This window comes from Girardinichthys multiradiatus, chromosome 2 (genome assembly GCF_021462225.1).
Source record: "Girardinichthys multiradiatus isolate DD_20200921_A chromosome 2, DD_fGirMul_XY1, whole genome shotgun sequence".
Classification (NCBI taxonomy): Eukaryota; Metazoa; Chordata; class Actinopteri; order Cyprinodontiformes; family Goodeidae; genus Girardinichthys; species Girardinichthys multiradiatus.
Window position 1 is genome coordinate 51,788,594 of NC_061795.1, and position 107,037 is coordinate 51,895,630.

The 107,037-nt window shown below is 42.7% G+C and overlaps 1 protein-coding gene across 7 annotated transcripts; it reads right to left on the reverse strand.

The window, feature by feature from the left end:
* Positions 1 to 17,231: 17,231 nt before the first annotated feature.
* On the reverse strand, positions 17,232 to 104,334 carry vps9d1 (VPS9 domain containing 1). Of its 7 annotated transcripts, none has more exons than XM_047386938.1 (18): positions 104,232 to 104,324; positions 100,718 to 100,778; positions 100,177 to 100,362; positions 99,835 to 100,000; positions 97,960 to 98,071; positions 94,413 to 94,481; positions 87,720 to 87,782; positions 87,096 to 87,148; positions 86,650 to 86,737; positions 84,609 to 84,691; positions 66,815 to 66,963; positions 65,730 to 66,086; positions 65,514 to 65,643; positions 64,575 to 64,780; positions 60,517 to 60,601; positions 55,374 to 55,478; positions 50,617 to 50,715; positions 17,232 to 17,524 (listed from the first exon to the last, which is right to left on the reverse strand). In XM_047386938.1, the coding sequence occupies exons 1-17, from the start codon at positions 104,322 to 104,324 to the stop codon at positions 50,622 to 50,624; spliced, it is 2,100 nt and encodes a 699-aa protein (XP_047242894.1). In that variant the 3' UTR covers positions 17,232 to 17,524; positions 50,617 to 50,621. The 7 variants fall into 7 exon arrangements, with proteins under 7 accessions (XP_047242894.1, XP_047242901.1, XP_047242930.1 ...); XM_047386945.1 differs by lacking the exon at positions 17,232 to 17,524 and adding an exon at positions 41,011 to 41,049; XM_047386930.1 differs by lacking the exon at positions 17,232 to 17,524 and adding an exon at positions 44,275 to 45,949 and having other exon boundaries at positions 104,232 to 104,334.
* Positions 104,335 to 107,037: the final 2,703 nt, after the last annotated feature.

Sequence of the window (107,037 nt, forward strand, 5' to 3'; positions counted from 1 at the left end):
TAGAGCACCCACCTGGATTCTAGTTTCAACCCTCTAGCTGCTGATCTGAGGTGAATCTGAAGTATTTGGAGGTAGTCCTCCTTCTATAGTCTATCCACTTTCACCAGTAACACTGACAGCTGAACAGCCCCATAGGATGATACTACCACCACCATGTTTAACAGTTGGTACTCTGTTCTTATGGTATGGAAGCCTCACATTTACTCCACCAAAGACTTGTGTCCAAACAGCTTATCTAGTCTGACCATGGGACTTTTTTCCATAAGACTTTTGACTTGTCCATGTGGACGGCTGAAGATTTCAGTCCAGTTTGAAGGTGTCTGTTTTAGAGCTTGAGCTTTTTCTGGGTCAGCACCCACTCCACTCATGATGACTGGCTTCAGTGTGGTCAGTGGTACTGTGTAGATAAGCTGGCTGACAACTGGATACAGTTGGGTTGTCCAACTGGACAATGATCCTAAAAACACATCTAAACTGGTTCTAAAATAGATGAACCCATCTAACATTAAGGTTCCTCAATGGCCCAGACCTCTACAATACTTAAAATGTGTGAGAGTCACTGGATGTAGTGAGTTATCAGGAGAACGCTGCATAAGTATGCAATATGGCATTTGAACCCTGTACATTGCTATTGTATACGATCCAAATGTGGATGACTTTAGCTTTTATCAAAGTCTCTTTTTTACCTTTTCAACTCAGACTGGCCAGCCCAATATGGCCAGTCATCAATAGATGAAAGAGTGAATCAAGCTCTGGCATTACTGATCAGCAAAACTCTGCACACTTTTTGAATAAATTCACAACAACTTCTCTTTAAAATGTAAGAGTTTATTAACATTTATTAACAAAAACCATTCAACTCCAAGTTAAACATTTTCAGTTAATCTCTTTACTAGGCTGAAACAATTCAACTATAACTACTAAGCAAAATGAAGGAATAAACAAAACTAATCAATATGTACAAATAAAGTAACGAGGAAACCAATAAAATTGATGCAATGGTTCATGGTTCAAATTGGAATTATCTTTAAGAACAAAGGTTTATCTCAAGGAACTTGGAAATGAGGTTAAAGTAATTTTAGAACTAATTAAGAACAATAATTGGTATCTTTTCAAACAACCAATCACAATGCAAATGGCGGAGGAACGTCTGTGGACTCTCAGAAGATGGCGACAAGTTATATGTAAATATATGGCCAGCCTATCACTAGCATCAGCCATGGCAGTTTTATCTTACAAACGAAAGCATATAGCCTGCTCATCACTTCTTTAAAGTCAAACATGTACATTTAACCATCATTAATATACATATTAATGTGCGTATGAGTGCTGGCGGCGCGTTATGGCTGATCTGTGTTTAAAACCACCCATTAAAAAAAGTTTGTTGTAACTTTACAACAAATAACTAGCCTCAAGGCTGAGAGGCCTGTTCACAATAGCTAAAAGCCTGATCATCCGATTCCTGTCATCGCCGGCAGGGAGGGAGGAAGGTGCTTCATTCAATGTGATAAGAGACAACATCTCTTCAGGGACATCTCTGGCTCTGGTTCCTCTTCTGCTGAAGCTCAAGAAGAAAATACTGTTTTAATTCCCCTCTTTCATAATCACTTGGTACTCTAACAGCAGATCATACTTAACTTTTGGTTGTTCTCGATCGACGGATACGCTAACATCGGATCGCAGTCAACTCTGGACTGAATATAAGATCTCTCTCTTCAAAGACTTTGCTAGTTAGTGACCTGATTTGTGACAATCAGATTGATTTATTTTGCCTCACAGAAACCTGGCTGCAGCAAGAGGATTATGTTACTATAAATGAGTCAACTCCTACTAATTATTTAAATGTTCACATTCCTCGAAATACTGGGCGAGGAGGAGGAGTAGCAACCATCTTTCAGTTGGATTTATTGATTAGTCCCAGACCAATCAATAGCTACAACTCTTTTGAATATTTAATCCTTAGTTTTCCTCATCCAAATTGCAAAGCACTAAAACCTCTTCTGTTTGTTGTTTTGTACCGTCCACCAGGCCCTTACTCTCAATTTTTAGATCAGTTGTCAGACCTTTTATCTGATTTAGTGTTAAATACAGATAAAGTTATTATAGTGGGGGATTTTAACATTCATGTTGACGCTGAAATTGATAGCCTAAATATAGTCTTTAATGCTATCTTAGACTCAATTGGCTTTGCTCAAAACATTGACAAACCTACCCACCTTTGTCTTCATTCTCTGGACCTTGTGCTGACATATGGCATTGAGTGTAAAGACATAACAATATTTTCTCATAACCCTGTCCTGTCTGACCATTTCTTAATAACCTTTGAGTTTAATTTAACCGAATACTCCACACCTGACATAAAATTTCATTATACTAGATCATTATCAGACGATGCTGTAACAACCTTTAAAGAATCTGTTCCACTTTTAATTTCCTCAATATCACAGAAAAGCACAATGGATGGCAATAATTTTGTTTCTTCCCCTTCACAAATTGATTCTCTTGTTCATAGTGTTACTTCATCATTGCATGATGCATTAGACAATGCAGACCCCTTGAAAAAGAAGGTAATCATTCATAGGAGGCTAGCTCCTTGGTTTAATTCAGAGCTCCGTACTTTAAAGCACAATGTTAGAAAATTGGAGAGAAAATGGCGCTCTACACACCTAGAGGATTCCTACTTAATCTGGAAAAATAGCCTACTGTTGTATAAAAAGACACTTCACCAAGCTAGAACAGCTTATTTCTCATCATTAATAGAAGAGAACAAGAATAATCCTAGGTTTCTCTTTAGTACAGTTGCTAAACTTACACAGAGTCATAGCTCTGTTGAGCCATCCATTCCCTTAGCTCTTAGCAGTCATGACTTTATGGGATTCTTCTTAAATAAAATTGATTCTATTAAAAAGAAAATCTTTGACATACTCCCGAAGATGATTACTTCATCCTCAGCAAGTGAGACATTGGAAATAACTGTAGAACCTGATCTGGGTTTGGACTGTTTTGATCCTGTGGAGCTTCCTGAGTTATCAGAAATATTAGCTTCATCTAAACCTTCAACTTGTATGTTAGACCCAATCCCAACCAAATTATTTAAGGAAGTGTTCCCTCTGATTACCAGCCCCATTTCAGATATGATTAATCTATCTTTAGTAAATGGATCAGAACCAGGTTTTGGCTAAACCTGACTCCCCCTTACTCCAACCAACAGGGAGGGAAGAAGACGGAGGTAAAAAATAAGGAAGATAGCTCAGGATAAACTAAGCCACTCTAACTATAAGCTTTATCAAAAAGGAAAGTTTTAAGCCTAGGCTTAAAAGTAGACAGGGTGTCTGCCTCACGGACTAAAACTGGGAGCTGGTTCCACAAGAGAGGAGCCTGATAACTAAAGGATCTGCCTCCCATTCTACTTCTGGAGACTCTAGGAACCACCAGTAAACCTGCAGTCTGAGAACAAAGTGCTCTGTTAGGAACATATGGACCAATCAGATCTCTGATGTATGATGGAGCTAGATCATTAAGGGCTTTATATGTGAGGAGGAGAATTTTAAATTCTATTCTGGATTTAACAGGGAGCCAATGAAGGGAAGCTAAAATAGGAGAAATATGATCTCTCTTTTTAATTTTCATCAGAACTCTTGCTGCAGCATTTTGAATCAGCTGAAGGCTTTTAACTACATTTTGTGGACATCCTGATAGTAAAGAATTACAATAGTCCAGCCTTGAAGTAACAAATGCATGGACTAGTTTTTCAGCGTCACTCCTGGACAGGATATTTCTAATTTTGGCAATGTTCTGGAGATGAAAGAAGGAAATCCTAGAAACCTGTTTAATATGGGATTTAAATGACGTGTCCTGGTCAAAAATAACACCAAGGTTTTTTACTTTATTACCGGAGGTCAATTTAATACCATCCAGGTTAAGTGATTGACTAAGCAGTTTCTTTTTTAAAGACTCCAGTCCAAAGACGACAACTTCTGTCTTGTCTGAATTTAGAAGCAGAAAATTTAAAGTCATCCAAGTTTTTATATCTTCAAGACATGCTTGTAGTCTATCTAACTGGTTGGGTTCATCAGGATTTATGGATAAGTAAAGCTGAGTATCATCAGCGTAACAGTGAAAATGTATCCTATGCTGCCTGATCATTTGACCTATTGGAAGCATATATATAGTAAAGAGAATTGGCCCAAGTACTGAACCCTGTGGTACTCCACAATTAACCCTGTAGTTTAAAGATGATTTATCATTTACATGAACAAACTGGAATCTGTTAGACAGATAAGATTTAAACCAGCCTAGCGCTGTTCCCCTGATCCCTACAGCATATTCCAGCCTTTCTAAGAGAATATTATGGTCAACTGGATCAAATGCAGCACTGAGATCTAACAGAACCAGAACAGACACAAGTCCATTATCTGAGGCCATAAGAATATCATTAGTGACTTTCAGCAGAGTTGTTTCAGTGCTATGATGAGCTCTGAAGCCTGACTGAAACTCTTCAAACAGGTCATTGCTGTATAAATGTTCACACATTTGATTAGCAACTATTTTCTCAAGAATTTTAGATAAGAATGGAAGATTGGATATAGGTCTGTAATTTATTAAATCATCTCGATCAAGCGAAGGTTTCTTAAGTAAAGGTTTAATTACAGCTACCTTAAAAGCCTGTGGTTCTGATCCATTTACTAAAGATAGATTAATCATATCTAAAATGGGGCTGGTAATCAGAGGGAACACTTCCTTAAATAATTTGGTTGGGATTGGGTCTAACATACAAGTTGAAGGTTTGATTAAACTAATATTTCTGGTAACTCAGGAAGCTCCACAGGATCAAAACAGTCCAAACACAGATCAGGTTCTGCAGTAATTTCCAATGTTGTCTCACTTGCTGAGGAAGTAATCATCTTCAGGAGTATGTAAAAGATTTTCTTTTTAATAGAATCAATTTTATTTAAGAAGAATCCCATAAAGTCATGACTGCTGAGAGCTAAGGGAATGGATGGTTCAACAGAGCTATGACTCTGTGTAAGTTTAGCAACTGTACTAAAGAGAAACCTAGGATTATTCTTGTTCTCTTCTATTAATGATGAGAAATAAGCTGTTCTAGCTTGGTGAAGTGTCTTTTTATACAACAATAGGCTATTTTTCCAGATTAAGTAGGAATCCTCTAGGTGTGTAGAGCGCCATTTTCTCTCCAATTTTCTAACATTGTGCTTTAAAGTATGCAGCTCTGAATTAAACCAAGGAGCTAGCCTCCTATGAATAATTACCTTCTTTTTCAAGGGGGCTGCATTGTCTAATGCATCACGCAATGATGAAGAAACACTATGAACAAAATAATCAATTTGTGAAGGGGAAGAAACAGAATTATTGCCCTCCACTGTGCTTTTCAGTGATAATGAGGAAATTAAAAGAGGAACAGATTCTTTAAAGGTTGTTACAGCATTGTCTGATAAAGATCTACTATAATGAAATTTTCTTTCAGGTGTGGAGTATTCGGTTAAATTAAACTCAAAGGTTATTAAGAAATGGTCAGACAGGACAGGGTTATGAGAAAATATTGTTATGTCTTTACACTCAATGCCATATGTCAGCACAAGGTCCAGTGAATGAAGACAAAGGAGGGTAGGTTTGTTAATGTTTTGAGCAAAGCCAATTGAGTCTAAGACAGCATTAAGCGCTATATTTAGGCTATCACTTTCAGCGTCTACATCAATGTTAAAATCCCCCACTATAATAACTTTATCTGTATTTAACACTAAATCAGATAAAAGGTCTGAAAACTGATCTAAAAATTGAGAGTAAGGGCCTGGTGGACGGTACAAAACAACAAACAGAAGTGGTTTTAGTGCTTTGCAATTTGGATGAGGAAAACTAAGGATTAAATATTCAAAAGAGTTGTAGCTATTGATTGGTCTGGGACTAATCAATAAATCAGACTGAAAGATGGTTGCTACTCCTCCTCCTCGCCCAGTAATTCGAGGAATGTGAAAATTTAAATAATTAGTAGGAGTTGACTCATTTATAGTAACATAATCTTCTTGCTGCAGCCAGGTTTCTATGAGGCAAAGTAAATCAATCTGATTGTCACAAATCAGGTCACTAACTAACAATGTCTTTGAAGAGAGAGATCTTATGTTCAGTAAGCCACATTTAATTGTTTTATTTTTCTTTTAAGTCTGAGTTGTGTTTATTTTTATGAGATTTTCCTGATTTCCTCCTTTTAGATTATTTTTTAATCTATTCAATTTTGGCCGTGGGCGAGACACTGTCTTAATAGGGTAATGGGTGGGTAGCAGTACAGAAGCTGCAGAGAGGAGTGTTAAACTACGACCCTGCTTCCTGGTCTGAACCCTGGGTTGTCAGAGTTTTGGAGAACTCATAAATTCGGTCAGATTCCTAGAAAGAAGAGCACCTCCATCCAAAGTGGGATGGATTCCATTAAGAATGCCTCTAAATATTTTATTTCTTTACTGTTCTATGTTGAAACCTTAAAAACCTTTTATTTTGCAGGATGTCTGGGTTGTTCCATATGGTGTTTGTCAGCATGGAATAATTGAATACCTTTTTATTTTGAGATTTTCCCACCAGGCTGTCAAGGATGTATTGGAGTTTAGACCAAAATACAACTTTGAAGACTCAACTCTACTTCCGGCTCTGTCTAACTACTCCACGACTTTCTCCATTTCAACCAATCAGCTTCTGGTCCGCATTCCTCTTCAGCCAATCATCCCTCCAGGCTTCACTTTAAAAGACCTTCATATGCAGAATCTCCTGCTCTTCAGCTGAGCATCGACCCTCCTCCACCCCATCTCCACCATCAGGCTTCAAGCTCCTTCTGACTCCCTTATCTCCTCAGTCCTCCACTCCACCACCAGTATCAGGATCCGGGGGGAAGACTTTTCTAATTCTAACCCTAAAATGTTCATTCAAGCTCCTGTCATTATCAGCGTCCATGTCTTCCACCGGGGTCCGAGCGCCAAAAGAAAACATCAGGTAATAATCTTCTCTAATTGCCATCTCTGTGTTTCTCTCATTTTTGAGTCTTTTCAGGTTGAACTGATATCGATGCTTTTAATACTACTGTGCTGCTAAATTAAAGGGCTGATAAATAAGACATCTAAGATACTTAGATGCTTACATGTTTGTTCAACTTCTATCCATAGATAGTGTGATGGATTTTTCCAAATCAATTTTAAGATGTATTGTAATATACAGGGGTTGGACAATGAAACTGAAACACCTGGTTTTAGACCACAATAATTTATTAGTATGGTGTAGGGCCTCCTTTTGCGGCCAATACAGCGTCAATTCGTCTTGGGAATGACATATACAAGTCCTGCACAGTGGTCAGAGGGATTTTAAGCCATTCTTCTTGCAGGATAGTGGTCAGGTCACTACGTGATACTGGTGGAGGAAAACGTTTCCTGACTCGCTCCTCCAAAACACCCCAAAGTGGCTCAATAATATTTAGATCTGGTGACTGTGCAGGCCATGGGAGATGTTCAACTTCACTTTCATGTTCATCAAACCAATCTTTCACCAGTCTTGCTGTGTGTATTGGTGCATTGTCATCCTGATACACGGCACCGCCTTCAGGATACAATGTTTGAACCATTGGATGCACATGGTCCTCAAGAATGGTTCGGTAGTCCTTGGCAGTGACGCGCCCATCTAGCACAAGTATTGGGCCAAGGGAATGCCATGATATGGCAGCTCAAACCATCACTGATCCACCCCCATGCTTCACTCTGGGCATGCAACAGTCTGGGTGGTACGCTTCTTTGGGTCTTCTCCACACCGTAACTCTCCTGGATGTGGGGAAAACAGTAAAGGTGGACTCATCAGAGAACAATACATGTTTCACATTGTCCACAGCCCAAGATTTGCGCTCCTTGCACCATTGAAACCGATGTTTGGCATTGGCATGAGTGACCAAAGGTTTGGTTATAGCAGCCCGGCCGTGTATATTGACCCTGTGGAGCTCCTGGTGGACAGTTCTGGTGGAAACAGGAGAGTTGAGGTGCACATTTAATTCTGCCGTGATTTGGGCAGCCATGGGTTTATGTTTTTTGGATACAATCTGGGTTAGCACCCAAACATCCCTTTCAGACAGCTTCCTCTTGCGTCCACAGTTAATCCTGTTGGATGTGGTTCATCCTTCTTGGTGGTATGCTGACATTACCCTGGATACCGTGGCTCTTGATACATCACAAAGACTTGCTGTCTTGGTCACAGATGCGCCAGCAAGACGTGCACCAACAATTTGTCCTCTTTTGAACTCTGGTATGTCACCCATAATGTTGTGTGCATTTCAATATTTTGAGCAAAACTGTGCTCTTACCCTGCTAATTGAACCTTCACACTCTGCTCTTACTGGTGCAATGTGCAATCAATGAAGACTGGTTACCAGGCTGGTCCAATTTAGCCATGAAACCTCCCACACTAAAATGACAAGTGTTTCAGTTTCATTCTCCAACCCATGTATGTGCCAGGTAATATTTATGAAAATCTGGGAGTTCCAATCCTCCTAAACATTTAGCCTTTTGTAATGTTTTTAAACTTATGTGTTTAGATGTCCATGAAATGTTGATACAATAGAATCTAAGCCGTTTAACTTAGTCTGGTGGGGTTTAACTGGAATCACAGAGAATATGTAGTTAATTTTAGGGAGGACCATCATTTTAATTGCAGACTCTTCCCATGAGTGTCTGTCACTCTCTCTGCTACATTCTCATACTACTCTCCAGTTTTGCGTTATTTGCTGTTATTTCAGCTTTTAATTTTATGTTCTCTCTCTTTTCTCTTCCTAGAAGCAACACCTGGCCTGAGTTTATCTACCTGTGACACCTTCCTGGAAGGGGGCTACGTCCAAGCTGCTGCAACTTAATGCGCACCTTCTACCGATGATATACTTGACCCTGTCAGTATTTAAACCTATTTTTCCCTAGACATAGCTACTGACTGAGCTTCGACTGTAACTAACTCTATGTTCTCTCTTTCAGACTCTAACCTTGAAAACTGGATCAGAGTTTATCTGTTCTTTCTTTCTAGATGAAACGACTAAAGGAGCTACATCCATTAACATTTACTTTTCCTTCCCATAGAAAGTACTCTTGGATCAGTGCTTCTTTTTTCTCTTTGTGTCTCTGCTCTGTTCTCTCAAACCTCCAGTCGGTCGTGGCAGATGGCCGCTCACACTGAGCCTGGTTCTGGTTCTGGTTCTGCTGGAGGTTTCTTCCTGTTAAAAGGGAGTTTTTCCTCTCCACTGTCGCTACATGCATGCTCAGTATGAGGGATTGCTGCAAAGTCAACGCCAGTGACTGTCCACTGTCTCTACATGCTCATCCAGGAGGAGTAAATGCTGCAAGTCACTGACTGGATGCAATCTGCTGGGTTTCCTTAGATAGAAAAACTTTTTATCCAATTTGAATAAATAACTGAATCTGACTGAACTGTTCAATGATTACAATTAATTGGAATGTATGAACCTGACTTGAAATCTGGATGATTCGATTGAATTGACTTTGTAAAGAGCCTTGAGACGACATGTGTTGTGAATTGGCGCTATATAATAAAACTGATGTTGGGACACCAGCCGTGGTTTACAAATGAAAGGCCAGTAAGAACTTTTCTGGAACTTTCAAAATAAATCGCATTAACCAACTTCCAATACAGCCAGAAACAAAAAGGGAGTAACAGCGGACTTCCCGTGACGTCACTGTTTGAACAAAAACCCTGCGTTTCAACAAACTGACCTCTTCCACGCAGGTCCCCAGAGGAACTGGAGGGAAGGACACAGCGCGCTAATGTCTCTTTGCTGGCAAACAGACATAACTCTTCAAACTCGATCCAAGAGTGTCATACGATCACGCGATCATATGCACCGAGTTAAGTAGGAATTAATTGCTGTTTGTGTATCCGGTATCATTCATGAACGGGGTAATTAAGGTACAAGCGTTGCTTTACTTTTCTCTCTGAGGTCTACAGAAGCAAACTGTGTTCCAGAGAGTTCCAAGTGGAGCAGTTTTCCCGGTCTGAAGGAAGAACAGAGATACCACAATACAACGCTGCTCTGCGTGTAATTCTGCCCGGGCCGGCGGAACCAGCCTCCCCCCCCCACATCATCAGCATTTAAAGCCTACCCCTAACCCTAACACATCATCAGCATTTAAACACATGTTATGGATTCTATTAACTGTTTGGATTCCATAAATATTTTAAGTGTAGGATCTTATTCTGGCTTGAGGATAAGATTTATGTTAGCACCATTCATGTTTGGAGAGAGTATGGAAGTTTCCTGAGTTTCTGTGATCACCTGTTGAAAGGTGGGGGCCAGCAGTGGCCAGAACTCTTTGTAGAGTTCTGCAGGGAAGCCATGAGATCCTGCTGCTTTGCCATTAGACATACTTTACACTGCTTCTTGGAGTTTACTCACTGCCAAAGGTAACTCCACAACCTTTTTCTGTTCCTCACTTAATTCAGGAAGATTTATCTCATTTAAAAATGCATCTATGTCTGAGATGAAGGGATCAACATTTGAGTATAGATGTTTTTAAATGTTGCATTAATTTCTTTAGGATCATTAGTTGACATACCATTATTGCCAGTTATTGTTGAAATTGTTACTCTTTATTCGTTTCAGTTTGCTACATTCATTACTGTGATCAAAGTTCTCCAACCACAATATCTGTATTTAGAATTGTATTATCTCTATTAAATTATTAAGTTCTAATTTTAGTTTTCTTATGTAATTTAACAGGTTTTATTTTTGGGATGAAGCATTAGTCATTTCTAAGAATCAGAATCAGAATCAGAAAAGCTTTATTGCCAAGTACGTTTTTGGACATACAAGGAATTTGTTTTGGCGTAGTCGGTGCAATACAGTACAAATGAAACAGTATAAACATATCTACAATATAATATAAATATATGTGCACAGTCTTTTATATTCTGTCCTAATACCGCTTGAGCTGCTTTTCTTTTTTTTCAACATGATGAACAAGAACTTTTCTTCCACATAACTTTTGTTGCCTTCCACAGAAGAGATATTAGATTTATAAAAAAAAAAAACAAAACCTGGATAAAATATGGACTCTGAAGTGGGCACAACCAAAGATGCTGGTAGGAAAGTCTGCACCTTTAACTTACACCTATGCCCCTTTTCCACTGGTTGGTTTTAGGCAGCGTTGCTTCGCTCTACTCGGTATGGTACCAGTTGTGTTTCCATTGACCCACTGACGGCTGGAGTTATGGCAGCTGAAGCTTCACTTTCAGCTGTCAGTGTAGTGTGCTGCGCGGCTGTTAACATTACTCTGTGACATTTTCACATTAAAATAATATGTGTAAAATTACACTGCTGAAAAAAAAATAAAGGGAACATTTAAACAACACAATTTAACTCCAAGTAAATCCAACTTCTGTGAAATCAAACTGTCCACTTAGGAAGAAACACTGATTGACAATCAATTTCACATCTTGTTGTTCAAATGAAAAAGACAACAGGAGGAAATCTTTGGTGATTATCAAGACACTCAATAAAGGAGTGGTTCTGCAGGTGGGGACCACAGACCACTTCTCAGTACCGATGCTTTCTGGCTGATGTTTTGGTCACTTTTGAATGTTGGTGGTGCTTTCACACTCGTGGTAGCATGAGACAGACTCTACAACCCACACAAGTGGCTCAGGTAGTGCAGCTCATCCAGGATGGCACATCAATGCGAGCTGTGGCAAGAAGGTTTGCTGTGTCTGTCAGCGTAGTGTCCAGAACCTGGAGGCGTTACCAGGAGACAGGGCAGTACACCAGGAGACGTGGAGGAGGCCGTAGGAGGACAACAACCCAGCAGCAGGACCACTACCTCCACCTTTGAGCAAGGAGGAACAGGAGGAACACTGCCAGAGCCCTGCACAATGACCTCCAGCAGGCCACAAATGTGCATGTGTCTGCACAAACGGTTAGAAACCGACTCCATGAGGATGGTATGAGGGCCTGACGTTCACAAAGGGGGGTTGTGGTCACACCCCAACACCGTGCAGGACGCTTGGCATTTGCCAGAGAACACCAGGATTGGTAAATTCACCACTGGCGCCCTGTGGTCTTCACAGATGAAAGCAGGTTCACACTGAGCACATGTGACAGACGTGACAGAGTCTGGAGACACCGTGGAGAGAGATCTGCTGTCTCCAACATCCTTCAGCATGACCAGTTTGGCAGTGGGTCAGTAATGGTGTGGGGTGGCATTTCTTTCCATGTGCTCACCAGAGGTAACCTGACTGCCATTAGGTACTGAGATGAGATCCTCAGACCCCTTGTGAGACCATATGCTGGTGCGGTTGGCCCTGGGTTCCTCCTAATGCAGGACAATGCTAGACCTCATGTGGCTGGAGTGTGTCAGCAGTTCCTGCAAGATGAAGACATTGAAGCTATGGACTGGCCCGCCCGTTCCCCAGACCTGAATCCGATGGAGAACATCTGGGACATCATGTCTTGCTCCATCCACCAACATCACGTTGCACCACAGACTGTCCAGGAGTTGGTGGATGCTTTAGTCCAGGTCTTGGAGGAGATCCCTCAGGAGACCATCCGTCTCATCAGGAGCATGCCCAGGTGTTGTAGGGAGGTCATACAGACACGTGGAGGTCACACATAATACTGATCCTCATTTTGACTTGTTTTAAGGACATTACATCAAAGTTGGATCAGCCTCTAGTGTGTTTTTACACTTTAATTTTGTGTGTGACTCCAAATCCAGGCCTCCATTGGTTCATAAATTTGATTTCTATTCATGATTATTGTGTGATTTTGTTGTCAGAACATTTAACTTTGTACAGAACAAAGTATCTAATGAGAATATTTCATTCATTCAGATCTAGGATGTTATTTGAGTGTTCACTTTATTTGTTTGAGCAGTATATAAAAATTAATAAATAAAAAAACCAAAAAAAAAAACATAAATGAACAAAATACAAATAATGGTTGTATTATTGTATAAGCCAGAATGTCTTATGTTTTTTCATGTATAAAATTATTCACTGGGACAGTTATCTGGACCACAGCCCAGCCAGAACTTATAAAATAAGGCTCAGGTGTTCTGATGTGAGAGGGGTTGGGAAGAGCAGCAAAGAGAAGAGACACTGCTGTCTGGATAGTGAAGCTATAGTGAAGTTTGTCTGAAGAAGTTACAATTTTGGGCTTTATGCTCTCTGCCTGCTCCCTCCTCCTGCAGACGCTGGTTCTCTTAAGGACCGTCAATACATTTCTGAACCAAACACGTTTTTATGTTGATTTTCTTTTGTGTGTTTTGGGGAAAATGTTTGTGTCTGAACAGCCAAATCAAGCCAGTGGAAAAGGGGCATTAGTCCAGCCAAGGAAGGTGCAGTCAGCTCTGACAAAAAGAGAAAGGGAGAAACAAATTAAGCACCTGATTAAAAGACAGACATTTTTAGAGGGTAAACATATGGACCGCAGCAAAACCAATACCCTTAACCAAATAGGAGAAACAAAACAAGAACTAAATATCTATGGGAAACAGATGGAGAACAATGCTAAATTTACAAAACAGAGTTATTATGAAAACATCCCAAAATATAAGAACTTCTTGGAGAACCTGAAAACAACAGATGGATAGACTAATTACTAAAGTAAAGGATCCTGACAGTGATAAGTTGTGTCACGAATTAGAGGACATACAAAACTCATTCGAAAAATGAGCTAAATGACCTTTATTCAACCTTTATTTGGGAAAAGAAAAGGCCAAGGATAAAACTGGTATGAACTTTTATGGAACTTTCAAAATAAATCGCATTAACCTATTTCCAGCTCAGGAAGAGGAGTCAGAACTGAACAAAAACGCCATGTTCCAATATGGCAGCCTCTACCACACGGGTCTCCAGTAGAACCAGATGGAGAAAAACAACGCGCTTGAGTTGTCTCTTTCCTGGCATCAAGGCACTCTTCAACTTGGATCCAAAAGTGACCACAATAAAACCCGTATATGAGCTACACCAACATTTAATTTCCCTTGGGATTAATAAAGAATTTTTGAGTTACTTGAATTGAATCACACCGATCATGTGCAACAAAGTAATGATCTGCTGTAGAGAGTACCCAGCACTCATTCATAAAAGGGGAGCAAAAAGATAAGCGTGGCCTGACAGCCTGCGTTGACCAACTTGCCCCATCTTCACTGAGATCTTCAACAAGTCACTGGAGCTGTGTGAGGTTCCCTGCTGCTTCAAATGCTCCACCATCATCCCAGTACACAAGAAACCCACCATCGTAGGATTAAATGGCTGGTGTTGAAGCACCTGAAAGACATCACAGGCCCCCTGCTGGACCCGCTGCAGTTTGCTTACCGAGCAAACAGGTCAGCAGATGATGCTGTTAACTTAGGTCTACACTTCATTCTGCAACACCTCGACCATCCAGGGACGTACGCCAGGATCCTGTTTGTAGACTTCAGCTCCACCTTCAACATCATCATACCAGACATCCTCCACCAGAAGCTCACCCAGCTCAACGTCCCAGCCTCCACCTGTCAGAGGATCAACAGCTTCCTGACGGACCGACAGCAGCAGGTGAGACTGAGGAACATCTTCTCCCGATCCAGATCAATAAGTACTGGTGCACCCCAGGGGTGTGTTCTATCCCCTCTCCTCTTCTCTCTACACAAATGACTGCACCTCATCGGACTCGTCCGTGAAACTCCTGAAGTTTGCAGATGACACCACTGTCATTGGACTGATCCAGGACGGTGATGAGTCTGCATACAGACAGCAGGTGGATCAGCTGGTAAACTGGTGCAGTCAGAACTACCTTGAACTCAACCCACTCAAGACTGTGGAAATGGTGGTGGACTTTCGGAGAACACTACCCCCATACACCCCCCTCACCATCCTCAACAACACTGTATCGGCCGTGGACCACTTCAGGTTCTTAGGAACTACCATCTCTGAGGACCTGAGATGGTCTTCACACATAGACACTGTTCTGAAGAAGGTCCAGCAGAGACTGTACTTCCTGAGGCAACTCAAGAAGTTCAACCTTCCACAGGAGCTGCTGGTCATCTTCTACACTGCCATCATTCAGTCTGTCCTGTCTTCATCCATCTCAGTGTGGTTTGGATCATCCACCAAACAGGACAGGTCCAGACTGCAACGAATAATCAGGACTGCAGAGAAAATAATCAGAGCTAACCTTCCCTCCATCCAGGACTTATACAGGTCAAGGGTCAGTAAAAGAGCTGCTAAAATCTCTGCAGACCCCACACACCCTGCACATAAACTGTTCAAAGCTTTACCTTCAGGTGGCGCTACAGAGCACTGTTCACTAAAACCAGCCGCTACAGAGACAGTTTCTTCCTCCAGGCTGTTTCTCTGATGAAAACTTGACAGTCAGAACTCCAGAACAACACCAGGCATACTTGGACTGATCTCACATTATATTCTATTGTAAGGTCAGTTGTGTTTATATGTACATTTAAAAAGATATTCTTTATTGAGAGCAAAGTGTACCGGAGTTAAATTCTCTGTTTGTCTGAACAAACTTGGCAATAAAGCTGATTCTGATTCCTTATGTCTCACTGGGCTGCAGGAATTAAGATCATCACATTCTGGTTAACCCCTCCTTGAACCACCACCTTAACGTGGTGGAGGGGTTTGAGTGCTCGAATGATCCAAGAGGCTATGTTGTCTGGGGCTTAAATGCCCCTGGTAGGGTCTCCCATGGCAAACACGCTTTAGGTGACGGGTCAGACAAAGAGCAGTTCAAGACACCCCCATAAGGACCACACAATCGAGGCACGTGACGGCGCCCGGCACGCTGGAGCCGGGGTCCCATCCTAGAGCCAGGCCTGGGGTCGGGACCCGTCGGAGAGCGCCTGGTGGCTGGGTTGCTCATTGCGGGACCTGGCCGGGCCAAGCCCGAAGGAGAGACACGAGGCCATCCCCCTGTGGGCCCACCACCTACAGGGGGAACCGTGAGGGACCGGTACAAAGAGGATTGGGCAGCGGACGAAGGTGGAGACTTCGGTGGCCCAATCCCCGGATGCTTAGGCTGGCTCTAGGGACATGGAATGTGACCTCACTGGGGGGGAAGGAGCCTGAGCTGGTGCAGGAGGTCGAGAGATATCGACTAGACATAGTTGGGCTCACCCAGCCAAGACCTACAGCATGCGCTGGGGAAGTTCGCAGCCGAGTGTGAAGCGGCTGGGATGAAGATCAGCTCCTCCAAGTCCGAGGCCATGGTTCTCGACCGGAAAAGGGTGGCTTGTCCTCTTCAGGTTGGAGGGGAGTTCCTGCTTCAAGTGGAGGAGTTCAAGTATCTTGGGGTCTTGCTCACGAGTGAGGGAAGAATGGAGCGGGAGATCAACAGACGGATCGGTGCAGCTGCCACAGTAATGGGGGCGCTGTGCCGGTCCGTTGTGGTGAAGAGAGAGCTGAGCCGAAAAGCGAAGCTTTTGATTTACCGATCGGTCTACGTTCCTACCCTCACCTATGGCCATGAACTTTGGGTCATGACCGAAAGACCGAGATCCCGGATACAAGCGGCAGAAATGAGCTTCCTCCGTAAGGTGGCCGGGCACTCCGTTAGAGATAGGGTGAGGAGCTCGGCCATCCGGGAGGGGCTCGGAGTAGAGCTGCTGCTCCTCCACATCGAGAGGAGCCAGTTGAGGTGACTCGGGCATCTATACCGGATGCCTCCTGGATGCCTTCCTTGGGAGGTGTTCCAGGCACGTCCCACCAGGAGGAGCCCCAGGGGACGGTGTAAGAACTATGTCTCTCGGCTGGCCAGGGAACGCCTTGGGCTCCCCCCGGAGAAGCTGGAGGAGGTGTCCGGGGAGAGGGACGTCTGGGTGTCTGCTGAGTCTGCTTCCCCCGGGACCCGGTTCCGGATAAACTGGAAGACGACAAGTACAAGTACGACTACGTTCTGGTTAAAGACGCAGCAGAGTGAAAGACCCATTCACCTGAGAACAATTCTGTTCCATCTATAATAACCAAATCCTATTAAAGCATCATTTATACCTGGAAACAAATAGATTTAGTGTGATTTCTTCCCTGCTGCCAGTTGTTAAAGCCCTTTATTTCCACCTTCTTTCCTTTTAAGAACATATGTTGAGGAGAAGTATGGTCAGTGTTGTCATATATGGAGGTTGCTTCTGCATCTTCAGAATTTACGAAGCGGTTTGGATTGAAGACTGGAGATGGCTGAGAAGACTAACTCAGTTACATAGTGGTCAGATTTTATTACAGTTATTTAAAATAATCTTGTGCTGGTGCTGGTTCTGAAGCTGGCCCAGTCTTTTTGTTTGTCTAGTTGTTTTTTTTACTTTACTGGGTCAGTTGTCTGTATATTTCCTTTGTTGGTTTAAAAAGAACATTGCTTTGATACACAGCCAGATACGAGCCACAAAAACTCAATAAATATATATTGATCAGAAAAACAGAATCCTTCAGAGCACGCAGTTGCAGATCAGGTGTGGTCTCAGGTTCACCCGATGAAGGACTTGATCACCTCGATCACCTGGACAGTTGACAATAGTTAGAAATTAGAGTAGTTAGAAACGTCAGCAGAGATCACTGCCATGCACAAACAAGGAAAATGACATTTGTTCTGGACAGATTTTAAAATGCAGCTGCTGCACAAAAACTCAAGAATATTAATGAACTGGTGGCCTTTAGCCATGAGAAGTGTGCTGTGGTCAGAACAGTAAAAGGTGTTCTGCTGGGTACTGAAGACGTTTGTCATGGAGAGCTTGAATCTGAGACTGCTGTCGTCAAAGTTGCATTTGCTGTTTAAATTGTCTGATTTGTTTGTTGGACCTTTTCCTGATAAACTTGATTTGCAGCAGGGTTTAATCTTTTCAGATGCAACTTTATCATCTTTAAACAATTTACTGTCACCAAATAGTGCTGGACTAGCAGGGCATGGAGGTCTAGGTAAAGATCTTTCAGAGGTGGTCCTGATCCGAGACTGCTCAGATACAAGTTTCATTCATACAGTTGATCCTAAAATGAACAGAATTCATTTGGTTTTGGTTGACCTACATGATCTTGGCAGTGTGCTCCTCTCCCTTTCGTGAGAACTCCTTGAAACAGAGCTGAACTTCTCAGTTTGTGAAAACTCAACATCACCACTGCTTGAGTCATCATGGAGCACCACAAGAAGGTCATTTATCTCGCGATCCTGTAGTCTCTCAGACATGAAACATTAGAAGAGCTGTTAACAGGCTTCTGTCTTAACAGACAGGCTGGCTCATCCATCTGTCCAACCCTGAAACTGGACACGAAGGAAGCGCTTCAGTCCCACTAATTTAACTGGTTTCAACTGGGACTTCAGAAACTGCTTCAGTGTTGCAACTGGATGAAACAACTCATCCATACTGGGGATACATTTGGTAAAGTTGGCATTTGCTTTGTGTCTGTCTGATTGGGTCTGTTTAAGCAGAAATTTGGTTTCCATTATTTTCCACTCAAATTACCAACATTAAGACTGAGACTTCAGGGTTACTCCAATGATATTCTATTGGAAACAAAGATGAGACCTTCACCTGCTCTATCCTTTTGAACAAATAATCAGTGATGATCCTTGGGGTCATCAGGAACCCTCACCCAGACGGCCCAGGCTCGGTCCATCAGACTCCACCTTGAGTCCAGTTACCGGTACCTAATGGTTTGATCCAGAGTGTTAAAGTAGAGTGGGGACACTCCCATAGACTCCTTTGGAAAGAATGGAAAGCGGAGGTCACGTGGGTCACGCAGCTGCAGATAGTTCCAAACACCAGCCGTTCCAGCATTGAACGCAGTTCATTCTCGGTGTTTCTGAATTATTTTATCCAGTAAGTTGATGAAATCACAACATTTTGGCAGTGTAAGACGTCAGCTGACTGCTCCACAGCAAAATAAGTCAACAGTGATATCAGCTTGAGTTAATTAATCGTGTTAACCAGCTAGTTGTTGTTTAACTGCACCTAGCTAACTGTGAGCATGACGGGTCTTGAAGGGTTTAAACGGGTCTATTTCAATCTGTCTAATTCAGCTTTTTAAAAATATTCAGCACAGTTTGAAATAACAAAGTTTTATAAATGTCTAAATTGGTGATTTCTGAGCCTAAAATGTATCCACTGAGACAGTGTTTGTGAGTAGAGTGGAGGCAGAGGACAAAAAGGTTCTTCTAACTTGTTGCTGTGTCCAATCTTTACCTGGTTTTAATTCCAGTTATTAAACTATATCAATTAGAAAACAAAGGTTAAAGGTGTTTAACTTTTGTTCAGTGAGGTTGACACAGTTCATTTACTTTTAGCTACAGATCCTTTGACAGACAATGCGTCAGAGATGGCAGCCTAAATGTGGATATTATCAGTAAAGAATAATGTGATTGTGAAGATGAGTAATTATTTGATATTTTTTAGTTAAATTACATGAGACTGACATCAATGAACTGCTGATGCATGTTACACACACACAGGGTCACCAAGGTAAAAATATGTCATTTTCTGTCCTGCTGAATGATAAGATCCGAATCAAGAAGTTTGAACAAAAAAAATTACCTCCATAACCTTCACAATATTGGTATTTACAGCAGGACTGTTAGTTTGCATTTGTTTTATATCCTTAATTTAGCATTTGTAATTATGCGGTGAAGTTGAGATTAGAATCTCTATTTCAAGACAGAACAAGAAAATAAGATTTATCAACAATAATATATCGACATCAATAAAGAACTGTAGAACAGTAACTAAAGAAACATTATTAAAGTATTACAGGATGAACTCTCAGCACATTTCCACATTGTCCACAGTTACAGTTTATTGGTGCAGATGTAATGACTAAGCAGTTTAAATGGTAGTAAAAGTACTTCTTTATTGAAGTTTGTTCTACATTTTACATTATTGTATAGTAAAATATTTGGCTATTTGTTTTGCACAGTTGACACAGACTTATTTTGTCATCTAATACGGTTTTAACCAGAAACAGATTTATTTAAATGAACATGTTAATCAATGAATTTCTATTTTACAATAGCTGTCAGGATGGATGAACAATCAACTGGGTTATTGATACATGTACTCAGTTCACATGAAAAACAAAAAATGAAGTATAGCATATTTGTCTTCTACAGAAAATTAAAATTCATGCCGGGTCAAAGCATCAACAGTCTCACATTTTCCTCCACGTCATTTTAAATCATTTTGATCAGCTCTGCCATTCAGCTCATTTCCGTCTGATACCAGGCAGAGAGAACAGACTGAATGACATCTGCTACACATGGGGTGGTTTGGGATTATAGGAGTAAATCCTGGAAATAGGAATATCCCCGGCTTTGTTGAAGGATGTAGATTTGAAGGTAAGCTGGAGCTGAACTCTTAACTATGGGCATCTTTAGGAAGACAAGGCAAGGCATTCCCATGCTAGCATGCAGAGAACATCAGAAAGAGCTTTAAAATGGGTAATATCGCTCCTGTATGGTTGTCTGCATAACATTCTTATAAACCATTGTAAATATGCTTATATTGGTCATTGTATTGCCTAAACACTTATTTTTATCAAAAATGATCCGTAGCCCAAATGTATTTTATGATGTGGGCATAGGGCGGCCATACGTCCGGCTTTAAGACAGACTAGTTTTCACATTACAACCACAAACTTGTATTTTGGGGATTTAATGTCATTTCAATCTGAAAAGACTCACAAAGAAAGGGATGGCAATTAGAAAAGTTTTAATGATGAGAAATTACATGGTTATTTATTTGGCGCTCGGACCTGGGAGGAAGACATGAATGCCGAAATTGACATGAGCTAAGATGATCATTTGTAAGGCTTAGATTTAAATATGTCTTCCCCCCAAAAATAAGGGCCGAGGCCTAATAGAGTACTAGAGGGGCATCTATCAAGAAAGTGGAATGAAATAAGAAAGAAAAAGAGAAGCGAAAGCCGCAGGGAAGATTAAAAGTAGAGAAAAGAAGTCTATGAAGAAGGCTATGAATCAAGGAAAATAATAAAGAAGCAAAGCAGATGGAAGATATGCCGAGAGGGGCAATGCTTGATTAGAGGTACAGGGGTTGGACAATGAAACTGAAACACCTGTCATTTTAGTGTGGGAGGTTTCATGGCTAAATTGGACCAGCTTGGTAGCCAGTCTTCATTGATTGCACATTGCACCAGTAAGAGCAGAGTGTGAAGGTTCAATTAGCAGGGTAAGAGCACAGTTTTGCTCAAAATATTGAAATGCACACAACATTATGGGTGACATACCAGAGTTCAAAAGAGGACAAATTGTTGGTGCACGTCTTGCTGGTGCATCTGTGACCAAGACAGCAAGTCTTTGTGATGTATCAAGAGCCACGGTATCCAGGGTAATGTCAGCATACCACCAAGAAGGACGAACCACATCCAACAGGATTAACTGTGGACACAAGAGGAAGCTGTCTGAAAGGGATGTTTGGGTGCTAACCCGGATTGTATCCAAAAAACATAAAACCACGGCTGCCCAAATCACGGCAGAATTAAATGTGCACCTCAACTCTCCTGTTTCCACCAGAACTGTCCATCAGGAGCTCCACAGGGTCAATATACACGGCCGACCTGCTATAGCCAAACCTTTGGTCACTCATGCCGATGCCAAACGTTGGTTTCAATGGGGCAAGGAGTGCAAATCTTGGGCTGTGGACAATGTGAAACATGTATTGTTCTCTGATAAGTCCACCTTTACTGTTTTCCCCACATCCAGGAGAGTTACGGTGTGGAGAAGCCCCAAAGAAGCGTACCACCTAGACTGTTGCATGCCCAGAGTGAAGCATGGGGGTGGATCAGTGATGGTTTGGGCTGCCATATCATGACATTCCCTTGGCCCAATACTTGTGCTAGATGGGCGCGTCACTGCCAAGGACTACCGAACCATTCTTGAGGACCATGTGCATCCAATGGTTCAAACATTGTATCCTGAAGGCAGTGCCGTGTATCAGGATGACAATGCACCAATACACACAGCAAGACTGGTGAAAGATTGGTTTGATGAACATGAAAGTGAAGTTGAACATCTCCCATGGCCTGCACAGTCACCAGATCTAAATATTATTGAGCCACTTTGGGGTGTTTTGGAGGAGCGAGTCAGGAAACGTTTTCCTCCACCAGTATCACGTAGTGACCTGGCCACTATCCTGCAAGAAGAATGGCTTAAAATCCCTCTGACCACTGTGCAGGACTTGTATATGTCATTCCCAAGATGAATTGATGCTGTATTGGCCGCAAAAGGAGGCCCTACACCATACTAATAAATTATTGTGGTCTAAAACCAGGTGTTTCACTTTCATTGTCCAACCCCTGTATATTCGCTGAGGATTTGAATAAAGATATGAAGTTATGAACGGATCAGCTTGTAAAGAACAGATAGAACGGGTAATGAAGGAATAAAAAGATGAAGGATGAAGAAAATGAGATGAAGAAATAATGGAAACTATGGAGTGCTGAAAATGCCATTAAAGAAATGCAGATGAAGATAAGAAATAAGGTTAAAATAAAGATCTATGAGTCGGGGTTGAGTAATTAGAGAACGACAAAGTAAATGCAGGAAGATGAGTAAAGTAATGCACAAAGTATGAGAAGACAAGGAATAATCAGCCTCCAATTAAGGAAGGGCGAAACAAATAGAAGTACTTTTCGAAGAACATAGGTGAGCTAGAATGAGGGAGAAAATTAGACAAGACTGGCAGGTGCTGAGGGGAAGAGACTTGTAACATGTAAACTTGTAAAACAGTAACATGACAATTGAACAAAGCCAATGATGGATAAGGCCAACCACCATCAGGAATTGTTGGGAGCTCTTACCTGAGAGCTGATGAAACATTGAGCAGATAGAACGGAGTGGAAACCCGGGCGAACATAGGAAGAGAAGGATGAAGAAGACCAACGACCTGATTGCTGGAGAGCGGTTGAGGGAGAGACATTGGGTCACTGCAGTAATGGCTGCTCCTATTCTGAAGGAACGGCATGAAAACTGTTTGTGGCGTAATGCATTGAACTGGGACGTGCCTATAATATTTGAGGAACCAGGATGCGGACATGGGGCTCCTTCTAGCGTGAGAAATGGGGGCATATGAAGGAAAAGTATTTGAAAGTAGAAAAGGTTAAACCTGATAAATAATAGAATGCAAGTTGATATTAGCAAGGATGAAGAGATGGAATCAATCAACCTAGACTTTAAAGGAGAAATAGAAGTAGACTGATGAGGAGAAACAACAGAAGACCTAGAAACTAAATAGAATAACCTGGAACATGATGGGCAGGAATGATGAAGTCATGAGTTATGACTTGTCAGGATGCACCAGAGGTAAGGCATAATGCCTTAGAGGACAAGCGGCTTTGACTAACGGGATCGACCACTGCTGCATTATCAGAAAAGCGGCGATGCGCTTCTTCCAGAAATGCCCCAAATGCAGCAGGCTATAGTGATGGGATGATCTCATAGAAAGCTGGGGATTCAGATCGGGGAAGAAAGAAGGCCTTACATAGGAAACGAATTGCCCTGAGAAACCCCCCACAACCTACAGACAGAGCTACGTCCGTGTAAATAACCTTACTAAAAATTGACTGTTTATAAATTGTTTCATACGAGTTTGTTAATCTGCTGCGGCAGCAGCACGATTAGTGCTTATGTTGAAATGCATAGTCCGGGGAGATGCTGTGAACCACTGAACAGAGCAGCACCAACCCTGAATGCAGAGAGAAAGTGTGCTTTACAATCATCACAGGAAAGTTATGATGAATATCGTAACAGGAAATAGTTTTAGTGCCTGGTTGATAAAGGAACAAGGTTGAAATATTACAATAATAATCCCTGACTGGCTGCTTGGGGTTCCACCATCAGGAGATAAGGGTCGGTAGCCAATGAGAGGGACATTGCTTAGCTCCACCCCTGGCAGATCATATCCACCTGTTCGCAGGGTACGGTGGAGCATGGTGCCAGTTGCCACAGACAGGAAGAAAGAAGAAATGTTCAATGATTTCTTAGCCATGCACTAAGGAAACATCTCAACGTGTTACTCAGATGATAAACACCTAAATGAATTATAGCTGAACTCTGCTATTAAAATAACTCAAATCCTTTTGGGAATAAAGACCATTAAGACGAGCCTTTCTCGTCAATGAAAAATATCGCTGCTTCCGGCAAAAAAAAAAAAAAAGTGCTTACATATTAAAAGCTGCGTCGAGGACAAAGATTTGTTGCTCAAGTACAATTTCCCTTTTGTTGAGTCACTGAGAAGCACACACAGGTTCTTCCTTTACAACTCTGTTTAAATGGAAGACAAACAGAAGAGAAGGAGTGCAGCAAGGTCATGTGCTGAGCTTATTTGACATGCGAATACCAAGTTACATTATTTATTTAATTTTTTTTTAGTAGAGGGTGCCAATGTTCTTAGTACGTTATGCACGCTTAATCGCAATACGAAAGTGTATTAGGTTCGATATCATAAACTAAGTAAAGTCACAGACAGTTGAAATATATATTTTATATTATTTCATGGCACTGGGAAATATAGGGAGGTGAGATGTTTAATAAATATATGGTGAAACGGGGTAAAAGAACTTAAAGGAAAGACTGTCGAGGGCGAAACGGTTGTAATAATTAAAGATAAATAAGTATTTTATGGTAAGGTAATGAGGCAAAAAGGTTAAAAGCAGCATAAAGATTGTTATTAAAAGGCATTATATTCTGCATATCCTTAGATCTTACAATGTGATCACATGCAAGGCTCTTTCAATCAAAGGATTGTGAAACATCCGCTGAGAGACCTTCTTTTAGACCGGGACGCTACAGGCCGTAAAACTTAAAACAAGTCAGCTGAACGAACGACGACGATGGAAGAGAAGGAGATACCGTTCCAGTTAGAAAGGAGATTGGAGCGTAAAGCCCAACAATTTGTGACCGTGCAGACGTTCTGGAAAAAGGAAGAGAAAAGCAAAGCACTCTGATGGCCGACCAAGCCGCTGAAATCAGAAGGAGGCTGCGATATAAATGTCAGTGGAAAGAACAGACCAGTCTAAGCAGGCTCTTGATTGAGCGAGGGTGGATGCAGCTAAGGCTGAGAAGGACTAGAGATACTGATGAAAAACGAGCAGCCATATTAAAAATAGGACAACGATGAGGGACAGAAAGTATTGAATTATCTATGCTCGGGTGAAACTATGCAGCTTGTGACTCTGAATGCCTAGAGACGGCTGAGCGCCAAAAGAGGATCCTAAGAAATGTTAGGGAGAACCTTTAATAATATTAAGCATAGCTGATTTCTTCCATACATCCCATAAAGATAAGAATACACATCGACTGTTGGGTTTATGATTATTGATTGAATAATCTTGATCAATAATTATAATTACAAATCATAATCTGACAAAATCAATTTCTTAACCATAAATCCTCATTTACGAATCGAGACCAGAGAGGTTTCTGGTGTTGTAATTGTGGCTCAACGCCTCTGACAATTACAACCGTTAAATACTCCGTAATAATTAATAACTATTGCCGGAGATGTCACTGTTTAATCGACCGTTTCTACCGAAACGTGTGGAACTTGAACCTTATTTTGACTGACACATCACTTTTGCACACAATGAAACACCAAACGCTCTCTCTTTATCTATGTGAATATTTATTAATTTTCACCTACTCAACATGCAAAATTCTACAAACACAGGGGTAAACAACATCTAAATAAGCAAAATCAACAAACGGTAGTGGGTATGTATGGAGTCAACCAGCAGTTTATGGCACTACAGACGAAGGGAGAGGGGGGTATGAGTGGTGGCGAGTTGTGGGGGTTGGAGCGCAGCTCCGACTGTCCTTATGGTCTTCTGATCATAAAACTTCCCCCTTTACTCCTGAACACAAAGGATTGATAACTTTTGGCAGCAAGCTAGTACAGTGAGATTGAAGACAAAGGTAAAATGGAGAATTTTACCATGAGGTCGTTTTAACAGTCCAGTCTTGCAACGCACCCGCGTTCAGATAGTAAACACAAACAGCTCGAGGACACGGCGGGTCCCGATATTACATAACACATCAAAGTTTCAACAAGCAAGGTTACATGCACATATTATTCAGAACACATGAGATCCTAACCAGCGATTCTGATCGCTTCTACAACCTCTGACCCTGCCCAGGCCTTCTAATAAAGAAATTTTAAAAAATGGGTTTTACTTGTGTCGTCTTCTTCCGAATGAGGGAATTCAAGCGAGGCAAAGTGGGATTAAGTTAATGTGCGTCCACAATTAACTTCAGGGGAACGGTCAGTCTTTGTCCTTTGGTCTTCTTGACAAAAAGGAAAAATATGATCTGACCATCAAAGTCGACTTGAAAATGAAACACGGTAGCGGTTCGTCTCTCCGAAACTCCGTGTCTCCAGTTACGTGTTAACTCACGTCTTCGATCGGCAAAAGTGAAATCTCTGGCCTTCTTAGTCCAAAGACTTCAGTTATGAATAGTTCGTTGTCCAACGAGAGAGAATGAATGAAACTCTGCACAGAGTTCTTCTCTTAAAGTGACGCGCTTCAATCACCAGATCGATTTCTAGCAGAAGGCGAGTTTTCAAACATGAGCGGCTCCTATACAGCACCCTGTGACGTCAGACTGGGGACGCCCAGTCATATCAGTCGCAATGCTCAAGGGGATATGTAGGAGCGGGCTGTCCTGGGTACAAAATGGCCGATGCCATTGGAGGGGCACAGTGACGTCCAACAACGTGCAGATAATCCAATACTCAGCAAACAAGTGGTCCAACATCGACACACATACGGGGATAAATGGCCTAAGGTTTTGACCTGAATGACCTGTGGCTGGAGCACTGGTTTTTTTAAAGGGAGTAGCCGATAACTGTTTAATTAAAATGCAGCAGCACACTTAGATAAAAAATGGACACCAGCTACTACTTGACCTGTCAGACAGACACCACAATGGTGACACATAATCTACTGATAAACACTAGGGGAGTGCACAGCTAATGCTTTGGAGTGCCAGATATAAAACTACATGTGACCTTCTTTCGGGGCTCTTTGTCAACCTTTCACAGACGGCGATGATCCGAGATAGGAGCCTCAGCGCTGATCTCTGTAATCATTCCTCTGCTTAATTTAGAATAAAAGAGCTGAAAGTTACAAGCTGATTGAGAGTCGTTCCTTTAAGAGTCAGTGTTAGATAGAGAGTGTGATCACTTCTACGGACCAAGGACCGGAGAAACTCTGAGAGGTCTGACCGGCAGTAGGGTGCGGTATTTCGGACAGAAAGCCGGGTATGAGATGATTTAAACAAAGCAGAAAAGCGATCAGAGGAAGCGATACATGTAGACAGCCTCGGGAGATGGCAAAATGAGAGAAACCAGATTAATGAACTGCCTCCGTAGGATTTAGAGCAGAGCCTGAACGAGATGGTAAAATACATGAGAGTAAATGATCAACCTGAATGAAAAGAGGGGTGGGAAACGCCGCACACTTGAAGAGCACATGAATAAAAAATATAGAGAAGAGAGAGTGGAGTGATACATCTTACCTAGAGACAAGCTAGGCCGGGTGTTAGCAAGGGCGAACAGCGGTGGGAGGAGCCGAGGAGCAGGCAGCTACGATGGAGCGGGAAAGAGGAAATGCTGATGTAGCAGAGATGGCGGCGAAGTCACAGAGCAGGTGAGTGAGGGATGACGTTGGAGACGCTGGAGAGAATCCATGAATGAGATGAATGAAGCATGGAAATTTGTAGGATGATTGGTTTGAGGGATGAAGATGGAAGGAAAAACTGCTAGAGAAACCAGGCCGGGTGACGCAGCGGCGGGAGCCGTTGAGGAGGCAGGGCTACCTCGGCAACGCTTAGCAGGAGAAGTGTAGGAGTTCTTGATGCGCTTTCCACTTGCCCAGAGCTGAGACAAGGAAGAAATGAGCCATGAAGAGAGGCCAGCACTCCTATGAGCGGTAAGGGAGGAAGGAGAGTCTGTTACGAACGGTGCGAGGAGGCGTCGGAGTCGTAGATGAGCTCAGCTGACAAATGAAGAAGCTCCTTTAAAAGCAAGGCGTCTGAAGGTGATTGGATAGAGAATCAGATGGACAGGATGCTGATTGGAAGGCCGGGAGATGCACAGAAGAGTCACTGGAAGGTGGAGGCGGTGAAGGTGAGTCTTTCATTCTGAACTTTCGTCCACAAAGTGGCACATAAATGTAAAGTGTTTTAAATCATTTATTTTTCCTAAAATAAAACCTTTGCTGTATATTTGTATTCAGCCCCTAGTCTAATACCACTATATAAAACGTAGTGTAACCGATTCAGAAGTCAACTAATTATTAAACAGAGTCCACCTATGTGTAATTTAATCTCAGTATGAATGCAGAAGTCCGGTTTTTAAAAGGTCTGTCCGCCGTAGCTTTGAGACAGACGCCCATTTGTCCTCCTTTTGACATAATCTATTTTCCCCCATTTTAAATAGTCTCAAATGAAAAGTATATGCACCTAAATAAAAATGCATCCCATCCTGATGCCTTTGTGACAGATTATTAAATAAAATTGATGTCAAAAAAATATAACATTTTATTGGTTAACGGTACTAAATGGGTTTAAATTAGCAACGTAGTTGATGTCAGGTCAGGTCAGCTAGGTAGACCAAGTGAACCGACCCAGTTTACCTGCACACCAGTAAAAAAAAAAAAAAAAACATGCCTAAATGAAAGACTACATTTAATACCGAATTGACAAATGAATATGGATTTATCTCCAAAAGTAGGAAGGATGACTGTCATGCATATTGTACGCTGTGTTGATGTAAGCAGCAAAGGTAAAGGCGCCATTGATCAACAGGCTAGCACAGACAAGCACAGGAACAAAAATCGAAGCGGGGGTACCTCTTCACTTTTTTCCTTTTACCATAAAGCCACATGTCCCCAGGATGATAAAATATCTGCTGCAGAACTTTGTAAAGTTCAAGCATCCCCAGTCATACTGTAGTGTAGACTGTGGAATTAAAGTTGACCGAGAGATCTACAAGGACTCCAAAAGCTGTGGAAAAACTAAAGCTAAAATTTCTCTCAAACGAAAAACTATTGGTAGCACCCAGGAAAGGCCAAAACTGTACGACGCAGATCTTCAAATATTTGGTAAGTACAACAGAGTCATACTATGTTAAGGGTTTGATTAGATTTCAATTTTTATCCTAGCTGTGTTGAGTCTTGAAAAGTGTTCTCCTTTCTGGTGTTATGGAAATGGCCACCCTATGTGTGCAATCTCATTTCCCTCTAAAATTTAGAGCAGTGATAAATGTGCTGTTCGTAATAAAATGCTTTGATAAAATGCAGTCAGTGAATTAATCTGTTCACATTACTGGTCAATATTACAGAAAATCGGAGGGGAAATTAGAAAATTGTAGTTTTTTGCGTTCTGTCCCGCTAGAATCCGCTCAAACTGAGATGTTTGGAACTATTGAGGACTACATGAACCACGTAACCCCATGTTGGCTAGTTCAAAGAGTATCGTAACTCTCTCCCTATACAGCCATCTCAACTGCCTTCTGCTGTCCCAGAGATGCAGGTTGGACCTTCCTGGTTAAACTCCATGGTGTAGTCCCACTTTGTCTGGACCCCCTAACCGCTCTGTTGGCCCTTTCTTCCTCCACTGAACCATGCGCCTTGTCTTCGATCAGCAGCTTTTTGGCCTGTGTCTAATTGAGGAAACACATCCAAAAGTAATATCCAAACAATAACTACAATACAGAAAAGGGCAATTAGATTAATTGATCAAGTAGGACCACACAAACCAAAGTTTTATAAAACCCAAGCTCTGAAATTTCCAGACTTGGTTCAGTTTAAAACAGCAAAAATTATATTTAAAGTGAGAAATAATTCACTTCCTAAAAAAAATGAAATCGTTCGCAGAGAGGGACAGAGGATATAATTTAACAGCATGTGCATCTCAATATCATTATGGAACAGAAGAATTAAAACCAAGTAAAACCATAAGACATTTCAAAAGAACAAAATACAAATTCTTTTTTTTTTACCGTTTCAGAGTAGTGCTCAGGATTGTTGTCTGACTGCCAAGAAAAAGCCCAACAGATTTCCTTTCACAAGTGGAGCATTACGGCTAACGCTATAATGCTCCTCTTGATATTTAAAAAAATAAACTTTATTAGAAACTGCTTCAGGATTATTTCAGTTGTTACGGACACGGAGACAGAAATGAACATGAAGAAAAAGAAGCAAGAAAGAGAGAGGTGGGGCAAAAACGAAAAGGGGAGAGAAAGAGAAAAGAATGGAGGAGAGAAAGAAGGATGAAGAGAATACAAGATAACACCCTGCTTGCTTCTACACCTGCAGAAACATCTACACTCACCGGTCACTTTATTAGGTACACCTGTCCAACTGCTCTTCAATGCAAATTTCTAATCATCCAATCACATGGCAACAACCCATTGCATTTAGACATGTAGACATGGTCAAGACGATCTGCTGCAGTTCAAACCGAGCATCAGAATGAGGAAGAAAGGTGATTTAAGTGACTTTGAACGTAGCATGGTTGTTGGTGCCAGACGGGTGGGTCTAAGTATTTCAGAAACTGCTGATCTACTGGAATTTTCATGCACTACCATCTCTAGGGTTTACAGAGAATGGTCTGAAAAAGAGAAAATATCCAGTGAGCGGCAGTTCTGTGGGCGCAAATGCCTTGTTGATGCCAGAGGTCAGAGGAGAATGGCCAGACTGGTTTGAGCTGATAGAACGGCAACAGTAACTCAAATAACCGCTCATTATAACCAAGGCATGCAGAAGAGCCTCTCTGAATGTACAACACGTCGAACCTTGAGGCGGACGGGCTACAGCAGCAGAAGACCACACCGGGTGCCACTCCTGTCAGCTAAGAACAGGAAACTGAGGCTACAATTCGCACAGGCTCACCAAAATAGAAGATTGGAAAAACGTTGCCTGGTCTGATGAGTCTCGATTTCTGCTGCGACATTCGGATGTTAGGGTCAGAATTTGGCGTCAACATCATGAAATTCAATTCAATTCAATTCAAAAATACTTTATTAATCCCAAAGGGAAATTAAATGCTGTTGTAGCTCGAATTATGAAGGTTTCTTCAAAGAGACGTTGTAGATGCTGATGGCTGTGGGCAGGAAGGATCTCCTGTAGCGCTCCGTCTTACAGCAGATCTGAAGAAGCCTCTGACTGAAGACACTCTGTTGTTGTAGGACAGTCTCATGAAGAGGATGCTCAGGGTTCTCCATAATGTTCTTCATTTTATGAAGAATCCTTCTTTCCACAATGATCTCCAGAGGTTCCAGAGGAGTCTCCAGAACAGAACCAGCCTTCTTTATCAGCTTGTTGAGCTTTTTTAAGTCCCTGGTTCTGATGCTGCTTCCCCAGCAGCTGATGGTAGAAGAGATCCCACTCTCCACAACAGACTTATAGAAGATATGCATCTTGCATTCATTAGTATCGTACACTTTCAGTAACATTGCTGTTATACACTGCATCCATGATGTGAATCTCCCATTCCACCACATCCCAAAGGTGCTCTATTTGATTGATCCATGAAAGCATGGATCCATCCTGTCTTGTATCAACGGTTCAGGCTGGTGGTGAAGGTGTAATGGTGTGGGGGATATTTTCTTGGCACACTTTGGGCCCCTTGGTACCAATTGAGCATCGTGTCAACGTCACAGCCTACCTGAGTATTGTTGCTGACCATGTCCATCCCTTTATGACCACAGTGGACCCATCTTCTGATGGTTACTTCCAGCAGGATAACGCGCCATGTCATAAAGCATGAATCATCTCAGACTGGTTTCTTGAACATGACAATGAGTTCACTGGACTCAAATGGCCTCCAGTCACCAGATCTCAATCCAATAGAGCTCCTTTAGGATGTGGTGGAACAGGAGATTCACATCATGGATGCAGTGTATAACAGCAATGTTACTGAAAGTGTACGATACTAATGAATGCAAGATGTATTTTTGAAGCTCAATAGGAACATCTGTGTATCTGTTAACACCTGCATCTAAACACCTGTGGGTGTAAGTGTGGCTCCATAAATATATGCAATAGCGAGGAGCGACAGACCTGCTCCCGTGACCCAAGACAGACACAGAAGAGATCTGAGCCACAGACATCCAAAGGCCCCTCAGATCTTGGCAACCCCAGAAGGAACACCACCGGAACTACCCTAACCGCAATCAGGGAAGAGCAGAGGAGAGCCGTAGGGGAACCACCCAGCACCCACAGTGCAGAAGCATCAAGGAGGTGCAGTGACGAGCCCACAGGCGCAGCTGGCAGCCATCTGGGCCAGAGCAGATCTAGCCATGGATCCAAAAACCCAAGACCCCGGGGCACATCACCCCTTCAGCAGAAGCCCGACAGAGCCAGCGGGTCCAGTCCCCCTCAAGCAGCCACCGGGAATGAGCCAGCACACACTAAAGCACCTAGCCCCGGACACCGAGAACCAACAATACACCAGCGGGCAATGACACCAGCTACTGGCAGGGAGTGTGGCAGGGAGGAAATAGAATCCATATTTGATAGGGAGCCTAAGCTGATCCAGGAGAAGGAGCAGCCCAAGACCCAACCTGACACAAATAGTCAGGTTACAGTCACACCCACCTACCCAACATGAAGACACATCATTGGATGCCATACACTTACTCACACTCCCCATACATACTCTATACTCCTACTACCTGGTCCAAACACTAACTCGCCAACTGTCTCAAGACAAAATAGTCACAAAGGATTCCAAACTCAACCCCATGAGTCCCCCACCTCCCATGAACCCCAACATGAATTTCTCCACAGGGCCACTCCCTACCAGGATACAGATATCGAACACATGCCCCCTGTACCCAAACACCAAAAAATCCCCTCCCCACAAGCACAACAGAGCGGAGACCACCAAGCACCGTACTCAGACCCCCCAACCCCACACAAAGATGGGACAAACTCACACGGCAAGAGGTTCCCAGTCAGCAGCACGCACCCAGGGTCAGTGGCCCCCACCATGCCCCTACCATGCCGTCACAACCACATAAACACACCACATCACCGTCACTGGGACAACAGCCCAGGGAGAAACACCAACTAGATTACCTCCACCATCACCGCTCAGCTGATCCAAATGCTGTCAGCCAAACATCCAAAACATGGATGTTTGGCTGATGTTTGGCCCCCCTGCAAAGTCTGCCCACCCATCTGGCCAACGCAGCAGCCTTAGCTCGCCCGTCCATGAGGGAGAAATGTGCCAGCCGGGCCGACCAACCACCCCAATATAAAATTGAAATTCTAAATACATAGGATGGAGAGGAGCAGTTTAAAATAGGACGCTAGAGGAAATGTTTAAAAACATAAATTAGTCCTTTGTTTTGCTTTCTCTATTGAAAATAAATCTTTTTTTTTGTTAAACATTGATTTTTTGATTGATAGAAATTGTGTTTTGGTATTTTATGCCAAGGGTTGAAAAAGTGTCAGGTTTTTGTTTTTTATTACTGTTTTCCTTTAAATGAAGAATAATGTGTAAACTGAAGTTACAGATGAAAGGAAGGGGGTAGGGTCCTATAATTTTATACTTCTGCCTACCTCCTTTTCAAACAAATGGTCAAGTATATATGTATCATGGTGTATGAATGTAAATATGTTTGAAATAAATAAGAATTATGGCAAACTGTTTACCATCTTACTACATCATCCCTAAAAGGACAAAGCTGGCTTCAGAAAAGGCGCCCCATGTTCTTCGTGGCAACCACTAGGTCTTGGACCTTCATGTTTTACTTTACTAAGAAACAGAAAAGGTTGGTTTAACAACCATGACTGATGGCTGAGATGTGAAATAAATCAGTTGTGCATTTAGAGGTGAGTTTCATTTAGTGTTTTTTCTCAAGTTAGCAGCAACCTACTGCTTGATTTCAGCATTATGATGATTTTTAAAGAAAGGGTCATTTTTTACCGTGATTATTATCTCAGTGACTGTAAGTGAACTGGAACATGGATGAACACCTGCAGTGAAAGCTTAAAGTTACAGGTTGAAGGAGGCTTTGGGTCCTGACTAATTCAGAGTGGCATGTTGCTTTATTTCCACTCATGTGGCCACCTCAGCCTCTTTTGACACATCCACAGAGACAAGCTACCACCCAACAGCAGAACACCAAGAGGTAAAAGCAGGAAAACATGTCACATCAGTTTACACCAAGTAAGTTTTCTCTCATGGCTTGATGTGTCCTCTCAGCTGAGACTGATTCAAGAGATGGTGACTCAAGTCACACTTAATTTGCATAAACAAGACTTAAGACTCCACTTAGACTGGTGCCTTAAAGACTTGACTTGGAAAAAATATGCATCTGGTTTGTGGCAGTGTAAAAATATGAATGGTGCTTTTCAGATGCTGTTATCTCAAACTTTTTATTGCCTCGGTTTGATTTCTTAAAGATGGAGCCAAATTGGAGAAGCAGCAGCTTGTTTAAAGGAGGAACACCTCCGGATTCAACAGCTGTAGATCCACCTTCAGCAGAATTCATTGGAAGGGTTTTCTGCTTTAGTCTCACTGTTGTGAAGGAATCTTGGTTCAGTCCAACTTAGTGTTGCTTTTTGTGTTTGATGACCCAGTTTGGGTCAAACTCCAACGGATAGCTTCACCTCCATACTTGATAGTGGGTATGGGTGGTTTTTGTCCATATGCTATATTTGGTTTTCTCCAAACATGCTATGGTGCAACATGACCAAACTCCACATTGGCCTCATCTGCCCAAAGAACAGTATTGCTGCCATATTGTTGTTCTCTTCCAACCCTCTGAGCTTCATGTTCTGACCTTGGGCTGAGTCTGCTGGGAGGATTGGCAGCTGAGATATTTAACCTCCAGGGAATAATCTTTCTGTAGTGGTTCATTAACTTCAAATTGTTTGCAGTTGACCTTATAACCCTTCACAGCTTGATTGGCAGCAACAGTTACTGCTGAGGTCGTTGCTGATGGCTTTCTTCCTTGGCATTGCATTCAGGGCAGCAAACTGCTGAACATGGTCACACTGACGAGGATGCATTTGATCAGCTGCACTTGGCTGGTAGTTAATCTCTCAAATTCCGTTGAAGCAGAAGGAAAGAATTAAGGAAACTTTTAGGGCTGGGTAAAAAAATCAATGTAATCGATCGATTCCATTTAAATTAAGCAATATCAATTCATAAGGCATGAAATCGATTTTTCAACAGTCTCGTGCTTGAGGTCAGGTTCATGTTCAAACACATGCGTGTGTATTCACAAAATGGCCACCGCGAGTAAGGCTGCGCTCAGCAAGCTATCCCAACTAAAATCTGATGTCTGGAACCATTTCAGATTTAAAACGACACAAAATGACAAAGAGCTGGACAGAACCAAAGTGGTTTGCAAGATCTGCCAAGCAGAGGTCAGTTATTGTAGAAATACTACAAACTTAAGAAACCACTTGACGAGGCATCACGCTATGCTAACGTTAGCATCTGACAACAAGCCTTCTGTGGTAAAACAAAAGAAACTCGCTAGCATTACCAGCCGATTCTCTGCGGGCCATTAAGATAACAGAGGCCATCGCAGCTTTCGTTTGTAAAGATTTACGGCCGTACTCGGTAGTAGAAAACGAAGACTCCAAACGACTCCTTCATGTGCTCGAACCACACTATGTTATGGTGCAACGTAAACATCAGACTGAAACGGTCATCCCCATGATGTACACACGTGTAAAAGACAACATCTTAACAAAAACGGAACCAGCAGAAAGAGTCGGCATAACGTGTGACACATGGACATCATTGTCAACGCAGTCGTACATGGCAATGAGTGGTGCCTCATTTCTCATGTGCTAGAGACCACCGAGGTTCACACAAGCCACACAGCTAGTAATATAGCGGATATGTTGATGGGATCCATTCAGAAATGGGGGTTGACCAGCAAAGATTCAGCAGTCGTTACGGACAACGCTGCACATATGGTTCGTACGGTGGAGATAATGCAACTAATGCACGTTGGCTGCTTTGCGCACACACTGAATTTGGCCTCACAAGCAGGTCTAAAGATCCCAAGTGTGTCACGTCTGCTTGCCCGTGTGAGGCGCATAGCAACATTTTTCTACCAAAGTACAACGGCAAACAAAATACTAAAAGAAAAACAGAAGCTACTTCAACAAACAGCACACAAGCTAACAGTTGATGTTGTGACTGGGTGGAACAGTGCGCTGGACATGCTGGAGCGCTTTTTAGAGCAACAGCCAGCCATCTCTGCCACTCGCCTTTCACAAGTATGGAGGACCGATCCTGACAAAATTTAAAATAAAAGCAGAAATATATATATTTTCTTTTTCCTTTTCCTTACACATGCCTTTGTTCTTTTGACATTTCCTCGTCTCTCTTTTTCCTTTACCGTATGCATTTCTGCTTCATTATGCAAATGAGGAGGGCTGCCTTCTTCTCTCCAGCTCCTCTCCTATTTGTCAATATACAGGAAGAAGGAGGATCCATGTGCAGGCTGAGGGTGTGTCCCAAATCAGGGGCTGGATCCTTCCAAGTCCGTACTTGTGGGCTGATTACATCACAGCGCGGCGCGTAAGGTCTGTCAGATGCTGCCGACAAATGTGTCCTTCTTTTGCCCGATTTGAAGGATGACTTGTGAGTATCCTTCGCGGTCCATCTTTTCCCATGATTCATTGCGGGTCTAAGCGGTTTGGTCAAACAGGGGCAGCCATGGCGGACCACAGTGGCAAAAGCTGTGAGTAAACTGTGAAAAATGACACTTTCTGTGACACAAATGAACTTTTACAATGTTTTTAGTAACTGTGTAGACGTGAAAAATCTGCTTGATTTATCAAAACATCGCTTAATTTCAAACGTGCTCCGACGTGTTCGCTGGAGAGTGTGATTGAGAATAAATAAGCTTTTAAATATTCATTTTTGATGAAGAAATGGCTTTCTCCTCCTCCAGTGGATCCAACTCACCACCAGGTGATGATCAGTGGACAGCTCAGCCCCTCTCTTCACCCGAGTGTCCAAAACATGCAGCCGAAGGTCTGATGATACGACAACAAAGTCGATCATTGACCTCCTGCCTAGGGTGTCCTGGTGCCAAGTGCACTGATGGACACCCTTATGTTTGAACATGGTGTTCATTATGGACAATCCGTGACTAGCACAGAAATCCAATAACAAAACATCGCTCGGATTCGGATCAGGGAGGCCATTCCTCCCAGTCACGCCTCTCCAGGTGTCACTGTCATTTCCCACCTGGGCGTTGAAGTCCCCCAGCAGAATAATGGAGTCCCCGGGAGGGGCACTATCCAGCACCCCCGACAGGGACACCAAGAAGGCCGGGTACTCCGCACTACCACTCGGCCCGTAGGCCGAGACGACAGTCAGAGACCTCTCCCCAACCCGAAGGCGCAGGGATGCGACCTTCTCATCCACTGGGGTAAACCCCAACACGAGACGGCTGAGCTGGGGGGCAACAAGCAAACCCACACCAGCCCGCCGCCTCTGCCTGCGGGCCACTCCAGAGTAGAAGAGAGTCTAGTCCCTCTCAAGGAGATGGGTTCCAGAGCCCACGCTGTGCGTGGAGGCGAGCCCGACTATTTCTAGTCGATATCTCTCGACCTCCCGCACAAGCTCAGGCTCCTTCCCCCCCAGCGAGGTGACATTCCACGTCCCTAGAGCCAGCCTAAGCATCCGGGGATTGGGCCACCGAGGTCTCCACCTTCGTCTGCCACCCAATCCTCTTTGCACCGGTCCCTCACGGTTCCCCCTGCAGGTGGTGGGCCCACTGGGGGATGGCCTTGCATCTCTCATTCGGGCAAAGTCACATGCCTCGATATTTTTGTCCTCATGAGGGATTCTTGAACCACTCTTTGTCTGACCCGTCACCTAGAGCCCGTTTGCCATGGGAGACCCTACCAGGGGCATTTAAGCCCCAGACAACATAGCCTCTTGGATCATTTGAGCACTCAAACCCCTCCACCACGTTAAGGTGGCGGTTCAAGGAGGGGTGTTTTAGGCATTTGCATAGAAATATTTTAATATGTTCTGCAAATTAAGACAAATGTAAAATTAAAAAATACTTTTTTTACACTGATATTAAGCAAGATGGTTTTTTTTGTTGTTGTTGTTTTTATTGTTTAGGTACAAAGCAGCAGACGGGCCAGTTTATTAAACTCAGGGCTGAGAACCACCACCTTTTTACTGGAGCTAAAAACTCAGCCACCGTGGCTTGGAGGTACAATAACTACATTCTTTGCAGTCAGTTTCTGTCCAGTTTCAATAACTCCTATCTTTCTAACTTTCATAAATATCCATCCAATGAATGTTAAATTTTCATCATGACATTATGGAAAATAATGAACTTTATCACAATATGCTAATATTTTGAGAAGGACCAGTATATATGTATATATATATATATATATACATATATATATACATATATATATATACTGGTCCTTCTCAAAATATTAGCATATTGTGATAAAGTTCATTATTTTCCATAATGTAATGATGAAAATTTAACATTCATATATTTTAGATTCATTGCACACTAACTGAAATACAGGTCCTTCTCAAAATATTAGCATATTGTGATAAAGTTCATTATTTTCCATAATGTCATGATGAAAATTTAACATTCATATATTTTAGATTCATTGCACACTAACTGAAATATTTCAGGTCTTTTATTGTCTTAATACGGATGATTTTGGCATACAGCTCATGAAAACCCAAAATCCCTATCTCACAAAATTAGCATATTTCATCCGACCAATAAAAGAAAAGTGTTTTAAATACAAAAAATGTCAACCTTTAAATAATCATGTACAGTTATGCACTCAATACTTGGTGTGGAATCCTTAGGCAGAAATGACTGCTTCAATGCGGCGTGGCATGGAGGCAATCAGCCTGTGGCACTGCTGAGGTCTTATGGAGGCCCAGGATGCTTCGATAGCGGCCTTTAGCTCATCCAGAGTGTTGGGTCTTGAGTCTCTCAACGTTTTCTTCACAATATCCCACAGATTCTCTATGGGGTTCAGGTCAGGACAGTTGGCAGGCCAATTGAGCACAGTGATACCATGGTCAGTAAACCATTTACCAGTGGTTTTGGCACTGTGAGCAGGTGCCAGGTCGTGCTGAAAAACGAAATCTTCATCTCCATAAAGCTTTTCAGCAGATGGAAGCATGAAGTGCTCCAAAATCTCCTGATAGCTAGCTGCATTGACCCTGCCCTTGATAAAACACAGTGGACCAACACCAGCAGCTGACACAGCACCCCAGACCATCACTGACTGTGGGTACTTGACACTGGACTTCTGGCATTTTGGCATTTGCTTCTCCCCAGTCTTCCTCCAGACTCTGGCACCTTGATTTCCGAATGACATGCAGAATTTGCTTTCATCCGAAAAAAGTACTTTGGACCACTGAGCAACAGTCAGTGCTGCTTCGCTGTAGCCCAGGTCCGGCGCTTCTGCCGCTGTTTCTGGTTCAAAAGTGGCTTAACCTGGGGAATGCGGCACCTGTAGCCCATTTCCTGCACACGCCTGTGCACGGTGGCTCTGGATGTTTCTACTCCAGACTCAGTCCACTGCTTCTGCAGGTCCCCCAAGGTCTGGAATCGGCCCTTCTCCACAATCTTCCTCAGGGTCCGGTCACCTCTTCTCGTTTTGCAGCGTTTTCTGCCACACTTTTTCCTTCCCACAGACTTCCCACTGAGGTGCCTTGATACAGCACTCTGGGAACAGCCTATTCGTTCAGAAATGTCTTTCTCTGTCTTACCCTCTTGCTTGAGGATGTCAATAGTAGCCTTCTGGACAGCAGTCAGGTCAGCAGTCTTACCCATGATTGGGGTTTTGAGTGATGAACCAGGCTGGGAGTTTTAAAGGCCTCAGGAATCTTTTGCAGGTGTTTAGAGTTAACTCGTTGATTCAAATGATTAGGTTCATAGCTCGTTTAGAGACCCTTTTAATGATATGCTAATTTTGTGAGATAGGAATTTTGGGTTTTCATGAGCTGTATGCCAAAATCATCCGTATTAAGACAATAAAAAACCTGAAATATTTCAGTTAGTGTGCAATGAATCTAAAATATATGAATGTTAAATTTTCATCATGACATTATGGAAAATAATGAACTTTATCACAATATGCTAATATTTTGAGAAGGACCTGTATTTCAGGTCTTTTATTGTCTTAATACGGATGATTTTGGCATACAGCTCATGAAAACCCAAAATTCCTATCTCACAAAATTAGCATATCATTAAAAGGGTCTCTAAACGAGCTATGAACCTAATCATCTGAATCAACGAGTTAACTCTAAACACCTGCAAAAGATTCCTGAGGCCTTTAAAACTCCCAGCCTGGTTCATCACTCAAAACCCCAATCATGGGTAAGACTGCCGACCTGACTGCTGTCCAGAAGGCCACTACTGTCTTCCTTCATCTGGTTGTCCACCGCTCCGCTTGGCCCTGGAGTGTCCTCAGGGATGGAGGTAATTAGGACAGGAGGTGTTGTGGAAGACCTCTGTCCCAACATCTCATCCATAAAGACAAACCAGGGCCAAGTAGCAGCAGTGGGCTTTTCACTGACTCCCTCTCCTGACCCTGGATACTTACAATCCTAAAGTTAGATGGAATAAAAGAAGAGTTGACTAAACAGAGAAACCAATAAGACTTTTATATAAATATTTTTTTATTTGTGTGTGACATGAGAACTTCTGAACAAACTTTATATTTCTTTTTCATATTGTCCCACTTTTGTTTGGCCTGCAAGGGGCTGACCTTCCCCTGTTGGACCATCTTCTCCTGAATTGTCCTAAACAAGCAAAAGGAAAGAGGGAAAACCAAAAGAAGTATGTTAATCACTGGATGAATATTTATGAAAGTTAGAAAGATAGAAGTTATTGAAACTGGACAGAAACTGACTGCAAAGAATGTAGTTATTGTACCTCCAAGCCACGGTGGCTGAGTTTTTAGCTCCAGTAAAAAGGTGGTGGTTCTCAGCCCTGAGTTTAATAAACTGGCCCGTCTGCTGCTTTGTACCTAAACAATAAAAACCATCTTGCTTAATATCAGTGTAAAATAAGTCTTTTTATTTTACATTTGTCTTAATTTGCAGAACATATTAAAATATTTCTACTCAAATGCCTAAAACAAGCTCTTTCAAACTTTTCACTTCTTTACTGAGATTTGCTTGCATTTGAAAGTATATTTCTCTTCAGTTGTACCTGGAATCATGAATTATAATGCTAGCTGAATTATAAATATACTTTTTAAAACACATATAGCACATTTCTTCATCAAAAATGAATATTTAAAAGGTTATTTATTCTCAATCACACTCTCCAGCGAACACGTCGGAGCACGTTTGAAATTAAGCGATGTCTAGATAAATCAAGCAGATTTTTCACGTCTACATAGTTATATTCCCGCACTAAAAACATTGTAAAAGTTCATTTGTGTCACAGAAAGTGTAATTTTTCACAGTTTACTCACAGCTTTTGCCACTGTGGTCCGCCATGGCTGCCCTGTTTGACTAAACCGCTTCGACCCACAATGAATCATGGGAAAAGATGGACCGCGAAGGATACTCACAACGCATCCTTAAAATTGGGCAAAAGGACACATTTGTCGGCAGCATCTGACAGACCTTACGCTGTGATGTAATCAGCCCACAAGTACGGACTTGGAAGGATCCAGCCCCTGATTTGGGACACACCCTCGGCCTGCACATGGATCCTCCTCCTTCCTGTTTATTGACCAATAGGAGAGGAGCTGGAGAGAAGAAGGCAGCCCGCCTCATTTGCATAATGAAGCAGAAATGCATACGGTAAAGGAAAAAGAGAGACGAGGAAATGTCAAAAGAACAAAGGCATGTGTAAGGAAAAGGAAAATATATATATTTCTGCTTTTATTTTAAATTTTGTCAGGATCGGTCCTCCATACACAAGACGTACGCAGGAATGAAAAAGATCTGTGCACCTTAACAGAGGAGGATGTAACAATTGCCGAAGATTCGGTGCAGGTTTTGCAACCAATGAAAAAAGCTACACTGGTAATGTCTGAGGACAAGCAACCAACTCTATCTGCCATTGCTCCACTTCTCAGCATGCTCCAGAATGCCTTTCCCCTAGCCCACAAGACTCCACCCTGGTGAAGGACTTCAAGGCTGCAGTAAAGAATAACTTGCAGACAAGGTATGCTACACTTCCTCTCTCTCTCTGTGTGTGTTTGCTGTTTCAGTGGTAATCAGGTTCTATCATGAATTCCAAAGAAACTATTTTTTTGTTTTGTGTATTACTGATTTGTTGTAGCAGTTAATGATTTATAATTCATGCAATTTTTTGTTTGTATGTATGCTGTTCCATCTGCACAAACAAGGTTTATCCTCACTCATACTGTTATAACTAAAATGATTTGTGAAATGTGTTGAAGATATGATGCGCAGAAAGGCACATTGTATGCAGCATCAGCACTGGATCCTCGTTTTAAGGCCCTTCCATTCCTGTCTGCTGAAGAGCAAGATGACACCTTCTCCAGACTGCAGACTGAGGCTGTCACAGCTGCGTGTGATGGAAGTATTTAGACAAAAAAATTTATTAAATAATATTTATGTTTTCATTGACAATTAAAAGATTTTATATTGGACTGTAAGAAATATATAATTTTAGAGTTTATAAATTATTTTCAATCTATTTATTTCTGGGGGTTTTCCTGTCTTTTTCAACAGCAAAATACTGAGGGTATTAAAATCGATGAAAGAGCTCAGGAGATGGGTGAAGCAACTTTGCCCAAGAAGCCTAAGAAATCCAGCACCTTGGAGTCTCTCCTTGAGACAATCTACTCACCAATAATAAAAAACCATAGACAAAAAAGTCCAGCAATGAGGGATGAAGATGAAATAAGAAGATGCAGGGCAGAAAACCCTGCTGGGCTGAATGAGAATCCTCTGAACTGGTGGAGGTCAAATGAAAGACAGTTTCCACTGTTGGCTCGAATTGCTAAGCAATACCTTTGTGTCAGAGGGACCAGTATTTTGTCAGGAAGGGTGTTTTCCACAGCCGGTGATATTGTCACTGCAAAAAGGAGCTGCCTAACCACGGATCATGTCAATGAGCTCCTTTTAAGAATCTCACATTTAGTGAGAAGTGAGAACAAAGTCACATTGACAGGTCTTGACAGTTTAAGTTTATTTGTAGATTTGTTACCATTATTATTTAATTTTGAACTTACAGAAACACTACCCTAATGCAGTTAGCAGTTATGGAAACTTGTAGTTCCAAGTACAGATTTACTTGCACTTCTTTTCTCATTTCAAGTTCGCCCTTTTGAGACTTGACAGTTTTGTTTCCAGTTTAATTTTAAGCCCAATTTACAAGTCTGGACTTTCTGTTTTCTGTTTATTTTTTATCTTCACCGTAAACAAAAGTAAATTTGTATTTTGTAAGTCAGTCAGTCATTTTCTACCGCTTCTTCCATAGTGGGTCGCTGGTGCCTATCTCCAGCAGTCTATGGGCGAGAGGCGGGGTACACCCTGGACAGGTATTTTGTTACTCAGTTGAGCCATTTTAATTATTTATGACCATAATGAATTTAATTGAATCGAATTGCAAATAATCGATTCAGAACCTTATGAATCAAAATCGAATTGATTTAGAAAATTAGTCACAATACCCAGCCCTAGAAACTTTCTCCCATGATTGTCGTTAAGTGAATACAAAAGTCTCCCAAACCGTAAAAATTGCAAACCTTGGAGGGAGAAAACATCTTCGTGAAGAGTTGAATGGACTTCTCTGACACCTCTCCACATGTAAAACGTTAAGAGCTAAACTTTTTGATGTAAGGCTGACCTGAAAACCATCAACCAATCACAAAGTGAGAAATACACTGCCTGACCAATAAAAAGTGGCCACCAGACAAAAAAGGTCACACTCTAATATTTGGTTGGACCGCCTTTATCTTTAATTATGGCTCCATTCGCTGTGGCTTTGTTACGATAAGCTTCTGCAACGTCACAAGATTTATTTCCACCCAGTGTTGCATTAATTTGTCACCAAGATCTTGCACTGATGACGGTAGAGTTAAAGTCTTCTCCAGCACATCTCAAAGATTCTCCATGGGGTTAAGGTCTAGACTCTGTTGGTGGCCAATGTGTGAGAATGATGTCTCATGCTTCCTGAACTTCTCTTTCACATTTAGAGCCCAATAAATCCTGGCATTGTCATCTTGGAATAGGCCCGTCCCATCATGGAAGAAAAGATCCATTGATGGAATAATCTGATCATTCAGTTTATTCAGGTAGTCAGCTGACCTCATTCTTTGAACACAAAATTTAAACATTTTATCTTCTTTATTAACTCTTCTCACAAACATACATTTATAATTTTTAAACAATCATTGTACAATTTAACATTAAAGTGTTGGTTTCCAAAAGCAAAGTAAAAACATCGTGGCTGAAACCACATCGGTTTTTACCAGTTCTTCTCCATAACAAATAACATCTGAATATGTTGATGTCACAACATGTAAGACATGCATTACTCAAAATATTTTTTAATCTTTTTACATCCTTGGATCCATATAAACCATGAAAACTACACATGCCAACTGAAATAAAATGTCAACGGAGCAGTTTGAGTGTAAGCTGGAGAGTTAATATTAAAATACTGGAACCACCAGATCCTCCCAGTTCCACCACTTTGCTAATGTTGGTGCTGGTGAAAAACTAACTATACGTTTAAGTCTGTTCTGCACCTCTGACCCAAAACTAAAGCAGGTTTCTGCTCTTTGGACTGGAAATGATTTTTAGACTTAAAATAAAATGCTCAATAAACAAATGAGAATAAAACCTTTGAGATGTATAATCCAGTGTATGTGTGCATTTAAAACTACTTGTCAGAGAGGAGCATAAAAAAACAGCAAGATGGCCGCCCTTTTTAAGACATCGCCCCCGTCGATTACATGAAAAACGCTTCAAGTTCTGATGAGCTCAACTGCATATAAACTGTAGAAAAAAATATTCAACATAAAAAATAAAAACTGTATGTGCACAAATAAGCAATAACCAAATTCATAAACTGTTGCAAGTATCAAAAATGCAAGTGACCTGCAGCTGCAGTCACTCTGTGTGGAGCTCAGTGGGTGCAGCAGCTCCACCCAACCTGCTGTTTGATACAAACACAGGAACCATGAAGATCATCCCAGAGTTCCTCCAGAGCCTCACATCACATCCACCTCCAACCATCAACCCCACCATGGTCCAACTAGAATGAATCAGAGAGAGTTTGGTGTCCATGCAGCGTCCTCTCCGTATTATCAGATTTCCTTTAGTTTGACCTTCTTTTCGCACATAAGAGAAAAACTGCAGCAGTATTTCAATGACGCTCCTATCTCTATATTCCCTTAAAGTTTGTCTTTATTTCTCCTGAACTCTGACAGCTCAACATGACATTAAAGTGACAGACAGCTGGAATTAATGTTAAATATGTTAGGAAGCAGCGAAATCCTTTCAATGAGGCTCAAGCATTCATTAGAGATGTCTTAATGTTCAGCTGTTTATAATGTGTTTCATTTGGTTGATTGAAACTGAAGCTTCCTGTCAGTGCAGAGGGCTTAAACATGCACAGAACTGGTCATGTTTACAGACAGAGGAACAATTCAAATGTGTTGCACTTAAAAGCAGTGAGCAAGTAAAAGAACAGCAAGAGAGACCAGTTAAAGTCCTGCTGGAGCTCCAACCAGGCTGGTTTTAGTGTCTGATGCATCTGACTTTGTTAGGAAATGACTTGGAGGCACTGCTTCAAACTGCTCAGAAACAGAGCAAAGGGAAGTCCTCTAGTTAGGTGCAAGGTGGACAACGTGCAGAAAGCTGCAGCACCAGCCGCCGTTTCTCTGTTAAACAGCATGAAGATTGCCATGAAGCATGTGGAGGATGAGCAGCAGCCTAAAACACACAAAGAAGAAAGATTTGACTGGTGATGAGTTAACATCATAAAACAAGCTAGTTGGGTGAAAACGGTGAACTCTCGTTCTGCTGATCCATTTAGGGCTCAGCACCACAGATATTTTTCACCAGCCCCCTGCAGACACCAAATCACTGCATGCATGGACCTCTTCTTCTGCCCCCCTGGCAGCAACATCTGTGCAACACAGTGGCTTTATAAAGTATTCACACCCACTGATCTTCACATTTTGTCCCATTCTGCTTTTCTGGGATTTTCTGCACTCGACCAACAAAGTAACATGACGGAAGTGGAGGAAACATTATTCTCGCTTCAACATTTTTTACCAAATAAAAATCTGAAAAGTGAGGCGTGCTTTTTTATTCAACACCTTTTACTCTGATACCTGTAAATAAACTCCAGCGCAAACCATTAATCACAGAAGCAGCCCATAGGCCCATGGTAGCTCTGGAGGAGCAGCAGAGATCCACAGCTCAGGTGGGAGTATCTGTCAACAGGAGAGCTGTTCTTTATGGAAGAGTTAGAAGAGAAAAGTCATTGATGAAAGAAAGCCAGAAGAACCATGAAGGAGACACAGCAAACATGTGGAAGAAGATTGAAGAACATGAAGATTAAACAAACAGAAAACCAGAAAGATACAACTGTTCTGTCACTGTCCAAACAGCAGCAGTGTGATGTCTCCTAAAAGAGAAATCCAAGCTTAACAGACGTGCATCAACGACAATCTGCAGACTGAACCTTTCAAGTCCAACCTGGGGCTCAGTGAGAGCAAGTCTGAATGCTTCAAGGTCTCAGCTGAGTCAGCGCTGTGCTCTGACCAGGTCAAGATTTGGCTGTGGTGGAATCATTGTCTCAGTGGACGTTCTGGGTTGTGTACCCAGAGGATGCCTCACTTCATAACAGTCCATCTCCTCACTCCATCCATCTGTCCATCCAACCATTCATCCTTCCGATTCAATTCAGTTTAATTTAGCGTCAATTCACAACACATGTCGTCTCAAGGCTCTTAACAAAGTCAATTTAATCTAATCATCCAGATTCAAGAACATACAACTTTTGTCCACTTCACAATTTTATACGACTTTGTTTTGGTCTTTAACACAAACTTCCAATAAAATATATCCACAGAGGTTGGAGAATGAAACTGAAACACCTGTCATTTTAATGTGGGAGGTTTCATGGCTAAATTGGACCAGCCTGGTAGCCAGTCTTCATTGATTGCACATTGCACCAGTAAGAGCAGAGTGTGAAGGTTCAATTACCAGGGTAAGAGCACAGTTTTACTCAAAATATTGAAATGCACACAACATTATGGGTGACATACCAGAGTTCAAAAGAGGACAAATTGTTGGTGCACGTCTTGCTGGTGCATCTGTGACCAAGACAGCAAGTCTTTGTGATGTATCAAGAGCCACGGTATCCAGGGTAATGTCAGCATACCACCAAGAAGGACGAACCACATCCAACAGGATTAACTGTGGACGCAAGAGGAAGCTGTCTGAAAGGGATGTTCGGGTGCTAACCTGGATTGTATCCAAAAAACATAAAACCACGGCTGCCCAAATCACGGCAGAATTAAATGTGCACCTCAACTCTCCTGTTTCCACCAGAACTGTCTGTCAGGAGCTCCACAGGGTCAATATACACGGCCGACCTGCTATAGCCAAACCTTTGGTCACTCATGCCAATGCCAAACGTTGGTTTCAATGGGGCAAGGAGTGCAAATCTTGGGCTGTGGACAATGTGAAACATGTATTGTTCTCTGATGAGTCCACCTTTACTGTTTTCCCCACATCCTGGAGAGTTACGGTGTGGAGAAGCCCCAAAGAAGCGTACCACCCAGACTGTTGCATGCCCAGAGTGAAGCATGGGGGTGGATCAGTGATGGTTTGGGCTGCCATATCATGGCATTCCCTTGGCCCAATACTTGTGCTAGATGGGCGCGTCACTGCCAAGGACTACCGAACCATTCTTGAAGACCATGTGCATCCAATGGTTCAAACATTGTATCCTGAAGGCGGTGCCGTGTATCAGGATGACAATGCACCAATACACACAGCAAGACTGGTGAAAGATTGGTTTGATGAACATGAAAGTGAAGTTGAACATCTCCCATGGCCAGCACAGTCACCAGATCTAAATATTATTGAGCCACTTTGGGGTGTTTTGGAGGAGCGAGTCAGGAAACGTTTTCCTCCACCAGTATCACGTAGTGACCTGGCCACTATCCTGCAAGAAGAATGGCTTAAAATCCCTCTGACCACTGTGCAGGACTTGTAGATGTCATTCCCAAGACGAATTGATGCTGTATTGGCCGCAAAAGGAGGCCCTACACCATACTAATCAATTATTGTGGTCTAAAACCAGGTGTTTCACTTTCATTGTCCAACCCCTGTATGTTTGTGGTTGTTATGTGAGAATATGTGGAAAGGTTCAAGGGGTGTTAATACTTTTACAAGCCACTGCACATTCCAACTGATCCTAGTTAAACAATTCACTTTATTATTCAAACTGGTCCAAAGTTTTTCTATCTAAGGAAACCCAGCAGGTTGCATAGAGACTTTCAGCATTCACTCCTCCTGGAGGAGCATCTAGAGACAGTCTGTCCATCCGTCTGTCTCGACCCTCCTTTACTTTCATAAAAACAACTCAAGCAGCAACGGAGAGCTAAAAGCTGTATAAATCATCTGTTCTTCAGACAATAACTTTTCAATACAATAAATATGTCAAAGCTGGGAATGTTCTTCTGCTGTGACATGTTTTAATATTCGAACTGCAAGTTAGTAAAAGTTTTTATTGTGGTTTAAAAGGGGAGCAGAAATCGATCTACCGCTTCTATTTTTTTAAACCAATTTAAGGAAAGACAAGATTTTTAGCTCATATTTCATTAAATGTGGCAACCTGTAATTAATAGATCATTTGACTTACAGTGAAACATATGAAGTGATGAACCTGACCTGGGGTGACTTGTAAATCAAATCCCAGAACTTTATCCATTTGGCTCCTTGTCCCTTCCAAACCTGGAGAATCCTTGTCCAGTCGTGTCCCAGGATATGAGCCAGTAATCACCAACCATTGCACTTTCTCTCCATCAAAATATGGCATATTTTTGGAAACCACCAAAGGTTTCCTAAAAAGCCTCGTCTTCCATCAAACTCCATCAACATAATACTATTAACAGGGTTCATACACTTTTCCAAAAGTAAAATTCAAGCACTTTCAAGGTAAATGTTCAAACTTTTCCAGCATCAAACTTTGGAGCAGTCTGTATCTCTGTCCACCTTTTCTTCATTGAGCTTTATGACCACAGCACACAGCATTCCCTGTGTGAAGGTAGACCATAAATAATCTAAAACCCTGTTTAACTCATTAAAATTCTGCAACTGATGATATTAATATGAAACGAAATGTTATGTTGGCAGAGGCACGAGTGAACACGCCACAGCTACATAAATCATTAGCTAACCACCTTTTACTAGCATTTTCAATAAAGATGTTTTGCCGTTGCACATTTTAAAGTAAAGTTGACGACATAAAACCCCAGCTTGATCCATCCTTCAAACAATCAATTTGCAATTTACCTGCAAAGTTGTAAGCTAGCTTACATTTAAGATTCCCTTCCGCTACTATGGCTTACCGCTGGACAGCACTGACTCTACCATCGCCAAAAGCTGCAGGTCCTTTTTGCATATGTTGCTGGAAGCTACTGGAGGAGTTGGTCCTCGTTTCAACCATGTTTTATATCTAGCGTTTTCAAATAAACTGCAACCGCCGGGCGAGCTGTTGTCTCCCGCTCGCTGGAGACGTGCGCGACTGGCGAGAAACAGTTAGGTGTTAGAAGTAGGTCTGCTTCATAGCTATGGCAGAGGACAGAGGTTTGTTCATCAGGCGATGTCGGCTGCTCTCACGCCGGTTTTATGAAAAGGAACAGACCCCAGCGAGGCTTTCTGAGACGTCATTAAAGGCAAAATGATTGCTCCATTTGGTGCCTTTCACCTAAAAGTATCAAATTGAGGTTAAGAATGCTCTTTATTACAAGACAGTGCAGGAAGAATATTTAGCACTTTAAAGGACCTTATACAAAAATCATGCAGTTACCAACCTTGAAAAAACTGTTAAAATTCAAGCATTTAGAAGGATTTCAAGCACCCCTACGAACCCTGTATTGATACCCAAGTGAAGCATATTTCAGTAAAAAAGCCACAAGTTTTTCTCTTTTTCTGTGCTGAGAGTGAAGTGGGATGACTTTAACTTGAGGGCTACTACAATAAAAGCGTCTAATATTTAGCCCAACAAACTGATCCGATTTCAGACCGAACTTAATGTGTTCATGGATTGAAGTCCCTCCACAAACTGCCTTCACACAAGCCAATCAGATTTACCCAAACACCAAAGTTTGCATCAGTCAGTGAGTAAGACCTGCCACCATTGGCTGTCAGCAAAGTCACAGCATGAGTAGAGTTTACAGTAAATACTCAGCTTGTCAAGTTAAACTATAATTTAATTCTCTCCTGATGTTGATCAGCCAGATAACCACCTGTTTCCCCAAAGCAAAGGTCATGACCTTATCTTTCATAGCCCCATTACCAGTGATCTTTTAATTTAGTATACATTACATCAGTTAAGCTCTACAGTTTCTCAGCATTACCTTTTTCACTGAAGGTTAACTGCTGCTTGCAGAGACTCAACATAGGCCAGTGCACTCTGCAGGGAGGTGAGACAGTAGCCTTCCTCTCCAATCAAATAGCTGAAAAAGACAATGGAGAACATTGGTGAATATTAGGGACAACATGATGGTGAGAAGCAACCTTTCCTTCTGTCAGAGAAAACATAAAAAATGTAAAAGGAAAACAGCAACAGCAAAGCATCACAAAGAAGAGCTCAATCTGCAACAACCAAAAGCCAGAAGACATGTTCTCTTTGAGAGCTTTGTACACATTACAAGGGTGGGAAGGCTAATGAGGACAGATCCATGAAGACAGCATACGGGTCAAATTTAACCAGAGAGGAGGTGGAGGAACCAAGTCACCTCTGGCCGACTCCAGACTAATGAGAGCAAGACACGAGCTGCAGAGACACTCCACTGAGACACAAACACCGAGAGGAAAAGCAGTCAACAAGCAAAATTCATAGAAAACATCTGTGAACACCAGTTTTAGTTCTAGACTTTAACTAGGCCATTCTGACCCATGAATATGCTTTGATCTAAACCATCCATTGTATCTCTGGCTGTATGTTCAGGGTGGTTGTTCTGCTGGAAGACGAACCTCCACCCCAGTCTCAGGTCTTCTGCGGCCAACGAGCTTTCTTCCAGGATTGCTGTGGATTTAGCTCCATCCATCTTAACATCAACTCTGACCAGCTGAAGATAAGCGTCCCCACAACATAATGCTGCCACCACCATGACTCACAGTATGGAGAATGTGTTCAGGATGCTCTGCAGTGTTCCTCCCTAGATGGTGTTCTTCATGTAGGATAAACAGTTCAGTTCTGGTCTCCTCTGGTCAGAGCACCTTCTTCCACATATTTTGCCATCTCCATACGTAGCAAACAGGACTTCTTCTGGCTTTCTTTTAACAATGAGTGTCTTTTTGCCACTCTTCCATAAAGACAAGATTTGTAAAGTGCATGATTAATAGTTTTCCTGAGGACAACCTGGTCCAACCTGAGCTGTGGATCTGACCCAGAGTTACAAGGGACTTCTTGGTCTCCATGATGCTGGTTGTTCATTAATGTTCCCTAATAAAGCTCAGAATGGCATTTTATGATTTAGCTCTGTTGATCTGGTTGTGAAAATGTATTTCCCCTCTTAAACATTTTTTTGCTTCTGCATTTTTTGTCACACTTGAGATGATCTTATGTTTGAGATTGTTCTGGATGTCTGATTCTGTGGCCTTTTCTAATCATCTCTTTGCTGCCTTAATTAAATATTTCTGCCCTTGTTTCTTATCTGCAGCACCGCTCACTGCTACAGCTGACCCAACATAACTGTTAATTTCACATAAGATGCAACACATAGTCAAAGATAAACTGATACAAGAGGATGACCTTTAGGAGGGTTAAGAACAGGCTTAGATAAAAGCAGGACTCACGCTCCATTCTTTGCTCCTCTCAGTTCATCCCTAAGATGGGCTGATGGGGGCCCGGTACCGAAGGTGAATGTCACTCTGTATCTGTTCAGTTGTATACTCTGTTCACTGATCATTTTGGCATTAAATCTTGATTTTATACTTAACCATTTCTCAGTATTTCACAAGGTAAATACTTTGCTTGTTTTACTGGTTGGGTCTCGGAACTGGAAAGAAACGGACCTGGTGGTGCACCGGTGGGAAAAGAGGGCCAAAAACTGAGATCACCAAACAAATGTTAACATCAGGCAAAGGTAACCTGAGTAGTTGTATAACCTTAAACAGGCCATTCATGCTGGAAAACCCTCAGTGGGTCTGAATTAAACCAATCCTGCAAAGCAGAGTGGGTCCAAATTCCTGCCCAGGGATGTTAAAGACTCAGTATCAGGTATGAGCGGTTGCTGCCAAGGGAGAAACACACAGGAATCAGGTTTAGGGTGTAATTACTTTTTCACACAAAGCCAGGTTGGTTTGGATAAAGTTGTTCTTTTAATGAATGAAATTCTCATTTAAAAAATGCTTTTTGATTTTACTCAGATTATCTCTGATATAAAATTTTGTTTGATGATCTGAAACGTTTAAATGTGGAAAACCTGAAGAAATCTGTTGTGGGCAGATAGATTCACAGCAGTGTAAATAATATTATTCATAACAGACCTGGAGGACACTACCTCTGATCTTTAAATATCCAGCTTTATGTCATCAGTGGATCTGTACACTCATGTACACACATAGAAAAGGGAGACATTGAGCTTCTTAATGATGTAGAACAATCTGGACCAGTATCTCAAACCCCACACGTGCCAACAGCTGATTACTCAACCTTCTTGCAGCTTGTGGTTCCCTCTTTTCCCTCACTTGAACACACCCATACCACCAAACTTTATAAAAATTAATTAAAACTTTATTAGATTTTTTTATAGGAAGGAAAAACCAAATGTGAAATATCCTGACATTCTTTGGCAACAACTAATCTGACCAGCTGCATTTTACGGCCCAGAGTTTGTGACAGACATGACTGGACCTTCTAGGTGCGGTCAGAGCTCGCACGCAATGATATTAGGAAACATATAAAGCAACTAAAAACCGAGAGCGGGAATGTTTTCACCCAAATAAATACTGGAGATGAACACATGTCTCCGTCTATCACAAGTGAAAGTCAAGACCTGTCATGGAAATATGTAAAGTTCACAAGCATCATCTGGGAGCTACACTGAAGCAAGAACATCTCCTTGTTCTTGCTTCATGCTAATTTAAAGCTGACAACATGGACTGAGGTTTTTAGATGAGAGTGGACATGCTAGACCCACATGCATTAAGGCAGAGAAGCAAAGGGAAACTGATTTAAACTTCCAGTTAGCGAACATCGACTTTTATTATTAAAAATCTAAAGCCATTTAGTCTGGATTGAAAATTCACTTTAACTCTGTGTCCTTAAACTCCAGAAACCATGGCCTGACAACAACTAACTGACCGGTTGGAGGTGGTGGACAGCAGGTTACAGCCGCAAGTAGCTGCTGCAAGATAAAAGCAGAAAAACTAAACTAAAGGCTGCATTTTGTTGCCACACTGTAATTACAATTCAAAATAGCTGGTCCTTCTCAGAAGGCTTTTCTAAATTACACTGGTCACCTTATTATGACTCCATATTGATTTAACCCATTCCTAATAAGTATAAAGCATTCATTCATCAACTGAACTGAAACCTGTAGCTGCTGGTACACATCTGCCTCAGAAACAGCTACAGAAATTAGATCCGCAAAGATCTGACATGCCCTGAACAATCAGGGCGTAAAGTGGTGGCATCGGGTGTTTTCAGGCAGCTGCAGGAGAGTCTGTAAGCATAAATACAGGCAGTGAACAGTGCAACCAATGGTACCAATGGTACCGTGCTCCTTATGCTTCCATGAAGGCTCGGTCACCAAAGACCTTCTATACCAAGGTATCACTGTATGGTCCAGCAAACATCACAGCAGGTTATCCTGAGCTTTCTCTGTAGTTACGCTGCTGTAGACATTAGCTGCTGGAGGCCATAATAATCACTTTGCTACTTTCACCTACTACTTTTTGTTCTCCCTGATTTTTCTCTTCATAAAAGCTACACCTGGCCTGCGTAGCTGCGACACCGTCCTGGAGGGAGGCAGTGACTTGGCTACTGCTGCTAAGACCTTCATGTTCACCTTTCGTAGATGAAATACCTGTCTGTCTTTCTGTGTTTAACCCTGCATCTCTCCTAGACCAAGCCACTGAAGGAGCTATTGCAGCAACTAACTGCATGTTTATTTTTATATTAGATTTTACCACTGCCTCAAAGCTGATCTGTTCAACGATGTTCCTCTCATAGATGAAGCTACTGAAGGAGCTCGTGCTAAAATCAACTCTTATTTGAGCATAAAAAATACTCCTGGACCAGTGCTTGTGTGTTATTTGTGCATCTGCTATGTCGGTCACATCAGATGGCCTATTATGATGGCATGAATTCGATTATATATTTCTGGATCTGAATTGGATCAGTTTGTCTTGTGAAGGACCTTGAAAATAAATTTGTTGTCAACAGACCAAAAATAGACCATCCTAACTGCAGTTTTGAAAGATGAATAAGAACATCGTCATCAGACAGCGTCATCCAGAACCAGCTCTCACCAACTGGCCAAACTATGGCCTACAGGTCATAATTAAGACACTTGACTCTGGGCTTTATGAGTTGCCAAACCTCAACTAACATGGGATCATCTGTATGCTAACACTGCCAGCATCACTGTATTCATTCCAATAACTTTCAACAAATGACCTTTCATGTATTTTCACCACTTTTGTTGAGATTAGTAAGTGTATATTATCTTTAATGACCTCTGATCCCAGGTATTGCCACCCTCAACAGTGCTGAATGATTGGACCAGAGTAACTGACTGTACTCAACTCTGCATCAGTCTCTCTTCTTTTTATGGCTTTATTTCAGCTGCACCTCAACATCGAGTTGCGATGTACCCTGCCAGCTGTCTGCTGAAAGAAATGTCTAGTCGCCACTTTCATGTTAGGGGTCGGACTATTTCTCGGGGCAGTATAGAACAATCTGGGTGTTAAACTTGCACTAGAAAATAACACAAAAAGTGTTTATCATAAAAATGTTGCACTAATCTTGACATTTTTCATTTCAACATTCAGAAAACAGGTTGGAATGGTTTTTTCCTGCAACTGGCCTCCAGTTGGGAGCTTCTGATTGCTTTCGTTTTTGAAAATAATATAGGAATGGATTCTTTTCATGAAGATGACTCACTTCTCATGAATGAACTCCTCCAAAGCAGCACACTCTGACACCAGCTGGGGACACTGACAGCGCAGAGCCACAAAGGACAAGATGGGCAACAAGTCATCTGCACCGCTGTCAGAGGAAGAGAGGAAAGAGGTGATGAAATTTAAGAACACAGGGCAAAGGATCAAACTCAGTAACTTTTACAGAGCATTTTGGCACGAGGTCCCTTGGGGGACTAGATGAAAACAAATCAAATGCAGCTCTTAATGAGATGTATGATCAGGCCTGGAAATTATGGAGCCATTTTCCCTCTGCTCTAGGTCTTTAGGGAGGAAAACTGCACTCTGGGAGATAGTGGTCTGATAACATTTTCTGTGTGCAGACAGTGAACTCTTGTTTATCAGGACTCTCACGCAGGGCTAACTACTGGTTTGCATGATTGCGTGAGAAGGCTGACCTGGCTGCATGCAACTGGATCTTTCTTTTCTGCAAGTCTTAGAAGGTGTGGACAAGATCGTGTAACCACTCAAAGCTGGAGCGCAAACACTCACACAATCCAACCCTGAATTATACAGTTCACTCCAGTAAACATCCACCTCTTACACGACAATCTGTACTTCTGCATTCCACAGACACAAAGCACAGCAGCTCCATGGAGAAATACTGAGTTCAGAGTTCAGATCAGGCTTGGGTCGCCTCCATATGAGCATGGTGTGTATATATATATATATATATATATATATATATATATACACAATGGCGCTGCAAGATGCTGTGGTAGCTAATATTACACAATATTCTAATTTTTTGAGATTTACCTGTAGTGCAGGATTTCTCAATTAGTGTCTGAATTAGTGAGAACCACGGCTGTAGTGGGTTTTGTTACCTTGCAGCTGGATTTAATTACTGCCAAATGAAGCAAACTGAACAGACCAAGATAACATTAAAAAGACGCTGAAATAACGAGGACAGAGAACAGCGAGGGGTCGAAGGAACAAGGTAGACAGAGACAATCAAAACATTATTATTAGAACAATAATTTCTCACCGTATCTCCTACGTTTACAGTGGTATTAACTGGACTCAATAGAACCTAAGGCTTTTATACTTACAGCAGGTTCTTGAATGGTGATTGGCGGTCCAGGTTTCATTCGGAGTGGGCCTCATTCAAAGGCCAAAACACGGATGCTTTGTAAATAGTTTTTTATTCAAGTAGGGAGTAAGACTGCATGACATCAGGAGATCATGGGATTGAGTTATTTTAGAATATTGTGATGATATTAACTGAAGTAAAGCCAAATTTTGGGCTTTCCTTGCTTTCTCCTGTCTCCAACCTTTCACATCATAGGTTCTGGTTTGGGACTCCATCCAGCAGGTTGATATTATTACTGCTACACTATGGAGGTAAATTTGTCTCAATATTATTCAATCAAACAAAAAACTAAAGCAAGGGTCAGACAAAGAGCGGTTCAAGAATCCCTCGAGGACGAAAATATCGAGGCATGTGACGTCGCCCGGTACGGCGGAGCCAGGGTCCCACCCTGGAGCCAGGCCTGGGGTCGGGACTCGCTGGAGAGCGCCTGGTGGCCGGGTTGCTCCTCGCGGGACCCGGCCGGGCCAAGCCCGAACGAGAGACCATCCCACAGTGGGCCCACCACCTGCAGGGGGAACCGTGAGGGACCAGTTAGCTGCTGAGGATTGGGCTGAGGATTGGGCGGCGGACGAAGGTGGAGACCTCAGCGGCCCGGCCTTCTTGGCGTCCCTGTCGGGGGTGCTGGATAGTGCCCCTCCCGGGGACTCCATTATTCTGCTGGGGGACTTCAACGCCCACGTGGGAAACGACAGTGACACCTGGAGAGGCGTGATCAGGAGGAATGGCCTCCCTGATCTGAATCCGAGTGGTGTTTTGTTATTGGACTTCTGTGCTAGTCACGGATTGTCCATAACGAACAGCATGTTCAAACATAAGGGTGTCCATCAGTGCACTTGGCACCAGGACACCCTAGGCAGGAGGTCAATGGTCGACTTTGTTGTCGTATCATCAGACCTTTGGCTGCATGTTTTGGACACTCGGGTGAAGAGAGGGGTTGAGCTGTCCACTGATCATCACCTGGTGGTGAGTTGGATCCACTGGAGGAGGAGAAAGCCAGACAGACTTGGCAGGCCCAAGCGCATAGTGAGGGTCTGCTGGGAACACCTGGCGGAGCCCTCGACCAAGGATGTATTCAACTCCCACCTCCGGGAGAGCTTCGACCAGATCCCGGGGGATGTTGGAGACATAGAGTCCGAGTGGACCATGTTCTCCGCATCTATTGTCGATGCTGCTGCCCTTAGCTGCGGCCGTAAGATCTGCGGTGCCTGTCGCGGCGGCAATCCCAGAACTCGGTGGTGGACACCAGCAGTAAAGGATGCTGTTAAGCTGAAGAAGGAGTTCTATCAGCTGTGGTTGGCTTGTGTAACTCCCGAGGCGGCTGACGGGTACCGTGAGGCCAAGCGTGGCACGGCCCGTGCTGTGGCAGAGGCAAAAACACGGGCCTGGGAGGAGTTTGGTGAGGCCATGGAGAAGGACTACCGGTTGGCCCCAAAGCGATTCTGGCAAACCGTCCGGCGCCTCAGGAGGGGGAAGCAGTGCTTCGCCAACACTGTTTATAGTGGGGGTGGGAGGCTGCTGACCTCGACTGAGGACATTATCGGGCGGTAGAAGGAGTACTTCGAGGATCTCCTTAATCCTGCATTCACGCATTCCCTGGTGGAAAGTTGGACTCTTTCATCACCCAGGCTGAAGTCACCGAGGTGGTTAAAAAGCTCCATAGTGGCAAGGCTTCGGGGGTGGATGAGATCCGCCCTGAGTACCTCAAGTCTCTGAATGTTGTTGGGCTGTCATGGTTGACATGCCTCTTCAACATTGCGTGGCGGTCGGGGACAGTGCCTCTGGACTGGCAGACTGTTCCAACTACAGGGGGATCACACTCCTCAGCCTCCCTGGTAAGGCCTACGCCAGGGTATTGGAAAGGAGAGTCCGACTAACAGTCGAACCTCGGCTTCAGGAGGAGCAGTGTGGTTTTCGTCCCGGCCGTGGAACACTGGACCAGCTCTATACCCTCTACAGGGTGCTCGAGGGTTCATGGGAGTTTGCCCAACCGGTCCACATGTGTTTTGTGGACCTGGAGAAAGCATTCAACTGTGTCCCTCATGATGCCCTGTGGGGGGTGCTCCAGGAGTATGGAATCGGGGACCCTTTATTAGGGGCCATCTGGTCTCTGTACAAGCGGAGCAGGAGTTTGGTTCGCATTGCCGGCACTAAGTCGGACCTGTTCCTGGTGCATGTTGGACTCCGGCAGGGCTGCCCTTTGTCACCGGTCCTGTTCATAACTTTTATGGACAGGATTTCTAGGTGCAGCCAAGGGCTGGAGGGGGTCTGGTTTGGGGACCAGAGGATTTCATCTTTTTGCAGATGACCTATGCGTGAAGCTAATCTTTAAGAGAGAGCTGGTGTCGGCTGACGTCACCACGTATTTCTGACTGTCGGCTCAGTTTTCTTCTGTACAGTTGATGTCTCCTCACTGAAGCGACGCTGCAAACCCTGCAGTTGGAGCAGAAGTTCAGAGGTGGAGGGATCAGAGTCTGCAGCTTTAGTCAGCGCTAACCAATAGGGAAACGTCTTACAGCGTTCATCTTTAGGCCCCGCCCAGGATGTTCATGTTTCCAGAACTCAAAATTCGTTGAGTTCAACCAAAAACAGAGAGCGTCAAAACCAAGAGAGTCGTAACCAAAGATTTTTGACATAAAATGAAAATAAAAGTTTATGTTTTGCAAATAACTTTTTTCTCTCCGTGAGAAAAAATGAGTCATTTTAATCAAAAGAAGTTTTATCAAACTATTTTATTTCTCCCCAAAATAAAATATTCCATAAAAAAAACAAAATCATTACAACTCTGAAAGTTTGGATCACAACTTAATATTTTTTTGATTGAATAATATTTACCTCCATATTACACAAAGCATAAAGTTCTAACTAACTGAACACAACAGCCAACAAATATGGCATCACCGTCTTTTTGATCTTAATACTGCATACACTGATACTGACATCATTCATTTTGAGTAAGATGAGCAGGTGGAAGAAAAGTGTCATCTGCTGTTTTCAAAGAACCAAGAGCCAAACTATTTGCTTTAGGTTACTGCGAACACACACAGCATCCTTTCAGTGATACATTTCTCTGCACAGACAAGCTTGAGTGCTGACCCAGAAGGTCTAGCCAACCTAGATTGCCATCTCCGATCTCTTCACACAGAAGCCAATAAAAGCAGAGAGAAAGGGAAGGGCAGACAGAGCTGCAACTATTATCACAATTTTGGGGCTGATTGAAAATCTTCACAAATAGAATCTCCAGTGAGAGGGGAAATGATGAAGGCTGGGACCAAACTCTTTTTAAGCCTAATAAAAGTCAGAAATGCGGCCTGGTTTCAGGATAACTCTGGAAATGTTTCTGTCCTCATGTTCAGCCACCATTTATTACATATTCAGTTTTTTATTCTCTTCTTGAATAAAATGTCCACGCTCCTGGATGAAGCTTAGAGTTTCTTAGAAATCCGAGTAAAAATATAATATGCCGCATCTACAGGGATAAATTAACCCCTTTTAAATGATTCAACCAAACTGGTCTGTTAACCAGTTCTCATTTCCGCTGAATCTCGGACAGACCGTCAGGTCATCATCATGTATTCAGCACAGCCTCGTTTATGTTGCGGTTCTCATCAAACCACCTTGTTGGCCTCCGGCTTTGCTCCAAACTCAGACAGGACGACCTACTTTAGGGCCAAGCCAGTCAGAAGCGCCCTGCAGGGGGCTACAGACCCAGGACAACTCCAGCTGTGCCAAGCCTGAGTGAGCACTGATGAGACCTGACAGCACAGCTACCAGGGCAGAGAGTCTTTAAATGATGCTCTGCACTTCAAGAGGACTTCTGAGACTGTCTTTCAGTCCCAATTATATGCATGAGGTAGCTGAGGAAATGAATTAGTCTGAAGCCTAAAGAGGTTGACAGCAAATGAATTTAAAAGATAAAAAATGTTTGATAAAATGTTTAACTTGGCTGGCAGAAATTGATCAGAATCGAAGAAAGGTCCACCGACCCGTCACTTTTTCTAACTGATCAGTTACTCACATGGCTTCTGTTTTGGGTGTAGGATCGTCTCCTTGAAGACACTTGTATTCTTCAGCACAAGCACAGATCAGGCGTAACGTCCGAACTGTGACACAAAGCAGAAAACATGATTAGTTAACATATTCCGGTTTCATTTTCTGAAACCGACGAACCTGATGTTAAATATGGCAGCCAGAAAGACGTTCACTGAACTGATGCAGAAAGGAACCCTCGTCACAGGAAGACTCTACATGTAGGGCAGCTAATTAGGCTGCAGGTTAGTGGAAGAAAAAACAACAACCTCTTCTGCTCTAAAAGGAACATGGGCTTCAGCTCTACATCCAGTTCTGTACTGGTCCTACAAAAAGAACCAGTTTGATTGTTTTACAGTTTGGGGGCCTTTTCCACCAAACTGGTTCCTCTTCGTAACTGGTGCTATTCCTCATTAGTACTTATGGAGTATAGGGTGAGTTTTTGATTGGTCAAATTTCATATAAAGTACAATCAAAGCACTTCAACAAGAATAAAATGTCTGACTAACATCGGAATTAAACGTCCCTGCAGTTTATTTTAAAATCAACGGCACAGTTTAAGTAGCTCAATGCACAACTTAGAGCTGATCATTTTCCACTGAATCCATGAACATTATTTCTGACTGAGGTCTTTACCACCGAGTCTTAATATCTCCAGGTGTTGTTAATAAATCTGGCTCTGAAAGCTGCTGGAAGAGAGATCATCTGATCAGAACTGTGAAGAGTTCACAATCACCACTTGTTAAGAAATTAAGGTGATGATGTTAGAGCACTGTGATGGACTGGTGACCTCGCCGAATAACTGCTGGAGATAGGCACCAGGCCCCCCAGCCCTCCAAGGAGAAGCAGGTAATGGATGGATTTAAAAGCATCTATTTGCAGGGATTAGGCTAAAACAATTAATCGGATTAATCAATTACTAAAATAATTGTTTTACTAATCTAATAATCGTTAAGTAGAGTATACAGAGTCAAAAACATGCCATTTACTGAAAGAACAACCCACTTAAGACAAAACTGTACAAAAAGTGCATACATTTTGGTTTAGGATGAAAAACCGTCTTTGTCTGTAAATGAGCTCAATCCAGAACTCCTTGGGGGACAGAGCTTTAGCTTCACCTGGTTCAAATTTAATGGAAAATGTATTACGCACCTTTTCTTATTCAATTATTGATCGGTTAATGGGAAAAATAGTCCCGAAATTTAATCGATTAGCAAAATAATGGTTAGTTGCAGCCCTAACAGCAATACTAGGATAAATAATCATCAGGTCCAACTGTCTCCCGGCACCACAATCCTTCACAAAAACAGCTGGAGGGTCAAACAATGAATGAATGAGACATTTATTATGACTTGGCTCTCTGGTGGTGGAAAAGCAAACCGGCTCTTTTACTGAACCATTTATGAACTGGCGCCAGCATCAGCCCTGGTTTAGATCTGGAACCTCTTTTGTGGAAAAGCCTCATTAAAGAGTCAGCTCAGAGGTGGGAGACATGGTTAAAAACCTGTCTTACTATTTTATAGAGGATTAAAACAGTTTCACTGCTTTCACCACAATATGACTGTGTGGATGCATCTTTTAGTTGGCTATAGTTTATCAGATACAATAAACTCTGTATGTCGGTAATATATGAGGTAAACTGGATTGAGCTCCACTATCCTTGAATCCAACACCTGATATAGATCTAGCTACACCTGGCCTGACTCTGTGTCTACCTGTGACACCTTTCTGGAGAGGGGAATTGTCCGAGCTTCTGCTGGCAACAACTTAATGTTCACCTTCTACAGATGATCCACATGGTCCTGTCTTTCAGTGTTTAACCCTTTCTCTCTCCTAGACATGGCTACTGACTGAGCTTCCACTGTGACTAACTCTATGTTCTCTCTTTTAGACTCTAACCTTGAAAACTGGATCAGAGTTTATCTGTTCTTTCTTTCTAGATGAAACGACTAAAGGAGCTACATCCATTAACATTTACTTTTCCTTCCCATAGAAAGTACTCCTGGATCAGTGCTTCTTTGTTCTCTTTGTGTCTCTGCTCTGTTCTCTCAAACCCCCAGTGGGTCGTGGCAGATGGCCGCTCACACTGAGCCTGGTTCTGGTTCTGCTGGAGGTTTCTTCCTGTTAAAAGGGAGTTTTTCCTCTCCACTGTCTCTACATGCATGCTCAGTATGAGGGATTGCTGCAAAGTCAACACCAGTGACTGTCCACTGTCTCTACATGCTCATCCAGGAGGAGTGAATGCTGCAAGTCACTGACTGGATGCAATCTGCTGGGTTTCCTTAGATAGAAAAACTTTTTATCCAATTTGAATAAATAACTGAATCTGACTGAACTGTTCAATGATTAGGATTAATTGGAATGTATGAACCTGACTGTTGTGAAGAGCCTTGAGACGACATGTGCTGTGAATTGGTGCTATAGAAATTAAACTGAATTGAATTGAATTGAATGTAGGTGACCAAGATGCTACAGCTCAAAGATTGGCGGGGTCATCCAACAGGAGTTAGAGTTCAGGGTTTATGAATACAATTCAACTCACAACACATGTTGTGTCAAGACACAAAGTCAAATCAATCAATCATACAGATTCCCAGTTAGGTTCATACATTCCAATTAATCCTAACCATAAAACAATGCAGATGGATACAGTTTATTATTCAAACTGGTTAAAAGGTTTTTCTATCTAAGGCAACCCAGCAGATTGCATCAAAGTAATGAGACCCGCTGACTCACTCTGACCTACTTGACCCTGACAGTTCATATTAAAATTAACAAACAGGAAGAAAACAGGCGAGAGCTCATGTTGGTCCACTGCTAATCTTTTATCTTCAATTAGGAAAATCAAGAGTTCAAGCAATAAAAGAGTTTTAAATGACCGGTTCCAGTTTAATAGCTATTCCCTCTGCTCTGATACTGGTGAACTGGTGCCATCCCAGCTCCAACTCAGTTCTGGGCCAGAGGAAAGAACCTGGAGAGAGGCTCATGGAGACCAACAGCTAAAAAAACAGCAAGATATCAGGAAAATATTGAATTGCAAATAACTAGCTGGAAATTGGGATGACAATATCAGTCCTACTTAATACACGTTTTTCCTTATTTCCCATTAGACAGTGTTCCCACCACCTTCTGGCAGCTTTAGCATGTCAGACAGAAATCAGGATCAGGCAATAAGAGCAGTTAAAGTCCCTCCAAGAGGCCAAATATGTAAATCCATGAGCAGAACACAAATGTCCGACTGTTCAAAAATAATACCGAACCAAATATGTCACGCTGATATTTTCATGACAATAATCATATTGTGCAGCTTTACCAACAAACAACCAAACCACTCAGAGAGAAAAGAATCAAACTTGTTTGATCTGCTTAGTTTTGGACAAAAAAACAGTAAACACTTTGAGATTCAACATGAACAAGTCGGATCAGAACAAAAAGAGCTCTCCGTCTCTGATCTCTGTGGTTAGACTGTCTCTGCACGCTGATCCTCCACAGAAATACTCAATAAATCAAGCATTTACTGGAGGTGGGGCTCTGTGGAAACCCAAACCAGTCTCATTAAAGATCCAGTCAGGAACTAGTTCTACCAACAGTTCTGATTAGGCACTAAAACCACTTTGGAGGAAAGACCCAAAAGGAGCCCACCTCCTGCTCCTGGTGAAAGAGGTTCTTTCCTCTGCCAAACAAGTTGATCATAAGATGGAGCCAGTTCACCAGGAGAGAGGCAGAACTTTCCAGAACAGAACCAGTGCCAAGAAAGCTCAAACAGTCCAAAGTCACTGCTGTGGTTAGATGGTCCTCACTGCTAAAACTAAATTTTACTTACAGATAGAAGAAAAGAAACCCTCTTGGACACGAACCCGTCCAGATTTTATTTTAGTCTCTACTCAGAAGTTAGGAACTAATTTTAATCACTCCATGAGCTTCAGTTTTGTAGAAACTTGCAAACTCAGAGTCGACTAATTCTCAAAGCCAATTTAAACATCTTAAAGAAAAGCTTTTTTATTCTGAACTGAAATACATTTGAGTGGACAGTACTGTTGACCTTACCGATACACTCCAGCTTCCTCTGCGGACTACGGTTATGAACGAGAAGCTTAAGTTCATGAACAGCAGATTCATACGGATAGGAATCTTTAAGAACACCAGAGTCCTGGGGAAACAGTTTCAGGGGAATACCGACATCTGCTGGAGAGACGCTGCAGAACCGCCTCATGTTCTTCTCAAAAAGCTGCTCTCTCTCTCTGTGGACTCTCCTGAGAAACAGAACAAAGTCCACAAGGATCAAAAAACTGACCCATAGACTAAAACTAAAGGAACAAAGATTGTTCAGGTAAACTTGTATTCATTTCCATCATGGCGTGTTGTTTTCTTAGTGATAAGTTTAAATATGTTCCTGGTTTCCACATCAGAACCCACTGTTTATCCATCAGGAATGTTCACTGGTGTCAAATCAGCTGAAACCTTTATTCTGCACCGGATTAAAAAAATCTCCTCCTTTACGGTGATGGTTACTGCTTCCTTTGTTAAAATAAACTCTTAATGTTTTAATTTGATCATTTGTATCAGGGTGCCAGATTTGAATCTGAATTGATGGTAGTCTTTTATTCAGCCGTTTTCAGCAACACGTCTTAACTCTCAAGGTGGATTCTGGGAATAGTCAAATATTTCTGTGAATAAGGACTCATTTGGAGCTCCACACAAAAAAGAAACGATAACACATGCAACCCTAATTACAGTTTATTCATTAAACAGGGAGCAGTGGTGTGCAGTGTGTGTTACTTCCTTAAAAGAAATAAACTTTTTGAATGGTCTTCATCAAATGTGATGAAGGTTGGAGTGAAGAAGGACCATTGAGTTAGAAAGAAACAAAACGCACTGCAAGCTAAAAACAGCCTGATTAGATGATGCTGAGGTCCGGCATAAAGCAGGTCAGAGAACCACAACCAGAACCAATCCTGTTTCACATAGAAAACTAAGGTGCAATACCTAAAAAGAGCCACCAGGGCGCTCCACAGAGGCGTAAAAAAGGTGTCCTCTATACTGCAAAGACACAAGTCCTTAAAAGTTGCCGTGTTTAAACAGTCAAACGACAGCAAACACAGTGAGAGGAGTTGATCTGAAATATAACAAAAATAAAAGGTGTGAGAATTATGATCAATATGCAGAAACACTAAAACAATCAGACCCAATCAATTTGCTTACCAACTGCTATATGAATGTCTTTGACAATGGCTTTCAAATGTTCTTTAAGTGTTCTCAGCTCCAGCTCCTCCATGTGGCTCCCATCCAGCTCCATCGAGGGATCACAGGTCACCTCCGTATCCAGGCTGCTGTCATTCATGCTGCTGACAGGAGGGGTCCAGTCCAACTGGGACATAAACTGTTCCAGATCTTCAAATGAGTTATCCTGGTCCACTGTCACCGCTGCATCCACATCGTCCTCATCATCATACTTGGTGTGGAGGTCATGAGACCGTGAGGGGGAGAACGAGGCATCGGTGCTGAAGCTGTGGCCACCGAAACCATCACTGGCGGTTCTGATTGGCTTCCCGTGACACTCTGATCCATAGCGTTTACACAGAGGATTAATTCATGCTTAAATTTCCATAACAGACAGAAGCTTTATGATACAGCTAGATATGCTGTTTAAACATGCCTTACATAGACACCTTATTACCAGAATATGGATCCTTCAGACTCATTTTTATCCACACTAACTTTGCTGTGTCATTTTAAACCAACTGTTGCTCTGTACATGCTGTAAAATATGATCATTTTCTTTTTGCAACCAGGCAACGGTCATCGGGTGTTGAGCACTGCCAAATTTTCAAACTGTCGCTGCTTTCTCACACACACTTTTCATTTTACACAAATTGTTGACTTTACCTCGTTTGACGTCAACCATTTTACCATGTTGGCTTTTTTTATTAGCTATTTAGTGCTTTTATCATTTTTAGTATATATAGCTTTTTTTTATTTAAGAGCTTTAACTTTCAAAACATGTGACAAGAGATGCCATTTGGCAGCTGAAAAAGGACATGAAATGAACTTTTTGAAGTGATTCTAAATGTGTTTCTTAAAGCATCCTTTATGTGAAAATCACTACAATTCACTGATGGAACATTTAAATCTGTGAAGCACATTAAAACAACATTTGCTACTTTCACCTGAACAGAAACCTATATTCAGGGATCAGTCATTATAAAATGGAATATTTGGCCTGAATTAACTCGGCTTCAACTGTTTGGACCCGCTCACAAACACCTGACTGAATCATCAGTTCTTACCTGGGTGAAGCAGATTGTGAACGCTGCGTGAAGGTCTCAGCAACAAGGCGGGACTCTGAGGAAGGCTTTTACTCACGATGGGGTAAAGCTTGTTGTAAATTCTGTACTGATGTTTCTTCAGCAGCTTCACCACTGGGTGGTCAGATCGGCTGAGGATGGAGAATAAACGTTACGTCTCACCGTTCTCTGAAAGACTAAGCTGCTTTTAAAATTGACAATAAAACTCTAAATGATAGATGAATATATGGCTTCTATCATCTATTTATAACAGTACCCTTAGAGGATATTCATTCATTCTGGAAAAAGTCTCATATTGAATAAATAATTGTTTTTAATAAAATCACTGGTGCCAGAGTTATTGTCACCTATAAACATTGCTATAAAATAAATGTAAACAGAAGTTTTTAAAATTTACATTTTTTACTTTTCTATGGTGACGACCACATGTCTTCTATTACCAAATGTAAAATAATAGAAAATACATCTCTAAACAATACTTTTCTCCCCAACTGAATAACTGCTACAAATAAATGGTATTTTCTGTGTTTTCACTGTGAGGTGATCCTTCTGCATGATGCCACTGGCTGTATAAAACCCCCACTTCTCCCGCTAGTCTTTCTCTTCTACGCGGGTCACACAGGGACCTGGACAGAGAGAGACCCAGCACGCTAATGTCTCTTTGCTGGCAAACAGACAAACTCTTCAAACTGGATCCTAGAGTGTCATACGATCATCGATTATATGCACTGAGTTAAGTACGGATGAAAAACTGTTTGTGTACCCGGTATTCACTGCCTCAAGTGGAGGAGTTTAAGTATCTCAGGGTCTTGTTCACGAGTGAGGGAGGAATGGAGCAGATTGACACACGGATCGGTGCGGCTGCTGCAGTAATGGGTCGCTGTGCCGATCTGTTGTGGTGAAGAGAGAACTGAGCTGAAAAGCAAAGCTCTCGATTTACCAGTTGGTCTACGTTCCTACCCTCACCTATGGCCATGAACTGTGGGTCATGACCGAAAGAACGAGATCCCGGATACAAGCGGCTGAAATGAGCTTCCTCCGTAGGGTGGCCGGGCGCTCCCTTAGAGATAGGGTGAGGAGCTCGGCCATCCTGGAGGAGCTCGGAGTAGAGCCGCTGCTCCTCCACATCGAGAGGAGCCAGTTGAGGTGGCTCGGGCATCTATACCGGATGCCTCCTGGACGCCTACCTCGGGAGGTGTTCCAGGCACGTCCCACCGGGAGGAGGCCCAGGACACGCTGGAGGGACTATGTCTCTCGGCTGGCCTGGGAACACCTTGGGCTCCCCCCGGAGGAGCTGGAGGAGGTGTCTGGGGAGAGGGACGTCTGGGCGTCTCTGCTGAGTCTGCTGCCCCCACGACCCGGTCCCGGATAAGCGGAAGACGACGAGTACGAGTATCCGGTATTCATTCATATAAAAGGGAAATTAAGGTATAAGCAATGCTTGACTTTCTCTCTGAGGCCTGCAGAAGCAAACTGTGTTCCAGAGAATTCCCTGCAGACGCTGCCGACTGGAGCGGTTTTCCAGGTGTGAAAGGAGGACAACAGGAGCCCCATCACCGCGGTTACGTGCAGCTTGGTCGGCCTGACAGCGAGCCCCCCCCCCCCCCCAACAGCTTCGGAGGTTAGCTGAAGGTGCGAGAGGTCCTGGGTCCGGGATTCCTCGTTAAAGAGGTTCCCTGTGTCCAAAGTTACAGGAATTTTCTGTCTGTATCCAGCAACCATGTCAGTTTCATTCAGTCTGGAGCGCTTTTTTGCTGATCCCTCTCTTGTGCTTATTGATATTTGCCGCAAGTGCGAATTGCTGCAAATTGTGTGGCACTTTAAGCTCCAGGTCCCAAAACAGGTCCTTAAAGGTGACCTAAAGGCTCTGATAGTGGATAAGTTGGTGGAGGTTGGTGTGTTTAGAGAGCCTGATCTGCTTGAGGCTGCTTCAGTGCCGACCCAAAAGGTATTGTCTGTGGAGGACCTCAAAGATGGTCCTAGAGGGGAGGCAGTAGTGAGTGACCAGGGGAATACACCTCACACTCCCCCCTCGCTATGATCTACTGTCTTCTGTGTGTTCAGAAGGACGAGATGGAGCTCATTTGAAGGTGCAGTTGGCACGTCTCCAAATGGAGGCTGAGGAAAAGGCCCAGGACAGAAAAGCTCACCAGGAGCATGAGATCAGGAGGCTGGAAAAAGAGGCTAATAAAGCTGTAAAGCTGCGCAGACTCCAGCTGGAGGCCCAGACTCGAGCCCCTCTGCCTCTGTCACACCAGGTTCCACCTCTATGTCCGCTATGCCATTTGACATCAGTAAGTGTATTTCCTTAGTACCTGCTTTCAGAGATTCTGAGGTTGATTCCTATTTTTCAGCATTTGAATGCCTTGCTGGTACTTTGCAATGGCCTAGGGAAACCTGGCCTCTTTTGTCACAATGTAAGTTTTCTGGTAAAGCTCACGAGGTATTGGCAGCGCTTCCTTTAAAATTGCTTAGATTACGATCTGGTTAAAATTGCTGTCTTACAATCTTATGAGTTGGTCCCAGAAGCTTATAGACAGAGGTTTCGAAAACAAAAGAAAACTGCTGGGCAAACACATGTTGAGTTTGCCAGGGAGAAAGGCATTCTCTTTGATAAATGGTGTGCTGCATCCAAGGTCAACAACTATGACACTTTGCGTGAGTTGATACTGTTGGAAGACTTTAAGAAGTTCCGGAACGGGTGGTGTTGTATTTGAATGAGCAGAAGGTGACCACTCTAGCATCGGCTGCTGTTCTTGCTGGTGAGTATGTGCTTACCCATAAGTCATCTTTCATTGTTAATGAAAAGAAACCTGTTAACTCTGCTGCCGTCCCAGATGGTTAAAACATAGAGATGGGTTATGCTCCAAGACCAGTCCACAGAGTTTACGTAAAATCAAAACTTATCACAGGATATTTTCCTGTTGCTGTTTGCCCAGATTTGCCTATAGATGGTGTGGCTATGTTAATGAGGAACGACACTGCTGGAGGTCTAGTACTCCCAAGTTTGGAGGTTTTATACAACCCCTTAAATCAGACAACCCCAGACTCTTCAGACCCCGGGCTGTACCCAGCCTGTGTGGTCACCCGTGCACAGGCACGTAAGGACCCAGAGATTTCCATTTCTGATTCTGTTTTTATGTCTCCATTTTCTAGTGAGGGTGATGCACAACCCAAAAGTAACAACATGACGTTACTTCCAGATTCGGTGGTGTTGGAGGAGCCTAGTCCACTCTGGGAAAAAGCGTCCATCCCCCTGACCAGACATCATTTGTCGTCAGCATTACAAAGATGTTTCAAGAATGTGGTAAGTGTTGAACAAGCCAATAAAGAGAAACAAGCTTACATTGTGGAACAGAGTGTCTTAATGCATCAGTGGTCTTCATCAGGTGCGGGAAGTTCAGACTGGAGTAAAATTAAGCAGATAGTTATACCAACCACGTATAGACAGAAAGTTCTATCTCTGGCTCATGAAAGCCAGTGGTCTGGTCCCTTAGGTGTTACCAAAACATACCAACTTCTGTTAAAGTATTTTTTCTGGCCTGGTTTGAAACATGACCTTTCAAAGTTCTGTCGTAGTTGTCAAGTGTGCCAAATTACGGGTAAACCAAATCAGGTAATACCACCTGCTCCTTTGTGCCCGATTCCGGTGATAGACCACCCATTTGACCACGTCATAGTAGACTGTGTTGGACTTTTACCCCGAACAAAGTATGGAAATCAATATTTGCTCACAATTATGTGTGCCGCCACTCGATTCCCAGAAGCCATCCCTTTGAACAAGATTACAGCCAAATCTGTGGTTAAGGCCCTGACAAAGTTCTTTTCTGTGTTTAGCTTACCTATAACTCTACAGACCAAGGAACAAATTTTCAGTCCACGTTGTTCAGACAGGTAGCTAAAACCTTAAACATTAAGCATGTTGTTTCATCTGCTTACCACCCAGAGTCCCAAGGGGTTTTGGAACATTGGCATTTGACCTTAAAGTCAATGCTACGCAAATACTGTCTGGAAACTGAAAGAAGTTGAGATGAGGTGGTTCCATTTGCATTGTTTGCTGCTAGAGAGGCTGTTCAGGAATCCCTTGGTTTCAGTCCAGCAAAACTAGTATTTGGACACACACCACAGGGCCCTTTAAGAGCTTTAAAAGAAACCTTCTTAGTTCCTGCAGAAGGTTCTACGAAGAGTGTGATTAAGTATGTGCAAGCTTTTCGGGAGCACCTGGGTCAAGCTAATGCTCTAGCTAAGAAGCATTTAATTGACTCTCAAGGAAGAATGAAGCGTCACTATGATAAAACCTCTGTCAAAAGAGTTTTTCAAGTAGGAGATCAGGTTGCTGCAGTCCTACCTGTTCCTGGCTCTGCCTTGTCTTCAGAATTTGATGGCCCTTATGAAATTCCAGAGAGAGTAGAGGAGATGATTATGTCATTGGTACCCCTAATCGGCGGCGCAAAACTCGTGTTTGCCATGTGAACATGCTTAAATTGTACCACTCTCAACCTGCTCCAGAACCTAGTGGGGTGTATGCTCCAGTTGCGGTCACAGCTCAACTAGAAGCAGATGAGCTAAACAATGCTAATGGCCTAAGAATGAATTATCCCATCTGTTCTAGCCCCCGCCTTATAAACTCAGACATGATGAAATCTCTGCAGAGCCAGCTTGACCATTTATCCCTTGAACAACAAAAGGATATAATGGTCCTAATTAAGGCGTACACATGCTTATTTAGTGATGTACCAACACGTACAACAGTTCTAGAACATGACATAGATGTTAAAAATGCAAAGCCAATCAAACAGCATCCTTATCGTGCTAACCCCACAAAACGTTCTCTAATTAAACAAGAAACTGAATACCTGCAGGAACATGGTTTAGCGAAATCCAGTCAAAGTCCCTGGAGCTCACCTTGTATGCTAGAAACTAAGTCGGATGGTTTGCCACGCTTTATCGCTGACTTTCGTAAGGTAAATTCTATCACCGTGCCTGATGCCTATCCTCTCCCCAGGATTAAAGACTGAGTGGATAATATCGGAGCTGCCAAACATGTTACAAAGTTGGACCTTCTCAAGGGTTATTGGCAAGTCCCCTTGACTGAAAGAGCTTCTAACATTTCAGCTTTTGTGACCCCAGATGACTTTTTGCAATATGCTGTCATGGCATTTGGTATGTATAACGCTACAGCTACTTTTCAAAGGCTGATAAATACAGTATTGCGGGGCATCCCTAACTGCAGTGCTTATTTAGACGATCTAGTGGTGTATACTGAAACCTGGCAGGAACATTTGCAAACATTATATCAAATATTTCACAGTTTGGCCCAAGCCTCCTTGACCCTTAATCTTGCGAAGTGTGAATTCGGCAAAGCCACTGTGACATATTTGGGATTTACTTTGCACTTAATATTCCTCAGGCTGTTTAGCCCTCTGTGTTTTTTTTTTTTTGTGTTACTTGGGTAAAATTGTATTGTGTTTTGGCTTTGTGAAACCCTCTTTTGTAATAAATCCTTTTCCATTCTACTTGTTTCCTCTGGGCACATCATTATGTTACCGCCCCTGAACCCCTAGACCTGTGGGGGCCGTAACATACATTTGTTTTCTACACAGGTCACACAGGGACCTGGACAGAGAGACCCGGCGAGCTAATGTCTCTTTGCTGGCAAACAGACATAACTCCTCAACTGGATCCGAGAGTGTCATATGATCACATGATCATATGCATAAAGTTAAGTACGGATGAATCACTGTTTGTGTATCCGGTATTCATTCATATTAAAGGGAAATTAATGTATAAGCATTGCTTGACTTTCTCTCTGAGGCCTGCAGAAGCAAACTGTGTTCCAGAGAATCCTTGCAGAGACGCGGTCTCTACGAAGCTGAGTGGAGCGGTTTTCCCGGTCTGAAAGGAGGACAACTGGAGCCCCATCACCGTGGTAACGTGCAGCTTGGACGGCCCAAAAGCGAGGCCCCCCCAACGAAGCCTCATTAAAGAGTCAGCAGAAGCTAACCTTCGTTCAAAGTGGATGTTTCGTCAAACTTCGCCGTCGCCCGGACAACTGCTCAGCACGGATCATACGAGGTTAGGGTTTGGGCAGAGTAATAGATTTATGATCTGAACGTTTTTCATTTTAAGAAGTTTAGTTTTGTTTGCGTTGAACTCAGCTATCTTGGTGCTAGCAGAATATCTGCAGCACACGTGTTCAGTTTTGTGTTCTTTGTTTCGTTCGTTCGTCGTCTTCTGCTTATCCAGGACCGGGTCGCGGGGGCAGCAGACTCAGCAGAGACGCCCAGACGTCCCTCTCTCCAGACACCTCCTCCAGTTCCTCCAGGGGGAGCCCAAGGCGTTCCCAGGCCAGCCGAGAGACAAGTCCCTCCAGCGTGTCCTGGGCCGTCCCCTGGGCCTCCTCCCGGTGGGACGTGCCTGGAACACCTCCCGAGGAAGGCGTCCAGGAGGCATCCGGTACAGATGCCCGAGCCACCTCAACTGGCTCCTCTCGATGTGGAGGAGCAGCGGCTCTACTCCGAGCCCCTCCCGGATGGCCGAGCTCCTCACCCTATCTCTAAGGGAGTGCCCGGCCACCCTACGGAGGAAGCTCATTTCAGCCGCTTGTATCCGTGATCTCGTTCTTTCGGTCATGACCCAAAGTTCATGGCCATAGGTGAAGGGTAGGAACGTAGACCGACCAGTAAATTGAGAGCTTTGCTTTTCGGCTCAGCTCTCTCTTCACCACAATGGACCGGCACAGCGCCCCCATTACTGTGGCAGCCGCACCGATCCGTCTGTCGATCTCCCGCTCCATTCTTCCCTCACTTGTGAACAAGACCCCGAGATACTTAAACTCCTCCACTTGAGGCAGGGACTCCCCTCCAACCTGAAGAGGACAAGCCACCCTTTTCCGGTCGAGTACCATGGCCTCGGACTTGGAGGAGCTGATCCTCATCCCAGCCGCTTCACACTTGGCTGCGAACCGCCACAGCGCATGCTGTAGGTCTTGGCTATAGGGGGCCAGCAGTACCACGTCATCCGCAAAAAGAAGAGACGAAATCCACTGGTCCCCAAACCAGACCCCCTCCGGCCCTTGGCTGCATCTAGAAATCCTGTCCATAAAAGTTATGAACAGGACCAGCGACAAAGGGCAGCCCTGCCGGAGTCCAACATGCACTGGGAACAGGTCCGACTTAGTGCCAGCAATGCGGACCAAACTCCGCTCCGCTCAGGGCTGATCTCATCCACCCCCGAAGCCCTGCCACCGCGGAGCTTTTTAACCACCTCGGTGACTTCAGCCTGGGTGATGAAAGAGTCCAACCCAGAGTCCCCAGCCTCTGTTTCCACCACGGAATGCGTGATGGCAGGATTGAGGAGATCCTCGAAGTACTCCTTCCACCGCCCGATAATGTCCTCAGTCGAGGTCAGCAGTCTCCCGCCCCCACTGTAAACAGTGTTGGCAAAGCACTGCTTCCCCCTCCTGAGGCGCCGGACGGTTTGCCAGAATCGCTTCGAGGCCAACCGGTACTCCTTCTCCATGGCCTCACCGAACTCTTCCCAGGCCCGAGTTTTTGCCTCTGCCACAGCCCGGGCCGCAGCACGCTTGGCCTCACGGTACCCGTCAGCCGCCTCAGGAGTCCCACAAGCCAACCACAGCCGATAGGACTCCTTCTTCAGCTTAACAACATCCCTTACTGCCAGTGTCCACCACCGGGTTCTGGGATTGCCGCCAGGACAGGCACTGCAGACCTTACGGCCGCAGCTATGGGCGGCAGCATCGACAATAGATGCGGAAAACATGGTCCACTCGGACTCTATGTCGCCAACATCCCCCGGGATCTGGTCGAAGCTCTCCCGGAGGTGGGAGTTGAATACATCCCTGGCCGAGGGCTCCGCCAGGCGTTCCCAGCAGACCCTCACTATGCGCTTGGGCCTGCCAAGTCTGTCTGGCTTTCTCCTCCTCCAGCGGATCCAACTCACCACCAGGTGATGATCAGTGGACAGCTCAGCCCCTCTCTTCACCCGAGTGTCCAAAACATGCGGCCGAAGGTCTGATGATACGACAACAAAGTCATCGACCTCCTGCCTAGGGTGTCCTGGTGCCAAGTGCACTGATGGACACCCTTATGTTTGAACATTGTGTTCGTTATGGACAATCCGTGACTAGCACAGAAGTCCAATAACAAAACACCACTCGGATTCAGATCGGGGAGGCCATTCCTCCGCCTCTCCAGGTGTCACTGTCATTTCCCACGTGGGCGTTGAAGTCCCCCAGCAGAATAATGGAGTCCCCGGGAGGGGCACTATCCAGCACCCCCGACAGGGACGCCAAGAAGGACGGGTACTCTGCACTACCACGCGGCCCGTAGGCTGAAATGATAGTCAGAGACCTCTCCCCTACCCGAAGGCGCAGGGATACGACCCTCTCATCCACTGGGGTAAACCCCAACACGAGACGGCTGAGCTGGGGGGCAACAAGCAAACCCACCCCAGCCCGCCGCCTCTCCCCGTGGGCCACTCCAGAGTAGAAGAGAGTCCAACCCCTCTCAAGGAGATGGGTTCCAGAGCCCACGCTGTGCGTGGAGGCGAGCCCGACTATTTCTAGTCGATATCTCTCGACCTCCCGCACAAGCTCAGGCTCCTTCCCCCCCAGCGAGGTGACATTCCACGTCCCTAGAGCCAGCCTAAGCATCCGGGGATCGGGCCGCCGAGGTCTGCACCTTCGTCCGCCACCCAATCCTCTTTGCACCGGTCCCTCACGGTTCCCCCTGCAGGTGGTGGGCCCACTGGGGGATTCTTTGTTCTTTGTTTGTATGTTTTAAAGTTAAGACAAACTTTATTTAAAGGGTGATATTAAACACAGAAGATTGATCATAACGCGCCGCTCGCGCTTATGCATTTTAACCCTTTTATTGACGGTATTTTAAAGGTGTGTGTTTGATTCTGGTGCTAAGCTATTAGCTACTTTGTTAGCTTTAACTGCTAACATCTAAGAACACGTGCTGCTGCTAAATAATATTTACCCAGAAAGGTTAGTTTTCAAACCAGTAAATAATAGTCCCTGAACATCATTTTACTAAATTTAATAACTAAGTAAACACCATTAAGCCCCATTTCTCCAGAAAGATTTGTCTCTTTTCCAAAATAAAAGATCAGAGAGGCAGTCAGCACATCCACATCAACTCCAGGACCAATGTTGTCTCCAACTAGAACCGATTTTGACAAAATTTCCCAATTTCACCAAATAAACTGCAAAATCTTAGAAGAAATCGTACAGCAACTAAGCTCTTCTTCCTGTTGTCTCGATGTTTTACCCACAGCTTTCCTTCAGAAAGTTTTGCCTGTAATAACATCTGATTTAACACAAATAATAAACATGTCCCTTTTGTCAGGTGTTTACCCCCAGCCCCTGAAAACAGCAATTATCAAACCTCTATTGAAAAAGAGCAACTTGGACAAGCTGCTACTACAGAACTACAGGCCTATATCAAACCTCTCCTTCATCAGTAAGATTATTGAAAAAGCTGCGTTTCAACAGTTAAACAACTTCCTAACAACGACCAACCGCTTCGATGTCTTCCAGTCAGATTTCCTGCTCACCACAGTACAGAGACTGCTCTTGTCAAGGTGTTCAATGACATCCGTATAAATGCAGACTGTGGAAGAACCACAGTGCTGGTATTATTGGACCTTAGTGCAGCATTCGACACTGTTGATCACTCCATTTTATTAGAGCGCCTGGAAAACTGGGTCGGCCTTTCTGGTCCAGCACTCAGCTGGTTTAAATCGTACTTGAAGAACAGGGACTTTTTTGTGTCAGTAGGTAACTTTACATCAGAGACACAAAAATAACATGTGGCGTTCCCCAAGGGTCCATCTTAGGGCCCCTCCTATTCAATATCTACATGCTCCCCCTAACTCAGATTTTAATAAACAACGTAAGTTATCATAACTATGCAGACGACACACAGCTATACGTTACGATGTCACCAGGTGACCATGAACCCATTCAAGCGCTGGGTAAATGCTTAGAAGAAATCAATGCATGGATGGGCCTAAATTATCTTCAGCTGAATCAAAACAAAACTGAAGTAATAATCTTTGGACCAAAGGAAGAACGTTTAAAAGTTATCACACAGCTTCAGTTAATACAGCTAGAAACCACCAGTCAGGCTGGAAACCTGGATGTAGTGATGGACTCAGACCTGAACCTTCAGAGGAACATAAAGACAGTAACAAGGTCGGCCTTCTATCACCTAAAGAACATCTCCAGGATTAAAGGACTAATGTCTCAGCAGGACCTTGAAAAACTAATTCATGCGTTCATCTTTAGTAGAATTGATTACTGCAACGGTGTCTTCACAGGTCTGCCTAAAAAGTGGATCAGACAGCTGCAGTTGATCCAGAACGCTGCTGCCCGCGTCCTCACTAGAACTAAGAAAGTGGAGAACATCGGCCTGGTTCTAAAGTCCTTACACTGGCTCCCTGTAGCTCAGAGAATAGACTTTAAAATACTTCTGTTAGTCTATAAATCACTGAATGGCTTAGCACCAAAATACATTACAGACTTGTCAGTGGATCAACCAGCCAGACTTCTCAGGTCTTCTGGCTCAAATCTACTCTGCAGAAACAGAACCAGAACCAAACATGGAGAAGCAGTTTTAGTTCTTATGCTCCACTAATCTGGAATAAACTCCCAGAAAATTGTAAAAGCACCGAAACCCTAAGTTGCTTTAAATCAAGATTAAAAACTTATTTGTTTAGAGTGGCCTTTGACTGGGCCACTGTTATTAGTTAAGTTTTCAGTCCAACTTTCCTTTCATTTTCTTGTCCATCATTCTATTCTATTCTCTTTATTTTATTTTACTTTACTTTTTTTAAATTACCTCTGTTTGATTTTATCATATGATTTGTTTTTCTGTGTATTTATTTGCTTTGTAATTGTATGTACAGCACTTTTAGTGTCTTGTTGCTGGAAAAACGCTATATAAACTTACCTTACCTTAATAATATTTCTTTAAATATTTTAATAAATAAAGGCAGCTAATTAGACACCGTTGAGAATTAGTCATCCAGAAGGTTGGTTTTATTCAGCAGATCCTTCTTTAAAACATTATTTTATTAAAATAATATTTAATCTGATCTTTCATTGTGAATGGTTGTCTAAACGTTTGCTGATTATTTTCTAAGTTAGTTCCAAGACTAACTTTACTTAACTTCCAGATTCTTCAAGATACAGGTCCTTCTCAAAATATTAGCATATTGTGATAAAGTTCATTATTTTCCATAATGTAATGATGAAAATTTAACATTCATATATTTTAGATTCATTGCACACTAACTGAAATATTTCAGGTCTTTTATTGTCTTAATACAGATGATTTTGGCATACAGCTCATGAAAACCCAAAATTCCTATCTCACAAAATTAGCATATTTCATCCGACCAATAAAATAAAAGTGTTTTTAATACAAAAAACATCAACCTTCAAATAATCATGTACAGTTATGCACTCAATACTTGGTCGGGAATCCTTTTGCAGAAATGACTGCTTCAATGCGGCGTGGCATGGAGGCAATCAGCCTGTGGCACTGCTGAGGTCTTATGGAGGCCCAGGATGCTTCGATAGCGGCCTTTAGCTCATCCAGAGTGTTGGGTCTTGAGTCTCTCAACGTTCTCTTCACAATATCCCACAGATTCTCTATGGGGTTCAAGTCAGGAGAGTTGGCAGGCCAATTGAGCACAGTGATACCATGGTCAGTAAACCATTTACCAGTGGTTTTGGCACTGTGAGCAGGTGCCAGGTCGTGCTGAAAAATGAAATCTTCATCTCCATAAAGCTTTTCAGCAGATGGAAGCATGAAGTTCTCCAAAATCTCCTGATAGCTAGCTGCATTGACCCTGCCCTTGATAAAACACAGTGGACCAACACCAGCAGCTGACACGGCACCCCAGACCATCACTGACTGTGGGTACTTGACACTGGACTTCTGGCATTTTGGCATTTCCTTCTCCCCAGTCTTCCTCCAGACTCTGGCACCTTGATTTCCGAATGACATGCAGAATTTGCTTTCATCCGAAAAAAGTACTTTGGACCACTGAGCAACAGTCCAGTGCTGCTTCTCTGTAGCCCAGGTCAGGCGCTTCTGCCGCTGTTTCTGGTTCAAAAGTGGCTTGACCTGGGGAATGCGGCACCTGTAGCCCATTTCCTGCACACGCCTGTGCACGGTGACTCTGGATGTTTCTACTCCAGACTCAGTCCACTGCTTCTGCAGGTCCCCCAAGGTCTGGAATCGGCCCTTCTCCACAATCTTCCTCAGGGTCCGGTCACCTCTTCTCGTTGTGCAGCGTTTTCTGCCACACTTTTTCCTTCCCACAGACTTCCCACTGAGGTGCCTTGATACAGCACTCTGGGAACAGCCTATTCGTTCAGAAATGTCTTTCTGTGTCTTACCCTCTTGCTTGAGGGTGTCAATAGTGGCCTTCTGGACAGCAGTCAGGTCGGCAGTCTTACCCATGATTGGGGTTTTGAGTGATGAACCAGGCTGGGAGTTTTAAAGGCCTCAGGAATCTTTTGCAGGTGTTTAGAGTTAACTCGTTGATTCAGATGATTAGGTTCATAGCTCGTTTAGAGACCCTTTTAATGATATGCTAATTTTGTGAGATAGGAATTTTGGGTTTTCATGAGCTGTTTGCCAAAATCATCTGTATTAAGACAATAAAACACCTGAAATATTTCAGTTAGTGTGCAATGAATCTAAAATATATGAATGTTACATTTTCATCATGACATTATGGAAAATAATGAACTTTATCACAATATGCTAATATTTTGAGAAGGACCTGTAATCCTTGGTTCTCAAACATAAACATTGCATGGTAATGTTGCATCACTCTTTTGGTCATAATTTCTAATCATCTTTAATCAATTTGTTTATATTGTACATAGTCCATTAGTCTTCATTATTCTTTAATTCTGATTGGTAGTTTAGTTGGATTGTTTTAGCAAAGTAAAGAGTTTGTTGATTGAAATATGTTTGACTTTAAGTTGACTTATTTTTGTTAATAAATTCTTGTATTTTAAGAAATTGTGTGAATTTATTCCATATATGTGCAGAGTTTATGCTGTTCAATAATGTCAGAGCTCGTCTCACACCTTTCTATTTTGTCCTAATACCATCACTTTACTGGGCTGGTATTCACAGGACAACCCTTAACAGACCCAAATATTATTTGATAAAATATTAAAATATTAATAAAAAATATTAAATAATATTCTCAGATTCATAATCACAACAGCAGTTTAGTGAGTGTTCTAGTTAGGTAAAAAGTTTGTTGTGCCGGAATAGTTTGGTTGCAAGAAGGAATTATTTTTGTTCAATAAAGAGAATGTGTTTGTGTTTATTTTGTATAAAAGTGGTGTTCTGTCAAATAAGGTTAGTGCTTGTATCAGCCAGTCTGTTGTCCGAAGTATTTATACTCCTCTACCCTGTCATCCTTTTCATCCCTGACCACACATCTTTTATAAATTTCAGCTGGATCTTGTTCTCCATTCTACCGAGATTCAAGATTCTTTATTGTCATTATGTAACCATAATGAAATTTGGCTGAGACCCGGCTCAAAAGACACACATGTAGGTTATAGACACAATTTACAAAATCTAGAAACACTTGTAGAAAAAGAGATCATGTGTACATGCAATGTGGCATGAAGTATGTAGTATTTACATAAAGTTCAGCTTGTGCTGAAACAGATGGGCTGGTTGTCTGATTGTTAGCAGGGATGTTGAGTGTCTGCCTGCAGTAGGACTGCGGCCTTCACTGCTTTGGTAGCGAACGCGTTCCTGAATCGTCTTCCTGAAGGAAGTGGGACAAACAGCGTCCAGGTGGGTGTGGTCTATAGTAAGGTGTCTGGTCCTTTTCTGGACTCGTGCAGCATAAATCAAGTCCAGACCTGGTAGACGACATCCCACAATCCCCTGTGCTGTCTTCACCACCCGTGCTAAGTCCTTTCTCTCCTGTGGCGCAGCTCCCATACCACACTGTCACACTGAGGCACAGGATGTTTTCAATTGTGGCCCGGTAAAGGTTTGTGAACAGCTGAGTAGAGAGACCAGTCCGTTTCAGCTTTCTGAGAAAGAAGAGCCGTTGTTGGGCCTTCTTTACCAGGTGGGAGGTGTTCACAGTCCAGGAGAGGTCAGAGGAGATGTGAATGCCCAGGAACTCTATGCTGTCCACATGCTCCACCACCTCCACCTGTATGCAGAGAGGAGCGTTGTTTGATTTGACACCCACCACAGTGGTGTCCGCAAACTTCACAGACGACACCACTGTGGTGGGTCTCATATCTAACAATGATGAGACCTATTACAGAGATCCAGCTGCACAAAGCATTGTTTCAGCCTGAAAAGGAAGAATTACGGTGTTTATAAAATAATAATCAGAATGAAGGCAACAGTAATGCAGCTACTCCAACATACTGCCACCCTGAGCCGCTCAGTTCCAGAAAATCCACTTTTGTGGAGATATTTAATAAAGAATTCACTATCAGTGTGTGTTCGGGTTGCAGCGTCCCGAGTTAAACACAAAGCAAAGGATGGCGCTGCCTTGCTGTGGTGACATGCAGCAGCGGTTGTGTTCGCGTTCTGTGCTTCGTTAATGAGTTGTGTTTTTACTAATGTGGACTTTATAACTGACCCATTAAGGATTTGGCAGTATTTCTAAGTGTCTTTTTAATGAATATTTGAACTCTTATGTTAACCAACTTGAGTGACTTCAGTATAGCCATGATTTCCTCATTGGATGCAGGAGCTCAGCTGCTGGGTAACCACTAGCCAGATTCCTCCCTGGAACTCATCAGGGATATGTAGAGTTTCTAAAGATATTTTTTCGGGCACTAGAGGCCTTTATTTTTCATTTTTCGAGAGTAGGCAGACAGGAAAGAGGGGCAGAGAGAGGGGGAGACATTTGGCAAAGGTTGCCAGGACGGCCGCATTGAGGACTATGTAACCCCTACACCACCAGCGCCACGCCCATATGTAGAGTTTCTGAACCACCTGGATGGCATACAAAGGCCTGAATGACTCCAGAAGAGCCGTGATTTTCTTATTAAATACAGGAACTCTGCTGCTGGAGATCTACCAGTCGGCATGTCCCCTGAAATTCATCGGAGATGTTTGGAGTGTCGGAACTGCCTGGATAGCGTGCAAAAGAGTGGAGGCGGTGGAGGGAATCGGCTCGGACCTGGCAGTAGCAGAGTGGCGCTGAGACAAATGAGGAAGCGGGGTCGGAAAGGAGGAGTATGTTGCAGACCTGGCTTGAACCAGAATTCAAAAACATTTGTGTGATTGCCCTTACAGAAACTTTGCTGACAGCTGATGATTGGAGTCAGGACTATGAGCTTGGTGGATTCGGCCAACCAGTTTGCCTTGATCGTGATGGACAGCTTACCGGCAAATCACATGGAGGGGGCGTGGGCCTATCTGTAAATTCATGCTACTGCACCAATGTCAGGATAAGGAAGTCCTTCTGCTCTCCTGATGTTGAACTTTTATGTTTCTCTTCGCCCTTTTTATCTCCCAAGAGAAATCTCCCAGATATTTATAACTGTGGTGTATATTTATCTGAAGGTAAACATGGTAAATGCTACATCTACTACTGCAGATCATTTTTATGATCTGCAAAGTATCTCTCCTGATGCTCCACATTTTTTATGGGAGTTTTCAATTCTTGTTGCCTCAAGATGTCTTTGCCTCATTTTTTCCAGTATGTTAAATCCCCAACAAGCCATAATGGGGTATTGTATAAATGTTCACTTTCTGTGAAAATAGCATCATCCACCAGAAAATGATTACATTATACCTTAATAACAAGCCCTCGGTCAGTAAATCTTTAAAAGTTGCCTTAAATGGGAAAAAATTGACTTTTAAAGAGGGGAATATGAATCTATATAAAAATGCTCAGAAGTTACTGAAAAGGAAAATAAAGATGGCCAAGATTAAATACAGAGATAAAGTTCAGGAGGAACATGAGAGCGGTAATAATCCATGACTTGTCTACAGGACAAGCAATTAGGGCTGTCTTACTCCAAACACTCTGACCTCGCTCTTGCCAAAGAGCTAAACCAATTTTATCTCACATTTGATTCTGGTGACTTTACAAAACACTAGCTAGAATACAAGACTGTGTCAGAAGGTAGTAAGATCTGTATTGAAGATCTAGGATTTGGAGGACGTTTGAAGAGATAAATACTAGGAAAAGCCATGGCTCAGATTGTATTATTGGCCACTTACTTAAACATTGTGCCCCCTTCATGTGTGGCATTTTTACATCGATCTTTCAGAGCTCTTTCACACAAAAAAAAGTTCCTGCAATATGGAAGCATTTCATTATTATACCAGTAGCTAAAGTTAAATCCCCAAAAGCGCTAAATGATTATCGACCAGTGGCCCTCACATCTCTTGTGATGAAATTATTTGAACAGATAGTTAAGAGAAAACTAGTGCAGACAGTGCAGAGCAAAATCGACCCACTCCAATTTGCTTATCAGGCAAGAAAAGGGGTGGATGATGCTACTGCTACGCTCTTGAAGTATGTTGTTGGCATTTAGAGGGCACAAAATCATATGCACATCTATGTTTTATTGACTTTTCTTCAGCCTTCAATTGCATGCAGCCCCACATATTAGCCAGGAGATTGGCTGATCCTTCGCCCTCTGTAAGAAGGCCAACCAGGGGCTGTTCTTCTAAGGAAATTTAATGTTTTATTTTCCCTTTATTGAATCTGTTTCAACTTTTGGAATGATGTGCTGGTTTGGTAACCTCAGCTTGCCAAACAAAAAAAGTTATTAGGTGTAGTTACTGTCTGTACTAAGATTCTTGGTGCTGATCTGAGAAACCTTAATCTGGTCTTCAGAACAACAGTGATTAAGAGGACAACATCAGTTCTCTATGATCCTTTGCACACCCAGTTCAGGCTCCAACCATCAAGAAGGAGGTTTACACATGCCCAGAAAGGAAGATCTAACAGATACTTACGATACGGTCTTTTATTCCCTTAGCTTTTAGGTTTTTAAAATAATTTCTGATAGTTGTGTTGCCTAGAGTTCTGATATTATCCTGATATTATCCTGTAAGGTTGTTTGAATGTTCTTTTTTATTTTGTGTGTGCGTTGACTTGTGGACTCTGATGTAAATTAATCGCCCCTTGGGGACAATAAAGTATTGTAAAGTCTAAAGAAAGCGGGAACCTTCCCTTTCAGTGTTTTGCAGATGCAGTAATGCTCTTATCAAACCTGTAAAGTCAAAACTGGTCATGGATCTTACAACTGGCCAGGATTGTTGTTCATTCGTTAGGAGTTTGAAGGGAAGCAGACACCCTGTGGGTCTATGTGTGGTTAGTCTTCCAGTTCATTAAAAATCACATTTTCACACTGTTTGGAGCGGCAGTCCAAGGCTTTTCAAATATAACCGCCATGAAACAATCTAAGATTGATATTGTGGTGTTCTGATTTCACAGTTGTTGGTGCTGCATGTTATAATGCTGTTGTGATGATCTGTGTTCTCAGAGTGCAACGACAGTCCAGCTGGAGGAAGAACCTCTCAGGGTAAAGAACCGCCCAAGCTTCAGACCCCACAATGTAAACACACACAAAAACAGCTTCAGTAGATGCAAGGTTCCTGGAAGAACATCTTCAAACTGAACAAGTCGTGCTTTAGTTTGCGCCTGAGTGTAAAATAACACAGCCACAGTAAAGCTTCAGTGTTATTCTGAATACAGTGTTGCAAATGATTACCTGAGCAGGTAGGAGACCAGGTCTAACACCAACGAGGAATCAGGATTCTTCTTTATGCTGGCTCTCCACTGTTTGGGCCAATCCTAAAAGCACAAAAAAATAACCACTCAGTATTTTGTTGTTAGAGGACCTTTGCGATTCACTGATGACAGAAACTCTCCACAGGATACACAACCCTGGAGTCAGAGTGGGCTCCATCTCTTCACAGGATTGTGTACTTAAGTCCATCCTGCAGCCTGTGCACATACACTGCCTGGATTTAACTAAGCAAATAGGTACGAGCCTCCCATTGGATAATTACTGCATGGGCAGTATATTGATGAGTTTTTGAGGTTTAATAAGGAAGGGCCTACTTCGCATTTATTGATATGAGAGAAAGATCTCCCTTTGGGTATCTGAACAGCAAAATGGTTTTATCAAAGGGAGCCAACTCTTTTTTAATACACGCAGTCTTTTCAATGTCATTTATTCTAAGCATTCTTCTGATTTACCTGAAATAAAAATAGTAATTTCCCTCGATGCTGAAAAAGCAATTGACAGGGTGAAGTGGGAGTACTTGTTTATGGTTTTGAAGAGGTTCGGATTCGGGAATTTCCAAAATGGGACTGAACATAAATTGCCTTTATTTGCAGAAGATCTGTTATATGTAGCCTTTTCAGGCTATAAATTGAATTCAGAGAAAAGTGTATGCTTTCCCATAAATACTGCTGTTTGTGGTCTTCAACAGTCTGATTTAACTTTCAAACTTAATCTCACAGGATTTAAGTATCTAGGTATAAATGTGACATGCTCTTTATACGACATCACTTCAGCTACTTTCTCCCCTTTTATTACTTAGCTTCTGATATCCAGAGGTGGCGTAATCGGATTCTTTGAACAAGTTAATTTGTGGTTTTATTTGGATAGGGAAACCACCAAGAGTTTGTAAAACTACAAAGATGCAAAATTAGCGGTGGACTTGCATTGCCCAATTTTTAATTATACTACTGGGGTGCCCACGTCCTCCAAAATATGTTATTGATTAAAACCGTCCAGCGCTCATTGGTGCAGACTGGGACCATCATCCTGTACTGGGTACTTACTATCAGGTCAGATTTTTTCTTCTTTGCCAATAAAACCCTCGTTATACACTAATAGTCAAGTACAGATGTTTCAGAACAGATGGCGTTTTAAATTTCTTGCTGCCTTTTCTTTGTGCCTTTAATTAATAATCATTTGTTTCCTCCATCTCTTTCAGATGCATTATTTTCAGTTTGGTATGACACAGGTAGAAAACAAATACAAAACATATACATCTCAGGCAGTGGTGATTGTTCTAAGACTGCAAGGGAAGCTCAGCTTCCCCTAAAATGTCAAAAAATAAGTGATCAAATATATACTGTTGTGTGTACATGTCATTGACTAAATATACGCTACAACGCGCTCAACTTTTGTTCAGAATCAACTTCTTATCTCAGGTAACGACGCAGCTTTCCTCTCACTCATTCCTGCAGCTTCACAGCTTTAAACAGTGAGTTCAGTAGTGAAGTAAAAATGCTGGGCTTTGTCCCGCCCATCGGACGCTCAGCTTCTGCATGATGATTGGATGATCTGTCTGAGGCTGAATCCCTTTTTGATTGACAGCGAAATCAGCGAATGAGCGATCTTGAAATTGAGCTTCCCCTCCATGAAAGACCAGCATCCGCCATTGATCTCAGGGGTATTTGATAGTTTTGCTAATTTATTTTCTAAACATAATTTACTTGAGCTGCATTTGTTTCGTTATTTACAAATTCAGAATTTTGTTTCTAAATGTTTCCCGAATTTTCCCTCAGTGCCTCCCATACAGCATTGGGAAATAATGCAACAAATAATAATACAACAGTTCACATCAGATATCAAAGATGCACAGGTGCAAATCCTGACTATAAAAGCATTTATAATGTATCCAGCAACACATTTTTCTGGCACTTATGGTGACCTATAGACATTTGGCAAATTAGTTTGGCCACCTGGTCATAATGATGTCAGATATATGTCTAACGCTTGCTGTCACACTTACATGGTCCTGCTCATATTCAAGTACATTGGCATAGAGAAGGCGCTGCTCTTGCTCATCTGCAGTCAATGCCCCAAATGCAACCAACCTCCTGTTGAGACAAACACACACTGCATGTTACAGATCTGCAATTTATGTCCTTGGGTGATGTTATTGACAGTTTAGTTAAATATGGATGTCAACCAAAAATGCGTGTGTGGTCAATGATACGACCTCTAGACTTTCCAGACAGAGAATAAACAATGATGAGGCACGTTATGTCAAAACATAGCAAATGACGATGCTTAGATAGATGCCACTGAACAGACCTGCAACCAATCTGAGGTAGAAAACCTGTGGCAAAAAGGTGTTTCAGAGGTACCTCCTCACCTAGAGGTGAGCAAGACCTCAAGTCTGCACTTAGAGTTAAGTCTTCACAGAAATGATGTTGATGAAGAAAATGTGTTTACCTGTTAGCTTCTTCCTGAAGCCGTAGTCTCCTTTCCTCCACCTTCCTCTGGAGCTGGTGTTATTGTTGAGAAAAGCCACAAAATGCAAAACGTCTAATGTGCCAACCATAGGTCATAACAGAAAAACATCAGGAAAGTGAACAGACCTCAGGATACACTGCTTTTGTCCACATATCAACAGGACAGAGATGCTTTGGTGGCAAACGTGGACCTACTCCATGTACAGCTGGAGGGCTCAAGGTTTTCTGAATGGTGATACGTTTTCTGGCCAACTACAAGACTGCCAAAGTTTCTTCTAGGTGTATTTCTCAGCCCAACTTGTTTACAAGCATACTTCCATCCATCTGAAGAATGTCCACACATATTAAAGACACCTTCAATTTAATCTTTACTATGAAATGACTGAATTTCAATGTTCTAAATTCCCAAAAAAAAAAAAACCTGCAGATTTTACCTTAGTTTCCATAAATGTTTACCAGTTTTAACACTTTATTTGCATTTGTGTGGATGTAGAAATATATCATAAAATAAAACCTTACAGAAAACCTTCACAGAAGTTAATCTGGCTGTCCCTCAGTTGAACAACAAATTCATGAACATCCAAAAGAAGTTCCCAAAGGATACAGCATCCTGTCTGGCTTTGGCTATGATGAGGTTCTCCATCATATGTCGCTGCAGAGAAAGTGTCTGCAGCAGGAAAATTAAAAGAGAACAAGATTGATTTGCTTTGAAGATTTCAAATAGTTGCAAACAAACTTTAATTGTTTGAATTTCCCAAAGACGATTCTGTGTTAAGAGACAACAATCTGTCTATCCACAGAAGCTCTGCACCTCCTTCCACTGAGGATTCAATTGTTTCTTTAAAAAATTAAAAAATAAAACAGACAGGAGACAAGACTGGCATATTTCTATCAACTTTTATTAAGTTTAAATCTTTGACAAAAAACACAGCTGGCAAAACAAGTTATTTAAAATGCAGGACATACCACACTGCCAAACGCACATCTCAAGAAATGGTCTTCAAACAAAAATGGAATAAAAACTAGTATGAAATCCAGAACAGAAAATCAGCCTCCGTCAGTTTGTCAGTCTAGTAAAAATCCAGAGATCCGGATTGCTTCCATGTTGCCAATCAACCAAACATGGAATAAACCATTGGGAACAACTATATTAACCAGTATTTTAAAAAGGTAGGGACTTTAGCCACAGGCAGATGTAACGATTGCAACTAACGATTATTTTGCTAATTGATTAATCTGTCAACAATTTTTTCGATTAATAATCGGCTGGCAAAAGGTGCTTAATAGGACATTTTTTAATGGAATTCGAATCAGGTGAAATTAAGCTAGGATACTTGAGTTCTGGATAGAGCATACAGCAGGAGAACAAGTATTTGACACGCTGCTGATTCTGCAGGTTTTCTCACCTCCAAAACTCGTAGAAGTCTTTTAATTTTTATCAGAGCTTCTCTTCAACTGTGAGACACAGAATCTAAAACAAACATCCAGAAAATCACATTGTGTGATTTCTAAGTAATTAATCAGCATTTTATTTCATGACATCAGTATTTGATCCCCTACCAACCAGTAAGAATCCCGGTTCTCTTAGACCTGTTGGTTCTTCTTTAAGAAGCCCTCCTGTTCTCCACTCATTACCTGCATTAACTCCACCTGTTTGAACTCATTATCTGGATAAAAGACAGCTGTCCACACAATCAGTCAAACCATCTCCAACCTCTCCACCATGACCAAGACCAGAGAGCTGTGTGAGGACATCAGGGATAAAATAGTGGACCAGCACCAGGCTGGGATGGACTACAGGAAAACAACTGAGCAGCTTGGTGAGAAGACAACAACTGTTGGAGCAATGATAAGAAATGGAAGAAGTTCAAGACGACGTTGAATCTCCCTCAGTCTGGAGCTCCATGCAAGATCTCACCTCGTGGGGCATCAATGATCGCTCTACAGACTCCATCCAACATCGCAGGCAGCTTTGGAAAGCTTTGAACAGCCGCCCACGTTCTGCGAATCACTCGATAAGTCAGGTAACCACCAACTCTAAAAAGCAGGAATCCTGTTATCAAAAGTCCAAATATGTAGACATCTTCTACGTCCTCGACTGACATCGTAGTCAGGAACACAATCTTCAACTGCGGCCAAGAATCCGTTGTGTTTCCAGAGAAGAACGTCCCGTCTGGACAAGAGGGTCTCCTTTACCCTGTCTTCCCATTGAAAAGATTTGATCCATTACGTTGAGAGACCAGCTGATCAAATCCATAATTTACAAGTTTGGAGGATATTCAAAGCGAGGCTCTGAGAAAAATACAGACAAAAAGCAGAAGCAGGGATCAGCAGGGAGGAAGGGAGAGAAAACGCGTCTGTCTTCCACCGAGAGAAAGAGAAAAGGACCAGAGGAGGAATGGGAGAAGGTCATGTGGTCTGATGAAACCAAAATCAAACTTTTTGGTCTAAACTCCACTCGCCGTGTTTGGAGGAAGAAGGATGAGGACAACCCCAAGAACATCATCCCTACCGTGAAGCATGGAGGTGGAAACATCATTCTTTGGAGACAAAGGGGACAGGAGGACTGCACCGTCCTGAGGGGAGGATGGATGGGTCCATGTATCAGGAGATCTTAGCCAAGAACATCCTTCCCTCAGTAAGGCCATTGAAGATGGGCCATGGCTGGGTCTTCCAGCATGACAACGACCTGAAGGACACAGCCAGGGCAGCTAAGGAGTGGCTCCATAAGAAGCATCTCAAGGTCCTGGAGTGGCCTAGCCGGTCTCAAGACCTGAACCCAAACGAAAACCTTTGGAGGAGCTGAAAGTCCGTATTGCTCAGCGACAGCCCTGAAACCTGAAGGATCTGGAGAAGATCTGTATGGAGGACTGGTCCAAAATGCCTGCTGCAGTGAGTGCAAACCTGGTCAAGAACTACAGGAAACATCTGATTTCTGGAATTGGAAACCAAGGTTTCTGTATCAAATATTAAGTTTTGTTTTTCTGATGTATCAAATATTGACGTCATGAAATAAAATGCTGATTAATTACTTAGAAATCACACAATGTGATTTTCTGGATGTTTGTTTTAGATTCTGTGTCTCACAGTTGAAGAGAAGCTCTGATAAAAATTAAAGACTTCTATGAGTTTTGGAGGTGAGAAAACCTGCAGAATCAGCAGCGTGTCAAATACTTGTTCTCCTGCTGTATTTACAGACAAACAAGGTATTTCATCTTAAATGTAAAAAAGGAAATATAGTTTATCCATTTTTGGCTTGATGCTCTGATTATTGATTATTACTGCGATGATTCGATTCTTAAATTAGTCGACGATTAGTTCAATAATTGATTAATCACAATTAATCAAATTAATTGTTTCAGCCCTACGGTCATGTGTCCCAAATTGTAGACCTTCAGAACAACTGAGAATAAAACATTGGACACAGCAACAGTATGAGAAGAGACATCATTACTAGTGAGATGATCTGGTGGTCAAAACGTTCTTCAGTTTTTAACTTTAACAAAGACTAGATGGCACCTTGGTCCGCACACTAAAGGTTTGACACCACACCACCAATGACTCTCAGAAAAAATGCTTCACATTGTTTCATCTTTTTATTTAAACCACTCAAATTCACTATTAGGAGATTTTTTTAATATTTTAAAGAAGAAAAAACAAAGACAATACCAATTCAAGGACCACAGTGAAGTACAGCAGAGCAAACAATGACAATTAGTGAGAGAACAACAAGAAGCACCCAAATACTGAACAATTAAACTAAACGGCATCAACCATAAGGACTCCAAACCCACTCAAAACCTGCATTAGGTTAGTTTAGGTCAGAGGTCTGCTGTGTGCAGATAGCAGACCTTTCTTCAGCACCTCAGCAGTGATGTGGCTGAGATCATAATAAATATTATATGTAGCCTGATGCAATATGTGCAATCTGTAAGAGTAATATTTATATAACAGGAGATCAATGAATTGGCTGGCAGCTGGTCTACTCTAAGTTTGGTCAAACAGCGTGAACAGTTACCCAGAAGATGGAAGGTTTCTTCTCTTTTAAAAACAGGTTTCCACACCTGTTATTAGTTGCTTCATTTCTAAAGCATCAGGTCTGTCTTCAAAAACCAGCAGAACAACAAAATAATACTGTGACCTTTTGACAACTTCTTTACCCTAACCCTTACAAATCAAATTTGAGCCCTTAAATTACTTCAAAGCACTTTAATATTCTTTATATGGCTTTATTTAGGAGAGAGACTCTCTGAGGTTGGGGTTCAAATAATACCGAATGACAGCTAAAATGCACAGTGTATTTTTTATTTCTTTTCATTAAAACTGAACCCTTTTCCCTCAAACACCATATTGGCAATAAAACGTTCAACGATGCAGCAAACTTTTGTCCCCCAGTTCTGAGGTCTGAAGCCTAAGCATCCGGGGAACCAAATGTTTTTAAAGGACTGTAACAGTTAGAAACTCATGTGTTCAAACTTTGTTTCAATCCAATAATAAAGCGCAACAACCTTGGAAATGAAGACTGAACGTCAAAGGTCAAAGTGTTGAATCAAACAGAAAATGAACACATAACAAAATGATCCTGATTTAAATCCCTACCAGTCATAGGAATGAAAATGTATTCTTTTTGGAAAAAATGGAATATAGTTAAATAAACATTGAAATTGAACTAGAAACCTGCAAGCAGCTTTGAAGGCCCTCGCACCCCTCAACGCAACTCGGGCTGTTGAGCGACCGCAGGAGCCTGGCATAGCCTCCTACACGTCACATACGATGACACCACGTCATTTCAACACTTTGAGCAACATGTCATATGATCTTCGGTCAGGCAGAGTTTCGGTCTGGCAAAAAGCATTCAAAATTTGGATTAAATCGGACCTTCCAGATGGAAGCTGCACTCGCTTGTTTGTTTGTGGGTGGGGCTAAAACGACATCATCAATTGACTGTGTCATCATGTCCATCATTAAGTCATGATCATGTATACTACATTTCAAGTGGATCCGATGATGTATGAGGGAGATATAGCCCTTGAAGTGTCCTAGGGGGCGCTGTTGATCCAAATTTAAATGTAATCCAATAGAGCTGTTTAGTGGGTGAGAAAGATCAAGCATATTCAGTTTGGAGTGAATCGGACCTTCCATATGGAAGCTACAGTCATGTGTTTATTAGTGGGCGGGGCTAGAGTGATGTAATGTATTGACTGTGTCAACATGTCCAGCATTGATACATGATGATGTACAGTAAGTTTGAAGTGGATCCGATCGGGCATGAGGGAGCTAGAGCACTTGAAGTGTCATAGGGGGCGCCGTTGAGCCAAATTCATATGTAATGTTATAGAGCTGTTTAGGGGCTGACAAGGATCAATATTGAGTTTGGAGTAAATCGGACCCTGCATGTGTAATTTAGAGGCAAACGTATCGCCATGGCGTCACATCAGATTTCGCCACGCCGCCACGGCCACACCCTCCAGCCAAACCTGTCAGTACTGGAGATGAAGTTAGACCATCGTGTTATCTGTCATTGGAGACAGTTTCATGTTGATTAGTTGAAGGAGATCAAATATGGCCCACACTAAGTGAAACATGACACTTCCTGTTCTGAGGGGGCGGGGCTTCGATGATGTAAGCATCTGATCAGTGAATATTGTTCAGGGCCAGAGGCCGATCAATCCCAGAAGGTTTCATGTCTCTGTGACTTTCTTTGTAGAAACTATAAGAGTTTTGTGTTTCATGGCGAGAAGTCAGATTTTGAGGCATAGCCACGCCCACATACTTTCATGTAGCAAAAAGCTTTTGATAACTTTTGATCCCCAGTGCCTTAAGACTATACTGATTGATTTCGATTTCTGTAAGTCAAAAGCTGTAGGAGGAGTTCGCTCAGATTCGACGTGTGTAAATGAGACAAAATGGCGGCTTTGATCCAAAATGGCCGACTTCCTGTGGGGTTTGGACAATGGGTCCAAGAGACTTTTTTGTAGGTCCTGAGAAGTTACATAAGTGTACTGAATTTCATACACCTGGGACACAGCATGGCTTGGGGCTGGTTGTTTTAGTGTTCCTAGAGGGCGCTGTTGAGCAATTAGGCCATGGCCACCAATTATTTCACTGGAAATCTTTAGGGGGCTGGACCAGTATCAATCCTATTGAGTTTGGTGGCGATCGGCTTAGAAATGTGGAAATGACAGGCAAACGTAAGGCCATGGCGTGACGTCTGTCATCGCCATGCCGCCATGGCCACACCCTCCCGCCTAAAGTCTCTGTGTTCCAAACCAACTTAGACCATCTTGTTATCTGTCGCTAGGGACAGTTTCGTGTTGATTTTGATAACTTTAGATCCCCCATCCCTTCTGTGCAAACTGACCAAATTTCAACGTGATCAATCAAAATCTCTAGGAGGAGTTCGATCAAATACGGAGGCTATAAACAGCAAAAATGGGTTGAAAATCCAAACTTCAATCCAAGATGGCCGACTTCCTGTTTCTTGTAGGACGTGGGTGCAAGAGAGTTTTAGGTAGTTCTTGGGGAGTTCTACAAGTGTTCCAAATTTCATAACTGTACGATAAACTAAGGTCAATGCGGAGGCTTTTTTGAAAATTTCAGGGGGGCGCTGTTGAGCCATTTCTATTGCGACTTTCGTGAAACCCTTAAAATACGTAAATTTTCACCACGACTGATAGCCCCGCCAAATTTGCAGACTTTATGAATATGTTAAAGCCGCGAAAAAGGCGATTCATTTCTTGCCTGAATAATAATAATAATAATAATAATAATAATAAACTTTCGAATTACAATAGGCCTTCGCAGCTGCTTTGCTGCTCGGGCCTAATTATGTTGTATCTGATCAGCTGAGCAAAGTCCACCAAGAGAAACCTGGATGATTTATTAGCGCTTAAACTACATCCTTTATTTATTTCAGGGGGTTTACATTAATTAGATATGAAAACGACTGAAACAGGCTGAAAACGTTTGTCTTTCACTTTAATAGAATGTGAATTTGTTTCCTTCACTGTTAATGAGTTTTTTTCCTCATAATGAATCAAATTAGCACAAAACCTTTATAGCCGTTGTTTAACGTCAAATGTGACTGAAAACTATTTATCTGACAAAAGAAACGGATCCCTGATTTATGGGATCCTGTGGGATGAAAAAGCTCCAGATCTCCGACAGATCTGGTGGGAACCACAAACAAAGTCGCCTAGTTAAAGTATCGAGCAGAAAGAAGTCAACCGTTGCTGGTTTTTAGTGATCCAGTCCGTTTGGACTTAAGCAGCTAACAAGTCAGCTAACATCTCTTTACCTTCACAAACGCCTTCAGTTTCTTCCAGTACGGCCGGAGCTCCTCTTCGGGCCGAAACATTTTCCTTATCTAAATGGAAAACATTACTTCACTTCAGAGTCTCCAAGAAAACGTGGAAAATTAAAGCAATCATCTAAAGACTGAGGGGAAGAAAGTGCGTGGAGCCGCGGTTCGACTAAAGTTCGCCTCACCGTTTTTTTCCTCTCACCTTGAGGACGTTTTTCAGTCATGAGACGAAGGAGGAGAAGAGAAACTCTGCCAGGTCGTTTGGACTTTATCTAGAGTTAAGTAAACCCAGAGTCCAAGATAAAAACATTAAAGTTTCATCATTTCCAACGCTGACGCGGCACCGGAACAACCAGAGTTTCAAAATAAAACCCGCTGCTGATGGTTCAGAGACCGCCTGGACCTCACTCCTTCAGATTTAAACTTCATAAAGTTCCGAGAAGACTGGGTTGGACCGACTGTTTAAATGGAGGACTGTCTGCTCATACACAGCAGGATCCAAGAACTGGTTCTGATAACCTGAAAACAACCTGCTGTTAAATGAACCCTGTGAGCAGGTCATCTGCTGGGAAGATCCTGGAAAAGGCTGCTTCTTTACCTCAGAAACTAGTTCAACTTCTGATACTTCCTAACAGAAATATTCATGATTTTATTTCCAGTTTAGTGGAGAGTAATACCAAAACCGAAAATAAATACACATCCTGGGATGTTAGAAAGGAGACTCTGACCTCAGATCCAGGAGGAGCAGTGCTGCTTTCCTCCTTAGATCTTTATCCCATACAGAAGAGCTGAGGGAGTCATCGAGGTCCGGTTGTCCAGTCCATATGAGTTTTTTATGGATCTGGCGAAGGCCTGTGTCCCTGGAGGCATTTGTGGTGCCGCTGTGGAAATACAGGGATGCTTTTAAAGGGCTATCTGGTCCTTTTCTCAGCAAAGCAGGAGCTGTATCCACATTCTCAGAACAAAGTGCTAACTGGACTCCATCAGGTCTGCTCTTTGTCTCCCACCCTATCTGTGGTGTCCATGGACAGGAATCAAGGAACAGGGGGGTCTGCAGTAATGAGGGCGTTGATCTAGTCTGTCGTAGTGAAGAAGAAGATGAGCCAAAATCCAAAGGTCCCAATTTACCTGTCCTGAGATACGGATCATGACAGAAAAAACAAGATCCTGGATCCAAGCAGCTGAAGTGAGCTCCCTCTGTAAGTTGGCTGAACCTAGCTTTAGAGATAGGTAGACTAGCTCTATCATCTAGGGGGAGCATGAGTAGAGCTGTTGCTTCTTCACACTGAAAGTAGTCAATTGACTGTAGGCAGTTCTGGTATGTGATCAGGGTGCCTTCTTGATGCCTCTCTTTGGACCCCAGGACAGACCCAGAACCTGGTTGAGGTACTATAGATCCCTTCTGCCTTGGCAACACCCTGACTTCCCCCAGAATGAGCAGGAGAGTAGTGCTTGGACCTGTGACCTCAGGATGGACTGGTGGACGAACGGACGGATGGACTGCAAACAGTTAAGGTCTTTAAGGAAAGATCAGATGATTTTAAGAATCAGATTAGTGAGTCCTCTGTGATGTTTCAGCCATTATAGTCCTGCTTGTCTAGTAGCTATTTCACAAAACTGACAAAATCCTGGGTGGAAACCAGAAAGCTGGAATGACCCAAATGGGATCAGAAATGTCAGTCATTTTCTACCGCTTATTCCATAGTGGGTCACGGGGGAGCTGGTGTCTATCTCCAGCAGTCTATGGGCGAGAGGCAGGGTACACCCTGGACAGGTCGCCAGTCCATCGCAGGGCAACACACAAACAACTATGCACACACTCATTCATCAGAAATGTCAATTCATTAATAAAATCTTCCTGCCCTTTTAACCTTTTCACATTTTGTCCTGTTTCAACCACAGACTTCAATATGTTTTATTAAGACTTTTTGTTTGAGACCAAAACAAAGTGGTCCATCACTGTAAAGTGGAAGAAAATGATCCATGGTTTTCAACAAAATTTTATAAATAAAGACCTGAAAAGACACCTTCATGACGACTACTAAATCGAGACACGTGACGTCGCCCGGTACGGCGGAGCTGGGGTCCCACCCATGGAGCCAGGCCTGGGGTCGGGACTCGTCTGAGAGTGCCTGGTGGCTGGGTTGCTCCTTGCAGGACCCAACCGGGCCAAGCCCGAACGAGAGACGCGAGGCCATCCCCCAATGGGCCCACCACCTGCGGAGACTGGTGAGGGACCGGTGCAAAGAGGATTGGGGCGCAGACAAAGCTGGAGACCTCAGCGGCCCGATCCCTGGATGCTTAGGCTGGCTCTAGGGACGTGGAATGTCACCTCTGGATGTCTTCCTCAGTAGGTGTTCCAGGCACGTCCCACCGGGAGGAGGCCCCCGACACGCTGGAGGGACTATGTCTCTCGGCTGGCCTGGGAACGCCTTGGGCTCCCCCCTGGAGGAGGTGTCTGGGGAGAGGGACGTCTGGGTGTCTCTGCTGAATCTGCTGCCCCCGCGACCTGGTCCCGGATAAAGGGGAAGACGACGAGTACGAGTACGATCTGAAAAGGTTGGTGTGCATCTGGATTCAGCCCCTTTACTCCCAAAACCCTTCAAGATATGCAGCCATCAAAAATCACCAAATTTACAACTAGAGTCAGAAGCCAGAAGAAGTCCTAGAACAAAGATGGATTACATTCTAAATAAACCTTTATTTGATTTGAGAATGTACAATCATTCATGTATTTCAAAGCATTTCCATGGTAAAGTTCACAGCGGTACAAAGACATTACAGGACTGAGGACAGACAGACCTGCAGTGTCCGGGTGCTAGTTGCTCCAACATTTCCTGCTAATATGGCTTAAGGCTTGAAACAGTTCAGTAATTCTGGTCATTTTTTGTATTTAAACAATTTTTCAATCATTCAGAACTAGAGGCTACAGGCAGGTCAGTCTAGTACCCCTGGGAGTCACTTTGCAAACCTTTGTAATCTGTGCAAAATGCAGCTATGCAGTGCACATCTTGTTAAAAGATACACACAGGCACCCCTGAAGTCCAAATGACCTTTAACGAGGTTAGGCATAAATACCATTGATATCATATAACCGTCTTCTAATATGATTTAAAATTCAGAATCTTCTGACAACAACCCATATTTACAGGGTTAAAGGATCAGAGCCCAGAGAAACCTCCACTGCCTCAATTTCATCTTTTATTGCTCAACTTTAGTTTCCAAAGCAACATAGTGCTGATGTTATTCTTTATCCAGGGTCCTCTATGGAATCAGGGACCAGGGGTGTCTGGACTTGGGCTCTTGTTTCCTCCAGATTGTCAGATTTAGGGTCTGAGGAACATTTGAACAGCCTGCACTACCCATCGCTAATTTTTGAGATGCCGCACAATACCACCAGTCAGATGCAGCACGACTACATCTGGTGGTATTTTATTAGGTTAAATAGTCCTACAGAGGCTTGTGGTAGACATGTTGTTTAGTTATTAAGTCATAAAAACTATTTTTCCCTATTTTCTTCACACAAACACACCAAACTTACCAAAGAAGTCTTCTGGTAGGCTTGACCAGGAGTGAGCCTGGCCACACGGGCTTCAAAAGTGGCTTTCAGCTTCTGGTTCAAACGTGATGCCTCCTCAACTGGTGTGAGCTCCCTGCAGCACAGGCAGGATAAACAGCAAACCATCTGCAAATTACTCAGAGGGAAGCTGCTTGCTTTAGGGTTGCTGCTCAGGGTCTATTTTGGTTTATAGATGGTGATCCAGGGCGTTCCCCTCTAATACCTGAACCCCATTGTGGTGTATTTTAGCTAACGATCTGTTCAGTCGTGTTTTTTATTGACGAATCTCTGAACATTTTAGCAAATAGAGGTATTTGTTGGACCTTCTACTGGCCTTCTAAAGCTCTATTATAGAAGGAAAACAGTTTGGATCTTAATCGGTGCATTTTAAATGAGTCCAGTCCAAATAGTTAGACCGGGGAGCCACATTTAAAAGCTTACCCAGCAGATAGGCAGCACCTTGCAAAAGTATTTACCCACTTACAACCTTTTCACACTCTTCACCTAGAAACCTCCATCTACTTTATTTGAGAATTTGTCATTTTATGTAAATGTGAAGTGAAGGAGAAAAATAAGACATAATATTTCATATTGTTTTTTAAAATAACACTGAAAGGTGTGGCATGCATGCATATTCAGCCCATTTTATTTTGATACCCCTAAATATTTCCAGTGTAGACAACAGCCTTCAGAAGTCTCCTAAGATATAATCAGAGTCTATCTAGTGTAATTCAATCTGAGTCTAACTGCAGATGTTCTGGCCTCATAGGTTCTTTGGAGAACATTAGAGAACAACCAGCATCATGAAGACTAAGGACTACAGCAGACAGGTCAAGGAGAACATTCTGGAGTACCCAAGCTTTGAACATCTCCCAGAGCTCTGCTCAATCCATCATCTGAACATGGAGAAAGGATGGACCAACTGCAGACCCACCAAGACATGTAGGTCCACCTAAACTGACAGGCTGGACAAGGAGAGCATTTATCAGAAAAGCAGAAACGAGGTCCATGGTAACTCTGAAGGAGCTCCAGAGATCCACGGCTCAGCCAGGGAGAATCTGTCCACAGGACAGCTGTTAGTCATGCACTGCATAAATCTGACTTTTATGAAAGAGTGGTGAGAAGAAAGACACATGTTGTGTTTGCAGCAAACATGTGGAAGAAGACACCGTGCTCAGATGAGACCAGATCTGAACATGTTCTTGATATAAAATACAACATGAGAAGAAAAATGTACACATTAAATAACCATGAATGGTCTACAAGAGTGATGGGGCATCACTTATATCCCCATTCAATCTGTGTTGGTGTGGGCTGTGGTAAAATGTGAGCTGTCCAGCTTCTTTTTCACCTGGCAGTAGAAACAGTCATCCTCACAGAACCCTATACTACAAGACACATTTCTATGGGACCCCCTCAATAAAGCCATCCATTGTCAGCTCCCCTCCAAAGCCCTGTGCATCTTGGACAGAAGTGGTGGTCCATGGTTGTCGACCCACTTCCTCTCCTCTCCTGAATCTTTCAAACTGCTTCTCTGTGCTTGCTGATGAAAAGGCAGATCAGCCAGTTAATAGTTTAAATTTGCTGAAAGAGTGAGTGTGTCAGGACTCCACTTGAGCCCTTGCCCCAACTTGTTGCTATTCCTAACTCTGCCAACGCCGCCCTGTAGTTTTGGGGGGTTCATTTAACAACCTTGTGCTTCTTTTTATAAACTTGAGTTGGGAAATCACGTTGTTTCATGGTTTTCAGTCTTTGTCCTAAAAGTCTGCAGAGATAAAACTCTGCACTGGTGAAGTCATTTTAACATGTTTGTCATTTCAGAGAATCATATCAGCACTCTCAGAAAGCAGTCCTTACTTTTTGCACAAGTCTGGGGAGGCCACAGTTTGTAATCTCTGGAAAACATCAGGAGGAGGAAAAGGGGAGAGTTCTCCGCCACCATCTGACAAAACTCTGCGGTGACCAGACTTGGTTGGGCTGTCTGCTCTGTGCGGCACATCAATATGACTATCGGCAGCAGAGGCTGTTGGGAGAAGATGTGTCATGCAGAGACAGCAAAAGATAAATGTCTTTGAAGGGAAACTCGCATGACAAACAAACAACAGGTGGATTTCATTTGTATCTTCTGTAACCAGGTTGAAGTGACTGATTGCTGTGTTTATAACAGAGATGCCTCTGACTGGAGGGGAATTAACTCACCAGTGTGTACAGCTGCAAGGCAGACCTCAGTCTGAACAGGCTCTGATTGGTCCACTAAGGAAGAAGAATAGGGGGAGGTGGGGAGGTCAGCAGGGTCAGAGTGCTTTCCTAAAAAGGACTTGGCTCGCTCCAGACACTGCTCAGCTAGCCTCAACATCCGCTCCACTTCCACCATCTCCTTCTTCTCTGAAGCCAGACACAGAGACAACATTTTATTTTTATTTTGTCTCTAACCCTAACCCTTATTTAGGAAACACAAGTTGGCTCAATAATCTTGGACAGTATTACTACAGGTCCATTTTAGTACATTAGAATGTCATTAAATCTGTTTGAGCAGATTAGATGTCCAGAATCACTCAAGACTGCTGCAAAGCTTCACAGAAAAGGCCCAAGTGCTGAAATTACATTACATTCTAACCTGGCTGTTATGCCCACTGGACAGGAAAACGTAAAGGTCATATCCTACATAAGTTCCACTAAATCAATATCTAAAATCATTTATTTGACATGCAGTCAAAAACAGATTTTATTTGAGGCTCACCTTGTTGCAAAAGAACATGTGATATGTAGTTGATAGTTCGCAGGTATTCAAAGTAGGCTTCCTGCCAGGAGACAACAGAGTCTACAGTCAGTCAGAAACAGATTTTTATCCGATGCATATACAATAAATCCAATCATACAGGTCAAGTAAAGTACCTTCATTCCAATTGATCCTAGTTATCAAACAGTTCAATCAGATTCAGTTATTTATTCAAATTGGATAAAAAGTTTTTCTATCTAAGGAAACCCAGCAGATTGCATCCAGTCAGTGACTTGCAGCATTCACTCCTCCTGGATGAGCATGTAGAGACAGTGGACAGTCACTGGGGTTGACTTTGCAGCAATCCCTCATACTGAGCATGCATGTAGCGACAGTGGAGAGGAAAAACTCCCTTTTAACAGGAAGAAACCTCCAGCAGAACCAGAACCAGGCTCAGTGTGAGCGGCTATCTGCCACGACCGACTGGGGGTTTGAGAGAACAGAGCAGAGACGGAAAAGACTAAATAAATAAAGATCTAACCATATCAAATGGTCTCTTTTTCTGAGAAGTTAAACTCATGGTTTAGCTAAAAAAAAAAAACTACTTTAGGTAAATCTTCTGGACTCACAGCAGAACTCAGCCTAACTAGAGCACATTTTTGGACTCGCTTGTTAACTAGTAAGAGGAGTAAAAGCCTTACTAGACGACTGGTAAACACTTTGAGCTCAACGAGTTAACTAGAGTGCATTTAAGGCACACTAGTTAACTAGTTGACATTTTTCAGATGCATTACTTCATTAGTGTAGCTGAACTGGGTTCAACTATCAACCTATTGATAATTTCAGGCTCAACTAGTTCTCAGGTGGGCTAAATATAGTGCAACTAGTCACCCAGTGCTCATTTTTGAGCCGTACCGGGATGCCTTTTAAGCAAACTAGTTAACTAGTTGATATGTTTAAGATGCACTAAAAATGCTTTGACTAACTAACTTGTTCCCATTTTAGTGTCAGCTTGCTGACTATTTCAATGTTTAAACGTCATTTGCTGACTAATGCTCACATTTAGGAATCACTAGTAAACTAATTGAGATGTTGGGAGTTTAATGCCTACTAGTTAAGTAGTAATTCATGGTCGTTGACCGCGGTGAAGTTAGTTTGAAGCTGGATGTTGGATATTCAAGCTCCGCGGAGTTAGCGGCATCTAGCTCACGGTTGATCCGATTCAGGCAGTCAGATTTCGGCTAGCTGCTCTCTGACGCGCGGTGGTTCACTTAGTCTTAGTCACTTGGTCAATAAGTTTCCGAACCAAAGACTCTTGGGAAATAAAAATAAATAAATTCCTTGTCTTGTGACCAACTGAAGCAAAGCTAATGGTAAATCATACTACTAGATTACATCAATGAGGCACTCTTTTTTATTCAATTTTAAGCATTTTTATATTTGTTATACATTTCTTTCATTACAAATCATGTTTTCTTTTCCAATAGTTTTTAGGTCACGTGACCCAGTGGTACAGAACTACTGTTAAATAATTTTATTAGACTGAATAAATGAGACATTTCTTTTTATCCGATTTAATTGCATTTTATATATTTTTTTCCAACATTATTTATTTCTAACATTATTGGACACACTTCACACTTTGCACCTTACTTGCATTTCCATCCTTTCTTTGCCATCTTTGTCATTTTCTGTGCTGTTTGTGATGGCTCCAGGCACTGGGCCTGGAGCCATCACAAACAGTCGTCACACTGGATCTGTTAATATCTGTTAATAGATGCTGATGGCTGTGAGCAGGAAGGATCTCCTGTAGCGCTCCGTCTTACAACAGATCTGAAGAAGCCTCTGACTGAAGACACTCTGTTGTTGTAGGACAGTCTCATGAAGAGGATGCTCAGGGTTCTCCATAATGTTCTTCATTTTATGAAGAATCCTTCTTTCCACAATGATCTCTAGAGGTTCCAGAGGAATCTCCAGAACAGAACCAGCCTTCTTTATCAGTTTGTTGAGGTGTACAGAGTGAAAAGGAATGGTGAGAGTACCGTCCCCTGTGGTGCTCCTGTGCTGCTGACTACCTGGTTAGACTCACAACCCTTCAGTCCCACAAACTGTGGTCTGTTTGTCAGGTAGTCTTTGATCCAGGAGATTGTTGAGGCCTCCACCTGAGTCTTCTGGAGTTTCTGACAAAGCAAATCAGGCTGAATTGTATTAAATGTTCTGGAGAAATCAAAGAACATGATCCTCACAGTGCTGCTGGCTTTGTCCAGATGACAGTGGGTTTGTTGAAGCAGGTGTTTGATGGCATCTTCAACTCCAACTCCACAGCGATAAGCAAACTGAAGGAGGTCCTGATAGTTTATTGTTTGCTTACTCAGGTGGACCAACAGGAGTCTCTCTAGGACCTTCATGATGTGAGATGTCAGGACAACAGGTCTATAGTCATTGAGGACTGATGGGTGAGTTTTCTTTGGTACCAGAACAAGACAGGAGGTCTTCCACACAACCGGAACCTTCTTCTGGTCCAGGCTAAGATTGAAGAGGTGCTGCAGAATCCCACAGAGCTGCTCTGCACAGACCTTCAGGACTCTAGGACTGACATGATCTGGACCTGCAGCCTTATTCCGATTCAGTCTCTCCAGTTGCATCTTCACTTGACTTCTTGAGACACACAGGTGGAAGGGGGAAGCAAAGGTATCATCAGCATCTTCTGATATGGTTGAAGGCAAACATGTAGAAGCAGAAGGTTCTAGGACTGAGGTGGAAGATAAAAAATTTGAGATGTGACAGGAAAGCTGTGGGTCAAAGGAAGGTGGGATGTGTAAAAATATAAAAATGCTTAAAATGGAACAAAATGGGTGTGCCTCATCTATCCAGACTAGAACAATTTCAGACAGATTTTGTGTGAATTGGTCACATGACCTGGAAGCTATTGAAGAAAAATTGTAATATAAAAAATTCATAAAAAATAGAAAATGCATTTCAATTCAAAATAAATTAGAGTGCCACATCTTTCTCGTCTAATATGATGATTTGACAGGAATTTTGTGTCACTGGGTTACAAGACATGAAAGTTATTAATTTTTGTTTCTCCAGAGTGTTTGGTTCGGACATTTATCGACGGTCCCTAAACGAACCACCGTGTGTTGGAGGGGCGACACAGCAGAGAGCAGTTACCCGGAATCAACCTGCTTTTGTCGGCCGAAACAGGAGGCTGACGCCGCTGAATCCGCGGAGCTTGAATATCCATCTTCAAACTAACTTCACCGCGGTTAGTCGTTGACTATTCACCCTGGTACCAACCACCACGCTACGTTCAACGTCACCTAAATCTCCTTTTCTCCCCTCTCTTTCTCACACACACGTTTATTCTGGTTTATGTCGGGTTTTTAACAGACTCCCGGTAAGTGTGTTTATTTGAGTTACTGGTAATGACAGTATCCGCCCCCTTTGTTTGTTTACATTCCCCCACATCGTCACTTCCTGTCGGCTTTAGACGGAGCTTTTATCATCACTGTCCTTGTGAGCAGCTGTGTACCTTGTGTCGGTTTCCTCCCTCCAGCTGGATCGCTTCTTTAGCCATCTTCATGGCGCTCTGAAGATGCGTCAGTCCGCTGTCAGCAGCAGCCATGGTCGTCTTCTTCTTCTTGGGTTTTATTGGTAGTTGGCAAACAATTTGGTGCATTACCGCCATCTACCGGTAAGGAGTGTGAATCAGGACTAGCAAGCCCAAAAAGACTACTATTCTTTTTACTAACCTAGTTATCATCAAATAACAAAAAATAACCTTCTAGCTCACACCATAAGGACCCTTTGTCGTGTAACATTTTTCCTGTTCAAGACTGATTATTAATTATGTTAATTATGTTAATTATGTTATGTTATGTTCTTTCTTTCTGTAATTTGCTACAGTTAGACTTCTTCTATTATTTCCATCTGTCTCATGTGTCCCTATTATGTGTAATGTTGAATTAAGACCAAGTGTCCCAGCTGTAGTCTAGTTATCCTTTCCTGTATTCTGTTTCTTTCAGCACTTCTAATTTTGAATTCTATAAAACCATCTTCCTTTTCCCATTTTCACCTAATTTTCTTCTTATTAAAATTCAATTCAATTCAAAAATACTTTATTAATCCCAAAGGGAAATTAAATGTTGTTGTAGCTCATATTATGAAGGTTTCCTCAAAGAGCTGTTGTAGATGCTGATGGCTGTGGGCAGGAAGGATCTCCTGTAGCGCTCCGTCTTACAGCAGATCTGAAGAAGCCTCTGACTGAAGACACTCTGTTGTTGTAGGACAGTCTGATGAAGAGGATGCTCAGGGTTCTCCATAATGTTCTTCATTTTATGAAGACTCCTTCTTTCCACAATGTTCTCCAGAGGTTCCAGAGGAGTCCCCAGAACAGAGCCAGCCTTCTTTATCAGCTTGTTGAGCTTTTTTAAGTCAAGAACACCGAGGTATTTATACTCCTCCACCACCTCCACTTCTTCTCCCATGATGGAAATAGTGTCTGACCTATTCATGATTCTCCTAAAATCTACAATCATCTCCTTAGTTTTATTCACGTTCAAGATGAGATGATTGTTTCCACACCATGTCACAAAGCGGTCCACCACCTTCCTGTACTCAGCTTCTTGTCCATCTCTGATCCACCAACGACTGCAGAATTCTCTGAGTATTTCTGCAGATGACAGGAGTCTGTCTGGACCTGGAGGTCTGAGGTGTACAGAGTGAAAAGGAATGGTGAGAGTACAGTCCCCTGTGGTGCTCCTGTGCTGCTGACTACCTGGTTAGACTCACAACCCTTCAGTCTCACAAACTGTGGTCTGTTTGTCAGGTAGTCTTTGATCCAGAAGATTGTTGAGGCCTCCACCTGAGTCTTCTGGAGTTTCTGACAAAGCAAATCAGGTTGAATTGAGTTAAATGTTCTGAAGAAATCAAAGAACATGATCCTCACAGTGCTGCTGGCTTTGTCCAGATGACAGTGGGTTTGTTGAAGCAGGTGTTTGATGGCATCTTCAACTCCAACTCCACAGAGATAAGCAAATTGAAGGAGGTCCTGAGAGCAAGATGGTGCCTGTGCTCGGCCTGGCCGCTGCCTTTCTGCTATCAAAACGATTGAAACTCATTTTTTTGAGATGCTATCATATCAGCCTAACAATCTAATTTTTGTTGCTATGATTTATGACCGCTCATCTCTGCTCCAAATCAAAGAGTCTATGGAACAACATTATGATGATTGGAAAAGTTATGGGAAACTCTTCCCACCACCATTAGTGTGCACTCTTTCCTCGCCGGAATACTTTTTATTACTTAGAAAATACGCCTCAGGAAAATCCAAGAAGAAATCGAGGAAAAGAGGTTGTAGGTGCTATGACTCAGAAAAAGGTGGACCCAAGATTCAGCCAGACACAGTACTGAAAGTTTAAAAGGTTTATTCAGCCACAGGAAAACGTCACACAGGTAACACTCCTCACAGCTTCCAGGAATCACTGAGGCAGAAAGAGGGATTAGTGACTTGTAGTCTCTCCAGATTTTGCAGGGATCAGAAAAGTCACTAACCTGCTTTTGTCTTGAGTGGAACTTGAAACCCAGAGGGGAAACCTCGGTGGGCGGCAGGCGGTGATCTCCACAGCACAGGTAATAAGTGACTCCAGGCTGAATAATCCGAGGACAGAAACAGGGTCAACGATCGGAACAAGAGGCGTCAGGCAAGGGGCAGGCAGAGGCATAAACCAGATGCAGGAAACAAGGTCGACAACCAAAATGCAAATAGTTCGACAGGGAGCAGGCAGAGAGGCAAAAATCCAAAAGGTAAGGCAAGGTCAAGAACAATGATCAGACAGGAAGGAACGCTGGATATCTACTCACACGATGGTTTTCAAAAATCTGGCACCGTCTGCTTGTCAGAGTCAGTATATATCAGGGAAGACACAGGTGCTTGGCTTTCCACAGATTGCACTACACTGCAGCAGCCACCAGGTGCATCTAATCTGCTGATTGCAGCCAGGGAGACAGGGTAGAGCAGACGTGCCAGAATCATAACAGTACCCCCCTCTCTAAGGTCCGGCTCCTGATGGACCACGAGGCTGATCAGGATGGAGACGATGAAACTCACGAATTAAGTCCTTATCAATGATGAACCTCACAGGAATCCAAGTCCATAGCCCTCCCAGTCAACCAGGTATTGCATTCCACGTCCTTTTCGCCTGGACCTGAGAATGCGCTGGACCGAGAACACTGGACCACCATCAATGACCCGTGTGGGTGGAGGGGGCCCGGAGGTGGGCCCAAGTCGGGGCTCCACGAAGGGCTTGACCTGAGAAACGTGGAACGTGGGGTGAATC

Coding starts and splice junctions, on each gene's coding strand:
- vps9d1 (XM_047386938.1), bottom strand. CDS start 104,324: ATGGCTGCTGCTGACAGCGGACTGACGCATCTTCAGAGCGCCATGAAG. Junction 100,363..100,717: donor ACATGTTCTTTTGCAACAAG/GTGAGCCTCAAA, acceptor GTCTGGCTTCAG/AGAAGAAGGAGATGGTGGAA. Junction 60,602..64,574: donor GAGGAAGCTGGAGTGTATCG/GTAAGGTCAACA, acceptor TTTGTGTCACAG/TTCGGACGTTACGCCTGATC.